Here is a 123,700-nt window from a genome sequence, read left to right on the forward strand (position 1 = left end):
TCGGACCATTGAAAGACCCTGGAAGTGACTGCTAGGACTAATAGGAAGAGTTCCCTGTCTCTCTCTTGCTTCCTAGCGCCTTTGGGCCCAAATTCTAATTTGGATCTCGCTTGGGTCTTCTATTGATTAGTCGCTAAGAACGCGTGCAAAACTCATGTCGGGCTACTGAAACACCCTAGAAGTGACTGCAAGGACTAATAGGAAGAGTTCCTTATCTCTCTCTCGTCTCGTGGCGCCTTTGGGCCAGAAATCTAATTTGGGACTCGCCTGGGTTGTCTCTTGCTTAGTCGCTAAGAAACGCATGCAAAATTCATCTCGTGCCACTGAAACACCCTGGAAGTGACTGCGAGGACTAATAGAAAGAGTTTGTCTCTCTCTCGACTCCTAGCGACTTTGGCCCCACATTCCAATTTGGGTCTCGACTGGGTCCTCTTTTGCATAGTCGCTAAGGAACGAATGCAAAACTCATCTCAAGCTACTGAAACACCCTAGAAGTGACTGCTAGGACTAATAGGAAGAGTTCCTTGTCTCTCTCTCGCCTCCTGGCGCCTTTGAGCCTAAATTCTAATTTAGGTCTCGCCTGGGTCCTCTTTTACTTAGTCGCTAAGAAACGCGCGCAAAACTGATCTTGGGCCAGTGAAACACCCTGGAAGTGACTGCTAGGAATAATAGGAAGAGTTCCTTGTCTCTCTCTCGCCTCCTAGCGCCTTTGTGCCTAAATTCTCATTTGGGTCTCGCCTAGGTCCTCTTTTGCTTAGTCGCTAAGGAACGCGCGTAAAACTTATCTCGGGCCACTGAAACTCCTTGGAAGTGACTGCTAGGACTAATAGAAAGAGTTCCCTGTCTCTCTCTCGCCTACTGGCGCCGTTGGACCCAAATTCAAGTTTGGGTCTCGCTTGGGTCCTCTTTTGCTTAGTCGCTAAGGAACGCATGCAAAACTCATCTCGGGCCACTAAAACACCCTGGAAGTCACTGCTAGGACTAATAGGAAGAGTTCCTTGTGTCTCTCTCGCCTTCTAGCGCGTTTGGGCCCAAACTCTAATTTGGGTCTCGCGTGGGTTCTCTTTTGCTTAGTCGCTAGGGAACGCGTACAAAACGCTCTCGGCCCACTGAAACACCCTGGAAGTGACTGCTAGGACTAATAGGAAGAGTTTGCTGTCTCTCTCTCGTCTTCTGGCGCTTTTGGGCCCAAATTCCAATTTGGGTCTCGCCTGGGTCCTCTTTTGCTTAGTCGCTAAGGATCGCGTAAAAACTCATCTCGGGCCACTAAAACACCCTAAAAGTGACTGCTAGGACTAATAGGAAGAGTTCCCCGTCTCTCTTGCGCCTCCTGGCACCTTTGGGCCTAAATTTCAATTTAGGTCTCGCTTGGGTCCACTTTTGCTTAGTCTTTAATGAACGCGTGTAAAACTCATCTCGGGCCACTGAAACTCCATGGAAGTGACCGCTAGAACTAATAGGAAGAGTTTGTTGTCTCTCTCTCGTCTTCTGGCGCCTTTGGGCCCAAATTCCAATTTGGGTGTCGCCTGGTTCCTCTTTTGCTTACTCCCTAAGGAACGCGTGTAAAACTCATCTCGAGCCACTGAAACACCCTGGAAGTGACCGCTAGGACTAATAGGAAGAGTCGCATGTCTCTCTCTCGCCTCCTGGCGCCTTTGGGCCCAAATTCCAATTTGGGTCTCGACTGGGTAATCTTTTGCTTAGTCGCTAAGGAACGCGTGCAAAACTAATCTTGGGCTACTTAAAGACCCTGGAAGTGACTGCTAGGACTAATAGGAAGAGTTCCTTGTCTCTCTCTCGCCTCCTAGCGCCTTTGTGCCTAAATTCTAATTTGGGTCTCGCCTGGGTCCTCTTTTGCTTAGTTGTTAAGGAACGCGCGTAAAACTCATCTCGGGCCACTGAAATACCTTGGAAGTGACTGCTAGGACTAATAGGAAGAGTTCCCTGTCTCTCTCTCGCCTACTGGCGCCTTGGGGCCCAAATTTCAATTTGGGTCTCGCCTGAGTCCTCTTTTGCTTAGTCGCTAAGGAACGCGTGCAAAACTAATCTCGGGCCACTGAAACACCTTGGTAGGGACTGCTAGGACTAATAGGAAGAGTTCCCTGTCTCTCTCTCGCCTCCTGGCGCCTTTGTCCCAAATTCTGATTTGGGTCTCGCCTAGGTCCTCTTTTGCTTGGTCGCTAACGAATGCGTGCAAAACTCATCTCGGGCCACTAAAACACCCTGGAAGTGACTGCTAGGACCAATAGGAAGAGTTCCCTGTCTCTCTCTCGCCTTCTGGCGCAGTTGTGCCCAAATTCTAATTTGGGTCTCGCGTTGGTCCTCTTTTGCTTAGTCGCTAGGGAACACGTGCAAAACTCATCTCGGGCCACTAAAACACCCTGGAAGTGACTGCTAGGACTAATAGGAAGAGTTTGCTGTCTCTTTCTCATCTTCTGGCGCCTTTGGGCCCAAATTCCAATGTGGGTCTCGATTGGTTCCTGTTTTGCTTACTCCCTAAGGAACGCGTGTAAAACTCATCTCGGACCACTGAAACACCCTGGAGGTGACTACTAGGACTAATAGGAAGAGTTTCATGTCTCTCTCTCGCCTCTTGGCGCCTTTGGGTCCAAATTCCAATTTGGGTCTCGACTTGGTCCTCTTTTGCTTAGTCGCTAAGGAACGCGTGCAAAACTAATCTCGGGCTACTTAAAGACCCTAGAAGTGACTGCTAGGACTAATAGGAAGAGTTCCTTGTCTCTCTCTCGCCTCCTGGCGCCTTTGACCCTAAATTCTAATTTAGGTCTCGCCTGGGTCCTCTTTTGCTTGGTCGCTAAGGAACGCGTGCAAAACTAATTTCGGGCCACTGAAATACCCTGAAAGTGACTGCTAGGACTAATGGGAAGAGTTCCCTGTATCTCTCTCGCCTCCTGGCGCCTTTAGGCCCAAATTCCAATTTGGGTCTCGCCTGGGTCCTCTTTTGCTTAGTCGCTAAGGAACGCGTGCAAAACTAATTTCGGGCCACTGAAACACCTTGGAATGGACTGCTAGGACTAATAGGAAGAGTTCCCTGTCTCTCTCTCGCCTCCTGGCGCCTTTGGCCCAAATTCTGATTTGGGTCTCGCCTAGGTCATCTTTTGCTTGGTCGCTAACGATTGCGTGCAAAACTCATCTCGGGCCACTAAAACACCCTGGAAGTGACTGCTAGGACCAATAGGAAGAGTTCCGTGTCTCTCTCTCGCCTTCTGGCGCCTTTGGGCCCAAATTCCAATTTGGGTCTCGACTTGGTCATCTTTTGCTTAGTCGCTAAGGAACGCGTGCAAAACTAATCTCGGGCTACTTAAAGACCCTGGAAGTGACTGCTAGGACTAATAGGAAGAGTTCCTTGTCTCTCTCTCGCCTCCTGGCGCCTTTGAGCCTAAATTCTAATTTAGGTCTCGCCTGGGTCCTCTTTTGCTTAGTCGCTAAGGAACGCTCGCAAAACTGATCTTGGGCTAGTGAAACACGCTGGAAGTGACTGCTAGGACTAATAGGAAGAGTTCCTTGTCTCTCTCTCGCCTCCTAGCGCCTTTGTGCCTAAATTCTAGTTTGGGTCTTGCCTGGGTCCTCTTTTGCTTAGTCGCTAAGGTACGCGTACAAAACTCATCTCGGGCCACTGAAACACCTTGGAAGTGACTACTAGGACTAATAGGAAGAGTTCCCTGTGTCTCTCTCGCCTTCTGGAGCCTTTGGGCCCAAACTCTAATTTGGGTCTCGTGTGGGTCCTCTTTTGCTTAGTCGCTAGGGAACGCGTAGAAAACGCATCTCGGGCCACTGAAACACCCTGGAAGTGACTGCTAGGACTAATAGGAAGAGTTTGTTGTCTCTCTCTCGTCTTCTGGCGCCTTTGGGCGCAAATTCCAATTTGGGTCTCGCCTGGGTCCTCTTTTGCTTAGTCGCTAAGGAACGCGTACAAAACTCATCTCGGGCCACTAAAACACTCTAAAAGTTACTGCTAGGACTAATAGGAAGAGTTCCCCGTCTCTCTTGCGCCTCCTGGCGCCTTTGGGCCTAAATTCTAATTTAGGTCTCGCTTGGGTCCACTTTTGCTTAGTCTTTAATGAACGCGTGCAAAACTCATCTCAGGCCACTGAAACACTCTGGAAGTGACTGCTAGGACTAATAAGAAGAGTTCCCCATCTCTCTCTCGCCTCTTGGTGCCTTTGGGCCCAAATTCCAATTTGGGTCTCGCTTGGGTCCTTTTTTGCTTAGTTGCTAAGGAACACGTGTGTGACGCCTAAAAATAACAGGATTTTTTTTTTTTTTTTTGAAACAGGAGAAGCGAAAGGATAACACATTCTTTGAATTCACCTCTAGTATATCACATTTCTGTTTAGGGATTTGTGGTCTCAACGTACAATATCAAAACTAAGTAAAACAACAACCACAACAATAATGCTCCATCATAACTGAATAACCTCATGCAATGGATAGGGAAATATTTAGTGATAATCTCAGAGTACTACACCTTGATAAGGTAAAATGACATAATTAAAATGCACAAAATCAACATAGTTCAGAGATACATGGAATGAAACAGACTGACTCCCTAAGAGCAGTTCCCTAAAAACAACAACAAACAAACTATCCCAATCAGTCGAGAGGAGAATAATCCTTAATGGGATCGGACTCCTCAGAAGATGTCGGGGAAGCAGAGCTAGAAGAAGCAGCGTCCTCTGTGTCCTCTACAATCCATCCAGCAGTGCGAGGTGGTGAATGAACTGTGGTAAAGGGCGAATAAGTGTTTGGGTAGGTAGGGAGCATGTGGGGCAGTACATCATCATTCCTCACTAAGGGTTCTACCATATATGTATCTATCTCAGTGGTCACAGGGGGTGGAGTAGGTTCCTCAGTAGGGAATGGTACAGGCGTAGGTACTGGTCTAGAACTGGGAGTACGGGGATCAACAGACATGGGAGAAGAAGTAGCTGCAAGTGCAGGATAAGGTAGGTGGGAGTCTCCAGGTGGGGTGGAGAAAACAAGCTCGATGGGGGTGTCAACCATAAAGTGGGTGGTCCACGAGTGTTCGACATCTTGTCCATGAATCACCCGTGCCATTCCATGGAAGATGCTTTGCTGTGCTGCCGCGTCGAACACCCAAACGTCCTCCTCAGATGGTAGGATCCATACCTTCACTCGGAAGCTGGTCATCTGTACAATACATATACAAAAGTACAACAACACACACAAACAGGGGTGAGTTCTCCAAACACAAGCAAACATCCAATAGCCGTACCCCAAGGAAGGTGGCTTTTCACACCATCACTCAAGTCACATCATTATCCAATCTCAGAACAAACATCAATACAATATAGGTCGGTTCATACTTCTCACAGACAATTCCTAGGTTCATCAAACTAATAATGCTCATGATGCATGAATGCAAGTTTCGTCTCTCACTATCCACCCTTAAAATTTCGTGTTAATGCACATGGTATGCATGGGGATCCCTTACTCTACTGCTAGCGACTTGCCCAGCATTTAGTGTAGAGTTCACAATTTCATATCCAAGTCGTATGGCGATCGGAGGACTCTATTCCCTGCATCACAATCGCACAGAAAAGAATTTACATCATTATTCAAAAACACTCAAACTGGTGCTGGCCCCAAACTGGGTCTCTTCGGGAATGGACCTCAACGACCCTAGGATGTGGAGTTCTTGTCGGGCTTGGCTAAGGCTTGCAAGTAGGGTCACGACCCGGCCACAGAGAGCTCTGCTGCACCATCTAGGTCGACTGTTCCCCCTTTCGCCACCCTCGTAGGCCTACTCAGGATCGAACCTCCAATACCTACAGCTGTGCCTCTGTTATGCCATCAAGTCGTTCCAAAGAAATGTTATGATGCATGGAGTATGATTCTCCTTTCTCTCCTCAACGTTTTCTCAATCTTGGGTCATATGGAATTCAAGCACAGAAACAAAGCCCTCACAAGGCCTGCTCAATCACTATTCACTTTCTCATCTAGCATAAATTTGTTAAACAATAAGGTTTAGGAATCACACACAAACTTCCAATCCCACCAATGCACATCCATTATTTCCCAACACATAATTCTCAATGATTTTGACACAACCCTCTCAGATTTTCCCACCCAAATCCTATTACGTTAACTTACTATATTAACACTACTCAATTTATCATTTCCATTGTTATTAACCATACTACCTCCTACTTTAAATATGACTTATCTCCACTTTTCTCTATCTCTCTGGTTTTTCCATTTAGTTATTTTCTAATTACGTGTATTGATTCCCGACTACCTATTTAATTCAAGGTTACTTAGTTTCGTTCTAATTCTTTTTAGGTTCATTAATATTAGTCCTCACGCGATAGGTTCCATTAAGCTAATAGTGAGATCTTTTCTAAGGATGACTTTTATTGATTAACTACTATATTCAGTCCCTTAATTACCATCTCCATACCTTTATTTACTATCCTTTTAGTTTAGGTAAACTTTCCAGCAAAAAGGGCTGCGCTTGATTCTCTCATTTTATTCCTTGTATAATGTAATGAACATGATGCATGATTCATCTTAGTGCTCACGGATTCAAGTGCAAACAGCAAACACACCTTATCATTATGCAGTCCTTATCGCCCATATTTCATCAAAATTATCACAATTTTAAGTACAACTTTTAGGATTTCTCATCATCAAAACTGAGAATGAATAGTTCTCACTTTCTTGTCCACCACAAATTTCCAAAACACCACATGCATAAAGCTTTTCAAACCAAGTGAACACATCCATCACAATCAATTCAATCATCCATCATCCAAACTAACAAGCAACCATTCTCATGCAAATTACACAAAGTCCAACACGGTTTTCAATTTCTAAGTGTAGTTCAATATTCTAGGCTTTTTCCATGCAAGATCAAATCTGTCCAGCTTTTCCACTAGATTTTTATCAAATTAAAAATTATGTAACATAAAGGAAACTAACATGCAATGACATAGTTTCATCGTCCAAGTGGAAGGCCAACATTTCCAAGTGACATTCAAATTTCTAAGGGAAAACCGAAACACTTAGGGGCTGAAATCAACATGCAATGGCTTCCATTTCACATGCAATCCAAGGTTTATTGATTACAAGGGTCAATCAACATTTTAAACAAAGAATCCAGCCAAACAAAGGTGAAACCGAGGCATGCACAAAGAGATCCAAAGCATTTCATGGTTAAAAATTAACATGCAAGTGAAAGAATATGTTGATCAAGTTCACGGTTCATGGTTTCAAGAAGGAAATGTCATTAATTCAAAGGTTCCACCAAGGGAACATAAAAACCGAGACATGCACAAGGGAAGATCCACATCCACACATCAAAGTTTCAAGCTTTTTAGGAATTAAAGTTAATTAAAAGTGAAATCAAACTCTTTAGGAAGTAACCGAGACATGCAAACAAGGAAATCCATACTCTTTTTGGATAAAACTTAACATGCAAGTTCAGATTTGAAGTTCTTCCAACATGCAGTCCAACACACACTATTTTTTTTTTCAAGGAAAAATGTGTAAAAACAGCCAAGAGATGGACATGCAAACACATCAATTGTGAGAACTCCCCCTTGCCTTGATTGTGACGAAAATTTAGGAGCAAAAGGAGTTGATCTTGGCTGGTTCTTCAAAGGAGAGTTGTTGCACCGAGAGGATGAGTTTCAAACTTCAATCTTTCTCCTCTTGGTTAGGTTGTCTTCCTCGGTTCTTTGAAGAGAAAAAAGGGTAAAAGCTTCAAATGGTTAGGATCAAGTGAAAAAGGAAGCTTTTTAGGAGTTTTTGGTGTTATGCTTCCATGGATCTTCAAATCAAAGAAGGAAAAAGGATGAGAAAGCTTACCTCTTTGAAGGAATGGTCACGGTTTTGAAGAATCAAGCAAGAGAATGCAAAAGTGAAAGCTTGGAGCTCCTTGGCTTGTCTTGGAAGGTTGAGAGGATGAGAATTTGTTGAGAGATTTAGGGAGGGAGGGTCTCGGTTTCTTTGAAGAAATGGAGAGAATAGGAACTTGAAAAGATTTTTGAGAGGAAGGGTGGAGGGCTCACGGTTTTTGAGTGAAAAAAGAGAGAAAATGAGGTGGTTTGGTCTATTTATATGGAGTGTTTAATTTCCCTTTGCCAATTAGAACTTAATGCTCACGGTTTGGGCTTTGTGGGGCAATATTCAAATGCAAAACTGCACCAAATTAATTTGAAGCAATTTGGAAGTGGAATTTGGTGAAAAACTTGAACAATAAGGGTGTCACGATTTTTTGTGCATGAATAGTGAATTCTTTTGCAAACTTGTAAGTTAAGCAATCACATTTTGGCAAGCAAAATGCATGGAGGAGTGTGGAGGCTACATGCACACGGTTTGGAGTAAAACATTCCAAGAATTGCACAAAATTCCAAAGGCTAGATTCTAGGCAGCAATTGCATGCAATGTGATTGGCCGACGAGGAATTTGATGTGATGAGATTGACTTTCGAAGGGACATTTGACATGGTGCAGATTTCAAGAAAAGCATTTAATTGGAGTAATCATGATGCCGGCCTTTTAGAAGGCACGATTAGAAAGTTTCGGAATAATTTTGTCTACTAATCGGGAGGCAAGAATCTTTTGCCTGAATTTCTAGTGGTCGATACTAGATTTGGAAATCTTTACAATAATGATTTCTAGATTTCGTGAGATTCCGTGTAGAATTTTGACGGCTAAGGAGTGATTACAAAATCTTAGCAATGATTACAAAATCTCACATTTTTCAAGGCGAATACCTTTGATTTGACAATTTAAATAAGATAAAATTTTAACTTTCAGGATAAAATTATTAGGGGCAGTGTGGACAGTACAGTTGAACATACTCAAGAAAATCCTTGGACGATATTGAAACTATATGTTTGCATGCAGTTAGTTACCTTAAAATACCGAACTTAGAAATAATTCAATATTCTTATCAAAATAAAATAAAATAATTCAATTTAACCTCCATCTAATTATTCCGATACTAAAGAAGCAGAGTAAGCAAGCAAGTACGATTCAACGGTCGCTAGCTGAATCAGGAGAATCGGGGCGTTACAACGTGCAAAACTCATTTCAGGCCACGGAAACACCCTGGAAGTGACTGCTAGGACTAATAGGAAGATTTCCCTATCTCTCCCTCGCCTCCTAGCGCCTTTGGCCCAAATTCTGATTTCGGTCTCGCCTGGGTCCTCTTTTGCTTAGTCACTAACGAACGCGTGCAAAACTCATCTTGGGCTACTGAAACACCCTGGAAGTGACTGCTAGGACTAATAGGAAGAGTTCCTTCTCTCTCTCTCGCCTCCTGGGGCCTTTGTGCCTAAATTCTAATTTGGGCCTCGCCTGGGTCCTCTTTTGCTTAGTCGCTAAGGAACGCGCGCAAAACTCATCTCGGGCCACTAAAACACCCTGGAAGTGACTGCTAGGACTAATAGGAAGAGTTCCCTGTCTCTCTCTCGCCTTCTGGCGCCTTTAGGCCCAAATTCAAGTTTGGGTCTCGCCTGGGTCCTCTTTTGCTTAGTCGCTAAGGAACGCGTGCAAAACTAATCTCGGGCCACTGAAACACCTTGGAAGGGACTGCGAGGACTAATAAGAAGAGTTCCCTGTCTCTCTCTCGCCTCCTGGCGCCTTTGGCCCAAATTCTGATTTGGGTCTCGCCTAGGTCCTCTTTTGCTTGGTCGCTAACGATTGCGTGCAAAACTCATCTCGGGCCACTAAAACACCCTGGAAGTGACTGCTAGGACCAATAGGAAGATTTTCCTATCTCTCCCTCGCCTCCTAGCGCCTTTGGCCCAAATTCTGATTTCGGTCTCGCCTGGGTCCTCTTTTGCTTAGTCGCTAAGGAACGCGTCCAAAACTAATCTCGGGCTACTTAAAGACCCTGGAAGTGACTGCTAGGACTAATAGGAAGAGTTCCTTGTCTCTCTCTCGCCTCCTGGCGCCTTTGAGCCTAAATTCTAATTTAGGTCTCGCCTGGGTCCTCTTTTGCTTAGTCGCTAAGGAACGCTCGCAAAACTGATCTTGGGCCAGTGAAACACGCTGGAAGTGACTGCTAGGACTAATAGGAAGAGTTCCTTGTCTCTCTCTCGCCTCCTGGCGTTTTTGGCCCAAATTCTGATTTGGGTCTCGCCTGGGTCCTCTTTTGCTTAGTCACTAACGAACGCGTGCAAAACTCATCTCGGGCCACTGAAACACCTTGGAAGTGACTGCTAGGACTAATAGGAAATGTTCCCTGTCTCTCTCTAGCCTCCTGGCGCCTTTGTGTAACGCCCCAATTTTCGTAAATTAGCTAGCAGTTATTACATTTTAATTATTAGCTGGTTCTGGCTTGCTAGCGTCAGAATAATTAGATAAATGCTGAATTTTAATTTTTAGAATATTGATTTATTTCTGAGTTTGGCATTTTAGGGTGACTGCATGCAAAATAGTTGGTTTCAATATCATCTAAGAAATTCCCCGGTAATATTCAGTCGTACTCTCTAAAATAGTCCTGAAAATTTTATTCGAAAAGTTAATTTTTGTTTTATTCAAATAATTGTCAAATCATGGATATTCGTCTTGAAAAACGTGGAATTTTCTAATCATTACAAAGATTTAGTAATGATTTCTGAGCCGTCAAAATTGTTGCACGAAATTTCGCTAGATCTATTAATTATTACCTGGAGATTTCCAAATCTAGTATCGACCACTAGATTTTCATGCAAACAAACCTTGTCCCCTATTTTACAAACATCGTGATTGCCCGAATATTTCAAAATCTAGTATCGGCCACTAGAATTTCATGCACGAGATTTTATCTCCCTATTTGCCGGCAAAGTCAATTCAGAACTTTCTTTTCATGTCTTCCAAATTGCCGACATCATAATTATTCTAACCAATCACATTCTCTTGAATTTAGCACCACATCAAAAGTCTCGTCCAAGTGACAACCTAGTCATGTCGCATTTTCTCGGCCAACCAAATTTCATGCATTGCTGCCCCAAAATCTTAGCTTTGGTATTTTGTGCCGATTTTGGGATTTGTGATATCCAAACCGTGTGCATGCAGCCTAGGGTATTCCATGCATTTTGCTTGCTGAAATTGCACTAGCTTTGCTTGCAAGTTTGCCTAAAAAATTTTACTATTCATGCACAAAAAACTGTGACACTTTTCTTGCACCATTACACCAATTTCACTTCAATTTTGAAACAAAAGCATGTGCAGTTTTTAAATTTTGGAGCCTTGCCAAATAAGCCAACCGTGAGGTACTTAGTACCATTTAATCACTCAAAGCCTAGAACCTTCATACAAATTGCTGAACTTTCCCATTCACTCATTTTACAACTCCAAAAACCGAAAACTCTCTCTTTTCTCTCTATCTTTTCTCACACTTCTCACTCATTTTAAGTCCGATGTGACTTCTATTATATCTGTGCAACAGCCCGAATGGCTGGATGATATGAGTTGAGGAAACAATCACAAGAAAACTAAAAATGATATTCATGCATCATATATAATCTTGTGAAATGACTTGATGGCATTACAGAGGCACAGCTATAGGTATTGGAAGTTCGGTCCAAAGTAGATCTTCTGGGGATGGCCAAAGGGGGAATACCCGACCTAAGTGGCACATGGCAGCTGAGCTCCCTGTAGCCGGGTCGTGACCCGCTTGCAAGACCTTAGCCAAACCTGACGTGAACTCCATAATACTAGGGTCGTAGAGGTCCATTCTTAAACGTGTCGTATGGCCTTTCACATCAATGATGTGCTATTATTATTTTTCTATTTATTATATCTGTGCAGAGTAGGGAATGGAGTCCTCCGATCGCCACACGACTTGAATTTATCTATCTATCTCTATTGTAAATGCTGGGCAAGTCGCCAATCATAGAGAAATGGGATCCCCATGCATCATTTGCATGCTAATAACACATGAGTGATTATATGAGAGAGGTGGAAACTTGCATTTATGCATCATATGCATTATTATTAGGGATGGTTGAATGCTTGTGAAATTGACTATAATTGTGATTACATTTATTTCCCTATTATATGCTTGAACTTTGTATGATGCTGAGTGAGAATGGTTGAATGGATTTGTGACTGATGCCGCCTTCCTTAGGGTTTGGCTATGATTGTTGTTTGTGTTTGGAGAACTCACCCCTGTGTTTGTGTTGTTCGTATCACTTTTCTTTTACTTATATAGATGAACAGGAACAAAGTGAAGGTGTAGATCCTTCCTTCCGAGGATGATACGTGGGTGTTTGACTCTGCGGCCCAGCAAAGCGTTTTTTGCGAATTTGCCTGAGTGATTCATGGAGTCGATAGTGGAGGCTCATGTATTACCCAGTATACTGCCGACACACCTATTGAGATTGTCTTCTCTGTACCTCCTGGTGACACTCAGTTACCTTACCCCGCCTTGTTTGCTTCTCCCACACCCATGTTTGTAGATCCCCGTACACCTACTACCAGATCTACTCCTGCACCTGCACCATTCTCTTTTATGTCCCCCACTTATCCACCTATGCCAATGGAGAGGGGTATCCATATGGTGGAATCCTCTATTAGGTATACCACCATACCCTCTTACATGCATCCCGCACACCCGTCTACTTTGGTCCCACCTGTTGCTACCCGTTCATCCCCACACCCTGTTGGATGGATAGAGGAGAGTAGTGGAGATCATGGCACAGCTGCTGCTTCTAGTTCCACTTTCCCGACATCATCTGAGGAGTCTGACCCTATTGAGGATTATTCGCCTCTTGATTGATGTTGTTCTTAATTATGTTGTAGTGGAACTGCTCTTAGGGAGTTTGGTTTGTTTCTAGTTTATTTATGTTGCATTTGGATTTCCATGACCGTGCTGTTAAACTATGAACCTATCGTTTCCGCAAACTTATATTAACATATTTGAAGTATTTCTGATGATGAGTTGTGATGAGTATATTATTGAAATTGAATTAAGGAGTGATGAGAAGAGAAACATATATGCATGTTAACTCTCACTACTTGAAAGAGAACTACTATTGCAAACTGTATGTGTCTAAAGAAAAAAAAATATTCCAGATTTTGGTGTTTTCTGAATTATCATGTTATAAAGTACTATCAATAAATGTAGTGAATTCGGGTCGCTACACTTTGGGCCCAAATTCCGATTTGGGTCACGCCTGACTCATCTTTTGCTTAGCCGCTAAGGAACGCGTGAAAAACTCATCTCGGGCCACTGAAACACCCTGGAAGTGACTGCTAGGACTAATAGGAAGAGTTCCCTGTCTCTTTCTCGCCACCTGGCGCCTTTGGCCCAAATTCCAATTTGAGCTTCGCCTGGGTCCTCTTTTGCTTAGTCACTAAGGAACGCGTGTAAAACTCATGTCGGGCCACTGAAACACCCTAGAAGTGACTGCTAGGACTCATAGGAAGAGTTCCCTGTCTCTCTCCCGCCTCCTGACGCCTTTGGGCCCAAATTACAAGTTGGGTCTTGCTTGGGTCTTCTTCTGCTTAGTCGCTAAGGAATGCGTGCAAAACACATCTCGGGCCACTGAAATACCCTGGAAGTGACTGCTAGAACTAATAGGAAGAGTTCCCTGTCTCTCTGTCACCTCCTGGCGCCTTTGGGCCCAAATTCCAATTTGGGTCTCGCCTGAGTCCTCTTTTGGTTAGTCGCTAAGGAACTTGTGCAAAACTCATCTTAGGCCACTGAAACACCCTGGAAGTGACTGCTAGGACTAATAGGAAGAGTTCCTTGTCTCTCTCTCGCTTCCTGGCGCCTTTGGGCCCAAATTCCAATTTGGGTCTTGCTTGGGTCCTCTTTTGCTTAGTCGCTAAGGAATGCGTGTAAAACACATCTCGGGCCACTGAAACACCCTGGAAGTGACTGCTAGGACTAATAGGAAGATTTCCCTGTCTCTCTCTCGCCTCTTAGCGCCTTTGGGCTCATATTCCACTTTGGGTCTTGCTTGGGTCCTCTTTTGCTTAGTCGCTAAGAACGCGTGCAAAACTCATCTCAGGCCACTGAAACACCCTGAAAGTGACTGCTATGGCTAATAGGAAGAGTTCAGTATCTCTCTCTCGCCTCCTGGCGCCTTTGGTATAATTACATTAAAATGACAAGTAAAAAACTAATAAAATGTGGACTTATCACATTACCAATCATAACCTTTTCTTTATATGACATAAAAATTAGAGATTTAGAGAAAGAGGACACCTAGTTTGAAATATCCTTATCACAAGTCGTTCCTTGCACAAATAGATCCACCATATCAATGGTGTTTTTTGCATTCATCTTTACTTTTTTTGTGCATCTAACCATCAAATCCATTTTTTCTTTGGATTGCATCTCCTCTTCTGACAAATCCATGATTTCAACCTTCCCTCTATCTTTAGGGATCATCCACAGATGAAGCCTATTCGCAGCCTCTTTGTGACCATTCGATCAGCTTGCCCAAAGCGTGGCGGTACAAGCACTCAGAGAAATAAAACCTAGGGTTGAGAAACCCTAGAAAAAATGAGAAGGTGCCTCTTCTTGATAGCAAGAAATGTTTTCTTAGGGCTATCAATTCATAATAGATCTAATTGTATTTTAAGTTTCAAATACTAAAACTATAAAATAATAAATTTCAGAAAATAAAAAAATTTAAAAATGTCATATCGCGTTGACTAGAAGAATTATTATGTATACATAAATAAATATGATTATCTAAATATGTTTAATAGCAAAATTAACAAACATATATCTTAACACTACGTTTTACTTATACATATTTTGGATAAGTTAGATGAAAAAATGATGAATTTATCATTAATTAAATTTTACTGAACGAATCCATAAACACCGCTAATAATATAAATATTGAATGATTCGACTATAATTTTATATCGGCATAGAATTAATCTCTTTCACAAAACCGTTTTAAAATAGTATCAGAAAAAGAAAAAGCTGTCTCCTTATTGTTTCCGAAATATTGTCTTTTTCTCATTGTCTTCTAATTAAATAAATGAATTGCATACTTGAAGTTGTAAAAGCAGAATGGATACTCACCGTTACTCTTCTGGTCGATGTATTTCTTTGACTAATCACTGCTTTGAAATTCAAAACTGTTGATCCTGTGTTGCATAAATTCTTATCGTATCAATTTCAAGTCTTCCACGTATACCCCAACACTCTTATCTCTTCCTTACTCCTTACATATAAAAGCCAATACTTAAAGTAACGCACGCCTTTATTTTGTTTAAACAGTCCTTGTTTCTTTCTTTAGTTGCACAATCTTGTGAGTCTCTTTTGGTCCCTATTAGAGCTCATAATCAATCAATTCATAGACTCTCATCCAGGCCCTCGACTAACACCTTCTGTTAAACACCAATTTCTCTAGTCTTGCAAATTTTAAAAAATTACGTAGACATGGCCGAAGTCAAAGTTTATGAACGAACGCTTGAGGAAACACCAACCTGGGCTGTTGCAGTTGTGTGTTTTGTGCTGCTTGCTATTTCGATCATCATAGAACATATTATCCACGCTGCTGGAAAGGTAAGCTAGGAAGGGTTCATCCTACCCAGAAGGGACTTAAAGAATTCGCTTATTAGTGGTGGCCGGTAACGATAAGTAGAGTTCTTGTACAAATAACCATCATATAACCGTGTCATATAAAATAATCACCGTATTAAATATTCTATTTTGTGTTTCAGTGTTTCTAATATCCATTATTATATAAATGTTTTGTTGAAACTTGACTCTTGCGGTGTGTAATTTGCTACTACTTATTGCAGTGGTTCAAAAAGAAACACAAAAATGCCCTTTTTGAAGCGTTGGAAAAGGTCAAAGGAGGTATATGTGCTCTGCTTTAATTAATTCATGGTTGATTTCTTCTATTTGTTGGTGCTAAATTTACATGTTTTGTGTTTGGAAGCTAAACAATTCCTTTGACGTTCTGTTCAGAGCTTATGCTGCTAGGATTCATATCCTTGCTCCTAACAGTGTTCCAAGATCCAATTTCTAAGATCTGCATATCAAAAAATGTTGCATCCACATGGCATCCTTGTGCCAATCCAAAGACAAGTACATCTGAGGCTAAATCTGATACTGATTCTGAAACCAATACTAGGAAACTCCTCGAATATTCGGAACCCATGGCACGGCGTGTTCTAGCTACAAAAGGATATGACAAATGCGCTGAAAAGGCAAGTTGTTACTTCCAAGTTGCATTAAACCCTGCGTATAGTTCTTCAAATGTTTGTTATATTTAATGTTGTTGTGCGTTGTTGAGGTAAAATTCTAATTTCAATTATAATATTACACTAAAGATATTTAAAAGAACTACTTTTAATGTTTGTTATCAACAAAAAAAGAAGATTTTCTGTGTCAATATGAATGTATACCACATTTTTGTGAAAATATTGGTAATAAGGAAGCAGAGATGAATGCAAAGGTAGTTGTAAATAATTTTGAAGGGTGATTTTGCATATGCAGGGAAAATTTGCTTTTGTTTCCGCGTACGGGATTCACCAGCTTCATATATTCATCTTTGTGCTAGCTGTTTTTCATGTACTACAATGCATCATTACATTAGCTATGGGAAGAACTAAGGTACTCGCCTCCTTTATCTTCTCAAATATGGTCCCAAGTCTTTATTCTCGGAACTTACGTAAGGGACTATATTATGTTAGTCTCTGTCTAAATCCGGTGTTTGCTTTAATGGACTCAGATGAGGCTTTGGAAGACTTGGGAAGATGAAACAAAGACCATTGAATATCAATTCTATAATGGTAATAAGACCTCAATTTTTTGTCGACAATAGTTATTAAACGATTTTCTATTGTGCACTCTGAGTTTACTGAACTAGACAAAATTTTATTCGTAATTTTGGTTTAACGGTATCAAAATGGGAAGATAGAAAAATATTTAAAATATAATTAATTTTTTATTTTGTTTATTTTTCTTTAATTAAATAAAATATTACGTTATTATCCATATTTTTTACTTTTTATATTCAATTTTGTTTTCTCTCATCCAACGTGTCACAAAATAAAATATTAAAAATTGGGTTGACAGCGTAGTGACTGACTTTAGTATACGTTCAATAATAAGACTTCTAACAAATTGATAACGACATTCTTATCTTTTATTGCAAACTATTATAACTTATGCTGATCAACTTATAATTGCGTGCAGATAGAATTTTTGAAATGTATCAATATTTAAAACAAGGATTAAAAGTTTAACAGAATATAGTTCCATAAGATAAATGTAACTCGGTATCTATGGAAAAGTGTAACGTATAAAATCGTATCATTTTTTCATGGTTCCATATATGCTTCAGGGTATATTATATGCACCGTGTTTTTTAATTTTTTGCCCATTTACATGTGCCATGCATTTCTCTTACAGTGCCTTTTGTAAACACATGTTGCAGATCCCGAGAGGTTCAGGTTTGCAAGAGACACCACATTTGGACGAAGGCACATGTACACTTGGTGGAGTCGGTCATCAATTTCCTTATGGATAGTAAGAACGAGAACACATTTATTAAACAAGAACAAGAAAGATATGATAAATATATATCTTAAAATGGCCATTAGCTAAATTTTGGATTTTAAAGTTATAATTTTATTTTTTAACTCTAAAAAATTTTGATTTTTTTTTTGTTTTTTAATTTTCTTAAATGAGTCTTTCATTATAATCTTATTTTTTGTTCCTATAAACATTATGATTTATTTAATTTCTTGTAATATTTAAAAAAATTGAATGAAAATATTATAATATTTAAAGAGATTAAATAAAAACAAAAATTTTAAGACGGTTATTTGATAAAAAGAAAAAGATAAAGAAGAATGTTAGAAATGAGAACTACAAAAAATCATGTGAATTTTACTGTTTCTCATTATTAATTTATATTTTCTCTCATATTAATATAGTTTTCAGTTAATTTACCTAATAGTTAAAATTATGTTAGAAGGTGTATTATTAGTATTTTTAAACAATATATTATAGAAATTGTTTTTGAAAAACATGCACTTAAAAATAAGTAAGTAAAGAAACCTTGAAGTTTAAAGGAGGAAAATCTTAATTAATCTATTTTTTGCAATGATTATTTGATTGTTAGAGAGACGTAAATTTGTTTATAAGTTTCTAATTCCATTGTTTTGTACTATATATGCTCCAATCAGGTTAGTTTCTTCAGACAATTCTTTGGATCTGCCAATAAAGTTGACTATTTGACATTGAGGCACGGATTCATTACGGTGAGACGTATTTTCCTTCTTTGATAGTCTTGACACTATTTTGCTAAAAGGGCATCCCCAAACGTAGAACTAAGATATGTGATTTCAGGCGCATCTGGCACCGGGAAGTGGCGCCAGATTTGATTTTCAGAAGTATATTGAAAGATCACTTGAGGAAGATTTTAAAGTTGTGGTGGGAATCAGGTATGATTTTCATCTATTGCTTTCTTTTCACTGTGTTACGTACGCGTCATTTTACGTTCAACCGGTTTTTAACATGCAGTCCAATCATATGGTTCTTTGCGGTGCTATTCCTGCTGACTAATACTCACGGTAAGCCACATTCAACTCTTTTCAAACTAATTTCAGTAGAATAAAATTTTAGTTAATTCAGTCTACGAAATTGACAATATCAATTTATTTGGTCCCTTATATTATATTATAAAGAGGGGAAATTTAATCATTAACTTTGACAACCGTTATATAATTTATTCCCTTAAATTGATGACACCAGTTAATCTGATCCGCAACATTACAAAAAACAACAATTTGGTCTTGAGTATATCAACCAATAGTTAATTTGATCCTTCATAAATCAGTGAATTGGTTGATGCAGACTAACAATATTAAGGACCACGATGACCAATAATTCCAAAGTTAGGGACTATTGCAAAAGTAAAACAGAAAGTTTGATCATGAGTTATGCCTTTAATGCATATTTTAGTGTCATCAAAGAATTTTGTGTGTAATCTAAGACAATTTTATATACAGTATGTTGTTTTACATAAGTTAAACATACGTTGTCCTACTTCCTATCTTGCTCTTGTTTTACTTCACAATCAATATTGTGCATCTAATTAGGCTAAAAAGGATAACTTCTTAAGCTCCTTTCAGTACCACCAACTCTTAATGATTTTGGTCTATCCGGACAGGGTGGCATTCTTATTATTGGCTTCCATTCATCCCATTAATTGTAAGCACAGACTACTCATTCTGTTTATGTTGCCTGTCTATATTTCCTTTCTTGTTGTAAAGGTTTAACTTAACTGTAAGATTTAATGTAAATTTTACAGATAATCTTATTAGTGGGTGCTAAACTACAAATGATAATAACAAAGATGGGACTGAGGATTCAAGACAGAGGGGAAGTGGTAAAGGGTACACCTGTAGTTGAGCCAAGAGATGAACTGTTTTGGTTCAACCGCCCAGGTCTCCTCCTCTTTCTGATTCATCTTGTTCTGTTCCAGGTAATTTGACTATTTCTTTTCCTTAAATTATGTCATCTAAGTAATTCAAGTTTTCTGAAAATAATTATGTTTGCTTCAATATGTTACAGAATGCTTTCCAACTGGCATTCTTTTCTTGGAGTACAGTAAGTTTATCCAATATTTTTTATCTTCCATATACAATCATTCTGTAGTGTTTAACGAAATAATGCAAAGCTGCAATATTTTTTTTTTAATATCTCATAATTAATGTTTCAGTATGAATTCTCCATAAACTCTTGCTTCCACAAAAGGACTGTAGATACTGTCATAAGACTTGTAATGGGGTAAGTTATGAATCCTTATTTTGGAGTTTAGAAACTACATATGTAACCAATATGAATTGGAAATTTTAATTTTCAGGGTTGTCATACAAGTTCTATGCAGCTATGTGACTTTGCCTCTTTATGCTCTAGTTACACAGGTCACATGCTGGAAAATCCAAGCATTTTGGTTTTGGTTTTGCTATACTATATAATCACCCACTTACTTCAATATGTTTTGGCCGACATTACAGATGGGTTCAACCATGAAACCAACCATTTTCAATCAAAGAGTAGCAACAGCACTGAAGAACTGGCACCACACTGCCAAGAAGCATGTCAAAGATAGTAAGCATACCACACCATTCTCAAGCAGAACATCAACCCCAACATACGGCATGTCTCCAATTCACCTGCTACACAAACACTCTGCTGGCAGAAATGATAGTGCACACACTTCTCCAAGGACATCCAACTACGAATATGAGCAATTGGATGTTGAAGGCTCGCCTTCGCCAAGCAACCATGCAGTAGCAGATGAAACCCAAATGCAAGTTCCTGAACCAGGCTTAGCAACAGAATTACCCATTAGCTCTCAACTTGAAATCTGCATTAGTTCATCAGAATTCTCGTTTGAGAAGAGACAAACTAGCAGAGATTAGATTTGTGGATAATGTTTTTAGCTGAATATCAAATAAGAATTGTAAAGAAATGAAAACAGAATTAAATTCAAGGAACATAGTAGAGTAACCTAAAACACTTGAAATAACAATGAAAGATTGGTTAGGGTTCAGAATTTAGTAAGAGTCCCACTCATGTATAAAAATGAGTTTCTAATTCAAGTTTAAAATAATATTGCATGAAGAATAAGAATTACAATAATCTTTTACTCATCTCTCACCAATCTCTACGTCTAGTTAATTAATTAAGAGAAGTCAATGCAATTTACTTAAGATTTGAGTGCTCTAATCAACATGTCCATAGTGAAAAAAACACTCTAAGATCATATAGTTAAATGGCCAATGAAATTGAAGCATAAAGTGTTGAAGGATAACTATTCAATTTATCAAGAATCACATGAATTATATTGAGAAATTCATATTATATTAATTTTAAATCCTACGTATATTGTACCCTAAATTTAGAAATTTAGAAACACGTTTACAAATATTTTAATAAAAATGAAAAAATAAACATAGTAGAATTTCGTCTTTCAAAGATCTAAGATCATAACTAAATTTGAGAATAAAAAACAAAAAAAAAATCTTAAGTCAAAATTTATAAATTTAAAAAAAATAAAAAGTATATCGAAAATGAGTCCTATGACATTTATTTATAGCATGTGTTTGACAATTTCACTAAATAGATGTTCTTTCACTCGGATTCACGTGGAAGAACAAGCTTTTGAGGGACATCATCGTGGAAAGAGAGAGAGGAGATGAAAAGAAAATAAAAAGAAGGTTGAGTCTACATTTTTTCATCTACTCCACAAATAGACTTTACCATCACAATATCACAAATATAAAAAAACAACTCAAAAATTCAAACTCACATTGCACATTTAATGCAACGAATGAATTCACTTGCAGTTTTTCTTCATTAAATTAAGTCTTATGCCATGCATGTGAGCCCAAATATGTGAATACCTCATGTATTGTGTCACCGTCATTCGTTCAAAGCAATCAAAAGACTCCATTCTCCCTTGGTATAAGAAGATAGTCAAATCATCATGATTGATGCCACACTCAGTCAAATAAAAAGTAATTTAAATCCAGTAAACTAAGAAACAAATCTAGGTCATTTTCTTGAGGACCTCAGTTACAAATGCTAAAAACGATACGCAAAACAAATTTGGTTTTGAAATCAATCTCAACCATGGGATGCTCTTAATTAAGTAACTATTTCCCCTTATTTTTATAAATAAATTTCAATAAAATTATGTTGAAATAAGTAAAGACTATAAATAAATTAGCAAAAATTTATAATTACATAAATCTTAAAATGATAGAAATTAACAAAATTTTAAAACTTCATATATAAGTTTCATCTATCACACAATTGCAAGAAAAATCACATTGATTTCATTCATAATTGAGATGAAAATTTATCTTTTTAATTTAAATTTCAAATTAAAGTAAAAACTAAAATTAAAGTTAAACAATCATCTTACTTAATGTTATATATATACTACTTAAAAATATAAACAAAATTGCTTTCTAGCAAATTAAATTTCCAACTAAAGTCAAATTTAGATTTACAGGTAGAATAATTAACCTACTAATCATTAACCACCTACAAATACATCTTGATTCATTATTTATAATAAAATTTATTAGCAATTTATAAATTCTAAAGTTGACATTAAAATATTTACATATCAATATTAATTTTAATTAGAACTCAACAAAAATTATTACAACCTCAGCATAATTTAAGTCCTAACAGAGCAAATCCTTCCTTACAATACAACTGAAGATATGGTTCTAGAACGAATCAATGTTCATTGAATACACTAATCTCATTTACTTCCTCTGTTTCTTCATTTTCATTTCGTGAAAATAATTGTAAGAGTGAGCATTCTCTACTCCACTAATAACAATTACTGAGTCATTATTATTTATGGACAAGTGTACCTGTCGAAAAGTAATAGAGTTCTAAAAATAAGTTTCTGAATTATCGTCCCACTAAAATTGTTTACAATTACTAAAAATTTATTAATTTAATTTTTTAACTTAAAGGATATAAAATTAAATAAAACAAGAATTCAAATATGAAAGTGATTAAAATAAAACTAAAAATAGTGCAACCTCTAACAATAAACTAATCAAGAAGAACTAGGGCGTATGGTTTCATCCTTACAATTCTTTATGTTCTCTTTTAGATTAATTCTAATTTTAGTTTTCCTATGATTGTCAATCACTCATACTAAAACTATTAACACCCAATAGTCATGCAATATTAATAATCTTTTCCCAAAACTATTACTCCTAATGGTCATGTAAGGTAAATGGAAGAGAAAGCATAAAGAGCCCATGAGCTGTTAATTTAATAACAATTGAAAGAGAAAGATTAGTTTGGTCTACCTAATCATTTATCTTATTTTACCCAATAGATCCATTAACTATACGTGGTATGGTTGCCCACAAAATAATTAATTATGATTTTTTAAGAGTTATCAATTTCAAACATACAAATATAACGCAATAGGATAAATGCCAATCAAGAAAGGAAACGTGAAATTTTTATTAACCAAAAATATCCCAAGAGTTATATAAAGAATTTACCATATCTCTAGCTATAGATTTAGCCAGACATAATATAAAAAAAATAAAAATCAAAACACTATATTGGGCTTGTTATACATAAATGCTTTAATTTCATATTTTTGGCTATTTTGACCTGTCATACGGGGTTTTTATAATTCTTTTCTATATAGTAGTTGTGAGTTTAATTTCTTATGTGCGTGGAAATTTATTTGACATGTATTTTCTATAGGACTACATATTAGAATATGTGCAATAAAACGAGTATGAGAAGTAACATATTTTGATGCTTGAATTGTGTAATTGTTGCATAAAAAGTTAGTGCGTTAATTATACTAATTATTCAATTTAACTGAAATAATTAATACCATAGGTGTATAATTAATTATTACACATGAGTGTAACAAGATGAGAATAATATTCTAGCCATTTACTGTCAAAGAAACTAAATTAATAGTGAAGAAAATTCATATTTTATAGCTAAAATGGCATTTTGTAAATAAGGATGTAATCAGAGGGTAAGCTAGTCCTGTTAGCATTTAGTTGAGGGGCATTTTTGTCCATAATTAATTAGTTGTCCTATCTTATTTCAGCCAAGCTTTCTTCTTCTCATTAGAAACAAAATTTACTTAAAAGAGGGGGAGGAAAAGCCATTTTAGCACAAAAATTTCTAGTAGCCGTCCAGTGTAGTTTTTCTTCTTATTTTTAACTCCAAAACCTTGTTTTTCCTTCCCTAATCCAGCCACCTAAACAGCCACCTTCTTCCTCGATGGCTAGACCTTAAAAAAAAAAATTTGCCTTAAGTTCACTGAAATCCAGTTTGCTTCTCCTGTACGTGTGACAAAAAATTGTTGGGCAAGAATTCAAACTTCTCAAAGCCTTAAAGAAGGCTTCTTTTGTGGAGGTAAAACCCTAATTTTTTTAGCCCTAAAATTTAAGTTTTCTTGCAAGTTTGGCTGCTATATATGACTCTAGGTGCTAGAATTTTTATGTTAATTCTTTTTGTTAAATTTTCAGCTAAAAACTTTAAATTAAGTGGATAATTTGTGGGTAGTGAGGGCTGGAAGTTTGAGCTTAATTTATGTCTTGTATGAGTTAGAATTTGGTAGATTTTAGGAAGTGGTGGCTATCCAAGAATTTTGAAATTTATTGAAATTAGAGTGTAGTTGCCGTCTCCAGCTTTGGCCCTCAAATTTGTGCAAATGCGTGGTGATTTAGACCTTTTAAACGATCGATTTAGCTTTCTGTATCTTATGAAAGTTGTAGCTTTTGATGTTAGTTTCCTAATGGCTTTTGAACCACCTAAAAAGGAGTTATCAATTATGAGATATGTCTGTTTTAGTGAACAAAGGTCAAGTGTTAGGACTAGGAAAATATGTTGCGGTTTTTGACATTTTAAGCTAGAAAAAAGGTCCTTTTAGAATTTGTCTTCATAAGAATTGTAGTTCATTGTCTCAGCTTTCATATGACATAAAATGGGAATTGAAAGGATTAGTATGGCTCTTTAATAGTTATCGCGGGAAAATACTTATTTTGTATGGTTCTTAAAGTGTTAAAATTCAAAACATGTTTTATTTTCTTCCGTTTACTAGAAAATATTTCCTATGCTATTGAAAAGGAATTTTAGGGATAACTAAGGTTTACAATTTTAATGTTATAATTGTATGTTTAGGTGACATAGGAGTAGAAAAGAGTTTACAGGAATAATTTTGGACAACTGTAACTTTTTGGTGACTTTAATCCCATTGGAGTAATAAGGTAAGGGGAGCTTATATAAATTTCAATTTTGTTTCATATGTAAATGATTTACTTATATGGATATTATGTAATGAAAATATTGAGATTATCTAATATGTGAATAAATTCTGTGATATAATTCAAAGATATGTTATAAGTAGAATTCTCTCTTTTATGATTGATATTATAGCTGTTATAAAATTATATGTGCTGTGTGAGCTGAGAAAATGATAAATGTTGTGTACTCATCAATTGATTGTGAAATATAATTACTATACTGTCTACATTTATGAATATGGTTGTGCAATGTTGAAATATTAAATTGAAATATCATATAACTAAACCATAATTTTAGGTGATTAGGTGTGTGATGGTAGAAATCATTCTGTGTTGAGCTATATCTAGATCCAAGTACCGGGGTCAGTTCGCGCCCAAACCGAACACTATTTGTAAGTCCTTTTTGGTTGAACTGCTGGAACCAATTGGAACTGAGATGCTGAAATTAGATAGGCTGTTTAGGTTATATATATATATATATATATATATATATATATATAACCTAAACCCTAAACCCTAATATATATATATAGTATTTTAGATTGACTGAGATTGAGTAGAATTATTTGCTGCATTGTAGTTTGAACTATGCCTTATTATATTAATCATTAGGTGGTATTATTTACATAAGCTCACCCTTGCATTGTTGTCTATGTGATGTGGGTGTGCACTATGATGATTGTACGGGATACATGAGTAGATTTAACAGGTAATACGGACGCTTCTTAGTTCGTAGGTCCAACTATGCTTGAAGAAATGAAGTCATTATTTTAGAAAAATTGTAACTTTAATATTTTGTAGTCTGGTTTTGGTTTAACCTTGACTATTTAGCTACAAATTCAGTCTAGTTGTAAAGTATTTTGTTTTGTAATCTATTTTTGAGCACCTTCTTTCTATTAACCATACATTCCATATATCGAGCATAATAATTTACAAATTATTTATAAAATAATAATTACATCACCAAAATATTTACATTCCATACACAAATATAAGTTCCAAAGCAGTCTTTCCCAAAACCAACTACTGAAGACAGGTCCTATTCATCTCCAGCGTCCCAACTCTCTATCTCAGCTGAGTCTTCCAAATCCAGATCCTCATTTGATCTCAGGTAGTGATCGCCTGAATCAGCTCTCACCTCTGTGCCAGTAAGGTGGTCAGAGGTCCATCGAGATGGTCTTCCAAGAGAGTCATGGTCGTGGTAGGTAAATAGATACTTGAGAGTTGTCGGGGTTCTAATGGTACCTCTGTACATATATTCACAAAAAGTCTGGTGTATTCTACTCCTAGGAAAGTCAAAAGGGATACTATAAAAGAAATTCATTTCTATCATAACAAAAACTCTAGGTTCATCTTCTACAAGTACAACAAATTTAAAATAATTTACTCTGTGATACTCATTAAATACATAATTTAACCTAAAATGTACAAAACTATCTATTAATCTAATCCTTCCTTGAGGCTCCGTCATCTTGATTCCCTGAAATTATTAGTAAGGATGAGTGTCTATTCTATCTTTTTGCAAACATTATATCACAAAATCATAATTTATAGTACAATTGCAACATTTCCATATTTAGACTAATTTCACATAACAAACATTAAACACACATCATTCACAATTTATTTTCTATTATTTAATCTCTCATTCCAATAGGCACTCCCAATGCACTGTGATCACAAATATGGACGCCTTCAACATTTCTTGAGGTCTTACTCAACTAGGTAAATAGTCATCGGTTAGCCAATGCACATGGATACAACATGTACAATAATCAGGCCCCCTAGCAAAGGCATAGTCAAGAGTCTAGTCAAGAAACGAGTGTGAGGCCATGTGACGCATTCGCTCTCAAAATGAGTATATACACATATGCGAATGTCACTCACTACCCTATGTTTCCCCCTAGATTTTCATCGTCTCTGGACTCTATGCCTCCAGTGTATCTCTGTAACTATTCAAACTACAATCTATATACATCCAACTCTTAGGTCATTCTCAGAATTATTCTCTTTCTCATTCATAAGATCGTGCTTAGTAAAGCACTTCTAGACTAATTTCATTCCACTCATATCCTCGTGAATATAGATACCATTTCAAACTTAATCATTTCATTTCATTCATATAATCACATGATAATCATTCAGCAAATTCAATCATCGTCCATATTAAGTACTCATCATATAATACATATACACATTTCAACCACTTAATCCAAAAAAGCAAATAATCCAAACAATCAAACAAGCATCTTTTCACCCATTATTCATACAAAAGATATCTCAACAACATATTCTCATAAAATATTCATGTAACTGTGCTCGATAAGCACAAAATAAATATTGTACTATAATGATAAAATAAAGCTCTCCTTACCTCGAAGATGAGCCCACAGAGAGATATTAAAAAGGATTGAAGATCAACTATGAAAGTTCTCCTGAATACCAAGAGATATCCAGAAGAAACAAAAACAGGAAAACAATTGAAGAAACTCAAGTTTAATCTGAAGAAACTTACTTAGAGTTCGATTAGCTTCAATGTCCAAATTTGACTTTGAAGAGAAGCAAAGTTTCTGAGGCTTTTATCTAAGTAAAAAGAAGAGAGAGTTTAGCGAAAGCTTGAGAGAAGGACGTGAGTTTAAAATAGAATGAATTTCTGATGCGAAAATTTTCTTAAATACTCCTCATCCTCGTACGCTCTTGCTTGAGCGAGGAACAACTCGCTTGAGCGACGGCCTGTCGTCTGAGTGAGATATGCAGACAGTGGTCTCACACCTTCTTTCTGATAGGCTTGCTTGGGCGAGCTTGATAGCATGCTTTTTTTTTGTGGGTCCTCGCTTGAACAACCCATCTCGCCTGAGTGATATCACTCTCGTTTGGGCAAGGTGATAGTTGGGCAACATTTATCTTATATCGCTTGAGCGAGAATCATCTCGCTTGAACGAGAAGGCCCTGCAACAAAGTATTCTTGCATGTCAATCTCGCCTGAGCGAGATCTATTGCACTAAAATCATCTATACTTCCTTCTCAATGCACTCTAATGCCACTTAACATTAATCAAAATATAATTTACCAAAAAGTGAAAAGAGGATGTTACACTACTCTTAACCTTTTAGGAATTTCGCCCCTGAAATTCACTGATTTAAGAAAATATGAGGATATGCCTCCTTCATTTTGTCCTCAAACTCCCAAGTAGCATCTCCTTCATCATTCGCATTCCAGATTACTTTTACCAATGAGATATCGTTAGCCCTTAGCTACTTGACTCGATGATCAGTAATCTTCACAGGGATAACCTCATGACAAATTCTCTTGAACTTGGACAGGATCAGGTTCAATCACATAAGAAGGATCAGGAATGTATTTCCTTAATAAAGATACATGGAATACATGATGTAAATTGGACAGATTTGGGGGTAAGGAAATATGATAAGCCACAGGACCAACTCTACTCAGAACTTCGAATGGTACGATGAATTTAGGAAACAATTTTCGGGATTTCAGTGCCCTATCAACTTCAGTAATAGGTGAGACTCTAAAAAACACATGATCACCAACTTGAAATTCTAATGGCTTGCTTCGCTGATCATGATAATTCTTCTGTCTATCTTGAGCAACCTTTATCTTTTTTCTAATCATCTTCACTTGATCGTTCTATCTCTATACCACATCAGGCGCATACATAATTGTTTCTCCAGCTTCGCACTAGCATAAAGGAGTTTGACACCTCCTTCCATTAATGCTTCGTAGGGTGCCATTCCGATGCTTGCATGATAACTATTATTATACGTGAATTCTACCAAAGGTAGACTCTTATCCCACGATCCTTGTTGCTCCATCACGCAAGCTCGTAATAAATCTTTTAAGGTTTGAATAGTGAGCTCCGTCTGCCCATCAGTTTGAGGATGATATGATGAGCTAAGCTTCAATTTAGTCCCAAAGCTTCTTGGCAGATTTTCCCAGAATTTTGATGTAAACCTTGGGTCTCGATCTGATATGATGCTCAAGGATACTCCATGCAATTTGACTATCTCAGTAATGTATAGCTCCGCCAACTTCTCCAATTTATACTTCATATTGATTGGAATGAAATGTGTAGTCTTGGTTAGACGGTCTATAATCACCTATATAGCATTGTGATTCCTTTTTGTTTTTAGCAATCCAGACACGAAGTCCATAGAGATACTATCCCATTTCCATTCTGGAATCTCCAATGGTTGTAATTTTCCTGGTACCGTCTGATGTTCTGCCTTTAATTTCTGGCATGTTAAACACTTTGCAACATACTCAATAATCTCTTTCTTTATGCCATACCCCACCAGAAATTCCTTCACAAGTCATGATACATTTTTATTGCTCCAGGACAGAAACTCAGTTTATTCTTATGCGCCTCTTTCAATATCAATTGCTTCAATTCTTCATTTTGAGGAACGCACACTCTACCCTTAAATCTAATAAGTCCATTTAAGTCGCGATGAAACTCTGAGCCTTTAGTCTCATCATTTGACTGTACTCTATCTTGCAGATATTGATCTTCTAACTGAGCATTTTGGATTTGCATAAGGAAATCGTTATTGATCTTCAAAGTACCCAAGTATAAGCTTTTGGGTCGCACTTCTACCATCAAATTCAAATCTCTAAATTCTTCAATCAAATTCCACTCCTCTATCATCATGGCAGAAATGTGTAGGGATTTCCTGCTCAGTGCGTCTGCTACAATATTCACCTTCTCGAATGGTAAGATAAGGTGAAGTCATAATCCTTGAGAAACTCCATCCATCATCTCTGCCTCATGTTCAGCTCTTTCTGGTCTAATAGATATTTCAGACTTTTGTGATCGCTAAATACTTCGAATCTCGATCCGAATAGATAATGCCTCCAGATTCTTAATGCAAATACCACTGTCGCTAACTCTAGATCATGTGTGGGGTAATTAACTTTATGAGGTTGGAGTTGTCTTGAAGCATATGCAACTAATCTTCCGAATTGCATTAACACACACAAGTCCTTGTCCCAAAGCATCACAATACACTTTGAACTTTTGCTCCGGGTATGGCAAAATCAACACTGGAGCTGAGGTTAGCTTTTTCTTCAAGTTTTGGAAACTAACTTCATATTCCACTTTCCACTCAAAGTTTTTTCCTTTTTTCGTCAATTTCATTAAGGGCAATGCTATTTTAGAAAATCCCTCAATAAATTTTCTATAATAACCAGCCAATCCAAGGAAACTTTTAATCTCAATTAGAGTTGTAAGTCTTGACTATTGAGCTACTGCTTCTACTTTTGCTGGGTCGACCGTAATTCCTTCCTTTGAGACAACATGTCCCAAAAACTGGATTTGTGGAAGCCAGAATTCACACTTTGACAACTTTGCATAAAGCTTTTCGCTTAATATTTGTAAAACAATTCTTAAGTATTCAGCGTGCTCCTCATGATTCTTGGAATAGATCAAAATATTGTCAATAAACACTACCACAAATTGATCCAAGAATTCATGAAAAATGCTATTCATGTAGTCCATGAACACTACTGGGACATTTGTCACACTAAATGGCATCACCAAATATTTGTAATGACCATAACGGGTCCTAAAGGCTGTCTTGGGGATATCTTCCTTCTTCACTCGGATCTGATGATAGCCTGATCGCAAATCAAACTTTGAGAACACTGAATCTCCTCGTAGTTGATCCATCAGATCATCAATCTGAGGAATAGAGTACTTATTCTTAATTGTGACCTTATTCAACTAGCGATAATCAACTCACATTCTCATGCTCCCATCCTTCTTTTTCACCAAAAGTATCGGAGCTCCCCATGGCGACACACTCAGCCTAACAAATTGCCTTTGCAACAAATCTTGCACTTGCTTTTTCACCTCCGCTAATTCCACTAGGACATCCAATATGGTGCGATAGATACTGGGCTTGCTCCGGAAATCAAATCAATAGAGAATTCAATTTCTCTTTTCAATGACAATTCGGTTATATCTTCCGGAAAAACTTCCAGAAAACCTTGTATAATTGGAATATGATCGACTTTCACTGCCTTATCAATCTCAGCAGAAAACAACACCATAAAAGCCTTAGCTTCACCCATATTTAAGAGTCAAGGATTTCCCAGTGAATCATCACAGAACAGCCTAACCACATAGAAGAAGTTACAACAGGCTTAGCTAAAGGAGTAGACACAAGAACATCACATGGTAGAGAACATATTGGCAGTCTAACACAATTTACACAATCCAGAGAAATAAAGGAATGTGTGGCACCAGAATCAAACAAGACATCATAGAGTCTATCATTGATGATACATTTACATCTAATTACTTCATCTGACTTGGATGCCTCAAACCCACTCATGGCAAAAACTTTGCCCTGTAAACTTGGCTTCGTTGAGGAATTGACCAACAACTATTAGCAGAATGCTCTGTCTTCCCACAAATACTGCAAGCCGATGGTGGTTGTGAGCAATTCCTCACCAGATGAGGTCCCCCACATCTAAAGCATCTTAGTGGTCCTCTTGAGAAATTGGAACTACTACTACCTCCACCTCAGAATTGAGACTGACTGTTGTTACAGTTCTAAACACTAGCAAGTGCATTAGGAATTGCAGCAAGTAATGAGTAATTTTAAGATCAGAGTATCGTCTCCACAGGAAATTAGGAATTCAATTACCACTTCACAAAGCAAGAACTATTTGAGTCATACAAATTTGGAAGAGTAGTAACATGTAAAAGAAATAACCAAAACAATACAGAGTATTAAACTTGCAGTAAAATAGAGAATGAAAGTTGTGTTGAGATGAGATATGAATGAAAGATAGTTAGGAATTTATTTCACAATATCAATATTAATTCAATTAAACCCTTTGAACATTCAAGCAATTGGTTAATTGACAATTAGTTTCACATATAACTAGTCAAAGGTTAATCCCTTAACTCATTGACCCTAACGATCAACCAAACCCCCCTAATCCCTTAGGTGAGATTCAATTTCAAGTTGCATTAAGAATTAGAACCATAAGATTGCAGAATTAAGTTCCCTTATCCCTAAAAAATCCCGAACACCAGTTGCTAATTCAGATCAGAGAAACAGATCCAATTCCCATTGGTAAAGGTTCCTCTTTGGTTAATCAAGTGAATTCCCATTCAAAGATTACGTGAACAGCAGAATTAACAACTCAATTAATCTAAGAACTCAAAGTTCAGAAGAAAAAGTCGAATCAATACATCAATTCAAGATCCATAAACTGCTAACTACGAAGAATTAAGCAAACATTGCAACTGATGAATCCATATTTTTACTGATATTTTAGCATAATTCTAGCTCATTTAATAAGAAAAATATATGAAGAAAGTAGAAAAACTCAGAAAAAGAGAATGATTGAAAGTTTTATTTCAATTTGTAGTTATTTTCGCATTTGTAGAATTTATGCTTAGTTCTTAAGGAATTTATCTTGTTTTTGAAGGAATAATCTGAGCAAAAGTCATGGAAATGGATTATCAATGGAAAGGAAGAGGAAGAATGGCAATGTTGGACTCCAAAATACAAGAATTATGGGATGCAGGCTGGGCGTGATCACTATTGTTAGTGAAAGTGATCATTCCAGAGCCTAAATGAGAAGAGGAGCCTGTGCGTAATCACTTTTATTTACAAGAGTGAGCGTTGCCAGTGTGCGTTATCACTTTCGCCAACGAAAGTGAACGTTCCAGAGAGACTTCATTCCTGATGAGCTGCGTGTTGTCACTTTCACCAACGAAAGTGAGCGTTCCAGAGGCACTTGTATCAGGACAGCTTGCGCGTGGTTACTATTACTCACGAAAGTGATCACGCGCAGCCCTCGACCTCCTGCGTTGCCACTCTTATGAATTAAAGTGAATGTTCCAGAGAAGCCTTCAACTCTGCAAGTTGCGCGTGGTTACTCTTGCTCTTGAAAGTGAACACGCGCACTACATAAAGCTTCTGCGTGGTTACTCTTGTGAAAAAAAGTGACAACGCGCAGAACTGGGGTTTCTATAAATACATGATTGAAGCGCGAAACTATGGGTCTTTTGCTCATTTTCTGTTTTGTTAGTTAGATTCTCGTTGAGAGAGAGTGGAGAGAAGATTGGGGTCGAAGCTTGAAGCTCCAAGAAGAGGGATCGGATTGGAGCTCGTGGCCATGGCTGCTCTGCATTCTTCTTCATCTTCTTCTTCTTCTTTCTCTGTTTTTGTTGCAATGTGTGCTTAATTTCCCATAGTTAGGGGTTTATGGAACTCGAATTGATGTATTGATTCGACTTTATCTTCTGAACTTTAAGTTCTTGGATTAATTGAGTTGTTAATTCTGCTTTTCATGCAATCTTTGAATGGAAATTCATTTGATTAATCAAGAGGAATCTTTACCAATGGGAATTGGATTGTTTGCTCCGATCTGAATTGGCAACCAGAGTTTAGGGATTTCTTAGGGATAAGGAGACCTAATTCTGCAATCTTATAGTTCTAATTCTTAATGCAACCTGAAATTGAATCTCATCTAAGGGATTAGGGAGGTTTAGTGGATTGTTAGGGTCAATGAGTTAAGGAATTAACCTATGGCTAGGTATATGTGAAACTGATTGTCAATTATTCAATTGCTTGAATGTTCAGAGGATTTAATTGGATTGATATTGATATTCTTGTGAAGTAAATTCCTAACTATCCTTCATTGCTATTTCATTTCATCACAAATCTTATACTCTGTTTTTCTGCAAGTTCTTTACTTTTGATTGCTCTGATTATTGCTTTTATATGATACAACTCTCTTCCCAAATTCGTATGGCTCAAATGGTTATTTTTCTGTGAAGTGATAATTGAGTTCCTAATTCCCTGTGGAGACGATACTCGAATCTTAAATTTACTCATTACTTGCTGCAATCCTAGTGCACTTGCTAGTGTTTAGATTGCAAACAACAGATCCAATTCCCATTGGTAAAGGTTCCTCTTTGGTTAATCAAGTGAATTCCTATTCAAAGATTACGTGAACAGCAGAATTAACAGCTCAATTAATCCAAGAACTCAAAGTTCAGAAGAAAAAGTCGAATCAATACATCAATTCAACATCCATAAACTGCTAACTACGAAGAATTAAGCAAACATTGCAACAAAGAAAGAGAAAGAAGAAGAAGAAGGACAAGAACGCAGAAGATCCATCTTCAAAAATCCCCAATCCAATCCCTCTTCTTGGAGCTTGATGTTCGTCCCTAATCCTCTCTCTGACTCTCTCTCAACGAAGAAATGAAGTGAAAAACACAAAATGAGCAAAAAGACCCCGAGATTTGAGCTTTTTCTGGTATTTATAGAATTCCTAACTCTGGGTGTTATCACTTTGCTTCGTAAGAGTGGCCACGCGCAGAAGCTCATGTAGTTTCTGGAAACTAGAACTATCACTCTCGCTGATAAGAGTAGCAACGCAGAAGGTCGAGTGGTTGCGCGTGATCACTTTCGAGAGCACAACTTGCCTTGATACACTCGTCTCTGGAACATCCACTTTCGCCAGCAAGAGTAGTTACACGCTTCTCGCTAAAATTAAGTCTTCTTTGGAACACTCACTTTCACTGGTAAGAGTGGTAACGCAGAGCTCGCTATGTCTGAGACTTCTAAGAGACTCTCTAGAACATCTACTTTCACTGGTAAAAGTGGTTACGCAGAGCTTTGCTGAATTTTAGTCTTCTCTAGAACACTCACTTTTGCCAGCGAGAGTGTTAACGCCCAGTGTGTATTCCTCTTTGATGCCTGGAGTGATCACTTTCACTAACAATAGTGATCACGCCCAGCTTGCATTCCATAATTTTTGTGCTTTGAGTCCAGAATTGCTACTCTTCTTCTTCCTTTCCATTGATTTTCCATCTCCATGAACCTTACTCAGATTATTCCTACAAAAACAAGATTAAATTTTTAATTTCTAAGCAAAAATCTCACAAATGCTAAAATAACTACATATTAAAAGAAAACCTTCAACCATTCTATTTTTCTGAGTTTTTCTACTTTTTCTAACATATTTTCCTTATCAAATGGGTTAGAATTACACCAAAATATTAGTAAAAATATGGATTCATCACTACCCCAAACTTGAATTTTTGCTTGTCCTCAAGCAAACCAAACTAAACAAGGATAGTTCCTCCATTTTTCAAAATCAATTCACACACTGCTTATTTCAAAATTTTCAATTTCCAATACTGTGTTTTCTGCAAAAAAAAAATTTCAAGTTGTTCGTCCAACTACTCTTCATGATATTCATACTGCATAATCATCATTGAGTAAGAATTGCTATCTAAGTTCATATATTTCATCAAAATTCATATGAGCACAATTAATAAACATGATCATGGCTCACTTGGAAGTGTTTCCCTCATCATTCAACAATATTTAAGTACCGTTTTCTCTCTAAATCATCAATTTAACTACACTCTACCATATGTTTGCCCATATTCTCAATTTCCTCTGCTTAATACAGTCAATCACACATCCAGAGGACTTTTTGCAAGTTATAACAGGGCTAAGGTCAATGTAGGTATTGAACAAAATGGAAAACAATTCATGCATTTTCAAAAGATCAGAGACATTTTGAGTGAATGACTTTAAAACTAACATGGATTTGCATTATTTCTTCATAATTCCCTCAATTATGCAACATATAATTTCACTCATGCAGCAACATTCTAAATTTTTCTTTTCTCAAACTTTTTGCTTTCATATACTATTTTCTTTTCATTCCTTTTTCTGCAGTACTTTGCTGCATATTCTTCTTTTGAACTCACATTTTTCTATTTTCACCATCTTTGCTGCATGTTTTTCATTTTTCTATAGATTTTTGTTATTTCTTTCTGTCTTTGTGAACTCAAAACTTAGATAGTTTGCTATTTCCCACCCCAAACTTAGAACTTTGCTTGTCCTCAAGCAAATAAACTGTGGATGCCACCCCAAACTTAGTTTTAAACTCATTCTTGATTAGACTCAATATGCCTCTTTTCATTTGAATGGTAAAATTGGTTTTTCAGCAAGGCCTATAATGAGGTAAATTCAAGAAACGACTATTAAGCTCAAAGGGGTGAACTAAGATATTCAAGCACAAAGGAAGGTTCATTTAGGCTAACTGGGCATAATCAATTGTATGTGAGTGTCAGCATCCATTGTGTGTGAGTGATGTGTGATTGTGACATTTTCTGCATAAAACACCAAAATTCCATCAATCATAAAAAAAATAAGGTAATTCAAATTGCAGAATTATAAAACTTAACAGAAACTAAACTTCATTACAACTGAAAAGTATTAAAATTGTTCTGAACAACTACTGCATTTACAGAAACAAAAACTCCTAATTGTTAAAATTTACATAAACTGAAATTAAAAACAAACAGAATTAAAAATCCTAATCTATTCTTCTGCTTCATCCTCATCCTCGGAGGTTTCTTCTTCTTTATCATCTTCCTCCTCTTCTTCATCTTCTTCCTCCTCCACCACTTCTTAGTTGGCTGTGGGAAGTGAGTTTTGTATATTGGTAAATCCTTAAAAACTGAAGAGCAAAGGCACTGGGCATTCTCTGCCAAATCAGGAGTATGGTACATTTCCTCCTTAGTCATTCCCAATTTTTGACCAAGATTCAGCAATACACACTCCAGTAGCATTATGCCAGATTTGACACTATTGTACAGCTCAGTTTGCCTTTCTACTAGCTGGTTCTGTCTCTCAGCCATCAACTTTAAGGAGTCCTTCATTATCATTGATTTTTCCTTTCTGTATTGAGAAGGAATGAGGGATGCTGAGGTGCAAGATGTGGTAGCATATATTTCTTTCACTATGGACACAGAGATGGGAGGCACAGATCTAATCCTTTCTTGATAGTCTCCAAACTCCACCCCTGCATCTTCACAAAGTAGTGTGATTACTGATGGAAAGGCTAGTGAATCCTCTTGGTCTTCAGGATGTTGATGATGCATTCACTGATGATTTTCCCTACATCTATATACATGTCTGTGACTATGGCGAAAAGTAGCTCAGCCCTTTTCATTGCCAATGTTGAGTTGTGCTTTACTGGCATGAAAGAATTCAGTATAAACATGCTCCACACTTTGGCGAAAGGTAACAAATTCTTAGTGATTATGCATTTTGGCTTCTTGGCCTGGTTCAACTTCTAAGTTGTTCCTGGCCTTCCAATCTTCTCCAAGATCTGCACATATAGTCAATGTCAGGACTATTCTTGAATGCACTAAATTCCAGCTGTGCATGTTGCTTTACAAAATTGATGTTTAGCACCCTGTTGATATTGGCAGGTGTGAAGTCTACCCTCATTCCCTTTACCATTGTGTTGAACTTAGGGAATTGGTCTCCTTTGAACCTCACAGCATTGGCATAAAACTCCTGAGTTATTTCTCTCCATAGGCAATTTCAAAAGCTTTATCAGGGACAATCTTCCTCCTCAAAATATTAGCTCTGAAAAAGTTTTTATGAGCAATACTTCTGAACCTTGGATCACACACTTCAATTGGTGAGGAAGCTGAGGCACCATCTGTTCTGGCCTTCTTTGATTTGGGAGTGTTCTTGGAAGATCCAATTTGAGTGTTTCTGGAAGATCTCCTTGGAGTGTTGTTGGAAGACCCAGCTTGATTTTTCCTGGAAGATCCAACTGGTGTATTCATGGAAGTTCTAGCTATTTTCAGTGTTTTGCAATAAAAAAGCAATCTGACAGTTAAATTTTTCAATACATAGATGCTTAATTACTTATACACAACACTGAGCAATCAAACTAATTTGTAGGTTCAGAATGCATGTAATATCAGAATATCTCAGGGTAATGCAGAAGGATAATTTCATCAAGATTTTGTTCTTTCAGTAAAAGTCTGTTTTAGCATTACAGGGTATATCCATAGGCAAATATAAAAGCACAATTGCACAGAATTGAACAATCACCTTCAGAGAATTTTTAATTTGATATCCTTACTTTGTAATTTCAGAGTGCACACTCTCAAAAACATATCAGGTTAACGCAGATAGATCATCACAGGTCTTAACCACTCTTTCAAACATGATACCGCACTCACCCATTGTTAGTAAAACTAGTTTCAAAAAAAATGAGCAGAACTATTGTCATGTAATTGTTTTCACACAATTAATTTTGGTACAGGTTATTAACAATTTACAAACAATTACATTCACAGATTTTTAATGCAACTATTTTTTTTTTCAGTGAAGTCTCGTTAGGTCAACATCTTTTCTGCAGAATTTTATTCAGAGTAATGGCACAATGCAGATTCGAATCTTCCTAAAAATATCATGAATAACAGGAAAACCTATTCAGAGTATTATCCTCTCTATTGGTGAATAAAATAAAATCAAAACAATGCCCCCTTATCCCTATCCGACATTTTCCCAAACATTTAACGTAGAAAAACCCTAATCCATCGTTTCAAAGAGAGGAGGGCAGCGTACCTGGCAAGAGGATGCAAAAATGTGTGAGAAATGTACTTGCTGTTGTTGGTTGACGCACACAAGGAGTGAAATTGTAGAGAATGCTTAGAGGAAAGGAGAATTTTTAGGTGCAAAGGTGTGTGCGTGTTCACTTTAGGGAATATTTATAGCCATGCGTGAGCACGTGACCACTTTCAAAGTGAAACGTGAACGTTACAGTATTTAAGACGTTCAGCGTGGTTATTATTTCTAATCAGAGTGAGTGTTCTAGAGAGTTAGATATTTCTGGGTAAGGAGCACGTTATCACTGTTGTTAGGCAAAGTGATAACGCGCAAGCTACGCACACAAAATTTTTCAAATTTACCTGTGCGTGATTACTCTGTTCAGGGAAACTGAGCGTTCTAAAGGGAAGTGTTTCCTTCAGACACTAGCGTGATCACTCTTATAAGTAAGAGTGGATGGTCCAGAGGAGTGTTCTTCTGCGTGAACCTCTGCGTGATCACTTTTATCAGCAAAAGTGATTGTTCTAGAGGGGAACATCAAAATACAGCCTCTGCGTGACTCCTTTCCTGCAAAATAGTGACTCCTTTCATTAATCAAACTTCTCTAAAACTTCAATTAGCTTACTTTTCACACTCTAATCCTTTCAATTCACTCTCACAACATCAAACCTCTAATCCCTTATCAAATTCACATCAGAAAACCAGATGCAACAGAATTCTAATTGCAAAAATTGCAAAAATTGTAAAACATGAATATGCACAATTCTAAAACAATACAGAAAGCTTAAAATGAGTTAGCAATGTGAGTTGCCTCTCACAAAGCGCTCTTTTAACGTCACTACCTTGACGTTAAATGTTCCTCACTCAAGGGGAACCAGTTTGACATAGGAGATATTCCTTGCAAATTCTTCTCCATGATAGGCCTTCAATCATTGGCCATTGACCTTGAATTCTCTTCCTGTCTTTTGATCCTTAATCAGAATTGCTCCAAAGGGAGATATTTCTTTGATCATAAAAGGTCCAGACCATCTTGATCTAAGTTTCCCTGGAAATAATTTTAATCTAGAATTAAACAACAGTACTTGCTATCAAGGTTTGAATTCTCTTTGCAAGATGAATTTGTCATGAATTCTCTTGGTTCTTTCTTTGTACAACTTTGCATTCTCATAGGCTTGATGTCGATAAACTCCTCTAATTCATGTAATTGCAGAATTCTCTTCTTTCCAGCACTGGGTAAATCAAAGTTTAGCCATTTAGTAGTCCAATAAGCTTTATGCTCCAACTCCAAAGGTAAGTGACATGTCTTTCCAAAAACTAATTGGTAAGGTGACATACCAATTGAGGTTTTAAAGGCAGTTCTATATGCCCATAGAGAGTCATCTAGTTTCTTTGACCAGTCTTTTCTTGAACTACTCGCTACTTTCTCTAAAATCTGCTTGATTTCTCTGTTTGACACTTCAACTTGTCCATTTGTTTGTGGATGGTATGGAGTAGCAACCTTGTGCTTCACACCATACTTCATTAATACTGCTTCAAGATATTTGTTGCAAAAATGAGCACCTCCATCACTTATCAGAAATCTGGGTACTCCAAACCTTGCAAAAATGTTCTTTCTGGATATCACTACTTTGGCATTATTTGATCTTGTGGGAATGGCTTCCACCATTTGGAAACATAATCCACTGCCACTAAGACGTATTCATGAGAAAATGATGGGGGAAAAGGTCCCATGAAGTCAATCCCCCATACATCAAATAACTCCACTTGTAAAATGTTTGTCAATGGCAGCTCATGCCTTCTAGAGATGTTGCCTATTCTTTGACATTTATCGCAGCTTTCAACATTCTTCTTAGCATCCTTGAAGAGTGTAGGCCAAAAGAAAACTGCTTGTAAGACTTTTGCAGCAGTCCTTGAACTTGCATGATGGCCTCCATATTCTGAGTTGTGGCAATGCCATAATATTTCAGATTGCTCACTTTCTAGAATGCACCTCCTAATTAGACCATCCACCCCAATTCTAAACAAGTATGGGTCTTCCCACACATAGAATCTACTGTTATGTAAGAACTTCTTCTTTTGCTACCAAGTGAACCTCTTTGGAATGAATTGAATAGCCCTAAAGTTTGCAATGTCAGCAAACCAAGGTATCTCTTTTACTGCAAAAAGCCTTTCATCTGGAAATTCTTCATTAATTTCCAAGGAGTTAGGGGTTAGACTTTCAAGTGGAAGTCTAGACAGGTGATCAGCTACCCCGTTTTCCTTTCCTTTTTTGTCTCTAATTTCTAGCTCAAATTCTTGTAGCAGTAAAATCCATCTCAACAACCTTGGCTTAGCATCCTGCTTTGACAACAAGTATTTAAGCGCAGCATGGTCAGTATACACAATAACTTTTGATCCCATCAAATATGATCTGAATTTGTCAAAGGCAAACACAATAGCAAGGAGTTCTTTTTCCGTGGTTACGTAATTCACTTGTGCAGGATTTAAAACTTTGCTAGAATAATATATGACATGCAATTTTCTATCCTTTTTCTGTCCTAAAATAGCTCCTACTGCATTATCACTTCATCACACATTAATTCAAAAGGCAAATTTCAATCAGGTTTTACAAGAATAGATGCAGAAATCAGTTTTTCTTTCAAAACAGAAAATGCATGCAAACAAGCATCATCAAATATAAAATCAGCATCTTTCACAAGTATATCACTAAGAGGTTTTGCAATTTTAGAAAAGTCTTTGATAAACCTCCTATAAAAACCAGCATGTCCTAAAAAACTCCTAACTCCCTTGACATTAATTGGTGGAGGCAGTTTACTAATAACTTCAACTTTTGCTTGGTCCACCTCCATTCCTTTTTCTGAAATTTTATAGCCAAGGATAATGCCCTATTGGACCATGAAATGGCACTTTTCCCAATTTAATACAAGATTAGTATCTTAACGTCTCTGCAAAACAGTGGATAGATTAGCTAAGCAATCATCAAATGAATTACCAAAAATAGAGAAGTCATCCATAAACACTTCAATGATGTTTTCTACCAAATCAGAAAAAATGGAAAGCATGTACCTTTGAAAGGTGGCAGGAGCATTGCATAGTCCAAATGGCATTCTTCTGTATGCAAAGACCCCAAATAGACATGTGAAAGCAGTCTTTTCATAGTCCATAGGATCCACTGCTATTTGGTTGTATCTTGAATACCCATCAAGAAAATAGTAGAAGGAATGTGCAACAAGTCTTTCCAGCATTTGGTCAGTAAATGGTAGTGGGAAATAGTCTTTTCTAGTTGCATCATTTAACTTTCTATAGACAATACACATGCGCCAGCTAGTGACAGTCCTAGTAGGTATGAGCTCATTCTTCTTATTAGTTACAACTGTCATCCCTCCTTTCTTAGGGACAACTTGGACTGGACTCACCCATTGGCTGTCAGAAATTGGATAGATGATCCCTGCATCTAACAACTTCATGACTTCTTTCTTGACTACCTCTTTCACGGCTAGGTTCAACCTTCTTTGTGGCTGCACAACTAGCTTAAATTTCTCATCAAATAAAATTCTATGTTTACAAAAAGAAGGATTTATACCTTTCAGGTATAAAATACTCCAGCCTATTGCTGATTTATGTTTTCTCAGAATTCTCAGTAATGATGAATCCATATTTTACTAGTATTTTACAATAGTTTTTAGTGCAATTAATAAAGAAAACATGCTAGAAATAGTAGAAAAGCCTTAAAAAAAATAATAAAATGTTGCATGTCACTTTTAAACAAAGTTATTTTAAAATTCATTGATTTTCTATGTAAAAAGTGACAATTCAAGTATACTTTTGTAGGGAATTCTGAGCTAAGTTCATGAGGATTGGATGATCAAAGGAAAAATAGAAGAAAAGTAGCAAAAATTGGAGGAAAGAAGTTGATAATTGAAGAATAGCCTCTGAGTGATCACTTTCACTGGTGAAAGTGATCACTCCAGAACCATAAAATGAAGAAGAGCTTCTGCGTAATCACTTTTTCTGAAAAAAGTGAGCGTTCCAGAGAGTCCTCCAAGAGGAATTGCTGCGCGTGTTCACTATTATCCACAAAAGTGAACATGCACAAGAAGGTAGCCTCTGCGTGTTCACTATTTCTAGCAGAAGTGAACACGCGCATGATATTAGTAAGGGAAGCTTCTGCGTGGCTACTATTTTCAACAAAAGTGAACGCTTTGAAGTGTGCGTGGCTACTATTACCAGCAAAAGTGAACACGTGCAAGTGGAAATGAAGAATTAGCCTCTGCATGATTACTATTGCTAGCAAAAGTAATCACGCCAGCAGAGCGGGAATTCTATAAAAGACAGTTAGCTCAGAAATTTTGGAGTTTTTTGTTCATTTTTCATTTTCCATTTGTTTTTGTTGTTGAGAGAGTCAGAGAGGGAGATTGAGGACGAACACCAAGCTTCATTTCTTGAGGGATCAGATTGGAGATTGGCTTGAAGATGTTTCTTCTTTGTTCATTCTCTTCTTCTCTTCTCTTCTCTTCTTTTCTCTTCTCTTTTTGTAATGTTTGCTTAAACTCTTTGTAGTTAGGAATTGTGAATCTGAAATAGAAATGTTGAATTGATTTTGGATCTGAACTTTGAGTTTTGGATTGGATTGAGTGATTGATTATGCTATTAAAGTAGTGATTGAATGGAAATTTGATCAACTAATCATAGAGGAACTCTTATCAATGGGAATTGAATTTGTTTCTCAGATCTGAATTAATTGCCAAGGTTATTGGTTTCTAAGGGATAAGATATCTTAATCTTGCAATCTTTTGGTTTCTCAAACTTAATGCAGCATTTGATTGGATTAGATCTAAGGGATTAGAGTGATTTGATTAGATGCTAGATTCATTGAGGCAAGGGATTGTCCTTTGATTAATATAACGTGAAACTGATTGTCATTCCATCTAAATGCTTGAAAGTTCAGAACTTTATTGATTCAATGTTGAAGTTTTGGTGAAACAATTTCCTAACTACTCTTTCTACATCTGTTTACTATACACTTTTGTACTAACTGTTTTGTTTTACTTTCTAATTTCGTTTTTGATACATTCATACCAAATCCATCTGAAATTTGTAAAGCTCAACTAATTGTGATCTTGTGAAGTGGTAATTGAGAACTTTATTCCCTGAGGACGTTACTTGGAACTCAATTTGATTCTAGGATTTTTTATAACTTGCTACAACAACACTAGTACAATTGGTAGTCAGTTTACTTTCAGTGCAACAACAGTTGTGAAAGTAACAAGCAACTTTTCCTTTTCTTCCTCCTTGAGATCATTGTTGATGATGACTGGATTTTTGTGACTCTCATCCAAGAAAGCATATCTCAAGTGAGAGAGTAGTTGCTTGAGCTCTAGCTTCTGATTTTGATCTTCTTTCATTTCTTTCTTCAGCTCTTCTTTGACTAAATTTTCTGCAGGTGTTAGAATTGGTAGAGCGTCTAATTGTTGCTCAATTTCTATCATTTGTTTTGCTCTACAAATCTCAGAATTGGTATTTCCTACAACTATGGTTTCTCTCAACACAGAATTTTCATCAAGTTCATTAATAGGATAATGTGTAACAAGAGAATCTAATATATCTACTCTCATGCATGAATTATCTTCAGCCAGATATTTCAATGCTTCAAAAATGTTAAACACTACCTTTTCATCTTGAACTCTAAGCATGAGCTCTCCTTTTTGTACATCTATTAGAGCTTTCCCTATTGCAAGGAATGGTCTTCCTAGGATCAAAGGTATATTAGCATCCACCTCCATGTCCAAGATGACAAAATCTGCAAGGAAAATGAACTTATCAACTTTAACCAATAAATTTTCAACTACTCCATAAGGATAAGTGTAGAATCTATCAGCTAGCTGTAGTGTGATATTGGTAGGTTTCACTTCTTCTATCCCTAATTTCTTCATGATAGTCAATGGCATTAGGTTAATGCTGGATCCTAAATCACACAATGCTCTTCCCACAGTGCAATGTCCTATTTCACATGGAATGCTGAATGATCCTGGGTCCTTCAGTTTTTGGGGAAGCTTTCTCTTGAGAATGGCACTGCATTCCTCTGTCAAGGGTACTGTCTTGTCATGCTCTAGCTTCCTTTTTCTGGAAAGTAGTTCTTTCATAAACTTTGCATATGATGGCATCTGCTCCAAGGCCTCTGCAAAAGGAATGTTAATCTGTAATTTCTTAAAAACATTCAAAAACCATTTAAATTGTTCCTCCTGTTTAGGATTTTGGACCCTTTGAGGATAAGGCAGCTTCTTGTATTTTTCTGGATCTATTAACTTGCAAGCATCTTCAAAGAGTTGCTTCTTTGTCTTCCTCTCAAAATTTGTAGAAGCTTCTAGTTTTTCTTCTGAATGCTCTTTCTGTAATAATCTGAAATTTCCTTGTTGCAGATCTTGTTCAATTCTTCTTTCTTCAACTGCATCACTTGCTTTCTTTTATGTAGCTTTTAGACTTGCAACTATAGCTCCACTCCTTGTAGTGATGGCTTGACATTGCTCCTTAGGATTGATCACTGTATTGCTTGGAAATCTTCCTTCATCCCTATTGGACAGTTGTTCAGCTAACTGTCCAATTTGTGTTTCTAGTTTCTTCATAGAAGCCTCTTGGTTCTTGAAGCTTGTTTGGGTCACCTTCATGAATTGCAGCATGGTTTCTTCCATCTCAGTCAACCTTTCATTCATAGGTTTGGCAAACTTCTGATTTCCTTGAGATTAAGTAGATGGATTTCTCTGAAAATATGACTGTTGTGTTGCTAGACCTGCATTAGAAAAAGGCAAATTAAAATTAGAATTCTTGGTAGCAGAATATTGATTATTCCAATTAGAATACTGCTGATTTCTATTATTTGAAAATTGAAATCCAAGAGGAAATGAGGATTGTTGTCTCTAAAAATTGTTCATATAATTCATTTGTTCTTGTGTTTCACTTATAGATGCATCACATGCACCATTTGCATGATTTCCTCCATAGAAATCATAGCTTAGTTGACTTGTAGGCATACTTCTTGCTTGAAGATTGTTGATTTGTTGAGTTAGGGTAGCTATTTGTTCTGAAAACATCTAATTTTGTAGCTGGTTCTGTGCAAGAAAGGCTTCCAACACCTTAGCTTCATATCCAATGTTTCTTCCTTGATTTCTTGAGTTTGAATTTTGGTACATTAAGGATGTCATCATCTCAATAATCCTTTGGGCTTCTTCTAAAGATTTTGTGTTTAAGGAACCTCCAGCAGCAGCATCAACCATTGTTCTTGTTGATGTATTCATTGCATTGTAGAAAGTTTCCAATTGCATCCAATCTGGAATGCAATGGTGTGGACACCTTCTCAGTAATTTCTTATATCTCTCCCATGCTTCATACAATGACTCTCCTTCCTGCTGTACAAGTGATGTGATTTCACCCCTTAATTTGGCAGCCTTGGATGAAGGAAAGTATTTGGTTAGAAACTTATTCACAAGTTCTGTCTAAGTTGTTATGCTTCCTTGTGATTGAGCTTGCAACCAGCATTTGGCTCTGTCTCTTAGGGAAAAAGGAAATAATTTGAGTCTGATGGATTCTTCACTAACCCCATTCATTCTGATTGTATCGCATAGCTGTAAAAAGTTGGAAATGTGTAAATTAGGGTCATCAAAATTTCTACCAGAAAACTGATCCTGTTGAACTAAGTGTAATAAGGCAGGTTTGATTTCAAAATGGTTGGCTTGGATAGTTGGCCTAATTATAGAAGAATTAAAACCTTGCATGTTAGGAATTGCATAGTCCCCTAATGTTCTAATTCTATTTTGCTCTGCCATTTCTATTTCTGGAGTTGGTTGTCTCAAAGGTGTAGGTGTTCTTTTTACTCTAAGAGTGTTCTGAATCCTTGGAGAATGGATAACCTCTAATTCACTATCAGAATCCAAGAAAGTTTCTGCTCTAGTCTCTCTTCTTAATCTCCTTAAAGTTATGTCTATGTCAGGATCAAAGACCAAAGTTGATTTATTTTTATTTCTACCTTGCATACAAACTTAACAATATAGAAATAGTATGAAGAAAACAGAAAACTAAACTAAATCACAGTATGTAGGTGCAAACTAACTACTGCTAACAATATAAATTCTATCCGAAATCATAACTACACAGATACAGAGTTAACTATTCAATTAATTGCAAACAAAAAAATTCTAAATGTAGTCTAGTACTGTAGAAAATTAAAAGAAACTAAGTGCTCAATCTAGCTATCTTGTTGTTACAGTTCTAAACACTAGCAAGTGCATTAGGAATTGCCGCAAGTAATGAGTAATTTTAAGATCAGAGTATCGTCTCCACAGGGAATTAGGAATTCAATTACCACTTCACAAAGCAAGAACTATTTGAGTCATACAAATTTGGAAGAGTAGTAACATGTAAAAGGAATAACCAAAACAATACAGAGTATTAAACTTACAGTAAAACAGAGAATGAAAGTTGTGTTGAGATGAGATATGACTGAAAGATAGTTAGGAATTTATTTCACAAGAATATAAATATTAATTCAATTAAACCCTCTGAACATTCAAGATATTGGTTAATTGACAATCAGTTTCACATATAACTAGTCAAAGGTTAATCCTTTAACTCATTGACCCTAACAATCAACCAAACCCCCATAATCCCTTAGGTGAGATTCAATTTTAAGTTGCATTAAGAATTAGAACCATAAGATTGCAGAATCAAGTTCCCTTATCCCTAAGAAATCCCTAATACCGGTTGCTAATTCAGATAAGAGAAACAGATCCAATTCTCATTGGTAAAGGTTCCTCTTTGGTTAATCAAGTGAATTCCCATTCAAAGATTACGTGAACTATAGAATTAACAACTCAATTAATCCAAGAACTCAAAGTTCAAAAGAAAAAGTTGAGAATCAATACATCAATTCAAGATACATAAACTCCTAACTACGAAGAATTAGGCCAACATTGCAACAAAGAAAGAGAAAGAAGAAGAAGAAGGAGAAGAACGCAAAAGATCTATCTTCAACAATCCCCAATCTGATCCCTCTTCTTGGAGCTTGATGTCCGTTCCCAATCCTCTCTCCGACTCTCTCTCAACAAAGAAATGAAATGAAAAATAGAAAATGAGCAAAAAGACCTCGAGATATGAGCTTTTTCTGGTATTTATAGAATTCTCGACTCTGGACGTTGTCACTTTGCTTCAAAAGAGTGGCCACGCAGAAGCTCATGTAGTTTCTGGAAACTGGAACTATCACTCTCGCTGATAAGAGTAGCAACGCAGGAGGTCGAATGGTTGCGCGTGAACACTGTCGAGAGCACAACTTGCCTTGATACACTCCTCTCTGGAACATCCAGTTTCGCCTGCAAGAGTAGTTACACGCTTCTCGATAAAATTAAGTCTTCTTTGGAACACTCACTTTCGCTGGTAAGAGTGGTAACGCAGAGCTCGCTATGTTTAAGACTTCTGAAAGACTCTCTGGAACATCTACTTTCACTGGTAAAAGTGGTTACGCAGAGCTTTGCTGAATTTTAGTCTTCCCTAGAACACTCACTCTTGTCAGCGAGAGTGTTAACGCCCAGTGTGTATTCCTCTTTGATGCCTGGAGTGATCACTTTAACTAACAATAGTGATCACACCTAGCTTGCATTCCATAATTCTTGTGCTTTGAGTCCAGAATTGCTACTCTTCTTCTTCCTTTCCATTGATTTTCCATCTCCATCAACCTTACTCTTCTTCATCCATTTCTAATCTCAACATCAAATTTGTACTCTGTTTTTACTGGAAGTTTCTTACCTTTTAATTGTTCTTGTTTCTTGCTTTCTACATGTTACAACTCTTCCAAATTCGTATGGCTCAACTAGTTATTGTTATGTGAAGTGATACTTGAATTCTTAATTCCCTGTGGAGACGATACTCTGATCTTAAAATTACTCATTACTTGCTGCAATTCCTAGTGTACTTGCTAGTATTTAGAAATTGTAACAACACATCTTTCATCCATTATTCATACAAAAGATATCTAAACAACATATTCTCATAAAATATTCATGTAAGTGTGCTCCATGAGCACAAAATAAATAATGTACTATAATGATAAAATAGAACTCTCCTTACCTCAAAGATGATCCCACAGAGAGATATTGAAAAGGATTGAAGATCAACTATGAAAGTTCTCCTGAATACCAAGAGATGTCCATAAGAAACAAAAACAGGAAAACAATCGAAGAAACTCAAGTTTAATCTGAAGAAACTTACTTAGAGTCAATTAGCTTCAATGTCCAAATTTGACTTTGAAGAGAAGCGAAGTTTTTGAGGTTTTTATCTAAGTAAAAAGAAGAGAGAGTTCAGCGAAAGTTTGAGAGAAGGACGTGAGTTTAAAATAGAATGAATTTCTCATGCAAAAATTTCTTAAATACTCCTCATCCTCGCGCGCTCTTGCTTGAGTGACGAACAACTCGCTTGAGCGACGGCTCTGTCACCTGAGCGAGATATGCAGACAGTGGTCTCACACCTTCTTTTCTGATAAGCTTGCTTGGGCAAGCTCCATCGCCTAAGCGAGATGGTATCAAGAGAGCATGTTATTTTTCCTGTGGGTCCTCGCCTGAGCAATATCACTCTCTCCTAGACGAGGTGACAGTTAGGCAACATTTTCCTTATCACGCTTGAGCAAGATAGCCCTGCAACAAAGTATTCCTGCATGTTGTTGTTACAATTCTAAACACTAGCAAGTGCACTAGGAATTGCAGCAAGTAATGAGTAATTTTAAGATCAAAGTATCATCTCCACAGGGAATTAGGAATTCAAGTATCACTTCACAGAACAATAACTAGTTGAGCCATACAAATTTGGAAGAGTTGTAACATGTAGAAAGTAAGAAACAAGAACAATTAAAAGGTAAGAAACTTGCAGTAAAAACAGAGTACGAATTTTATGTTGAGATTAGAAATGGATGAATGAAAGTTAGGAATTTATTTCACCAGAATGTCAATATTAATTCAACTAAACCTCTGAACATTCAAGCAATTGGTTAATTGACAATCGGTTTCACTTATTAATAGTCAAAGGTTAATCCCTTAACTCATTGACCCTAACGATAAACTAAACCACCCTAATCCCTTAGGTGAAGTTCAATTTCAAGTTGCATTAAGATTCAGAACTATAGGATTGCAGAATTAGGTTCACTTATCCCTAAGAAACTCCTAATTTTGGTAGTTAATTCAGATCGGAGAAGCAAATCCAATTCCCATTGGTAAAGGTTCCTCTTTGATTAATCAACCTAATTTTCATTCAAAGATTATGTGAACAACAGAATTAACCACTCAATTAATCCAAAAACTCAAAGTTCAGAGTTAAGAATCAAATCAATACATCAATTTAAGATCCATAAACTCCTAACTACGAAGAATTAAGCAAACATGATAGCGAAGAAAGAGAAAGAGGATGAAGAAGAGGAAGAACGTAGAAAAGTCATCTTCAATCGATCCCCAATCCGATTCCTCTTCTTGGATCTCGATGTTCGTCCCCAATCTTCTCTCTGACTCTCTCTAAACGAAGAAAAGAAGTAAAAAAACAAAAAATGAGCAAAAGACCCCGAAAATCTGAGCATTTCTGGTATTTATAGAAATTCCTAATTCTGTGCGTTATCACTCCTGCTGATAAGAGTGACAACGCAGGAGGTCAAGTAGTGCGCGTGTTCACTTTCGCCAGCAAGAGTGACCATGCGCTAGTTGCCTTGGAAAACTTCTCTCTGGAACATCCACTTTCGCCAGCAAGAGTAACCACACAGAGTTTGGCTGAGATTGAAGTCCTCTGGAATGCTCACTTTTACCAGTAAGAGTGGTAGCTCACACAGGAACGTCCACTTTCACCAACGAAAGTGGTAACGCGCTACTCGCTATGATTGAGCTTCTTTGGAACATTCACTTTCACCAGTGAAAGTGACAACGCACAGGCTGTGTGTTCACTTTCACTAGCGAAAGTGATAACGCCCAACACATCTTCATCAATTCTTGTTCCTTGTTTCCAGATTTGCTACTTTTCTTCTATCTTTCTCTCTTAATCCTCAACCTTATGATCTCAACTCAGAGTTTCCTGCAAAATAGGTTCTAATTAGTACTTTTTACATAGAAAGTTCACAAAATCTAAACATTTAAACTATTTAGAAATAAATTGAACATTCTATTATTTTTATGAGTTTTTTAGCTTTTTCCATCATGTTTTTCATATCAAATGTATTAAAAACTAAGGTAAAATACTAGTAAAATCTGTATTTATCACATGCTTAATCTCGCCTGAGCAAGATCTACTGCACCAAAATCCTTTATACTCCCTTCTAAATGCACTCTAATGCCACTTAACATTAATCAAAATATAATTTACCGAAAAGTGAAAAAAGGATGTTACAAAAAACATTAGAAAAACTTAAAAACAAAAATCGTTGATACTAGATTTGGGCTCAAGAGTCGTTTATGTGTAAGGAAGGTATTAGCACCCTACGTCATCTATTGATTAAAACGGTTACCTTCTAATTAATTATGTAAAAATTATTTTAACTTTAAAAATATTTATTTCACTTTACAAGAAAATAATTAATATTTTTTACTATTTTTAAATTTATTATTATTATTACTTTTTAGATTTATTTCAAATTTTTACAATTTTATTTTTTAAAATAAGGAAACATAAGAAAAAGAATATTTGAATTAAAGGAATGAGTTATTTATAAAAATATTATTCTTTTTTTTGTATTTTGTATTAAAGAAATGTATTTTTAAAATATTATCTTGATATTTTATTTATTTATTTTAAATAAAAATAACAATTTCATTTTTAAAAAAAATTATTTGAAATTACTTTAAAATAATTTAGACCTGAAAAAAATTAAAAGATTTTGGACTTGACGAGTCAGGTTTTCGCTCCTACGTATCCTCCGTATATAACGGAAGAATCAAAGCTGCCATATAGTTTTTTTTTTTTTTAAATTAAGTTTTGGATAAGTTTAAAAAAATTTCTTTCTTTTTTTTGAAAAAAATTGATTTTTCTTTATCATTATTTTTAGTAAATCCACTCCTGCACAGGGTTTAAGTTAGTACATAGCTACTCAATAAACCCTTATGATCCAACCAATGTTGAAGGTGGATCCTCCACTCTATTAAAATCACTTTACCGTTGTGTGGATTTAAAATATTTTTAATATTAATTTTTTTTTTTTAGAAAATCCAGTCTTTTTGTATAGTGAACAAAAAAACATGTGTATGTCTTGATGAAGGTAAACAAAAAGAAATAATTTTAGGGTTAGGAAAGAATTTAATTTTTGAGACCTAAAAAGGTTTAATTTTAAAGTTGAGAAAAAGTTTAATGTTTAGGATTAAAAGGTTAGATTTATAAGATAAAAAAAAACACTTCCATGGTAAAATGAAAATTAGGATTTTATTTATTTATTTTAATAAAAGCTTCTTTATTTTTTATAACCAGTAATCAATTTTTTTCTTTCTCATCCATTCTTCTAAAAATGTACAAACTACTTAAACCATTTCTAATTTTAATTTAAAATTTAAAATTTAAATTTAAAATTAACTTTTTATCTATTTTTTTAACTTCCTATAAAATTGAATCATTATATTTTAATTTTTTATTTTAAAATTTAATTTTAAAAGGAATTAAGATAAAATTGGGTATTGACAATAAGTTAAAAAGATGCGTCAAAAAATATTTTATAGACAATATGGACTTAACTTTTATGCGTTGGTTATAAAAAAATTTTAATATTCCAACAATGCATTTTGTTTTAAAATAAATATAAATTTAAATATATTTTTGTTCCTGGATTTTTGTAGAATTTTTATTTTTTAATAAATTATTATTTTAAGTTCTTCTAACTAATATGGTTAAATTAAGTCTATCATCACAAATACTCAAGATTTAATAAAATTACAATAATTTAAAATAAAATTAATAAAAAAGTGAAAAAATTAAAATTATTACCACACACAAGAAAGACATTATTTTGACTAATTATAATGTGACATGGTGCATATGAAAAGCTATGTAAAAGAGAATAGTTACGTTGAATGGATAACTATAGATAGAGTAGTGTTATTTGTAATTCAGAGATGGAGAGAGGTTATGAAGTGACGGCTAAATTCTCGTTCAAATATAAAATATTCAACCAGTAACTACCGTTTTCTCCAACTTAAAGGATCCCCACATAGGAGGACGACCATTTGCCTCGTTAATTACCACTAGCAAGTGGCAGACATTGCAGAAGAATACACGAAAAAAGAAAGCTAATTTTTTGGTAGATATGAAAGAATAGCTAAAGTGATAAACAAAGTTAACAATTTATTGAATGGATAATACCTTCCCACTAGAGCATGACTCCCGTGTTAGACTTTGACATTGTTGAGTGGTACGCGGACACTAATAAACAAGTATTTAATTTTTTTACAAAAATATTATTTAATAACTAAAATTTTATATTTTTTCTTAAATTTTTTAATTTTAATGAATGTTATTTTTTTGCCTAAAACTTTCTAATCCAAGTTTCAATAAGATATTCTAACAACAATTTTATAAATATTTTGAAAGGATTATTATCTAGCTATTAACATTATCATCAGTAAACTATACGACTTCAGAATAAAAATTAATTACAAGTATTTTACATCATACTCACGACAATAGTACATATGAAAAATATAAAATTGAAGAATACAAGAAAAAATTGAATTAAGTTTCTTTCTTTGTAAAATATGTTACAGAAACATATTAAAAAACATGTCTGATGAAAATGCTTTTGACTAAGACTGAGATGAAAGATTTTAAACTAAGATTTTAAGAAAGAATTTTGATTGAAAATAAAAAGGAATAAATTTAATCACCTTTCCTAATAAGATAAAGATATTAAATTAAAAGAAGAAAAAGAACATCAAGATATAAAGTTGCCATACATATTTTCAAGTTGGAGATTTAACTAACTTCACATATTGGTAAGATTCCTTAATTTCACCCATTGAAACTCTATAAAGTAAGAAGTTAAAACCACCCATAAATAACAGAGGAAGAAGATAATTCAAATATTTAGAAAACGCATGTCGTATCTTGTTCTTGTTTTTTGGAAATTTAAATAATCAAAATAATTATTCACTGACCGTGTTTTTGTTCTTCCTACGAAGTTTATATGCTAGATTGATATTAAATTGATTGCGTATAGTCTGGCTATCTAAAACAGATGTAACATGTATCACGTGAAAGTGGGTTAATATTCTATGGAGCAATTATTAGCCACCTGGAATATATATATATATATATGTTAAAATTCATCTCACATTATTTTTTATGTGAAATATTAAGTTAAATATTAAGAATATTCTCTCATAAAAAAAATCATTTAACTGCATATTATATAGCTAGATGAAAATCCTAAATTTTGCAACATATTCAACAATATAAAAATAGTTAAAATAAACAAATCTTACACTAATAGTATAGGAAAAGTAAACTATATTTACAATGTTTTAATTTACGATTTTGTGCCAATATGCATATGCAGTTAAACTATCTAATTTGTTTCCATACATTATAATTTTTACTATTTTTAATAAGAGTAAATTAATTCATGGTCCAAGTATTTCCTTTTTACTGTTACGATGAAGAAACATGTATACAGATTTAAACAACACTTTTACCACTAAAAAAATTTCTCCACCAGTCTAGAAGTCCTAGTTTTATATATATATATATATATATATATATATATATATATATATATATATATATATATATATAATTAGTTTAGGAATATTTAGTTTATATTTTATTAAGATAAATATAACTGTTATTGAATTATTTTAATCTTTAGTTAAAAGAGTATTTTTATTTTTATTTCTTAAACTTTTTATGAAAAATATTTTTATTTCTATTATTCTGTTTTAGGTGTATTTAATTTTAATCTCAAAATTTTCTTAATTTTAGTTTTTATTTAGATTATTTTAAAATATTTAGCATATTTTTATAATTTTTATTTATCATGTATTATATAGAAGGCTTAAATATGAAAGTAATCTCTACATTTATCTTTATTTTTGTTATTTATCCTTATAAATATCTTGTTAAGTTTGTATTCTTAAATTTCTTAAAATTTTTAATTTAATCCCTCAGTTATCATATGTCCCCAAACCAAACCAATTTTCTTTTCCTAAGAAAATCTTCTTTTTGCAACACTTTCTCTTACTCGGTATTGTCTTCTTCAATGATGGTTTTGGGTATGGGATAAGGGTCAGGTTTGGACTTGGTGATCTTCATTTTAAGCATGTTGACTGTGGAGAGAGATGGGATGAAAGTGTGGGGAGGAGTGAGTGCAGTCTTATAGGGTGTAACATTTCAAATTTTGTAAACTGTTTTAATTATTAATATGAATATGTGAGTTGCAATTTGAATGTGTATTTGATGTATATGATGATGTAAATATAAGTGTATATGTGTGTGATGATGTGTATGTATATGAATATGTGTATATAAGCATGAGTGTGAATGTTGATTTTGTATTGATAATGCTTGACTTGTGGTTGGTTTAGATTGATGGAGAAACTAGGCTAAGTGTGTGCGGCAGGAGCATTATCGCTGTAGCGAGAAGACCCTGGGCGAAGGTCGTGCATCTGTTGTGTTCTCGTTGCAGTGAGAAGACAGTGAGAGTCTTCTCGCTGTAGCGAGAGGGCAACAGAGGAGGGTGCATTTCTAGGTACAGTCTCGCTGTAGCGAGAGTGTCGCGACTCATAGGGTATTTGAAGGGTTTAGGATTCAAAAAACTCATTTTACACTCTTTCTCTTCATCCCTCCCTCGATTCTCTCGATCCCCAACTCATTTTCATCGATTAAACTGCCTCCAAAGCTGTTTATGAACAAGATTGAAGGTTAGAATCGTGTTGGAGCATTTGGAGGTAAATTTCATGGGCTAGGGTTTTGTTCCTTCATCATTTTCTCCATTTTCTTGAATTCTCATGGAGATTTTTCATGTGTTTAGGATGAAATTGAGTGAGTCCCTGGGGTTGAAGGTATCAGGAAATTGTGATCATAGTGTCACGGTGAGCGTGGTTACATGCAGTGAGTGCACGTGTGTGAATTGTTTGATGGTGCAGTGAGCGCACCTATTTGTGAATTGGAATGGAATATTGAGAAATATTATTTCATGTTTGTTGATGCATGATTTGAATTATGTTCGTAAATGTGTGAAACATGTAAGGTGAGTCTCTATGCTTGTGGGTGTGTGATAGTGTAAAGTTTATTTTTGGATGAATAAAGGGATGGATGAAACTACTATAGAACTTAGAAAGTTTATTCTTAAAAATGATGTATTTAAATTAGTCCTGTAGCAATAATTTGATTCAAACTTGTAATCTATCCTTTTTCAAAATACTTTATTGAACACATGCATTGAGTACTATTTGAATGAAAATTTTTATTATTCTCATTTTTGCAAAATTTATTTATATGGAAATTAAATTAAGGTGTTATTTAAAGTTATTGAGGGTTTTGGGATGGTGGAGAAGAAATCATGAACTTAATAAGTCTATGACTAAGTGCTTCTTGATCAATGAAAGAAAACTAATAATGGTAAAGTTATTAGCAGGATGAATCAAGTCTACCTACTAAGGTTTAGTCCAATAACAATAATCATAAAATCATGTTCACTAATAATGGTAAAGTTATTACAAAAGTTCAATAACAATAATTATTTATAACATGGCAAAAACAACATGATTCAATATTTTGGCATTCACTTAACTTGAAATTTAAATTAAAGTTATAACAAAAATGATTTATGTTAGTCTACACATAAAATATTCTAACATTCTCTCACTTAGACAATACAAATGAAAAACATCATATTATTCTAGATTACTATAGAATATGTGTCACAAGATGTCAAAATAAGTTAACACAAACTATAAACATCGTAACAATGCAAAACATCATACTTGAAAGAGTAGTGATATCATACACTAAAAGACACAAATATTATGTGACTCAACAATAAAGTGGAATATACGACACTCCTATTTTTATAAACCATTTTGTGATAACTTAAACAGTTTTAAAATATTGATTAAATTATTATTTCACCTTTTCTCAATTGCAATAAAAAAAATTACAAAATTTTAAAATTTTAATTTTTCACTAGTCAATCCTTAAAAAATTGATAATTATTAAAAATGACAAAATTTAAAACTTAATTAAACATTTCTCATCATAATATAACTTACTAAATGAAATATAAACAACATCAAACAAGTACTTCATTTGTACCACTAAAATACATGAATACAATATTTACAAATTATGGTCAAAATAAATTAAAACTTAAATTAAATAATAATAAAAAAAGAAAAATCAAAATACATTAAATCCTAATGAGCAGGTCCTTCTAAAACCAAAATCCAAAGGATATGATCCTAGTTTGAATCAATCTAACTAGTTTTCTTAGAATAGTCATACTCTATTTCTAAAAGCTACAAGTAAGGATGAGTCTTTTCCTGACCTCTAAGATTAAATGAAAATAATAATCCAATGAATTCACAACACATACACTAAAATCATACTATTTAATATATGTTTACACCAATCAGTATGTTATAATACATGTATTATAATCACACCAATCAATATATTACAACACATGTATCATAATTATACCCATCGATGCATTGCAACACATATATCATAATCACACAATCAATAATAGCGTAACTCATATATGCATTTCCTCATGCACTATGATCATAGTCAAACGTTGCCCCTTATATTTTATGAGGTCTTACACATATAGGTGAATGGTCACTAATTAGCCCATGTACATGAATACAATATATATAGTATCAGGTCTTTTACCAAAGTATAGTTAGGAATGTTAGTTAGGAAATGAGTGTGAAGCTATGTGATGCACTCACTCTCAATGGATTGTATACACACGTGAATGTCATTCACCACCCTACATTTCTCCCAAATTTTCAAAATTGGCTTCATCTTCTATACCCTAGTGTATCTCTGTAATCATTTACACTAATCTCTTTCATCATATTTGTAAAAAGTATTATGCTCTATGGTATGAAGAAAGAAAGAACAACCAACTTTGCAGAAAGAGAGAATTTTTGTTTATTGATATGAGAAGAAATATTGCTTGAGAAACTGAAATCTCAAAAGATTAATTTATTACCAAAGAATAGAAAAGCCTATTTATACAAGTATATTAAATAGAGTTAGCCAATGAGACTTTGTTGTTGGGTTGGCTATCCAGCATGTATGTTAACATCCCCCCGCAAGCTAGCATGTGTATATTGTAACACCTTATAATTATAATTTCTAAATAAAATAAATTTCATAAAATGTTAACAAAATAAAGGTTTTCATTCAAACAGTAGTTCAAAACTCAATTTCATAAAGTGGTTCTTAAAAGGAAATGATTACAAGTTCATTTCATAACTTGCTACAGGACTCAAATATACATTAAATTTTCAAAATAAACTTCGAAGTCCTATAGCAGTGTCATCCATCCTTCCTTCAGGGGCCCCGGTGCTGATAGTCTTGGTTACCTGAAAAATAAGTGTAAGGGTGAGTCCTCTACTCTAGCATAAGTTCACAAACAAGCATAAGACTCACCTGAACTATCTCACTCAAGGCACACAACAACAATCACAGGCAGGTGCGCTCACTGCACGGACAATCAATTACAAATATATGTATTTACACAAACACACGTGTGCTCACTGCACGTAGCCAAGCTCACTGTGGCACTGTGATCACAGATTCCTGATGCCCTAAACCTCAGGGACTTACTCAGTTATGCTATGGATGGTCACCCGAATAGCTCCTGCTCCACGGATACAACATGTGCGGTATTGAGCCCCCTAGGCAAAGGTGTTAGTCAAAGGCCGAGTCAAGAGGAAAGTGTGTGGCTTGTGGTACACCCACGTTCACTGTTGGTGTCACCACCACCCTCTCTTCCCTAAGGTATTACTACCGCCCACATCCTCCACACCCCAAGTGTATCTCTAAACCATTCATAGTTCCAACACCCAAACACATCATCATTCATTCAACATGTCATCCACACTCATTTTCAACCATTCACATTATTCAAATTGCAATCAAGGGCATGTCGACACAATTTCATTCATATTACAACCAACCATTTCATCAGAATCGTCATACATCATGCTCAACTTATTCACAATCACATTTCTATCATATACACATCATTTCCTTGCATCCAATGGCAACCAACATAAGCACATCACTCAATTTCACACAATATGTCGGAGGTCAGACACCTCCGAACTCAACCCAATTCGTACAATTCATTAATACACATAACCTCATCTTCTATTTCTATCACATTACTATATTCATTCAAACAAACTCATTCCTAACAAAGATAACTAGAGTAAAGTACTCCCCTTACCTCAAAAATGAAGACCCGACACGAAACGTTGATGGAATCGCCTCCCCACACGGGTTTCGTCCCTAAAGCACACAAAAATCCCAAGGAAACTTAGGGAAAACCTCAAAAAATAAAAGAAAGGGACGAAAACTGAAACCCTAACCATAGAACTTACCCCCAAAGACTCTAAATGTATTTCCAACCTTAAATCAAGCTTCCAAACGTCCTTGGAGGGCTTTTAATCAGTAGGAATGGGTTTGGGTAGAGAGAATCGTGAAGAAGAGAGAGGGAAATCATGAAAAATAACCCTCTCCTCGAACCCTAACCCTTCAAATACCCCTCTGGTCGCGACACTGGAACCTCGCTGCAGTGACATGCCCTCTCACTACAGCGAAAAAACCAAACAAAACTGCACTCTGATTTCTGCAGAATCTCGCTACAGCGAGACTGCACCCAGAAATGCACCCTAAACTGTTGCTCTGTCGGTACAGCGAGAATTATCTCGCTACAGCGAAAATGCCCTGCATCAGAACTTAACCTATTTCTTTCAAACCAAATTCTAATCACACACACACACACACACACACACACACATATATATATATATACACATACATTTACATATATCTGTATTTCACACACACATTCACATAAAACTAAGGTACGCTCATATCATCATCAAGTCAATTAATACACCATAGAATGATAAATATATATATATATATATATATACATATTTATATACTCAAACAATATTACATTTCTAGGGGCGTTACATATATCAAGCATGCCAAGCTTGGAATGATGATTCTAAAACACTTTGGGAGATAAACCCTTGGTCAGAATGTCAGTTGTTTGGGAGGTACAAGGAATAGGTAGCAGATGTATGAGGCTAGATTGAACTCCTTCCCAAACAACATGACAGTCAATTTTGATATGCTTAGTTCGCTCATGGAAGATAAGGTTATTGGCAATGTGCATGGCTGATTTGTTGTCACAGTACAGGATAATGCTATTGGAGTGATCAATAGAAAAATCTGTCAAAAGTAATTTGAGCCATTAAGCTTCACAGCTAGCTTGAGTCATGGCTCTATATTCTGCCTCAGAAGAGGATCTAGATACAATAGACTGCTTTTTACTCTTCCATGACACTAGTGATGATCCTAGGAAGAAGCAATAACCAGAAGTGGATCTGCGGGAGTCGATACAAATGCCCCTATCAGAGTCACAAAAACCTTTGAGTTTAATGTCGCTGGAGAATAAGAAGAAAAGACCTTCTCTAGGAGCACTTTTAATATATTTTAAGATTCTAACAACAGCTTGATGATGTGAATCAGTAGTACATAACAGGAATTGGCTTAGATGATTTACTGCAAAGCATATATCAGGCCTAGTGTGTGTCAAGTAAAGTAATCTACCAATAAGCTTTCTGTATGAAGAAGGATCAGTCATAGGTGTGTCTGACTCTTTGTGAAGTTGTACATTATAATCAATTAGAGTAGAACAAGGTTTGACAGCAAGTAAACTAGTGTCTTGCAACAAGTCAAGTGCATATTTTCTCTGAAATAATGCAATTCCTTTGTGTGATCTCACAATCTCAAGGCTCAAGAAGTACTTCAATTGTCTTATATCCTTAATGCTAAATTCAGCATCCAACGAGTGCTTCAAATTGTTGATTTCAGTGAAATTATTTCTTGCCAGGATCAGGTCATCTACACAAATGAGAATTGATGTAAAACTATCATCAATTTTCTTGGTTTGAATAATGAGTAATTAGCCTATGGTTGATTATTTCCATGTTGCATAAGAAATGAGATCAGTTTGGCATTCTATTGCCTGCTTCAAGCCATAGATAGACTTTTGTAATTTGCAAACCAACTTAGACCCTAAGGTATGTAATGCAGGAGGGACTTGCATGTATACTTTTTCATTTAGGTCCCCATGAAGAAAAGCTCTATTTACATCTAATTGATGTAAATGCCAACGATTAGCAGATGCAAGTGCTAACAAAACTCTCACAATAGTCATCTTCACAACTGAACTGAAGGTCTCCAAATAGTCAATTCCTTCAGTTTGAGTAAAGCCTTTGGCAACAAACCTAGCTTTATGTCTCTCAACAGGTCCATCTACCTTATATTTCACTTTAAAAAGCTACTTGCAACCAACGGCTTTCTTTCCTTGTGGCAAAGAAGTAAGAATCTAGGTCTTGTTCTGCTCTAAAGCAAATAGTTCATCCATGATGGTCGTTTTCCAACAGTCTTCAATGATGGCATCCTTATAATGTTCAGGTTTGGTGACTATAGATAAGGCTATGGAAAATTGTTGTTATGCAGATGATAAATTTTCATAAGAAACAGAATTAGAAATAGGATACCTGACTTTGGAAGTGGTTGTTGTTGTTGTTGAAGTTAGAAGACTGCAATGGTAGTCCTACAAATAAGATGGGCTTTCCTTATTCTATTAAAATGTCTTATAAGGATTTGAGTTTCATTTTGGTGAATAGAAAGATTATTATTGTCAACAGAAGGACTTTCATTTTCAGTTTGTATAGTCTCAAAAATAGTACTTTCATTATTAAAATTGCCACAAGTTTCAGTGGTGTCACTGAGACTGTTATTGTCAAATTGAGTGAAATCAAACAAATAACTAGAATCATGAGGAGCATGAGAAGGTTCAATATCATTTTGAGTAGCAAAGTGTGCATTTTTAGTGAAAGAAAATTGATTTTTATAGAATTGAACATTTCTGGATATGTACAGTTCTTTGGATTTGGTATCAAAAAGAATGTAACCTTTAGTCCCTTGTTTAAATCCTAGGAAAACACTTTTCCTTAACCTTGAATCAAGTTTCTTTCTATTTGAAGTAAGTGTGCAGACAAAGCCAAGACAACCAAAAACTTTTAATTGAGAAATATCTGGTAGGTGATTATATAAGAGTTCATAGGGAGATATATTATTAAGATTGTTGGCAGGTTGTCTATTTATCAAGTGAATAGCATGAGCCACGGCAAAATTTCAAAAACATTTAGGAAGATTGGACTGAAATATAAGAGCCCTAGTTGTACCTAGAATGTGTTGATGTTTCCTCTCAACAATGCCATTTTTGTTGAGGTGTTTCAAGGCATGATGTTTGGTGTAGAATTCCTTAGTTATTATAAAACTCTTGAAGTTTTATTTCAGGACCATTGTCAGACCTTATAGCTTTTAACTTTGAGTGAAACTGAGTTTCAATCATGCTAACAAAGGATTTAATATGCATAGCAGTTTCAGATTTAAATTTCATGAAATAAATCCAAGTAAATTTGGTTTTATGATCGACAATAGTAAGAAAGTATCTATGGCCTAGGGTAGAAGGTACAGAAATAGGACCCCATACGTCAATATGGACCAAGTCAAAAGCATTCTCACAAATGGTGTTACTATCAGGGAAAGGGAGTTTCTTCTGCTTAGTAAAGCGACAGACCTCACAGGGTTTAGAAATTTTATTGCTATCAGTATAAGAGAAATTTCTTTTCACTACAACAAGTTTTTCATGTGAAGGATGGCCCAATCTTAAATGCCACATATTACAATTATATTTCAAAAAATTGTTAACAAAATGACACTTCTTAAAAACATGATGAATAGAAGCATCATCAGCATACATAGCATATAAACCATTCTTCAATTCAGCAACACCAATCATCTTCAAAGTATGCAGGTCTTGTATCTGACAAGAAGATTTTGAAAAAATTAGTTTACAATCCATTCTATTTGTGAGCTTTGAAATGGATATTAGATTAAACTAAAATTCTAGTATATAAAGGACATATGAAAGATAAAGGCTTTCTGAAAGAAAGACAACACCAATCCATTCTACCATTTGGAAGTTTAACAAGAATGGGTCTACTCTGTTTAAATGTTTGAAACGCAGAAATGGAGTAGCAGACATGATTTGTTGCTCCAGAATCAAGTATCCAGTAAAAGGGTTTACTGAAGTAATTTAAAATGAATGAAATACTTGCACTGTGTGAATGAGGGTTATTAACAAAAATTTGGTTTACACTATGAGGATGTGAAATATTAGCCTATTGAAGAACTGCCAGCAGGGCTTTATGATGCTCAGGAGTAAAACTCGAACTGGAATCTTCTTGTTGTTGTATGTTTTGGTCCACATTCTCCTCATATAGCTTAATCATTAGAGGTAGTGCAAATCTTCTTTTAATTAGGAGGGAATCCATGTTTCATGAAATAAATATCAACAGTGTGACTGAGTCTATTGCAAAAAGAACACTGTTTGGGATTAGAATTTCTTCCACCATTGTACTGAAACTGACTATCAGTAGTACTAGCAAGAACTTTAGATTCTTCAAGAAGATTTTTCATTTGTCTTTCTTGTTGAACCCACAAAGAAAATACCCTATTGATGCTGGGTAAAGGATCCATGAGCATAATTTGAGATCTTACAACACTGTATTATTCATTTAAGCCTCTCAAGAAACAGATAACATGATCATTATCTCTATATGACCTAACAGTAGGTATCAATTGGCAATTGCATTGATTAGCACAGGAACATGATGATATAGGCCTGAATTTGTCAAGTTCTTGCCATAATCCCTTCAAATGAGTGAACTAAGCATATCAAAATTGACTGTCATGTTGTTTGGGAAAGAGTTCAATTTGGCCTCATACATCTGCTACCTACCTTCTACCTCTCAAACAGCTGACATTCTAATCAAGGGCTTATCTCCCAAAGTGTTTTAGAATCATCATTCCAACCTTGGCATATGTTTGACAAAAGAGAACAAATGATGAAGGAATCAGAGCCCTGAAGCGGTAGCAGAGCCCCTAGGAAAGGAGCTCTGATACCATGTAAAAGGTATTATGCTCCATAGTATGAAAAAAAGAAAGAACAACCAACTTTGCAGAAAGAGAGAATTTCTGTTTATTGATCTGAGAAGAAATATTGCTTGAGAAACTAAAATCTCAAAAAATTAATCTATTACCAAAGAATAGAAAAGCCTATTTATACAAATATATCAACTAGAGTTAGCCAACGAGAGTTTGTTATTGGGTTGGTTATCCAGCGTGTATGTTAACAATATTTATTAATAATATACTTTACTCCATTCATTTCTAATCATTTAGTTAAACAAATTGTGCCTAAGTTCATGCAACTTCAGACTCAGTCCAAATCGTATATTTCCATATCCTTCAAAGAATAATTAAACATTCATCAAATTTTAAATAAAGATTCACAATCACAACAACATATTAATTAAATATAGTTACATCATCAAATAATTTACCAAAAGGTTGAACAACTCTGGACTCAGCTTTAATCGCATTTTCATGCTTTAATTACTTTAAAATATAAATCTTCTATGCTAAATTTGAACTACATCACTATATAATTACTTTGTACTAGATATTTTTCATATATTCTATGCAAACTTCTCAAAATATAATATATCATGCAATCCTTCATTTCAAAATTTATCTAACTCAAGAAAATAACACAGATTATTCATCATTAGTCTTATCTCCTTAATGATTACTTTGTTGACTTGACTTGACTTCATTGGCTCTTGTGAAATATACTTATCCAACTGAGATTAAGTCATAATTAACCTTATTCTTTAATTATGATTAGTCTCATATGGACTTTAATGGGTCACATGACTCCTTATTACTATTCATATCCCACTTTTCTTTATTTACACTTGATTTTTGGGCCTCTTTTTGGGTAATGTCTATACTTTCTCTTTGGGCTCTATACTTACACGTCCATAACCTATACATATGGGCTATCAACCATAAAAATTTCATAATTTATCTCCTTCATTTGTTTGTCTAAAATGGGTCTCCATTCTAGATGTTTCTAGGGGTATTTTGGTCATTTAGGTCAAATTTTGTAATTTTATTTATTTTCTATTTTTGGATCTGTCTAGACCTCTTATAATTCATATACAAACATTCTAGATAGTTTAAAATTATTAAATAAAATTGGTGAAATTTTATTTTATTTTATATTACTCGATTCTTTACCGATCAAACCTATTTCGGTAAATTTCACTAAAAGAATTTTTAGTTCTCAAGTCTCTATGTACTACTTAATTTTAATTCAATAAGACTAACATAATTCAGTAATCGTTAATAAAGTGAGAAAATTTGGGGTGTTACAGAAAGCATAACAAAAAGAAGAGAAAGATCACCCAAAGATCAAGGCAAGATCAATCCAAAAACACCAAGAAAGGAAGGATACTTTCCGTAATCAAGGGGAATACTTTATTTAAATTTTTGAGTCAAAGGGGAGCCTTAACCCTTTTTAGTTGTGTTGAAATTGCATGTGTTGGTGAATCTATGATTAAACACTTGATTGGAATAAGTAAATGCATGAAAATCACTATGGGCCACAAAGTATATTATGTTGTTGATGACTTTGCTTACTATGTAGTTGGTGGCATGAAAATCTTGCATGTTTCATGTGGATCTATGATTTTATGACTTTTTTCTATGGTATCTAAGTTGGATTCATGATTTTATTTTAGATTGAAATTATTTTGGAGTCAAAATGAAATTCTAAAACTATTTTTGAAAATTTAATAAAGAAACAAAGAAATGGATTAAATATGGAAAGTGACCATGATGAAGACCTTTAGACTCTTGGATATATCAAACCTATGAACTACATGGACATATGATGAGAACAAACCTTTAAAGATAAATTTGAATGATTGAACCTAAACGTGGAAAAATACTATGGACTTGAACCCAAAAATACCTTGAAAGTGCAAGACATTCGACTACATGTATGGTAGGACCATGAAAATGATTTGAGCCATATTTGGGCATGAACTAAAGACCTTTAACACATAAGAGAAATGGTGAACGATTTGAGACTTACCAAATTTGGAGACAATGATTAAAGTGCAAATAATGTAAAATATGAAAAAATCTTTGCAAAGATTTTGAGAATTTTTTCACTGGTTTTACTTTATTTGGATTTATGTTGAATTAGTTATGATATTTCTAAGTTTCTATCGTATGAAAATAGTATTATGAGAACCATGTACTTTGATTTCTTTTTAGCTTAATATTTGCAGGTAGAGTGATTTTATTCATATTTTTGTATGAAAATAGACTTCTTAATGGAACTATGCTCACACTACTACAATTTCATGATTTTTTTGTAAAATTTTCTACAAAAATTTATAAAAAATTTGCAGAAAAACATATTTCATGCTAATTTTGCTGCAGATTTATTGTCACAGGAAAAACCTTTATGAATAATTATTTCTGCAACAAATAAAATCTGCAGGTAACTTTCTACAAATTTCAGTAGGAATAAATTTGCAAATCCTTTCCTACAAAAATAATTTGCAATAGAATCTCTTAAAAAATATACAAATAAATTTGCAGATAAATTCGAAGTGCAAAAAAATATGCATGTAAACTTTTTCATAAAAAAATTGTAAAAAAATTCAAGAAAATTTGCAAGTAAATTTGTAAGTATTGTTTTTAAAAAAAAAATTTGCAAGAAAATCTATAAATAAATTTCTTGCAAATTTATCAATGAAAAAATTTTCCAAGAAAATAAGAAAAATTTGTAGAAAAAATTTATTAACTTTTTTTAGGTGTAGGAGGTGTAACACCTTAATTTTTCTTTCCAAAAATAATGAATTTCACAAAAATAGGAAGAATAAAAATAAAATCCTCATTAAAATGTTTCAAATTTAAGGAAAGGGGTTACAAAATTCATATCAAATCACTGCTACAGGATTATTTCAACTACATTAATTTCAAAATAATATCCTAAGTCCTATAGCAGTTCCATCCACCCATTCACTGTGACCGGTGCTGATCGTCTTGATTACCTAAAAAATAAATGTAAAGGTGAGTATTATACACTACTCGTTACACAAATAAACATAGAGTCTCACCTTGCACTTATTTTACATCATTTCTAATACAATTCATAAAATATATTCACAGGCAGCAATACTACTCCATTCAATTTAATGCAAACACTGATGCACTCACGACATCAAACCATTTACACACACAACACTAACAAACAATAATCTCGCGCACTCACTGCACGCCAACCATGCTCATGGTGGCATTGTGATCATAGATTTTCATTATGGATGGTTTTCGGTTAGCCCCGCCCCACAGATACCACGTGGGTAGTCACGGGTCGCTCAGCAAAAGGTAGTGGTCAGAGGTCTAGTCAGAAAGAGAGTGTGTAGCCCGTGGTGCACCCACTTCCATTGTCGGTGTCACCACCACTCCCTCTTCCCCTAGGTATTTCTACCGTCCTCATCTTCTACACCCCAGTGTATCGCTGAACCATTCACAGCATGTTACACTGGCGTTAATCTCACCCCATTCACACACATTGCAATATCAATTCTCAGTACACGGCATAAAGTTCATAGTCATGTGTAATACACGGCACTAGACCCTCATTCGTTTTATAGTACACGGCACAAACCCTATATTCATTCGTATTACACGACCCTTAGGCCCACACTTGTTCACAATACTCATTCAAATATATGGCACAAGTGCCCATACCCATTCACAATACTCGACATATATGCTTCATTCTATTACACGACATTTATTATATAATCCACATTCATCAGTTTCAGGTAAACATACATTCTTTCATCCACGCACATAATATTCACATCTCACGGCACATGGCCCACATCATATTTCACAACCATTCCCATTAACACATATTTCCTACCTTTTAACTCAGCCATATCACAATATCCAACGAAATAAACGGCTAATCACACATATTGAGATAGAGTAGAGTCTCCCCTTACCTTGGATTGAAGACTCACACTCGAATTCAACCACGGAAGTGATCTCTACATAATTTCGGCCTAAATGCATGGAAGAACTCCATGAGAATCCAAGGAAACCGAGAAACAGAGAAAGGGGATGAAAAATGAAAATCCTAACCATTAAAACTCATCTCCAAGCATTCCCCACACGGATTCAACCTTCAATCTAGCTCCTGAACGGCTTTGGAGGTAATTTAATCGGTAGAATAGGATTTTTGGTTGAGAGAATCGAAGAGATTTGGAAGGGAAGGTGAGAAATAACCTTTCTTGAACCTTAACCCCCTTTAAATCCTCTCTGGTTGTGACACTCTCGCTAAAGCGAGATATTCTCACTACAGTGAGGTTCCCTCGCTGCAACGACTCCCTCCCTCGCTACAACGAAAAACTTAGACTAAACTGCACTCTGGTTTCTGCAGAATCTCGCTACAGCGAGACTGCACCCAGAAATGCAGCCCAAACTATGGCTTTGTCGCTACAGCGACAAGGCGACTATTTCATCCTTCTCTCCCAGTGCTTTCTCACTACAGCCAGAAAGGCATAGTTTCATGCCTCACGCCCAGGGGCCTCTCGCTACAGGGAGAACCCTCTTACTACATCGAGAATGCCCTGCAGCAGCATTCATACTTAGCCTGTTTTCAGCCTAATCAATCCAATCCAGTTATATATATATATATATATATATATATATATATATATACACACACACACACATTATACCCACAAACATCATCATTACGCATTCAAATGCAAATTACACTTTCACATTTACACGTACATATAAACACATTACATATACCAATAATAATTAATATTATAAAATTCAGAGCATTATAGGAGATGGGGTTCATTATAAAAATTTGCAATGCTTAATCCTGATCAAACAATCTGGGAAAAAAATTATAAACATTGATAGTAATTTCAAACATAGTATTTCTTAAAGGAATCTTGCTAATGAAGGTCTTGCCTTCCCCTTAGAGGTGGTAAGCTCAACAATGGCTTTGTTTTTTCCTGAGTCACTTTTGTTAAGTTCTATCTCAGAAAGCTCTAGTGCTCTCTTTTCTTCTTGTTTGATTATGCCTTAAGCCTCTGCCAAGTTTAAAATTCATTCATGTCACTTAATCTTCTTGCTTGTTTATTCTCATTGATTATTACAGATTGCTTCATTATACGTAGGGCTAAAGTTTTTCTTTTTCTTTCAACTTTTGTCAATTTTTGTATTAATTTTATTATTTACAGTTATGTGTTATGTATTAAAATAAGTATGCAAATATGTTGTGTATGCAGGTCATGTGATTGCTATTCGAGTGTTGGGTTGTTTATTGCATCCACTTTGGAAGATTTTCTTGATGTTGCAATTGAACGAAGCATGCATTTAGTTACATAACTTAAATAAACATTTATTTAATAAGTTTCTTTTACATAAAGACTTATATCATAAATTTAACTATAACTTACTAGAATAAGTTAAAAATAATTTATTTTGATATATTATACAAAAAAAAAATATTAAAATAAGATTAAAGAAAAGCTTATGAGAGTCATAAACTATTTTTTTAGCCAGTCCATAATCAGAAAATCATATATGTATCTTTCATACATATTTCATATATTTGGAACCAATGATAAACCATAAGAGTGGTCTTTGTTATAAGCTAGAATTCACATATATGCGGCAACGTATTATATATAAACAATGAATGTGATTTAAAATTAGAACATTTAAATTAAATATTCTAAAACAAAGTCAATAAGAAAATGGAAACTTTATATAACCTTGTGATTGCATTACAACTTCCAAGGTAGACTAAATCAATTTCTGAAAATTTAATCAACCATAGAGGACCCAAACCAAATTAGGCTAATGATTTCAACTTTCAAGTTCACGAAGTTTAGTATAAGGAGAATAAAAGGGTAAGATTAATTGTATCATTCTGATAATGAAAAATCAAATTCAAAAAACAATCACTTGTCTTTATCTCTCTAAATAGAGGAAAGTATTACTTATTTATTGTGTTTAGCAACACGCCTTCCTTGGCCCTTCTTGGGTTGTCCTTTTCCTTGCCGCTTCAACATTTCAAGCTTCGATAGGTGTCTATAAAGAATAAGAATAGATGATAAATGTTCTTAAATCAGTGGAAACCAATGTTAGATAACTAGTAAAAACTACCACATATTCTAAATGTGATTTAAAGGGAAAATTTCCCCATTGATATAAATTAGCATTACTAGAATGCATTTGATGCAAGAGAATAGAGACAAATTCACTGTGACAATCAGAAACATACTCTACTTGATTTATTAACATAAGAAGTACACTAGTGATTAGAGACCTACAGAAATATTCATCAACCACACCAAAAGGATAATTAATAAATCTAAATTTATTTAAAAGTTTAAGCTTGAATTTTTTATTTAATAGGCCAAATCGTCAATAGTGATGGATCATTTCCTACTAAAAATTTAAATGTATCTTTATTTTTTATTAATTTAATATTACAAATTTATAAAAAAATTATTTCTAGTGAAAAAATTATTTTTAGTGACTAATCACAAATATTACACACACATATATATACACATACACACACACACACACACACATATATATATATATATATATATATATATATATATATATATATATAATGCTTGATATGATGAAAAAAGAAATAATTTTTAAAAATATTCATGTTTAAGAGTAGTTTTTAAAAAACTGACTTTATGATTTTGTGTTTTTTTTTTAACTATGCTACATGGGGTTTTTTATTCATATCAAATATTTAATTTTTGTCCAATTTGATCATTTTATAATTTACTCAAAATGTTTTTATCTTGTTTGCAATAATCTTTTAATTATAATTGATCATGTAAATCATTAACATGAGATTGTTCTAACTTAATTATTAATTTTGAGTTTAAGTATGCATATATTATTTTACTTGAGTAAAATTGTATGAAAGATACTTGTAATTCAAACTAGAAAAAAAAATTTAAACTTTAAAAATACTATTACAATAATTAATTTTTAAATGCTACCAGATTATGTTTGTTAACTAAATTATCTCTAGCAACTTTATACTTTCTTTTAATTTTACTTTTAAATTAAAATGGGTCTTCGTTAACTTGATTTTTTTAAAACTAATTTATGTTTATAAAATTTCAATTCAAAATATTTAATATTTATTGTTTAACATTTTATATAAGGTAACAAGATAAATTTATTAAATATAAACGTAAAGATTCTTTTGACAGCTTATTTATTTAATATAAAATTAAGTTAATAACAGTTTTAATTTTAAAAATTTAGAATAAAAAAGTGAATAAAAAGTAAAATCATTGCAGAAAGAATGAGTATATTTTACATATTATTTTTATATAATTTTAATTTTAAAAATATATATGAAAAATCAGTAGTTCCACTAGATGCTTCATTCTCCATATCAAATACTTTAAGTTAAGGTTGATAATAAGATTTTTTTTAAAAAAATATTATGACTTTTTGAATAATACATATAAATAAATAAAAAATTGTTATCATTTAGAAAAAAAAAATGTATGGTCACATTTTTGGAATTATAGATATGCTTATAATATATTAAAGATGATAATAAACATACAAAACAATTCTAACAAATTGAAGAATATTAAATTGTCAAACAAAGTACATTCAAAATAGTTAGTATCACAAAATAAATTTAAAAACTGAAAAATAAATTATACACAAAGTAAATGAATTATAATTAAAGTAAAAATCACACAAAGTTTGCAGTAGAATCCGTCATAGCCCTATCTATGGGTTCAGTTAGTCGTAACAAAATAAACTATGAAGAACATGATAAATAAACACATAATCACAAAGGAAAATTCAAACAAAAGAAACCCAAAAAGGTAAAAGATAAAGAGAGTTCTCGTTCTCCAAAGGACGCTCAATCACTTGCTTAGACTCTAAGAAAAAGCTCGTCATTCTTGCCAATGGTCTCCAATGACTCTCAAAGATGAGTTTGATTAGAATTAAGAAGAGGAAGAAGGCGTATAGAGAAGTCGAAATGTATCAAGTGTGGAGCATAAAGCCTCTTTATATAGGTTGTGACCTGAGTTTCCAGTCGGTTAAGCTCTATCTTTTCAAGTCAGTTTTATCCATAATCAAAATTGCTCTAAATCTTCTTATCTAAGTTTAAATTTTTTAAATTCAAAATTCAAACTCAGTTTCATATACCGCTGTCAAAGACTAAAAATATCTAATTTTTATTTAGAATATCTCCATAATGCACTGATAACAATTTCTAGCTAAACTACAATAATTAATAACATAATTAGTGTACATATATATAAAATAGAGTATAAGTTTATAAACATAAGTCATAAAATATATTAAAATATGAATTTATCAATTAGTATTTTTATATATAATATACGATATTAAAATAATATTAATTCATTAAATAATGAAAGGTATGTATCTATTAAACATAATTTTTAATGTTTGGATATAGTTCCAGCATGTACAATAAAAAATATACGTAGTCCCCGTGTAAAGGGAAAGACAAAGCTGAAGATTTTCTATATAAGCTTGGATATCTAAGTCATGTAACACACAAGCAAGGCTTCTGAAATTCCCAAGGGCCAAAAAATACAAAATGAAGAGCAAGTTGCTTTTGATTTTCCTACTCTTGGGAATTCTTTACTGTGAAGCACAGAATTTCATTTCATACGATTATTTAGAACTAGCCTTGAGGTGGCCAAACAGCTACTGCTTGACACATGATGGCGGTTGTAGGGAAAGAGTGCCCCAGTTTTTCACTATTAGCTACCTTCGTCCCAGGAAAAGGGGAGGACCTGATCTTCAAAACTGTCCCACGCCGTTTACTCTGCCAAATAGCACTGTTAGTATCCTTCAAATTTGATGCAATGAATATCCCTTTCAGTTTCTAAAACTGTACAAAATTATATTTTAGTTCTTAATTTTTTTAAAACAATTCGATTTATTTTTTCATTTTTTATAATTTTATATTAAAATTAGCTAAATAAATGTCATTTTGTATAGTCAAATATTAAAGAAAAAATTTACAATGTTAAATACTAAAGTTATTAATACTCATATATGTATATATGCAGATAGAGGCAAACAAATACGACCTGCTCAAGTTTTGGCCTGATTTAAGAACTGATAATTTTATAGAGAGCAAGACATTATGGAAGGACCAATGGAAAAGGTTTGGATCATGCTATACTTTGACGCCAGATGACTATATTGTTTACGCACTCAGCAGCAGAAAGAAAAATGAGCTGAAGAAAATCTTGACAAATGCAGGTTAATATATATTGAATGTTATTCAAATTCATGCAGTAAGGGAAAAGGAACAACAATTTAACTTGAAATGTTATTTGAAGCTTGAGTTGTTTTTTCTCCAAGATTCAAGAATGAGTTTTGTACTAAATATTTATACAAAGGTCATTCTTGAAATTTTCACTCACAATTTTAAGCAACACAAAAGTGACCCCTAAATATGAAGGCAGAAAAAATGTAACTTTTTGTTATTATGATATCTCTTTGTTAGGTATTGTTCCCAATGGAATGCAGTATCCACCCCAAAGGATATTACAAGTTTTCAGAAAAGCTCTAGGTGTCATTGTGGATATAGTCTGTGAGGCAGATAGAAGTGGAAATATTTATCTTGCGGAGGTCCATCAATGTATGGATTACTATGGAACAACACCCATAGACTGTGACAATCTAGCAAAAGGGTGTGACGATGAGCCTATTTATCCCTATATGGGATACGAACCTGATAAAGATCTCAACTAGTAAAACCTTGCAAATGCAGTCTTCTAATTGCATGACCCCAAGATTAACTATATATGCAAAATAAGGGGTCACATATGTATGCTAAGAAAATAATCAATAAATATATGAATAAATTTCAGATAGTGTGTCCAAATGTATGCACAACAAATTTTACCGCACGATGATCACAAGTAATTTGTAGAAAAAGTAGTAAAGATAAGGTTTTCCCAATCTTTAACTTGTACCTGTCAAGGACATCACTAGCTTTGTCTAGGACTTGACAGACAGACACAGGTTACTCACACCGTTACTGCCAATATTGCTTTTAACGAAAATGAAGAGTTAAAAAAAAAAGACTCTTAATCATTGTCTAAGTGCAACCAACAAGGCCTTAGACAATTCATAAATAGCTTAATTTAAGTGCGTTAACCTGAATTAAATTACTGTGTATAATAATAATAATATACTATCTATTTTGATAATTTTTTTATTTCAAAAGAAATTGCCTTTAGACATCAATTAAGATATATTTGACACATACTTAAAAATAAATTAAACTCTCATTTTAGTCTCTAAAATAATAAGCATTAGGCATTTTAATCTCTAAAATTTTAAAAATGTCACGTTAGTCCGTGATTTTCATTTCTGTTAGACATTAAAGTCCTTAAACTTAGACATTGTTAATAAACATTAATAAAATACTGACATATCACATTAAATAACATGTATGATTAATTATGTAGCAAAAACGACGTTATATGTGGTATGGTATATGTTTTTATTTTATTTAATCCTTGATATTATCACTCATTAAGCATTTTAGTCCTTAAAATTGTCATTCACAGACATTTTATTCCCTAGTTTTTAAAACCTTTCATCTACTTATCTTTCTTCTTCATTCTCCATCTACATTCTTTGTTGGCAGTAGAGGCATTGTTTTAGACGTTGTTCAGACAAATTTCAACCTTATGATTTTAATTTCTACATATGAGTTTTGGGTATACATAAAAAAATACGATCAAATATTTCCTTCAACAGTTACTTCAAGGGCGAAAATCAGTCTTGAATTTGGCTATTCCAAGTTGCATTTCAGTTTGTCTTGAATGGTGGTGGTACGAAATCATGATTTTTCTCTGTGGACTATTGATTAATCCTCATGCAATTGTTGCTTCCATGAATGTTCTAATTCAAACAATTGTGTTGATATACATTTTTCGATATTCCTTAAGCTTTGACGTTGATAGTATGCCCATCATTGGGCTCTGTAAGCTTGAAAATTATCCTCAAACAATAGTTTCTTGGGGGAGGGGTGGTTTGAAGGGAATGACAAGGCCTAAGTTTGAAGCAAACATAAACTTAGGTTTTCAGTAAAGAATGCACACGGTGGCTAGCGATAATAGTTTTTAATGATAGTGAATGAAGAAGAAGAATGAATAGATGAAATGTTTTAAGAACGATGGACTTAAAAATGTCTATCGTTGACAATCTCAAGGACTACAATGTTTGATGAGTGATAATCTCAAAGCTTAAAATAAAATGAAAACATATATCATACCACGTATGTCATCATTTTTACAATATAATCAATCATTAAGTGTCATTTAATATGATTTGTTAACATTTTGTTTCTGTCTATTAATGGTATTTGAATTTATAAACTTAAATGTTTGACAAAAATGAAAGTCAATGACTAATATGATATTTTTTAAATTTTAAAGACAAAAATGCATGACACTTACTATTTCACAGACCAAAATAAAAGTTTAATTTGAAAAATATTACATAAAAGGAAAAAGAGATTTCAACCCTTTGCACACACAAAGTGGATGCACTAAATGGCCTACCGCTATAGTTTGATAAAACTCGGTAAAAAAAAAGTAATTTTCTTATTTTATGAAACAATAATATGGCATACGCTACTTTCCATTCTCATTATAGCTTTTTATTTACCACTTTTTATTTGGTCAATTTGTTTATTTACCACTAAATGTCATATTGTGCAAGTGTTTGCATCACGTATTCCACAAGAGGTTGTAATGTTATAATTCAGTTGACTCGGAATAAATATCCTCACAATCTACGCATCATTGTTTGGCACAAAAATGGTTATCATCATTTGTGGGCACAAAAAGTTTTGTGGAGCAAATATGCAATTATAAAGTGATAGGTAGGACGTAGTAAAATAATGCTAAAGCGTAACATAGGAAGAAGAAATTTTGGACCCTTTCATATACTTAAAAGTAACATTTAGAAAAGGGAATCATTCATTTTCAAATAAACTACTTTTTCTGAAAATGAAAATCTGAGGAATAAAATTCCTAAGAAAAATTATAGAATATGTTTAGTTATAATTTAAATTTCCTTTATATGATATACCTAATAAATGTGAGATAACTTTACTTTTACCTATGACGACAAAACTTTATCCTTAATTATTCATACATTAACATTCCTAATAATATTTCATTCTCAAAATATTATTGTTTAAAAGTATTTATAAACAACTTATGAAAAATAATTTATAACTTTCATCAAATTTTTATAATTTATTTTAATAAATTTCTTGAGATAGGACCGATTTAGATAAACTTCTAAAAAAAATTATAGAAGAAACAAAAAACAGAATTAAAAATGAATAAAACATTTTTATAAGTTAAAAATAACTTATTTCTTCAAATTTTAAAAAAGTTAGAAGAGAGAACCTTTTAAAAAATAAAAATTATTTTAACTTTATAAGAAAAAAGTCATTTTTATATTATTTTTTTATAAGAACTTTTCTATGAACTTATCCAAATTAGACAATATCTTATTAAAATAAACTATTTTAACTTATCCCAATAAACTTTATCTTTAAATTTAAGACAAACTATCATTTTAAATAAAGTGCTTAAATAATCATTCAAACACTTTTGAGCATGAAAACTTTTATTCTCACTTTGCCCGATGTATTAAAATATTCCTTGCACCAAACGTCAACAAAAGAGGTGCAAGTCTCTCCACTGCATGGATAACTCAGCTGCCGATATTCAGAACATCAAAGGACAACTTCATCTTATATCTTCAAGAACTGACATTCTGAATTCTCTCTCATCCATGCAATTGCAAGACAAAGTAACATGTTTGAATTCATGTTTAAATGGGCATTATTCTATATTTACTTTAACACTGCTAGTTATAACTTTGAGAGTTAAATTTACATTTACAAGTTTTTTAATGTGTTTTCAAAAACAACTTAATCTTGATATCAAGAACAAAAATTGCAAAATTCTTTAGATTCCATATATTTGGGTGAAGTACACAGGCAAATCAATTATATTTATATGACAAAAGAAAGAGAAAGCTTTGGTTTTGTAAGGATCACAGTCCAAGGCAAAATGCACATTAAAATTAATCTTCCTTGACCAAGACAAAATTTTCTGATCACTGCACGACCCTTGCAAATGTCATTCCTAATAGTTTCATACTGGCTGAACTGAGCCGAATTTACAAAAGCTGGGGAATCATACATTTTCCGCAGCATCCTTTTGTGATTCCCGTGCACTCCGTGTAGCAGCCAACCTCTCCGCAGCCAACCTTTCTTCCAGCGCTCGAGCACCTCTTTCTCTGCATGAACAGTGGTAAGTTATTTTACGCAGTACAATAATTACAATAAGAATGACACAACAATTGTTACTGGTTTTGATAAAAGCTGAAAATAATACTAAAATCTGTAAACAGGGAATTTGAAAAGAATCATCCCCCCTTTCTTCCCCAAAGAGGATTTAGAAAGAATTCTTCCATTTAAAAAATTATAAAAAAATCTGTCAAATTAATGCTCCACTAATTAGTCAGAAATAATGCTCCACTATTTAATCAAAATTTCCTTTTATCAGACAAAATAAAACAAGAAAAAGAAAAAACAAAGCAAGCACTCAGAACATTTACAAACAACTTACCTGTTCTCTATTTAAGCGAATAATATATCTAAAAGAAAGCCAATAAAGTAACTAAATAGGCAGAAATTGACCGGACAATTGCTCCTCAATAGTTAATTTGTTTAATTGTTTCCTTGTAACATGCTTAACAAATGTAATTTCTATTTGACAACTTAACAATATATACAACTGATCCAATTAAAACTTAAACAACTGCTATGTTGAATTACCGTCTCCTAGATGCCTCAATTGAGTCTGAACCTGGTAAAGGCTCACTTTCCAGAGTGTAATCTTGACCATCATTAGAAGCATCAGATCTTCCACAGAACATCCGGTGAAATATTGATGCAATAGGGTCTATTCCCGGTCTACAAGACAGAAAAACAAAAAAAAAAAGAAAATTCTTAATATTTTGAAAGATGATAATACAGCTAACCATTTAATTTTCCTGCAAACTAAGAGAAATTACCTTAAGAATTCTGGGAAAAATGTGGAGAAAGCAAAATCCTCACTTGGGTCACCCCTAAGTTTTGTTTCTGGTTTCCTTTGCCAGTATCTAAGGTAAATCCAGCTTATATATGTGCCAGATATAATGGTTGGAAGATATGTTGTAGCCACTAGTGTCCAAAAGCTAATAGCAATGGCAAGCAATAAAGTGATAGATGGCAACCACTGAAGAGATGAAGTGGCAAAAGATTTAGGGCATTTGCATAAACCTATTACTGTTGTGACAAGACGAATTAGAAAAAACAGGGGAAGAGTATCAAACCATTGTTTTTATTTTGATGAAAGGAAGTTCTTGATCTGGTATAATTTGCTTTACGCCAACCAAGAAACCACATATAACTCCATGAAATCCAGAAAGTGGCATGTAACTAGAACATTCCAGAACAGTATAAGATAAAAAGAATTTGTTCAAGGCAGAATTGGAATCTGAGTCAATAGATAGCCTAGAAAACAAGTAACTTCAAGAGCCTAAGAGGGAGAGGGAGTCCCCAAATACAATACTCTGGTAAAATTTTATTAATATGTGTGTTTTAGCTGACACACTGAACCAACATTTTCTATCGCCAAAAGAGCATAAGTGATCAAACATCAAATGGGCCTCCGTTTAGCTTTGAATTTTAAAATTGGAGAGCCAAACTGCAGCACAAAATGTGGACAAGGGAAAAATCTAATAGACTGAAAGAATAAAAAGAGACAAAACAGCATACGCAACAGAGAAAATATCATCTTAGATTGTAATGGATTTGATATACATACAGGTAATTCTCCAGCCTTGTAATGTAGTATAAGGCAATAGCAGTGATGAATACACAGACTGAAGTTAGAAAATTAACCACAAAGATGAACTTAAAGAATTCCCTGGAACCCCATATTGGTTCAAGCAGCTTCCCAATAAACAAAAGACTGAAAGTGCTGACCACTACCTATAAAAAAGTATAAACTATGTTAATTGCAATGTTCTTAAAGCCAAACGATACGACTCAGGTAATACAATGAATGGTAGTGAGTTCAAAAACAGCAAGTGCATACCCCGTATACAGATTGTTCAACATAACCAGCTGTAATGAGATTCCAGGCAAATGGGATTGTCCTGCAAAATGAACCAACAGGAAAATATTGTTAAAAAAAAATTGAAATATCAACAGTGTGCTACATAACCATACATATATGGAGAATTGAACTAGCTCGGTGGCAAAATAAGCTTTGCATATCATTTTTAGACAATTGGTAGGACCTAGTCTCTCTCATTATTAAAAAGTGCTTTGGATTAGAATGGAAATTTCTTAATATTGTTTCATTCAAGTAAGTTTTTGTGAAAATTCCCCTTTTCATTTCAAATTGACAGTTAAGACCTGATACTTATTTATAACATGTTCAATTTCAAATATGAGAATGCTAAGGTGGATGATTGGACACACGAGAAAGGATAGGAAACAAAATGATAGTATATGAGAAAATATTAGAATAGCACCTATAGTGAAAAAGATAACTAAAAATCCTCTAAGGTGGCTTGGTCATGTGCATAGAAGACCTTTGAAGGCACCACTAAGGAAAGTGGATTGTATGATTCTTAATCTGGTAAAGAGGGACCAAGTGTTAGGGGACACAATCTAAACTCAGGTAATTGAAGAAAAAGGAAAGGATATTTTATTGATTGTGATAGGAATTAGGATTACAATAATCCCACAGAGCCAAAGCTCCTCTCAGAGAACGTTATGCTCCTCTCCTAAGTCTAGCCAAAGAACAACCCCCCTCCATTCCTCAAACTAACAATTTAAATAAAGAACAATGAAACTAACCTAATCTAATAACAGAACATCCTGACTGACTTATTCAAATTCAAAACAGGGGTGGTGATTTCAAAAGGTTGTCCAATGCGGAAATGCAGGAGAAAATAAGAAAGGGGGAGTGCTTTAGATGTGAGGAAAAATATGGGTCAAATCATATTTGTAAAAATAAACAGTTAAAAGTGATGTTGTTGGAGGAAATGGAGGGTATGAATGGGAGTGAGGAGGACAATTCAGAATGTGAGAAGAGGGGCAGAATTCAAGCAATTATCGTTAAATAGTATTGCTGGATTTACCTCCAAGAGGTCCCTTAAGGTGTGGGGTGAACTTGGTCAGGAAAGGGTGATAGTGTTGATTGATTGTGGGGCTACCCATAATTTCATTTCCCATGAATTGGTAAGAAATCAATTACCAGTTCAAGATACACCTTCTACGTGGTAGAGGTTGGTGATAGACATAAGGTTCGGGGTAAAGGTAAATGTGCTGAAGTTGCGATGATGATTCAAAGGTTGGTGATAGACATGACTTTTATTTGTTTGAATTCGGGGGGGTAGAGATGGTTTTGGGGCTGGAATGGTTGGCCGGATTAGGAGAAATCAGAGCAAATTTTGAGCAATTAACTCTGAAAATAAGGGTGGAAGGGCAGCTGGTCACATTGAAGGGGGAACCGGAGTTAACGAAGGGCAGAACTTCATTGAACTCTACGATTAAGACTATACAGCAAGAAGGGGAAGGTTTTTTGTTGGAGTGTCAATTGATCAGCAGCCTGAGGAAGCTACAGCAGAGTTACCTCTAGTATTGACTGCAGTTCTGCAACAATATGCTGAGCTCCGGCAAGGAAGAATGATCATGCCATACATCTTAAGGAGGGATCTGCTATTCCCAACATCAGGCCCAATAGGTATCCTCATTACCAAAAAACTGAAATTGAAAAGATGGTTAGTGAAATGCTGGTAGCTTGAATTATTAGACCGAGTTTGAGTCCCTATGCTAGTCCTATTATTTTGGTAAAGCAAAAAGATGGAAGTTGGAGGTTTTGTGTGGACTATATAGGGCCCTTAACAAGGTGACTATACCTAACAAATTCCCTATTCCCATTATTGATGAATTGCCTGATGAATTGGGTAATGCTGAAATTTTTTCAAAACTGGATTTGAGGTCCGGTTATCACCAAATCAGAATGAGAAATGAGGATATTGAGAAGACAGCATTTAGAACTCATGAGGGGCACTACGAGTTTGTAGTGATGCCTTTTGGGCTCACTAATGCGCCGTCAACCTTTCAATCTTTGATGAATGAAGTGCTAAGACCATTATTGAGGAAGTATGTATTGGTATTTTTTGATGATATTTTGATCTACAGCAGAAATGACGATGAGCATGCACAAAATTTGGCTACAGTAATGGATCTTCTACAGCAGAATGATTTAAAGGTGAATGGGAAAAAATGTATTATTGGCCAGTCTACTTTGGAATATTTGGGCCATATTTATTTCAGTGGATACTGTGGCTGCTGATCCAAAAAAATTAGAATCTATGTTGCTTTGGCATCAACCTAAAGATGTGAAGAGCTTGCGGCGATTTTTAAATTTGACGGGATATTATAGACGGTTTGTGCAGCAATATGGTCTCATTGCTAGACCATTGACTCAACTCTTAAAGAAGGATAGTTTCTTGTGGAGTGAGAAAGCTCAAGTTGCTTTTGATAGACTCAAGCACGCCATGACCTTACTGCCCACATTGGCTGTTCCAGATTTTTCTAAAACTTTTGTTTTAGAAACTGATGCTTCAAGAATGGGTTTGGGTGCGGTTTTGCTTCAAGATGGGAAGCCTCTTGCTTATTGGAGCACTGCTTTGTCAGACAGAAATCAGTGTATGAGAGAGAGTTGATGACAGTATTTAAAGCTGTGCAAAAGTGACGACATTATTTGTTGGGAAGTCATTTCATCATACGGACGGACCAAAAAAGTTTGAAATTTTTCACTGATCAACGGTTGTGGGCAGAGGAATAATTCTGTTGGATTTCGAAATTGTTTGGATCAATGTTGTTAAAATCGCGATTAAGATCGGGAGATCGCACGATTTTACGATCCTAAATGTCTCTCCCGATCTTGATCGCAATGGGGATCTCAAATGTGGAAAGATCGATCGAGATCCCGATCTTTTCTCATAAGATCGTAGGATCGGAGATCCGATCCGATCCTAGGCGCAGCTTTCTGGATCAGATTCTGGCCTTGGAGCTTTTGGGTTGGGCTTTTATGGGCTGGGCTTCCGGGTCGGGTTTTTCTGACCCAGTTTTTAAAAATAGATGTAGGGTTATTTTTTCCCCAAATTTTTCCTATTCTCTCATCTTCTCTCTTTCGTGCAACTGCGACCCATTGTCTCATCTTTTCCCTTGTGACCCATTCCCTTATCTTCTCTCTTGCGACCCATTTCCTCATTTTTTCTCTTGCGACGCCACTCTCTCATCTCTCTTTGGTGTGAGTGACACAGTCTCTCATCTTCTCTCTTCTGTGCTGCGACCCAAGGTGGTGTATTTGTTGGCTGTTTGTTGTTGGTTGGTGCTTGCTGTTCTGGTTTGCTATTGGTTTTGTGTTGGTCACTATTTGCTGTTCTGATTTGCTCTTCCTATTGGTTTCGTGTTGATTGGTGCTTGCTGGTTGACTATTCTGGTTTGCTGCTCTGTTTCCCAATTCTCCGTGGGTGTGGCTGGTTCTATTTGGGTGAGTTTTTCTCAGTTTTCTGTGGGTGGATCTGCGTGGGTCTCAGTTTTTTATTTCCCCTCTGTTTTTGTTCCTTCGTTGCTGCATGGCGGATAATATTAGAAAGGAAGTTGGTGGCTGTGGAAAAGGAAAGGGAATTCAATTAAGTGGAGCTGGAGCTATAGGGAGTGGTATTGTTGGTGGAAGTGGAAGTTTAAGATCAAAATCAAATAATACTGCTGCAAATTATAAGACAGCAGAAGAGAAAAAGGCTTTATTGGACACCTTGTGCTACACATTGCATTGATCTTATGTTGGAGGATTTTGAGAAGAAGATACAGTTATGTAAAGAAACTATTGCAAACGAAAAAAAAATCATAACTTACATCTATTATAGAACTGGTCTTATATCTTTATTGCATACCTTTACTCAAGGTACAAATTTAATTAGACCTGCAGCTACACGTTTTTCAACTTCTTACTGGACTTTGGGATGCTTGAATGACAATAAAGGATCATTATTGAGAATGTTTACATTCAAAGAATGGAAGGATAGTAAGTTTGTCAAAACGAAGGATGGAATAGTTGTAGAAAATCTAGTCATAAATAAGGAGTCTTGGAAAGATATTCTGAATTGTTTAAAGGGTGCTTATCCCTTAATTAAAGTGTTGCATTTGGTGAATTCAGAGGACAAGCCAGCCATGGGTTTTATTTATGAGAAAATGAATCGAGCCAAGAAAAAAATTCAAACAAACTTCAATGCTGTTAAAAAAAAGTATATTAGACTCTAGTTTAATTTGATAATTTATAACTTTGGTTTAAAAAAATTATTTTTTTTTTCATTTTTTAATCTCTAATTTCATGCCACTCTGGGAGATAATTGATGAAAGATGGGACAACCAATTGCATAGACCTCTGCATGCTGCAGGCTACTACCTTAACCCAATTTTGCATTATGCTCCAAATTTTTAAGCTAATTTTGAAGTTAAGCGTGGATTATATGAGTATTTAGAAAGAATGGTAGAAAATATGGATGAAATGAATAAGATTGATGGTCAACTGGAGTATTTCAAAGCTAAAAAAATATATTTTGGTACAAAATTAGCAATTACTGGAATGAAAGTGAAAATTCCAGCACAATGGTGGGAATTTTATGGTGGAGAACATCAAGAGTTACAAAAAATTGTCATTCGTGTATTGAACTTGACATACAGCTCATCTGGTTGTGAGCGTAATTGGAATGCTTTTGAAATGGTAAGTTATTTCTTAAAACTACCAAGTGGACTACGTTAATTATTGTGTTAAATTATTAATTAATATTGTTGATATTTAGGTTCACACCAAGAAAAGAATCGTTTAAAGCAAAAAACGATGAATGATATTGTATATGTCATGGCAAACTAAAAATTAGGCAATTGTATCATGAGGAGGAAAAAGTCTAACTTTGACATTGAGGATGTTGCTTCTAATGATAATTGGATTGTAGAAGAGGAGAATAAGCTAATATCATATATGGATTTAGATGAGAACTTGATTCAAGATGGAAAAGCAAACAGTAGTGTTGGTAGTGCAAGTACACCTATGGATGATTTGGACCTTCCACCTGCTGATGATGTGAGCCTAAGGTGGATGATATTGATAAAGATGACTATAGAGGATGATTATCTTGATTGGAGCTTACAAAATTTATTGTAATAGATTAGTACTAGTTTGACTAATTATGTGTTGTATTGGATCTAGAATTTATGACTTTTAAGTTATGCTTAATTAAATTATGTGATTTAGATGTTAATTTCTTTATATGATATTTTTTATGCTTATATATATGTTTAAGTATAGTTTTACATGTTTAATAGGATCTTAAGATTTATTTTACGATCCCACGATTTACAATTTTTGCCCCCCTCCCCCAATGGAGTCTGTGTTTGGCTTGGGCTGAATTTTGGTTCAACACAAACTATAACGCATCTAGTAAAATTGACTCCCTTTTTTGGGCTTTATATGGAATTGACCCCCCAACGCTTTTAAGGGAGACAATGATTCCTTCTCGAATGGAAGAAGTGAATCAGCTGCTGCAAAGCCATGATGAGTTGTTGGTTGAATCAGCTGCTGCAAAATGACGAGCACAACATCCCCAAGGGCCCTTAATTTCACATACTTCAAATCTAGAGACAAGTAGTTATTGTAATAATTGAAGAAGACATTGTAAAAGCAGCATAAATAAACTAACCAAAGAACTAAAAAATGTTCAAGCCAGTCTTACGAATATTAGGTTGCCTTAATGACTTAACATTACACATCCTAGAACCCATCTTTCCCCTTCAACTACAAACATAAGGTGTATGATGATTCCAAGCACAGTCAATCCTCAAGATCCTCCATCAGCTAATGCAAGTCTCCAAATACAAGCCCATGAAGGTGAGCCTCACTGTGCCACCTACATCCTTGATATTGCCTAGTCCTTCTACACCTTACAAGATGGGGATAATATTGAGGATAAAACAGAAGCATGACAACCAAAACCCAAGCTACATACATGATGCTAGATGTCCTTATCAAGCCCAGCTTGCTCCCAAGATCCATCCTAAGTTTCTAGAGAAACTAGAGTCTGTACCTATCTTTAATTGTAAATTTTGATCACTCAACTGATATAGTCAAATATTAATGAGAAATTATCAATATTTGCTTTACAAACAGTATACATTAATGTAAAACGAAAAAATTATTATGTCAACATATCTAAGCCATATTGAACCTTGAATTTTTAAAAATTCCCCATATCTCCATATCAATGTTGCACGTGGAATCATACTAGTATTGTATTAAGTATCTAGGCTTCATATGGAGGGATCATCATTCGATCACCACATAAGATAACGAAAACTCATTTTCACAAGCTGGGACACCATAACTATGACAATTCAAGCTGGGTGACCCATGAGTGAATGCTTTTCACCTAAATTGACCATCATCCTCATCCTCTCACTCAACCTGACTCTTTCAACCCATTGTCTCTCTATCTGTCTGTCATCATTACTGTCTTTTGTCAATCTCCATATGTCACAAATCTCTGTTCTTCATTAATCTCACCATGTCTCAACAACACACAGAGATACAGAAAATTACAAAAACCATAGGACAACATATATAATTAATCTAAAATTAACCTAAATAAATTCTGAAATCCTAAGAGAGGATTCATGTGTTGTCAATTTTAGATCCACAGCCCAAGCCCCATTTCTCAGCCGATCTCTGTTAGAAGGTGAGATGTTCAGTTTTAGACTTGTGAGCATCATTAAGCTCTTACACCCATGACCACTTCACTGTTCTTTTCCAATCTCTGTTGAAGGGGTGAGTGGTTCAACTTTTGATCTCTGCTAGGTGACAAGGTGAATGATTTGAGTAGGATTTATCTTTACCTCTGTTTTGATACTGTGGAAATGTCATCAAATGGGACTGGTGGTAGTGTAGGTGAAGTCACAGCAGATGGCTGCTCTGGTGTAGCTGCTGCTTTCTTTTATCGTTTTAGTTTTTTATGTGTTGTCAAAAACTTATGTCACTTATATTTGGAGTCGTTAAGTTGTAACTTAAGCTTAAGTTTTGAGTTGCTAGTTGTATGAGTTGTGAACATCTTCTAGTGTTTTCAATTTTAGTTATATGTACTTGTGAGTTAAAAACTATTTTTCAAACCTGATATTTTACATGCACGTAGTTGGAATATAATTTTGGACATTAGGTAGGATCTCACAATCTATGTTACAATCAAGCGGTTGAAGCCCCCCCCCCCCCCCCCACCAACCAGAAACTATGAAATATTGGAGTCACAAATGTTTAAAAGTGGTAGAGAGTTTAGCATTTAATGTAAAGCAAAGAGATCAAACAATAGCTATAAATCAAATATACACTCTACGCATCCTGTCAAGCCCTCTGTCCCCATTTCTAACCAAAGTCACAAAATTCAATCTTCAAATAGTCCCACATTCCTATTATTTACCAATAAGCAAAGTTGATGAGCAAAACAAAAACAAAGAGAAGCCAATGGCATTGACACAACAAAAGAAACTACAGAGAACTACTTCAAATTCTCTACTCAAGAAATAAAGCAATTATTGCATTCCTACAAACACGGGAATTGAAAACAAAGAATTAGCAGTAAATAAGCAGTCATCAATGAAGGAATTTGTTGAAAAGCCCGAAATATTACTTCAGAATGAAGGAAATGCACGTACCTAGCGGGAATAAGGGCAAGATAGGTAACAGCTGAAGGGAAAAATTGAACGGTAATGTGAGTACCAACCAGCACAACCGCAAGGCCTTTGCATAACCGACTGAAGCCAGAGAAGGGGTTCGTTCCCTGCACCAGAAATAATGAGTGCAATTTCGAGAAGTTTCTAGAATCGAAGATCTGATAACAGTTCAGTTACCCCCGAAATTACTGGCGTGCTCATGGACTCGGCGGTAATCCCAATCTGAGAGCGGAAAATGAAGAACAAGATCTGATCTGTCTGGGCTTTCGTTTAAAGAGAAGACGTGAGAAAAAAGAGAGCAACACGCTTTTAAGGTCCTTATGGTGGACCCCTGCCACACAGGATCTGATCTTCAGACGTTGGGATTCATTGCACTCACTCTTTCCTACTGTGACACCAGCCACCCACCGATAAATCCAATGGCTTATATTGCATCCTTTCATTAAAAATAAATAAATTTATGTTGCCACCTCTACCATCTAGAATATATAATTTTATTTAAAATTAGTAATTTAAATTATTTTTTAAGAAATTGAATGAAATTATATTTAAAATAATAATAATTTATTTTAAATTTCAAATTTTAATAAAACTATTGATCATAATAAATTTAAAAATAAATTAAATATATTAAATATGCTTAATTAATACACAAGTTTATTTATTTTTTTAAATAAATTATATTTTAAATATAAAAGTATATATTTAAAAATTATAATATGCTTTTTATATATTTTATTAATTTAAAATTTTTATCATATTTATAAATTTATAGTAATTATGGATTAATAGATAAAAGTAAATAAATAAATAAAATATATTTTTTTATTTTTATAATTTAATTAAATGATATTAAATATAATTTTAATATAAATACATTAGAAAACATTTAGTTATGAGTATAAATAAAAGTATATTAATTTTTTTATTGTTATAAATAATAAATTAGTTTACAAAAATTATCTAATGTATTTTCTTAATTTTAAGTTTAGTAATCGATGAATACATAAACATAAAAAATAACAATTAAAAATTAAATTAAAGAAAAAGTGAGAGTAAAATTAAATCACTTAGAATTTATTAATTTCAAAATTTTAAAATATATATTTCATATTGTTGGGTAGTCTAATAAAATTATAGGTCATAATAAATTTTTAAAAAATAAATATGTTACATAATTTATTAAAAATATCATTACATTGCATGTGCATTTCACAAGTTTGCTTATATTTTTTATTCAATTATTTTATGTAAAAATAATTTTAAATATAAAAATATTTGAAAATTTTTGTAATATATTTTTTATTAATTTGAAAATAAATTAGATTACAAAACTATCATGCATGTAAATTCATAATATTAAATATATAATTTATTTTAATTTTATTTTTTTAGTTATTGATTAATTGATAAAAATAAATTAATAAATTTACAATGCTAAATTAGAAGAAACATATATAAGTTAAGTTAAAAATAAATAAAGAAAATATATGTTACTTTACAATTGTCATAATTATTTTAACAGAATAATACTAAATATGATTTCAATATAAATACATTAAAATTTATACAATAATTTTTATTCTTATGAAAAAAAATATATATATATATATATATACACACTAATATAATGTATGTTTTTAATTTTAAAGTTTAGTTCTTGATAAATATATAAACATCGAAAGATAATAATAAAAATATATATTAAAAGAAATATAAAAGTAAAATAAATAATATAAAATTTATTAATTTTAAAAATTAAAATATTATATATATATATATATATATATATATATTATTTGATGATCGAATAATATTATTGATCACTATATATTTTAAAAATAAATTACAAACGGTAAATAATTTATTAAATATGATAAAATTATGTAATATAAGTTATAAAATTTAAATAAATAATCTTTACCCTTTGGTCTATGAATTTGTTTTTATTTTTTTAACTATAATTACAATTTCAAATTACTAATAAAAATTTTCAAAAATGATTAAATAATACTTTTTAAAAATAACTAGTCATATTAAAAAAATAATATAAATAAAAATATAAAATAAAACAATTAAGTTCAAAAAAATTAAAAATAAATTTATTTTGTTAACGTCATAATTTTATTAACATAATAATAAATATGATTTTAATATAAATACATACAAAACTATATTCTAATGTCCCAAAAAATTATTGTTATAAAAGTAAAATCAGTTTAAAAAATGTCACACGTAAAAATTAATTATAATGTAATATATATTCTTAATTTTTAAATTTAATTTTTAGTTAATAGATAAAAATATTTTAAAAATTTTAAATTAAAAAATAACAATATGAAATTTAGTTTTTTTGAAATTCGATTAAATTATTTTATATTATTAGATAACTTAATAGAACTATTACTGATTAACTTTATAAAAAAAAAAATCAGTTTTAGTAAATAATTAATTCAATATAACAAAGTTACGTAACTAGAGTCATAATTTAAATAATAAACTTATTAGTATATTTTATACATTTGTTTAGAATTTTTAACTAAATTTAATATAGCTTTTTAGACATTTATCATGTATCATCCCTATTTTTGTTTTTAAATTATTTAATTTTAAGATATATGATATCATATATTATATTAAAAAAATTACATTTTTCTTGATTTTTATGTATTACCTATATTTTCATTTATAACTTAAGAATGAATTGTAAATCTATAAAAAGATTTGATTTTTCTAGTTTGAAGCATTAGAACATGAAATGTTAATAAATAAATATATTTTGATATGATAATATTTAAAATATTAAAAAAATTATTTTTATAACATTTTAAATTCTAATTCTTATTTTTTTTTATTTTATATTTTTTTCTCATCGTAAAGATTTAGACTTTATATTAATTAAATTTTAAAAGTATAGTAACTTAAAAGTAAAGAGCTCGTGAATCCTAACTCTAAGATTTCTTTCTTTTTTTTTCTTTTATGAAAACAAGCATCGCGGCGCTGATAGGATTTAAGACTTGTTATGGTCACTATGAGTACCTAGTTATACCATTTGGTGTAACCAATATCCTGGTCGTGCTCATAGATTACATGAATAGAACCTTTATGAGCTTTTGGATAAGTTTGTTGTGGTGTTTATCGATGATATTTTGATTTACTCCAAAACTCGTGAAGAACATGCTGAGCATTTAAGGATTGATCTGTAAATATTAAGGTGAAGGCGATAGCTCAATGGCCAAGGCCTACTACCCTAACGGAAATCTGTAGTTTTCTAGGATTAGCCAGCTATAATAGGAAATTCATTGAAGGATTTTCTAAAATACCATTTTTCTTAATGAAACAGATCAAAAAGGGAAAATACTTTGAATGAACAGAAGTGTGTGAGGTTAGTTTTCAAAAGTTAAAGGAAAAATTGACATCAGCTCTCGTGTTGATTCTACCTAATCTAGAATAGAAATTTGAAGAATATTATGATGCATCGAGATAAGGTCTTGGATGTGTTCTAATGCAAAATAGAAGAGTAGTTGCTTATGCTTCGAGACAATTGCGTACTCATGAAGTTAACTACCTTACCTATGTAACGCCCCAATTTGCGCAAATTAGTTAATAGTTTTTAGAATTTAATTATTTGCTAATTCTAGCTTATTAGCATCGGAAAAATTAGGTAGATGCTAATTTTTATTTTTTTAAAGGAATATTTAGCGATTTCTGAGTTTGGCATTTTAGAGTAACAACATGCAATATATTTGGTTCCAATATCGCCAAGAATTGCTCTGATTATGTTCAGCAGTACTGTCCCAAAATACCTTGAGAATCTTATCCGAAAAGTCACTTTTTGTCTTATTTAAATAAGTGTCAAATCATAATTATTCGCCTTGAAAAACGTGAGATTTTCTAATCATTACAAAGATTTAGTAATAATTTCTTAGGTATCAAAATTGTTGCACGAAATTCCGTGAGATCTAGCAATCATTACTCGGAGATTTCCAAATCTAGTATCGGCCACTAGATTTTCATGCAAACAAACCTTGTCCCTCATTTTACAAACATCGTGGTTGCCCAAATATTCCGAAATCTAGTATTGGCCACTAGAATTCCATGCACAAGATTTTGTCTCCCGATTTACCAGCAAAATCTCTTTAGAACATTCTCTTGTCTTCCAAATTGCCGACACCATAATTATTCTAACCAATCACATTCTCTTGAATTTAGCACCACATCAAAAGTCTCGTCCACATGTCAACCTAGTCATGTCAATTTTTCCTGTCCAATCAAATTTCATGCATTTGCTGTCCAAATCTTACCTTTGGAATTTTGTGCCAATTTTTGGAATTTGTGGCATCCAAACCGTGTGCATGTAGCCTAGGTTGTTCCATGCATTTTGCTTGCTGAAATTGCACAAACCTTACTTGTAAGTTTGCCTAAAAATCCACTATTCATGCACAAAAAATCGTGACACCTTTCTTGCACCCTTGCACCAATTTCACTTCAATTTCACGTCAATTTTGCACCAATTAAAGCATGTGCAGTTTTTAAATTTTGGAGTCTTGCCAAGTATGCCAAACGTGGGAAGCTTAGTGGCAATTAATCACTCAAAGCCTAGAACCTTCATATAAATTGTTCAATTTTACCATTTACCCATTTTGCAACTCCAAAAACCGAAAACTTTCTCTTTTCTCTCTACCTTGCTCTCTCACTTTTCTCTCACACTTCTCATTCTATCAAAATCTCAAATTCTCTCAAAATTCTCCCAAGAAACCGAGAGCTTCCAGCCCCTCAAACACCACCACTTCTTCATCCAAATCACTCAAACACTTCACATCACCATCACAAACTTCTTTCTCCATCATCCTTTCAATTTTCGTGTGGAAGGAACCAACTTTGGAGGAGAACCTTGAAGAACTTAGCTACTGTTTTCTCGATCCAACAAGCTTTCCTTGGAAATCCATCAATTTCATCCCCTTCTCCACTTCATCTCACGCCCAAAACTTAAGGCAAGGGGGAGTTCTCGTCTTTCACTTTGATTCTTGCTTTCCCTTGGTTAAATTGTGAAAAATTCTTAGAAAGTTTCCATTTTTATCTTCAATGATCTTGGATAAAAGGATTGAACCGTTTGCATGTTAAGTTTTTGTCTTGTACTCCATTTTGTCTCTTTGAAATTCTCAGTTTTATGCTTGGATGTACTGATTTCTTTCAAAGCTTGGAACTTTATTAAGTGCGTGTAATTTCTTCCTTGAACACATTTCAGTTTTGCCTTTGCATGTTTGAAATTCTTGATCCTTATGATGATCCACCTTCAAAGCCATGAATCATGAGTTTGCATGTTGTTTTCCTTCACTTGCATGTTGGATTTTCACTTGAAAATCACCTTACCCACTTTCAAAGTCTCAGTTTTGGTCTTGTGTGAAGAAATCCTTTACAAAGTTTAAGTTTTTAACCCTTGCATGTGACATCCTACCTTTGTACGAAATTTTGAGCTTGGAAATGTGTTGGAAACCTTTTGTACAAGTTTCAGTTTAGAGGTTTTCTTGCTAAATTTCTTGAGTAAACAAAAATCTACCCTTGAGACCTTAGAACCGTGAACTTGCATGCCTTGAAACTTTTGTTACAAAACTTGATTTTATAAAAAGAGGTTCTTTCATAATTATTAAGAGTTTGAGTGCTAAATTGGCCTTGTGTTGCCTCGGTTTGCACTTTTAAACATAGCTCTTTGCTGAAAATTAAAATACTGCACTTGGATGATGGAACCTTGTGTTTGCATGTTGATTTTTCCCTATTTTGCTTGCTATGGACTTGAAAAATAATGAGATTTTGAAGGCTGGACAGTTCTGAATATTATGAGGAAAAAGGTTGAAATTAATGTGATTTGGAACCTTGGAATAATTTGAAAAGTTTATTAAGAGTAATGAGAGAAAATATTATAAAGGAAAAAGTGAAAATGGACTTAGATGGTCTCGGTTTTGACAACAAAAAGTGTTGCAAAATTCAGAAAAATATCTTGTATGGACCTTGCATTATAAGGAAACTAAGATTGAACTTGAAAGTGTGTTGTCTTAGTTTAATGCCTTAAACTGTGTGGAACTTGGTTGAGTGTGTGATCGAATGATTGATTGTAAAATTGGTTGTGATTGACCTTGATGTTACTTGGTATTGGTACTTGAAATTGGTGATGTTTGTTTGAATGAGTTGCTAGAAAAATGGAAGTGATGTGAAATAGTGTACCATTCATGAATTGCATTATTCCTTGAAAAACCGTGAAAAGGTTGAATTGACACTTGGCTGAAAAATTTAAATGACTTACCATTTGTTATGATTATGCCAAGAAATGGCCATGTTGATAATATTACATGCATCATTTGCATCTTACTACAAAAGACTTGATGAACTAAGAGATTGTGCAGCGAAAAATAATTACATAAGGATATATTGATGTTGATCTAGTGCCCTTGAGGGCTGAATTATAAAAAGGGACCTTGGACTTAAATGGTACTATATGGAATGTCGTGAATTAGACAGATAGTGATTGATTAAGTAAGGAGAGTGAAGAATTAACATATAACCTATAGGGGACAGTGTGAAAAAACAAGAGGATGGAACTTGGAAAAATAGTGAAATAAATTGATTAAGTTAGGAGCATAACAAGGACATAAGCTCGATTTGTTTTCCCTAAATAAAAATAAGAAACCGAGAGGTAATGTCTTTAAAACTAGTGTGAGCTAAATTGTTTGGTTGATGGTTTAGGCAGGGATTAGGTTAATGATTTGTCCATTTATGGAGGGAAAAATCGAGAGGAAGAGATGGAGAAAACAAGAGTTTAAATTAAAAGAATTATGGATAATAAGGTGATAGAGGTTAATGAGAATAGTGAAATGAATAGGATGAATTTGAATGGTGAAATTACAAGGATTGAGAAATGGGATGGTGCTGAATTTTAAAAGAGAATGAAGTGAGAAAGGGAAATGAATTATGAAGGCTTGAGTGATTCGCCTAAGTTAAGGTCCAAGATGTAACATGCTGCACTAAAATTATCCATGAGTGTGAAATTATAAAATCATGAGATTATGAATTATGATGAGAAATATATGTTATGCCCTGAGTTTCTGAATTATATTATCTTGAGATTATTATGAACTCAGTGAGATTTGTTGTGTAACTCATGGTATCTATTTATCCATGCTAAGGCATGTGACTCATAGAGATTATCTATCCATGTTACTAAGTCTGTGATGACTTTTAGCTTGATACTATATGCTATGATTTTAAGTCCGTTGTGACTTCTATTATCACTGTACAACAGCCCCAAGTAGCTGGATGATGTGAGTTGAGAAAACAATCACAAGGAAACTGAAAATGCTATTCATGCATCATATATTATCTTGTGAAATGACTTGATGGCATTACAGAGGCACAACTGTAGGTATTGGAAGTTCAGTCCAAAGTAGATCTTCTGGGGATGGTCAAAGGGGGAACATCCGACCTAAGTGGCACATGGCAGCTAAGCTCCCTGTAGTCGAGTCGTGACCCGCTTGCAAGATCTTAGCCAAACCTGACGTGAACTCCATAATAATAGGGTTGTAGAGGTCCATTCCTGAATGTGCCGTATGGCACTACACATCAATGATATGCTATTATTCTATTTTCTATCTATTATCACTGTGCAGAGTAGGGAATGGAGTCCTCCGATCGCCATACAACTTGAATCTATCTATCTATCTCTATGCTAAAAGCTGGGCAAGTCGCCAGTCATAGAGGAATGGGATCCCCATGCATCATTTGCATGCTATTAACACATGAGTGACTATATGGGTGAGATTAAAACCTGCATTCATGCATCATGTGCATTATTATTAGGGATGATTGAATATCTGTAGAATTGACTATGATTATGATCACATTTATCTCCCGATTATATGCTTGAGCCTTGTATGTTGCTGAGTGTGGATTGTTGAATGGATTTGTAACTGTGACGCCGCCTTCCTTGGGGTATGGCTATGTTTGATGTTTGTGTTTGGAGAACTCACCCCTGTGTTTGTGTTGTTTCGTATCGCTTTTCTTTTACTTATATAGATGAACAGGAACAAGGTGAAGGTATACATCCTTCCTCCCGAGGATGATATGTGGGTGTTTGACTCCGCAGCCCAGCAGAGTGTCTTTCGCGGATTCGCCCGAGTGATTCATGGAGTTGATAGTGGAGGCTCATGGATTTCCTAGTATGCTACTGACACACCCGTTGAGATTGTCCTTTCTGTACCTCTTGGTGATACTCAGTTACCTTATCCTGCCTTGTTTACTTCTCCCACACCCATGTCTGTGGACCCCCGTACACCTACTGCTAGATCGACTCCTGCACCTGTGCAATTCCTTTTTATGTCTCCCACTTTCCCACTTGTGCCAATGGAGAGGGATATCCATGTGGTGGAATCCTCCATTAGGTATACCACCATAACCTCTTACATGCACCCTGCACACCTATCTACCTTGGTTCCACCTACTGCCAGTCGTTCACCTCCCCGCACTGCTGGATGGGTAGAGAAGAATGGTGGAGATTCTAGGGCTGCTACTCCTAGTTCCACTTTCCCGACATCATCTGAGGAGTCTGACCCTATTGAGGATTACTCGCCTCTTGATTGATGTTGTTCTTTATTTCTGTTTTAGTGGAACTGCTCTTAGGGAGTTTGGTCTGTTTCTATTTTACGTATGTTGTATTTGAACTACGTGACCCTATAGTTTAACTATGAACCTATCGTTTCTGCAAACTTATATTTAATATATTTGAGGTATTTTCTGATGATGAGTTGTGATGATCTGATATGAGTATATTATTGAAGCTGAGTTATGGATTGATGAGATGAGAAAATATATGCATGTTAACTCTCTCAGAGAAAGAGAACTATAATTGTAAACTGTATGAAGAGAAAAAAAAAATAATAACCAGATTTTGGTGTTTTCTGAATTATTATGTTATAAAGTAGTTATCAATAATGTAGTGAATTGGGTCGCTACAACCTATGATCTGGAGCTAGCTGCTGTGGTGTTTGCGCTCAAGATATGGAGACATTATTTCTATGGCACAAGATTTGAAGTTTTTAGTGATCATAAGAGTCTAAAGTACTTATTTGATAAAGAAGAACTGAATATGCGACAACGAACGTGGATAAAATTTCCAAAGGACTATGATTTTACACCGTCTTATCACCCAGGAAAAGCGAATGTAATTGCGGATGCACTAAGTAGAAAGTCTCTGCACATTGCAGCTATGATGGTAAAAGAGAGGGAGTTAATTGAGAAATTTTGAGACTTAAATTTGGCAGTAGAATTGCGACCTAACAGTCTTTACCTCAGGGCTTTAAAGATTAATAATGACTTTTTGACTCAAATTTAAATTGCACAGTAAAATGATATATTTTTGAAATAAATGATAAAGCAAAAAGATGAAGAAAATAGTTTAGAATTTTATTGTGATGCAAATGGATTGATTAAGTTCAAAAATCGAGTGTGTATTCCTTATAACGAAGAGCTTAAATAGATAATATTGGAGGAAGCACATAAGAGTAAACTGAATTTTCATCCAGGAGCAACAAAAATATATCAAGATCTCAGAAAAAACTTCTGGTGGAATGGAATAAAGAGGGAAGTAGCAGAATATGTGACAAAATGTTTACTATATATATATATATATATATATATATATATATATATATAAAAAGTAGTTAGATTGCATGGAGTGTCAACCAGTATTGTGTCTGATAGAGACCCAAGGTTCACATCGAAGTTTTTGGAAGGTTTGCTAGAAACCTTGGGAACCAAGCTGAAACTTAGCTCAGCATGTCATCCATAGACTGATAGATAGATAGAGCGAACCATTCAGTATTTGGAGAACTTGTTACGAGCTTCTGTAATGGAACAACAAAGAAGTTGGGATGAATGCTTACCTTTGGTAGAATTCACATACAACAACAATTATCACGTGAGTATTGGAATGGCACCATATGAAGCTTTATATGGTAAGAAATGCAGAACACCTTTGTGTTGGTATGAAACTAGAGAAGTGACCTTGTATGTGCTAGATATGGTTCAACGACAAAACGATCAAATTAGGATGATCAGAGAGAAAATGAAGATCGCTAAAGATAGGCAAAAGAGCTATTATTATCAAAGGAAGAAATCTCTAGAATTTTAGGTTAGAGACCATGTATTTCTGAGAGTCTCACCTATTACTGGAATTGGTAGAGTACTGAAATCTAAGAAATTATCTCCTAAATTTATCGAGCCATTTGAAATACTGAATAGAATTGGCTCTATGGCATATCATAATTTATATCCTATCTTCCATGTGTCTTAACTCAGAAAACATGTTCTTGATCCTTCCCATATTGATGAATCCATATTTTACTAGTATTTTACAATAGTTTTTAGTGCAATTAATAAAGAAAACATGCTAGAAATAGTAAAAAACCCTTAAAAAAATAATAAAATGTTGCATGTCACTTTTAAACATAGTTATTTTAAAATTCATTGATTTTCTATGTAAAAAGTGACAATTCAAGTATGCTTTTGTAGGAAATTCTGAGCTAAGTTTATGAGGATTGGATGATCAAAGGAAAAATAGAAGAAAAGTAGCAAAAATTGGAGGAAAGAAGTTGATAATTGAAGAACAGCCTCTGAGTGATCACTTTCGCTGGTGAAAGTGATCACTCCAGAACCATAAAATGAAGCAGAGCTTCTGCGTAATCATTTTTTCTGGAAAAATTGAGCGTTCCAGAGAGTCCTCCAAGAAGAGTAGCTGCGCGTGTTCACTATTATCCACAAAAGTGAACACGCGCAAGAAAGTAGCTTCTGCGTGTTCATTATTTCTAGCAGAAGTGAACAACGCATGATATTAGTTAGGGAAGCTTCTGCGTGGCTACTATTTTCAACAAAAGTGAACACTTTGAAGTGCGCGTGGCTACTATCACCAGCAAAAGTGAACACGCGCAAGCAGAAATGAAGAATTAGCCTCTGCGTGATTACTATTGCTGGAAAAAGTGATCACGCCAGCAGAGCGGGAATTTTATAAAAGGCAGTTAGCTCAGGAATTTAGTAGTTTTTGTTCATTTTTCATTTTCTATTTGTTTTTGTTGTTGGGAGAGTCAGAGAGGGAGATTGAGGACGAACACCAAGCTTCATTTCTTGAGGGATTAGATTGGAGATTGGCTTGAAGATATTTCTTCTTTGTTCATTCTCTTCTTCTCTTCTCTTCTATTCTCTTTTTGTAATGTTTGCTTAAACTCTTTGTGGTTAGGAACTGTGAATCTGAAATGGAAATGTTGAATTGATTTTGGATCTGAACTTTGAGTTTTGGATTGGATTGAGTGATTGATTCTGCTGTTAAAGTAGTGATTGAATGGAAATTTGATCAACTAATCATAGAGGAACTTTTATCAATGGGAATTGAATTTGTTTCTCAGATCTGAATTAATTGCTAAGGTTATTGGTTTCTTAAGGATAAGATATCTTAATCTTGCAATCTTTTGGTTTCTCAAACTTAATGCAACATTTGATTGGATTAGATCTAAGGGATTAGAGGGATTTTATTAGATGCTAGATTCATTGAGGCAAGGGATTGTCCTTTGATTAATATAACGTGAAACTGATTGTCATTCCATCTAAATGCTTGAAAGTTCAGAACTTTATTGATTCAATGTTGAAGTTTTGGTGAAACAATTTCCTAACTACTCTTTCTACACCTGTTTACTACATACTTTTATGCTAACTGTTCTGTTTTACTTTCTAATTTCATTTTTGATACATTCATACCAAATCTATCTGAAATTTGTAAAGCTCAACTAATTGTGATCTTGTGAAGTGGTAATTGAGAACTTTATTCCCTGAGGACGATACTTGGAACTTAATTTGATTCTAAGATTTTTTTATAACTTGCTACAACAACACTAGTATACTTGCTAGTCAGTTTACTTTCAATGCAACAGCAGTTGTAAAAGTAACACATATCATAGAACTTAACCCCATTCAAGTTAAGGAGAATCTTCCATACGATGTGTATCTAGTAAGAGTTGCAGATCAGTCGAATTAAATAATTAAGAGGTAACAATATCTCATTGGTGAAAGTAATATGGAATATAAGTGATGAAAGAGATGCTACTTGGAAACCAGAAGACAAAATGAGATAAGTATACCCCTTTCTTTTCTAAAGTTGATGAATTTCGAGCATGAAATTCTTTAACAGGTGAGAGGATTATAACACCCTTGTTTCTGTATTAATTAAAATTGCATTGTATGATAAATATGCACGAGAAGAGATATTAGGAGATTTTAAAAGTATTTGAACTGTAAGGCTCTCACTGTAGTGAGAGAGAGAGGCGGTGAAAATAGAATATTCTGGAGCGCTCTCGCTATAGCGAGAATGTCTCGTTGTAGCAAAAAGTGCAGAAAACAAAGTTTTTTTGATATTTTTGTTGTAGCAAAAGGACACCTCACTGTAGTGACAATCTCTCGTTGTAGCAAGGAGTATTGTGAGTAATCTCTCGCTATAGCGAGAATGTCGCGATTCTGAGGATATTTAAGGATTTTTCTTCTTGAAAAATTATATTTTCCAAACATTTCATGTTCTCTCTTATTCCTCTCAACTTTCACCCTTCCTTTTCAGATAAAATTCTTCAAAACCTTGATTGTTCTTTGAATTTAAGATCGTAGAATCATTCTACACGATTCTAAGTAAGTTTCTTTGAGTTTAATCGTATGTTAACCATTTGTTTTCTTTGAATCTCATTCTTAAGAGAAAAATTTGTGTTACCTAGGTAGAAGTACTATTTTAGGACATTTTTCATCATTAACCTTTGTTTAGATCTTCATTATAAGGTAACAGGATCTCTATTTTATTATTATGTGTTATAGGTTATATGTTGAGCCTAGAAGAGTATATTTATATAGTATTTTTATTATGTATGCGTGAGTAATAAGTAATAATGAAGAAAGATTATTAATATGAATATGTTTAATGTTTTGGTTGATTGATTTTACTATGTAAATATGAGATATATGATAAGAAAGCATGATATTATGATTAAACTAGTTTTAGTGATATTTGATGAATGTGATATGACTTTATTGTTGAGAAATTTTGAATATGATGAACATGTCATCGATGATTTATTGAATAATGTGGTTATTGAGACCATGAGTTGAAATATGAGATTGGTTAGGAAGTTCTATTAAGCACAATCTTGTGATGGAATTGGAAAATGAATAAGAAAGGTAAATGATTGGTGTAAATAGTTACAGAGATACACTAGGGGTATAGAGTCCGGAAATTATACAAAAATTTCAGGGAAATGTAAGATGGTGAGCAACATTCGCGATTGTGTACATATTATTGTTGAGTGCGAATGTGCCACACGACCACACACTCTTTTTTTTACTAAACTCCTGACTATGCCTTTGCTAAGGGGCTCATGATTGTATACATTGTATCCGTATTGAATGAGATAACCGGCAACTATTTACATGACTGAGTACGACCCCGAGAACTGCTGAAGGCATCAAATGACTGTGATCATAGTGCACTGAAAGTGCGTATTTGGAAATAGAATGATAAGAAAATAATGAAATTGTGTGAATTTATATATTAGGAAAAGAATAATTGATATATGACATAAAGTGATGATTATTGTATAATTACAATTTTTGTAATAAGTGATATGATGCTATTGTGTTATGTTTGAAAGGTAGAATAGTTGCTCACTGTTACACCATCCTGCAGGTAGTAAAAATGACAACACATTCCTTGAGGATTGATATAGTAGATGTCTTTGCTAGTAATAGATTAAATTATGTTTTTAGCCAATATAGACGTGTAATACATTTGTATTTTAGGGTACTTTTTGAGGAGAATCAGGAGTACACATTAGAAGTAGTCTATAATTGTGCGATTCCTTTTAATTTCCCAACAGTGGTCAAATTCATCAGTCTTTCAATTTTTATCTATACTAGGAAATAGAAAGGCCTTCGCGGATCATGAATAATGCATTTACTTATCATGATCATGATTTGCTAGGAAGACCTAATAGCTATATACAGCGGCAACCTAAAGCCCAAGCAAGTAAGGCAAGAGCTTTAGGACCCCAAATATATTTTTCTTTAGTTTTATTATACTTTTAAAAAAATTAAAAAGATTAAACTTAAAAATAGCTTTTCATTTAAATATTTTAAGTAATTATTAAATTTTTATTGATATTATAAATAATATTTAATGAGCTGTAACTCTTAACCAATAGATAATAAATATTTTTTAATTTATTTTTTTAAAAAAATAATTGAATAACAAAAAAAAATTGAACAATTTTTTACTTTTTATTTAATTGCTACTTCTTTCTTCTTCCTTTCTCTAACTACTCTCTTTTTGTTCAATTTTGCTTCAATTTGTATTTTTTTACTAACAACAACTTTGGGGTAGAAATGGAGGAGGAAGCAAAGTTTTCTATTTTTCTAACTTATAAGTATTGGGATAAAGCCTTCCATTTTCTCAACGTAGAGGCACGGGTACAAAAGTCTTCCATTCACTACTCAGCCTTTATTACCTACACTTACCAAACAGTATTTTACAGTTTCTTCACAAAGTTGTCACTTTTGGAGGCGTAGAGATTGCAAGTGTCAAGTTTATTTTCTTGACAATCAGATTTTATTGTTTTAATTTGGTCTTATTTTAAATAAATTTTAAATAAAATTATAATAATTTTAAATAAGTTTGAAAAATAAATTTTAAATAAAATTATAATAATTTTAAAAAAATTATTTTATTAATAAAAAAAGCCTCATTTTTAAATTTGCTTTAGGCCCTAAAAGTTCTTGAGCTGCCCCTGACTATATATTTGAGCGATTCCCTAATATAGCAATGGTGGCGGACTCTGGTGACACCTATCTTGGAGAGAATGATGAATTAACTGCTGAGGACTTGGCAAAAATGGAGAGTTGACATGATATAGATGATTAATTTCTGGTTTTTAGTATGTGATACTGGGTATGAACTGTTGTAATTTTTTATATTTTTGAATAATGATATGTAAATGCAATATATTAATTAGTATATAGAATCTTTTAGTATATAAATATTAATTTACAGTATATTTCAGGCTGTTTATTTTTTTAAAATTGTCTTATACACAGATTATATACGAATTTACTGTTGTGAAAGGTTTTATTTTTGGAAATCTGGTTAATGGTTATATGGAAAAGTTGGTTATTCTTTCTAAATTTTTAAAAACATAATATATTTAAGATGGAGAAAGGTAGGGTGTTACAAACATCCTTCGAAATGAAAAGGAAATTGAATTAAGTGGCTGTAGAAATGACGAGTAGAAAACATAATAACTAAATTGTTTGTCATGCATCATAACATGTGAAGAGGAAGTTGTCGAGGTTACAGTTTGACATAGTTACAGGATGCTTGTGTTTAGGTTCAAGGGAAAACCTTGGGATAGTGAGGGGGATGATCCAATGGCGCAGAGTAACTTACCGTGACTAGGTTACATCACTAACAAACCCTCGCTAATCTTGATATGAGCAAGCATTTTCAGGGTCGTGGTAGGTCCATTCTTGAAGGATGCTCTTGAAGTATGAGTTGTCGACAAACTACTTTTATGAAATACATGTGCTCCAATGTGATGTGGAATAAGGAATGGAGTCCTCTCACTACCTCTAACATCAAAAGATTATGACGATGTTCTAAGTGACTGAGATCCCCATTCATTGCATCATGTGACTAAATAAAGAGAAAACTTAATAAGAAACTTGCATCATGCATCATCCAACATATATGTGGTTGTGTTATGGATTTTGTCTTGTTAAATTGTTGGGAGTTAGGTGTTAAGAGTGTGATCAATGACAAATTCCCTTGCCAAATTAATTATTCGATGAACATGATGAATGTGATTACGAATGAATTCATTGTATGGATTGTTGTGTGGCTTGACTTGTTCTATCTATTACATGGACTCACCCTTTCATATTTTTCGTGTCTTTTTCTTGCTTACTTGTCTGTTATCTATTGTGCGGATCCTACTATTAGAGGACATATGGTTCTACAATCTAGCCTTGCGATGATGTATCTTTCGTGTGTTGATGGCCTTGGGTCCAACTTGTAGAGTCCTCCGAGGCACATGGTTGGGTTCCTCAAAGGGACTCACTCTTTCTGATTGATTAACTTGCGATTGTTATCTCTGTATAGATATAGTGTAGAGATTAATTACTCTTGGTTATTTTGAAATGTATTTTGTATTCTACTTGTGTTAGTCATTATAGATATATTAAAACTAGAAATGTTTCATATTAAATGATCACATGTGTATTTTTCTAAGACAATGTTATTTCAAACTATGGTTTATTGTGAGAACAAAAGAATTCCTCATTAAGTCTTGATCAAATGACAAAAGTTGTTTTATACTCATATAAATTATAATTGATGATCAAGTATTGTGTACTACATGGCTGAAGTACAAATTTGCATATGTTAATATTAATGTGTTTATAAAGTGTAAATACATATTGGGTATTAACTCTCTCATATAAAGAATATAGTTAATAGCACACACCTAAGTATAGATAGAAAGTGTCGTAAGTCACTTTATGCATGAAGGTGGGTGCTTATGTTAGGGACGTTATAAAGTCACATTTTTGTATAATTTTTCCTTATGTTGAATGTATGTTTTTAATGTTATTATCATTGATGATGCGAGATTTTGCTACTCGTTATGCACAAAGATTGTCGTTAATCCTCATCAAATATGCAAAGAAATGTATGCAATACTAGGGTGTTGTCCTAAGTTGTCTCCAAGAAATTTTTGGTTGGGAATATACATTGAACATGTGTAAACATATATTTTAAAGCAAGTAAATTGGGGGGAGGTTTGTCAATTTCCAGATTTTAATCAAGAGCAAAATGTAAACTAGTAAAATTCAATCAATTAAGAAGAGTAATCCCTAATCAATCAATGAGTTCTATCACTATTCTTCCAAATGATTCAATAATCCCCTATTTTTCCCTTGAATTAAGTTAATCTAACAAGCGAAAATTAACTTTAGCATCCCAATTAAAATTAAGCATCTTAATGGGCTCCAATCTCTATCCCTAAGATTAAGCAATCTCAAAGATTAATCAAAATTAAGCAATTTTGGATTAGAATTTCGTTTGGGTAATTTAGGGTTCATCAAGCAATGTTCCCTTCATGCAAATTCCATTTCATTCAAAGATTAGGGTTAATAAATCCAAGGAAAGAAAGAGTAATTTTGCCATTAAACCTAAGAATTCAAGATTCATGGGCATTGACTAGGAATTACAAGGAAGTTTAGCCCTCTATGTGGATGAGCTTCACAAATGAAAGAAGGAAATGCAGAAATGTAAGCAACATCAATGTAAAATCAATGAGAATCAAAAGGGAAATTGGAAATTAAAAACCTATAATGGACCCCTAGCTGTCACCCAAAGATCCTAGGCTCTGCAAAATGCTCCAAAAGTGGCAAAAGAATCTAAGGAAATGTAAAAAGCTTCGTACCCTAATTTCTCAAATTATATTTATAGTGAAGAAATTTTTGCCCAAAGTGACAACTATGGTTTCATAGTGATAACGCGCAACGTTCCAAAGTGATTACGCACATTCCATAGTGATAACGCGCAAGGTCTGTGATTTTGGCCTCTCTGGAGTTATCACTTTGGCTTCATAGTGATAATGCGCAACGCCCCCAAAGTGATTACTCTCGCTCCATAGTGTTTACGCGCAGGTCCTGTGTTTTTGCCCTATCTGGAGTTGTCACTTTGGCATCAGAGTGATAACTTTGGCTGCTCCAGAGTGTCTACTATGGTTCCATAGTAGCTACGCGCAGGATCTTCTACTTTTTGGCCTTTTTGGAGTTGTCACTATGGGTTCATAGTGATCACTCTGGTCTACCTTTCTGGAACAAGCTTGTTGTAGTGTTCACTATGGACTCCAAAGTGATCACTTTCACCTCAAACTTTCTAAAATGCTAAAAATCCATGGAAAAAGTCTAGAAACTCCTGCACAATTATTCAAATGATCAAAATTACAAACTATATCTATGTAAATCAATGTAAATTAACCTAAAATTAAGAAATCTATTATAAATTGACCAAAATGATATTTTTATGTTATTTACAACCCTAAGTTTACTTTTTTCTATTAAGAAACATTAAAATAACAAGTAAAAATCCAACAAAATGTGGATTCATCAATCATATAATATTGTTTCTAACTAGCAAAATTTACACGCACATAGGAGGAAGTGACAAAAATATCATCTTCTCAAAGAGTTCTTTATCGAGTGAATTAGATGAATGGCGTTAGGTAGCTGTAACAAAAAATAAAAAGAATATATGGCCTTGGATTAGAGTCCATTGTAGTAGCTGGGAGACTTTTTTATCATGCCTCAAATTCTTTGTCATCGGAGTGGGTATAGAGAAAGGAAATTTAAAAATTAAGAAAGAAATTAAAAGAAGTTCAAACTTCACAATGGATCAAACACAATGGCAATCATATTACCAATATTTAAAAAAAAAATACAATAAGATCATATTGTTTAATATATGTTTACACCAATCATTATATTATAATATATGTAATATAATCACACCAATCAATAAATTACAACACATGTATTATAATCACATCGGTCGATGTATTACAATACATATATTATAATCATATCAATCAATATTATATATCACATATATTATAATCACATAATCATTGTCCCTAGGATCCCTTGAGGTATTCCATAAGTATAGTTAGTTACTGGTTTGTCGTAGTAACATAGATACAACATGTGTCATCGCGGCTTCTTTTAGCAAAAATATAGTCAAGAGTGTTACTTAAGAAATGAATGTGAAGTATGTGATACTTTTGCTTTCAATCATATGTATTTCTTTAGCTATCCTTACATATTTTTATCACCTTTGGTGATAGTACAACTTTTACCCTCTTTATTTCTCATCATAATATGAATTCATTATTTTTTTAACATACATCAACTTTCAAAAAAAAGATCCACAATCACTATATGTGAATACCCAATTTTATCTGGGTCTCTTTCAAAAATAAATTTCAAAATAAAAAATTATTAAATATAAATTTATTTTTTAAAGAGGTTAAGAAAATAGATAAAAAATTAATTTAAAATTTAAATTCAAAATTTTAATTTTTAAATATAAAATCAGATTTAGAAATGGTCAAGTAGTTAGTAAATTTTTAGGAGAATGGATGAGAAAGAAAAAAAAATGATTACTGGTCATCAGAAAATAAGGGAGCATTTATTAAAATCTAGAGTTTTAGAAAATACCTATAAATAGGAATATTAGGTCTTCAGAGAAGGGAGACTTTTAGGTGGACACATTTTATTTTTACAGGGACACTTTGAAAGCACAAAGAGAAAAAGAAAAAGAATTCAAGAGAGAGAGCTCAAGAACGAAAAGAAAGAGAATATTCAAGAGAGAGAGAGCTTGAGAAATGAAGAGAAAGTGGAAAGAGCTAATAGAAATCAACTGAAAGCTAAAACATAGTCCTAAAGATCAATTAGAAAGAACATATCTAGAAGGTTAAAGAAAAAATTTACTTAAAAACTTTGAGTCATCACAAATGATTCAACAAAAATAGAATCCATTTCTCTTTATCTTTTGGTAAGAATTACTATTTTTTTTTTCTTTTTGTTGTTCTTTTTTTCTTTTACTCATCCTACTCTATATGTTTTATCTTTTGTCTGTATTAAAATTTTTTATTTTTGCAAACCCTAGTTTATCTAACCTAAAAAATTTTCCTTTTCTTATAAACCTACAAAATTTCTAATTTTCATTTTAACTCTAAAATTTTCCTTTTGGCGAATCCTAATTTTTTTTCTAACATGGAAAATCCCTAATTTTTTCTACTCCAAAAATCATTCCTTTTGTAAAACCCTAAAGAATATAATTTTTCTCCAAAAACATGTTTTCAACGATAAACCCTTTTTCTTTTTTCGCAAACCTAAAAATCCTAATGTTCTTTTAACCCTAAAAGCTGTATTTGCAAACCCTAAAAAAAAAAAGCTAACCTTTTCTAATCTTAAAAACATCTTTTTGCAAATATTAAAAACTCAGCCTTTCTTAATGCTAAAATTATTTCTTTTGTTCATTTTTTTCATGAAGATATATGTATGTTTTTTTTTTTGTGTTCTAAACAAAAAGGATGGATTTATTTCTTAAAAAAAAATTAGTATTAAAAAATATTTTAAATCCACACTACGGCAAAACAATTTTGATAGAGTGGTGGATTCACCTTCAACGTTGTTTGGATTGTAAAAATTTATTGAGCAGTCATATGCTAACTTAAACTCTATGCAAAAGTGGATTTACTTAAAAATAATAATAATAAAGAAAAATCAAGTTTTTCAAAAAAAAAAAATCTTTGAAACTTATCTAAAACACAATTTTTGAAAAAAGAATTACGTAACAGTTTTGATTCTTCCGTTGTATAGAGTAATTCAAAGTAATTCTTAAAAAAATGAAATTATTGTGTTTATTTAAAAAAATTAAATAAAAAATATCAAGATAAAATGTTTTAAGGTTGTTTTATCTAATACAAAAATAAAAAAGGAAATAGTATTCTATAAATAATCCTTTATCTCAATTTAAATTAATTTTTTAATTATAATTCTTTAGTTAAAAATAAAAAATATAAAAAATGAATTTTTTAGCTTAAGAAAAATAAAGAAAATAAGTCATAATTTATTTAAATTTATTTAATTCAAAAATATAAAATGAGTAATATTTTATAAATAATTCATTTTCCAATTCTAATTAATTTTTTCAGTTCTTTATTTAAAAAATATATAAAATGAATTTTTACTTAAAAAATTAAAAAATAAAGTTAGATCTTATTCAAATTTATTTAAAAAAAAAAAGAATAACATTTTTATAAATAATTCATCCCTTTAAGTCAATTTTTTTAATTGTATTTCTTTATAAAAAAATTTAAAATCAAAACCTAAAAATAAAATTATAAAAATTAGAAACAAGGTTAAAAAATAATGACAAATTTGAAAATAATAAAAATAATATTAATGGTTTTTCTTTAGAGTGAAATAAATATTTTTAAGTAAAATAACTTCTGCACAATTAATTAAAATGGTAATCATTTTAATTAATGGACATCATAAGGTGCTAATACCTTCCTTATATGTAAACGACTCCCAAGCCCAAATTTGGTTTCGAAGATTTTTTTTTTAAAAAAAGTTTTTCCAATATTTTCTTTAATAAACTTTAGTGACAACTTTTTGTCATCGTCGTCCCGTCGTGACCTTAGTTGCGACACAATAACATGTCATTCAAATACAATTAAATCATTATTCAATTTGATAGAGGTCAAACACCCTAGAACTCAACTCCAATTGCATTTAATGCTATATCTACTTTAAAAATGTGAATCCTCTATGCTAGGGTTTGAAGTACATCACTATATAATTATTTTGTATCACACATTCTTTATATGCAAACTTCTCAAAACACAAAATATTATGCAATCACCCATTTCAAAATATATTTAACTCAAGAAAATAACTTAAATCTTGTCTTAATTATAACTTCCGCTAGAAATCATCTGATTCAAGTGATTCTTGAGTCGAATAACAAGTTTTAACATCCAAGGAATCTCTTTTTAAGTTTAGATTTTTGAAATAAATATCATAGAACCACATATTGTATAGGGCATGTGCACAAAAATGGAAGAAAATCCTGTAGTTAAAGCTTTAAATGATGGGATAAAATCCTCCTTACCTTAAAGAGAGGATTTTGTGAAGATTTTTATGGAAGAGATTGCCTAAAACCAAGTTCTTATATATTCAAAGTGGAGCACTTTTGAGAAGAGTGAAAATGGAGAAATAGAAGTGAGTTGAAAAGATTGAGCTCTAAAGAACTTACTTGGAATCAAAAGGGAAAAATGTCTAAGCTCAGATTCGAAGGCAGTTTAGGATTTAAGGGAGTTTTCTCTAGAAAAGAAAAGAGAGTTAGTTCAAAGAAAAAAGTGAGAAGTGTTTGCTTGGATTGTAATGCAAGTTTTATAATAATAATTTCTTTAAATACCTTTCTTGCTCGTGGCTTCTCGCTTGAGTGAGTGAATTCTCGCTTGAGTGGCGAGAATATTATACCAAAAAATTTATACTTTTTTTAATAATCTTTCCTGATGGAAACCTAGTCCCAAAAACTCTTCACTTTTTATGTGCCTTTTTGTCTAGACAAAAAGACAGTTAAGGCGATATTATCCATTCTTGCTTGAGTAAGAATGTCTTAAAATACATGGTCCAAAAAACTCTATTTTGCTTGAGCGAAATCCCTTACCTTTTCCAAAAATTTAACTTCTTCTATTTTATAAAAAAAAAATATAATAATAAATGATAAATAAAATAAGAGTATTACAACATAATCATTTTCTGTATATTTTTTCATAGTTGCTATAAGATTGAACGTGCAAGGTGTTTGACACTTATAAATTGGTATGAGCCTAAAATTTTCAAGTTCTTGCCACAATGTTTTTACGTGAGTGAAATACCTCGTAATTGAAAGATCATCTTGCTGATATGAATATAATTCTTCTTGTGACTGAAAATTTCAAAAAATATCTCCTTAATAATACCTTTTTCTTAGATCATTTCAAGCATCCAGTGCAGTTTCCATTTAAAGAATATTTCATCCAAAGAACAATAAATAATGGAAGAATTAAGGAATTAATTTATCTAAGATAGGTCAATTGTGTTACATCTATTCCAGGCTCTATAATGGGATCACTAGAATGAGATTTCTGCAAATTTTCATTAACAAATTGGTATTTGATCTTTAATTTCAAATTCATCATCATAGCTTTTGACCTTGAATGGTAATTTCCTCCAATAAGTGGAGCTTAAACAAGAAATGCACTTAGATTTTCATTAACATGCATGTAACAGAGGTTCGATGGTTCTTTCCAGAATTTATCATGTTAAAATTTGATCAAGAAACAACAATAAAAAATAAAAACTTTTTATTACAATAGAAGAAATAGAAGTTAGATCAAATCGAAGAAGTAATATATCTTATTTGAAAAATAAAAATGCACAGTAGAGCTCTTCTGCGAAGCTCTGTTACTCTGATACCATATTAAATTCCAACAACATTCTTTAAAGAACCTTTGATGAATCTAAGTGTTGCATTGCAGAGGAAAAAAGTTGATTTGAAGTACATAGTAGAAAATACTTGTATACAAGTCATTCAAAGAAAATAATTAATTTAAATAAAAAATAATTCAAAAGTAAAAATATAACTAAGAAACTATTCTAAAGTGAAAAATAAATCCGGAAATCCGGTTCAGATTGAAAGAAAATGAGAAGAGAAAAACAAAATTCATATCATTATGAAATACAGAGATAGTCTAAACACATTCCTTATTATTTTCACGCCCACTTACCAACTTCCTTATTCGTATTCATACCAATTACTCTCTCTCTCTCTCTCCTAGTTTCTCAATCCACAGTGGTCGCCATGACTATATATATATATATGCCGATACCCAGCCATTAATCAAACGCTAAACAATTTTTAGTTCTGTTCTATTGAAGAGGTTCTTATACCATTATCAAGTCCACCTCAAATAATGGCTTTTAACTCACCCAGGTTGGTTCTTAGGAATGTTCTTATTGAATCAGGACAAGAAGACGGAGCAACAGTTGTTAAAAAATGCAGTTTAAGGTAATCAACGTATTCTAGCTTCTTCATATCGATGTCATTCATGAAATTATGTTGTTATTATTTTGGATTCACCATTTTATATATTCATTTTATTTTGCCTTTTTATATGGTTTTACTGTATACTGAAGTAGTTTATTGTCCAATTGGTGACTTCTTATCCTCAAAAGAGAGTTGGGTTTGGACCCTTTTCTGATGTTATTTGAAATCTCATTCTCAGGTAAATTAAGTAAATTGTTATCTATATATTCAAGCTTACTTTGATTTGTTTATTCTTAATGGTTATTTTGTTCAATTGATAGTACTGATGAGCATGACTTTGCAGATACTCCTGAGGGTGGATTTATGGATCATCCACACAAAGGTGCAATATATCATTAGAAATATCAGTTAGACACCTTTTAACTTTAGATTGTATAATATGTAAATAAGTGTTTTCAATTTATACAAATACCATATGTCCTTGTTTTCGCTTTTCAGGTTTTGAGACTGTCACTTGCGTGCTGCAGGTGTGTATTATTTAAATTATTTATTTGTTTTTTGATTTGTTCGAATGTTGAGCTAACTAGAGGCGAACAAAATAAATTACACAAAAAACATAACTTTGATTTTTATGAATGTTAGGGCGCCATAGCATATGAGGATTTTACCGGTAATAAGGGTATACTAGGTATCGGTGATGTTCAGGTAAGTACTAATTATTATTTGCCTTTGCCATTAACTTTTCAGCCCATAAATTACTAGTAATTAGAAACTGGAATAAAGGATAGAGTAACTAAATAAAAAAGTATATACCAAAATTTAATAATTTAAAATTATTGAATATTCATGAATTTATTTATATTAATAAAAATTATAAAGTTTATCCATTTTTGGTTGCAGTGGATGACGGCTGGTAGAGGTATAATTCACACTGAAATGGCCGGAGGAGATGGAACCAATACAGCAGTGCAAGTCTGGATCAATTTATCGTCCCAACAAAAAATGTGACAATTCTTTTCCTATGCATTTTAATTTAATTTGTTTTCTTATAAAATATCACATTTTTCTTCTCCAATGCATCATATCATACATGAGGTGGAAGATGGGACAATGAGTAAAGTGCTCCTCGAGATTTATACTAACAAAGCTTATGTGCTGATTTTTTAGGCGTTAATTCAGTTTATTTTGATTGATCCATCACAGGTTAATTTAAATATTTGGCTAACTTAATTTTAAGGTGATTTAGAAAAATATTAACTTAGCTTAATATTAAAAAATCTTAAAAAAATTAAATCTTATTCATGATCATTTAATAAGTACAAAGACATGAATAGCAAGCACAGAAAAAATTTATTATTCTAATTTTTAATAAATAGATAGTATTAATAAAATAATAATAATTAACCTCTATTTTAGTTGTCACATGTCCCCTTTCAAATTAAAATTACTTGTAAACGTGAATAATGTGTGAATTACACTCTTTCTTTTTATAATTATTTTATTTTTACATATATGTTTATTAATTTTATTATAAATTTTAAAAATTTAAGTTATTATTATTTTATATAAAATTTATATTTTTAAAATTACATAATTTTATTGAATTGTTATATTTTAGTGCAAATTTTATATAAACTTTTATATTTTTTGTAAATATTTTTTTTTATATTTATAAAAATTATTTTATTTTTTAAAAATTTGATAAGAGTCTTGTTTCTTAAATTTATGATTATTAATATACATTATTATTGATATTTGATTAAAAGATTGACACTATATTATAAAACTATTATTTTAAAATAAGATATATTTTAAAATTAGTTACTTTTATCATATTTTTATCATTTTAATGAATAATAATTATAAATTTAAGTTAAAATAATTTTATTAAAAAATAATTATTTAAAATAATTTTATTATATATGTACAATTATTTATAAAATATATTTTTTCTTTAATTATTAAATTATATATATATATATATGCATATTCTAAAATAAAAATACCAATACATTACATAGATTACTAAACTAGTTTAAATTTAAAATTCACAGATTGACTCATTTTATTACGAATTGATCAGTGTAATTAATAAGTAAAGTGAGTTGAATAAAAAAAATTATATAAACTTAACATTTTTACAAATTAACTCATTCAAAATTTATCACAAGTTTACTCATGAATTATAACCTATTTTAATAATTTTAATTAAAAGTTTCACTTGCTAACTCAAATTATATTTTTATTTTAACAAAATATTTATATATTGTTATAAATTATTAAAATAAAATTTTAATTTTAATTAACAAATAATACTAAAATCATTGGGACATAATGAAAATTGACATATATCATTATGACATATCATTTTATAAATAAAATATTTTTTTGTTAAAAATCTTAAAATAAAATTTGTTAATTTGCAAAGTAATAATTGTAAGCTTGGTTTTTGTTCCCAAACAAACCCAACCACATTAGCGATGCCGTAACTCATACCCCACAAATGATTGAACAACGCCGCAGGTGTGCCCTTATAACAATGGGCCTACCCTTATAATTTTACCATTTAGAGCCTTGACACCTACACGACCCCTGAGGGAAGATGAATTATTGTGGAATTGAGAGGAATGAGTGGATTTATTTACAATTATTTTATCATATTATTATTTTAATATTGTTTTAATTAGTTAACTCATTTAAGAGTTGGCTAATAGACTAACGAGTTAGTCTAAAATGACCAAAAAATAAATTAAAAAATAGTAAATTGACCACCTCATATAAAATTAACATAAAAAAATTATAAAAATATTTTATATTAATAAAATTAATATTTAATAAATAAATAATTATTTTTTATTTTTTAAAAAATTAAAATGGACCCAAGTGATCAATTTTTTTATAAGCTTGCATTTAAACAGCCTAAAATAAACTTACCATTTTTAGCGAGTTAAAGCATGTCATTCATCGAAGTCTGTCCATTTTGATAACCCTAGAGTAAACTTAAAAGTTTTGATGATTGATTGTGATTGTTAGTTGGTAGTTATTTAGATGAGATGGCACTATGGTCATTATAGATAAATTTGAAGAGGATCAATATGATATACCCCAATATACATTCATCGTTCAAAAAAATAAATAAAAAATAAATCAGCAAAATAGTCACTGATATTTATAGGATGTTATAATTTAGTGTTTGAAATTTTAAAATTTATCTTTAGTCCTTTATCTTATTTTTCATCTTATAATTTAATTTTTAACAAAATTTATCGTTAATTAATATTAATAAAATACTATTTAATCTTTCACTTTTATTAATTTGTTTTTTTAAGTTCTTTTGACTTTATTTAATTTTTTTCTAATAATATCTACTTTTTCTATTGGTTTATTATTATTTTAAATAAACATCATTGTCTATTATTCCTCCAAGACCATCTCATTATGTCTAACTTTTTTTTTTTGCCACATTCACTTTCATTTTGCATGACTTTTGCTACTATTCCTTCGTTTAAATTCCATCTAGTATTTTTTACTACTCTTTCGTTATTATTTTGTCCAACAATTTCTTCTTTAACTGAATCCATAGCAACCTTACATATTTGATAACATTTTTTTTTACTTCAAAATAAATAAATTAATATAAACATGCATTTAGAAATTTTGTAAAATATGTAGTTGTTAGTATTGATATAATAAGTTATCATGTTTTCATACTAAAAAAGTTATAATAATAATATTTGAGTGCGAATGAATTTAAGATTACCATTTTGTAGTTAAAATTTTGATAACTCTATTTGATTAATTTTATATAAGTGATATGAATTTTTAAATTTTTAAAATAGATTTTTAAAATTTTCAAACATGTTCTAGCCACTACAATCTGTGGTTGGATATTTATTATAGTTGAGGATTTTTCAAGTCACGTTAACAATTGTCTAACATGATTTGGTTATTAAAATCATATTAGATTACTTTTTTGTTAAATATGATTAATTTTGCTTTTAAACTTGTATTTTAAAAGTAAAATGATGAAGTTTTACAATAACTTTTATAGTAAATTTTACTGTAAGTTTACGTTTGAAACAAAAATTTTAAAAAAAATAGCTTTCTTTATATATATATATATATATATCATATTACTCTTTGGCTTTTACCTATACTTATGATTAATTGACAGCATAAAAAAATTTTACAATATAAAAAAATTACAAAATTATTTTAGTCTTTTTAAATTTTATACAGTTTTTCGCTTTAGTTGTGGTCGAAGGTTTTACACGTTTCATATTTGTTAAGGAATTGACGATCAGGTATTACTCGGTGAATAATATTCGCGCTCTATCATCTTACTCTTGAGAGGGAGATCGAGTTATTTCTATATTAATTCATCCCTCATGACCTTTGACAACAAAGCACGTATATGAGAATGGAGAAGTATGATAGAGGGGACAAAATCGGGACACATGCCACAATAAAAATACTAATAATACATTCTCAGTAAAAAATATTAATAATACATTCACGTGTGTCTCATCTTTTTATTCTTAATTTAATAATTTTTTCATATTTTATAATTTTAAATAAATTTAAATCAATAATTAAAATTATATTAAAAAATATGTTTACTAACAAAAATAAAAATTAAACTCTTATTTTGATAGAGAGTTTGTGTATAATATTTTAATTCTGAAAAATTAAAAATATCATATTAATCTTACTTTCATCTTGGTAACATATACGTGTTATTAATTAAATGACAAAATAATGTTGACGGGTTTGGTATAATTAATTTTATTTTATTTTAGTTATTAGTATTATAGCTTGTTAGATATATTAGTCACTAAAATTATTACATACAAGCATTTTAGTCTTGAAATAGTTAGCCATGAGCATTATACAACGATCAGGTATTACTCATTTGGTTTATACCATAGGATATTACAGTTTTGGTTCAACCAAACAGATGGTACCCATTACAAATGTTTTTCTTTCCTAATAAAAATGGCATTTGAATCCCTCTGTCAGGATTGAACCAAGGTGTAATGATGTTCGAAGCAAGGACATACCAGCAGTGAAGCAAGATGGGGTAGAAGCTAGGATTTTGGCTGGAGAAGCTTTTGGAGTAAATTCACCAATTTACAACAACACTCAAATCATGTTCCTTGATTTCACTCTCATGCCAAGAGCTCAATTGCATCAACACATTCCAGAGTCATGGAATTCCTTTGTTTATGTTATAGAAGGAGAAGGGACTTTTGGCTCTCTAAGTTCACCTCCAATAAAGAGTCACACTTTATTGGTTTTGGGTCATGGAGATGGCCTATGTGTTTGGAATAATACTCCAAAGCCCTTGAGATTTTTGCTGATGGCAGGAAAGCCACTCAGTGAACCAGTGGTTCATTGTGGACCTTTCGTGATGAATACCCAATCTGAGATCGATAACACTCTTCAAGACTATCGCCAATTCAAGAACGGGTTTGAGATGGGCAAACATTGGAGATGTTAGAAGCCCTCTTGCAAGAATTAAAATTTGGAAATAAAGAATGTTTGAACTTTTAATTACAATAAATTCTGGAATTTGACAGACTTTCCTACATTTGAATAAGTTATTATGATGACTGTTCTTGTAAAGTCGTAAGAAAATCCGTTGAGTACTGTATGTTACTTTAATCTTGCTTTTTTTTAATTAAAAATTTTATTAATATGAATTTTTATGATTAAGTATTTAAAAATAAAAATACTAAAAACTTAAAATTGATTAATCTTATTTAGATGCATACTTTATTTTATGATGAAATCAAATCCATACAATTTTTATAACTAACGTTAATAAATTTTGTGTGAATTTCGAGATATTAGCACTAAAAAAATATGTTATTTATTAACAATTTAATATTAGATTAGTTTTGTTAGTGTAGGTTTTTTTTAACAAAAATTAAATTATAAGTAAAAATATTAATATATATATATAAGTATATTAAATATTAGTATAGTTTATTATTTATTAGTATAATTTTAAAAGTTTATATCAATAATTTATTTTAATTAAATAAAATATAATAGTAACAAAATGATAAATAGCTGTAGATTTAGCATGAGCGCCATCACGTATAATTGAGTAGCAATATACCTAGAATTAGAGGGAAAAAGAAAATACTCTTAACATATTATTAGTTTTTTTTTTATTAATTTTTAAATTTTTACTTTCAAAAGTTTAATGACATAGTACTTTTTTACTTATTGACATTGATTCTTTGTTACAACTTAAGTATGTTAAAGAGTTCCAACTCAAAAGATAAATTAGTTGAGAGTTTTATAACTTATAACCTTAAACTTTTCGTTTTATTCAACGTGAAATTCATAATATTTTTTAATTGGTTTTTATATTATATTCTCGAGATAAAAAAGAAATAATTTATATAGAAAAGGAAATAATATTTATACATTTTATTGTATTATTCTTACATTTTTTAATTTTTATAAAATAAAAATTACACATTTTAATATGTTTACTTTCTTTATTTTTCTTAAATAAAGTAGTGTAATAAAAAGTAAAAAACAAATAATACTATAATTTTAACTAAATTATATTTCTTGTCTTCTAAATTTTAGTGAAATTTTAATCTATCTATTCATCTATTTTTTTTATTTAATTTTTCCCTTTAAATTTAAGCTTTATTTTAGTTCTTTATTTTTTTCAATTCAATTTAATCCTCTAAATTGTTTTTCAAAGTTAAAAAATCGTTTAATTTTGTTCTGTATTTTAATATAACAATTTTTTTAAATAATAGTATTTTGAACTAATTTTTTTTACTTTATAATCATTGTTAATTCTTAGTCGTTGATCAAATCTTATATCTCTATAAGTTTTATTATAAACTCATATCTACATTAAACCCAAAATATTTTTTAAATAAGTAAAAATAAAACGATAAATTACTGGGCACATGGAGTACTTCCAGTAAAAGATACTTATAGTCTGGAGAAAAAAATTAAAAAAAAAACTTAATTCTCAAAAAATAATTTAGGGAACTACATATTAAAAGACTGAAGTAAAAGTTAATCAAACTTAAAGAGTGAAATTAAACAAATATAAAAATAAAAGACCAAATTAAAGTTTTACTACAATTTAAAAATAGAAAGTATAATTTAACCTGTAATTTTAGAATACACAGACGCACTTAGTATAACTTTTGTTGTTTTTTAAGAAAAAGAGATTGCCTTCCACAAAAATGAGTCTAGGAGGGACAATCTTGTAGATTTTTTGCGGATCTGATATGTAATCTCGACCACACACAAACCTCGCAATATCCAAAAGGGGTTCCACCTCAACAATCAAATTGGATGGACAAATATCAACGTGGACCAATAACAAGTCACAAGCCGGTATCATCACCCAATGACAATCCACGTTTGGATTTGCCTATATCCACACCACTCTCCTATATTCATTCTTGTTTCTAATATTCCCTTCCCAACACACCACACCCATTCTCACAACACCAGACATTTCCAACTCTCACAATGGCTTCAAACACATTGATGAGTTCTGCTGTCACAGCCTTTCCCTCTCTTCTTTCTTCCTCAAAATCAAGATTTGCCAATTCTCTTCCCCTTTCTTGCTTTGCTTCCAATGCCTCTTCTCGCTTCTCCATGAGTGCTGACTGGATGCCAGGCCAGCCTAGACCCCCTTACCTTGATGGTTCAGCTCCAGGGTATGCATCAATTTCTCGTTTTCTTTGTTCAGAACAAAAATGTTTAAACATGTTTTTTTAAATGTAAGATTTGAAAGTTAAACATTTTTCTTAGAATCAAAAAATTATTTAATCCTTGAAAACAAATTTCAATAATGTTGGAGTTGTAGTGATTTTGAATTCGTTGTTGGGTGGGGTTTTCTTAATTTTTTTTTGCTTTGATGATGATTTGTTTATGCGTGTTGTCCTTTTGTGTTTCAGTGACTTTGGATTCGACCCGCTTCGTCTTGGTGAAGTACCTGAGAATCTCGAGAGATTCAAAGAGTCAGAACTCATTCACTGCAGATGGGCCATGCTTGCAGTCGTAAGTGTCTCTTCTAAAATACTAGCAGATCCCTTTTTCTCCTTTTAGCTAACACAATTAATTACACCTGAAAGTATTTATCATTTCTGAATCCGAAAGACGTGTATGTACAATCTATTTCTACATGGTTGAGTCACTACGGTCAATGGTAGTTTTTAGCATTCTCAGTCTAAAATCCTTTGCTAATATTTTTACTTAAGAGGCAGTATATAAAACTAGATACCCTGAACCTCAACCTCAATGATGTGATCATTTGTTGCCTTTTATATATATGGATTTTACAAATGAGATTAAGTGTCCCTTTATGGTTAAAAAATTAACTACCACATTTTCCACTGAAAAAATATCTCTTTTGATTAAAATGGAAACAAAATTTGGGTATGCTAAAAGTTGTTATATTTCGCAGCCAGGGATTTTGGTACCAGAGGCATTGGGCTTAGGCAATTGGGTAAAAGCTCAGGAATGGGCAGCAGTTCCTGGAGGCCAAGCAACCTACCTTGGAAACCCTGTTCCATGGGGCACCCTCCCCACCATTCTGGTCATTGAATTTCTTGCTATTGCTTTCGTTGAGCACCAAAGGAGCATGGAGAAAGACACAGAGAAGAAGAAATACCCTGGCGGTGCTTTTGATCCTTTGGGATACTCTAAGGACCCTAAAAAGTTCCACGAATACAAAGTCAAAGAAATTAAGAATGGTAAGGACTTTCTTAGCCATAACATTTCTACTATTTGATATTAACATAACATTAGGTTGGTGGGTAGGAAATTGACCTGATTTGTTCCGTGTTCAATGTTTAGGACGTCTTGCTCTGTTGGCTTTTGTGGGGTTCTGTGTTCAACAATCAGCATATCCCGGAACTGGACCGTTGGAGAACTTGGCCACTCACTTGGCTGATCCGTGGCATAACAACATTGGAAATATCATTATTCCCCAATCGATTTCGCCCTGAAAATTCCAATCTTTTCTTTAATAGCTACCTGTAAAACTGCATGTAACATTTTGTAATGAATCAGATCTCGCTATGTTGGTGTCCTGTGTTGTAATTAAACCTTTAATTAATGTTTCAAAATTCACACTTTGTTAAGTGGCCACTCGTTCGTATCAGAGACAGGCTTAGCTAACTTGCAAGTCTAGGCCATAATTTCAACGATGTAAGTTATATTGGTATAAGAGATACTGAGACTATCAATTAATATTAACACTGTTACATTACATTCTGAAATCGTAAATTCCCTCAGCAGCATAGTGAACATTGTCATTATAAGGATCACTCATGAAACTTGCGAGTGCTGAATTATGTGAAGTTCCCTTAATTGCCTTATATTCATTCCACCAAGTCATGTAAGCTGCTTTCCCTAAAGAAAATCTCTATTGACAAATTATAATCTGCAAGCAACTCATAAATATACTCCCCGAATTCAAACAACTTTATAGTTGCTTCTTCATTGACACTATATTGAACACCCTTCAATTGGTTGCACCAAAGAAGAGCCTCTTTAACATGTGCCTAAGCAACAATCAAAAGTTGTTGGTTTTATGGTAAAAAAGCAAAATAAAGTAAAGAAAAAGAAAAATGCAAAAATGTGAGAAGAATAAATGAAGAAAGAACTCAACTTTTATTCAATAGCAACAATGCATTTATAATAAGTCAAAGAAATTTAAATTAATTGCGTAACTAAAAGATTTGATAAAAAATTAAATTATTTCTAAAATATCGAAATGACTTATTGACTATGATACTAATATAATAAACTAAAATAACAAAAAACATCATATAGTAGTTTCAAAAGCATATTGTTAACACTTGATGTAACATATTTTATGTTTACATTTAACGTTTTATTTTGATTAATAAACACTTTTTATATTCTTTATTTTTATAATTTTCACCATTTTCTACTTATTTGAATAAATTGGGCTTATTACAAATAAATGCTTTAATTTCATATTTTCGGTTATGTGACCTATGACTACTCTTTTGGCTACAACTTTTTCTACATATATCATTTTTGGTTGATTCTAATTGTATTGGATTCTACACATCTAGGGCTTCAAAATGCATATATGGATCGCTGGATTTGGAGTTATTTTCAATTTTTTATGATTTTTTGAAGTTGAGACAGATTTGTTAAATATTGTTGCGGGATTGCATTTGGACCCTTATTATTTAATAATTTTATTTGGGCTTTTAGATATTATTGAGGCCCGCATTTTGGCTACTTAATTTACTTTAATCAGAACCTATTAATAGACTAATAAGGTTCTAAATTTGGGGAGGATTAGACACTTTGAGCTTTTGAGATTAGGCCGGAATAAGAATCCTTGTTTTACTTTATCTCGAACTCTCTTGTTCTTTTCTCATTCTTGCGTGGGTTAAGCGTTTCGATGGAAAACTAAACCTCTCGTTCAATCTGCGAAATCCAAACGTTGTAGTTCCGACTTGAGTTCTGCGCTAATTACTCCGAGTTTGTTCTCTTTTTTTCTCTAATATCAGAATTGTTTATTAAGATCATGATTGACCTTTTTGTTGTTAGATTTTAAATTAGGACTCAATTTCAAATTAATTTATAATTCTATTCAATTAGGTTATTCGATTAAATTCATAATTGAATTGGGTGATTATTCAAACGTGAATTTAAATCTTTAGATAATGTGATAGTCGGAGTTACACGCAATTGGTATTCTGTGGATTGATATTTCTTAATTCATTTTTTACTCACTTTAATTATGTTCATAATTTAATTTGATTAATTGCAATTTTCAAAATCCCAAAATCCTTATTTGCATTTTTTAAAAGAAAACCTAAAATTGAATTTGACGGAAAATATGTCTCCGTAAATCGACCTAGGTTTGACTCTATACTACAAAATCTTTAGAAAACTTAGTTGTTTTGATAGCGACTCAGCAATCATCTATCAACACTCCTCCTTGCTTTTTGAACTGCAAATTCTATCTTTTTGCAGTTTAAATTTGCTAACAGCCAGTACATTAAAAAATTTGTAATAAATTCATTTATCATCCAAAACATATGAAACAATGAAGTTATTCTCCTTAACACGACTATTTTCATGTAAAAATACTTTTAAAATCAAAATATTCATAGACATCAATTCATGCTTTAATTTCTCAGTACATGTCACAGAATAGCACAATTTAACAAAATATTGAAAAAATCATAAACCATTCAACTCATCACTAAAACTCATAAAATAAGTGGCATTAATTCATTTTGGTTATCTAGTTTCACATAAAAGTATAAGTAAAAATTTATAACTTTCATATTCTAGAATAAGTCCTAAATATTCTCTGTTACTTGCAGTAACATACTTCTTAAAATCAGTTAAACAGAAAAATCATAACTATTTTATTTTAAGTTCAAAATTCATCAAACTAGTAAGGATATTTTCCTTATAGTCTCTACTTTTATACAAAAATACTAATAAAATAATGTCACTTATACCTTTTAAAAAGAAAATAGGTTTCTCAGTAACATGCACAAAAACGTTACTCTCATGCAACAACATATTGAGAAAATTCTAAGTAATTCATTTTAACTTCAAATTGATCAAACTCAGTGAGCATATTTTTCTTATAAAGTCTACTTTCATAAAAAAGTATAAATAAAATAAAAAATTATACTTGAATTGTAAGACAAATAATTTAAAGTACGCTATTCTCAAGAAAACATTTACACGTAACAGAGTATTAAAAAATGTATAACTATTTTATTTCTATTCCCAATCAAGTGAAACCAGTGAGCATAGTTCTATTAATAAGTATATGTATATACAAAAATATCAATAAAATAACACTACCAACAAATATTAAGACAAAAATAAATCAAAGTACACTACTCTAAGAATACTATTTTCATGCAACAGAAACTTAGAAAAATGATAACTAATTCAATATAAATCCAAATAAAATAAAACAAGTGCGAGAATTCTTAGAATTTAACTATATTCATGAATAAAATACTAAAAATATATTTGCAAATATTTTCTCATATTTTACATTATTTACACTTTAATCGTTATATTTTATATTAATTGCAAAAAGGTCCTTCTCTCCAAATTTGGTAAGTCTCAAATTATGCAGTATGTCTCTCATGTATTAAAGGTGATTAATCTATGCCCAAATATGGCCTAAATAATTTTCATGGTCCTACCACACATGTGGTCAAGTGTCTTGCATTTTCAAGGTATTTTTGGTCCAAGTCCATGATATTTTTTCAATTTTAGGTTCAATCTTTCAAATTTATCTTTTAAAGTTTATTCTCATCATTTGTCCATGTATTTCATAGGTTCAAATATGTCCAAAAGTCCAAGGGTTTTCATCATTCTCACTTTCCATTTTTAATCAATTTCTTTTTAGAAGTTTCTTTTGATAAATCTTCAAACATAGTTTAAAAATTCATTTTGATTCCAAAATAATTTCAATTCAAAAGAAAATCATGAATCCAACTTAGAAACCATAGAAATACATCACAAAATCATAGATCCACATGAAACATGCAATATTTTCATGCAACCAAACCCTTTTTCGTCTCTTTGATTCTCTCGACCCCAAACCCCTTTTTCACCGATTAAATTACCTCCAAAGCTATTTGGGAGCAAGATTGAAGGTTAGGATCATGTTTGGAGCGTTTGGAGATAAGTTTTAATGGCTAAGGTTTCGATTTTCGTCCCTATTCTATGTTTTCTCAATTCTTCTTGGGTTCTCATGAAATTCTTCCATATATTTAGGACGAAATCTATGTGAGAAATGCTTTCATTGTTGATTTGCACTGTGGGTCTTCACTTTGAGGTAAGGAGGGACTCTACCCTATCTCTTATGCTTAGAATTAGTTTGTATGATTATGTTTGTGAATGGGAATGATTGAAATAGTGGAATATAAGTGTTTTAATGAAAGTGACTTGATTGCAGTGAAAATATTGCGTGGATTATAGTGTGATGGATATTGAGCATAATGTGTGTGATGTAGAAATTGATTTTGATAGAGTGTTGATGTTTAGATGTAATATGATTGAATGTGGGCATACGTGCAATGTGTGAAATTGAATGTAATAATGTGATTAAGAATACAGGTGAAATGCCTAAACATGCCATGGATTGATATTGAATAATTTGAATGGTTAGAAATGTGTGTGAATGGCATGTTCATTGTGTGTGAATATGTTGAAAATTATGAATGATTCAGCAATACACTGGGGGTGTGGAAGATAGGGGCGGAATAAATACCTTGAGGAAGAGAGGGTAGTGGTGACACCAACAATGAGCGTGGATGCAGCATAGGCCACACACTCTCCTCCTAACTCGGCCTCTGATTAACACCTTTGCTTGAGGGGCTCAGTACCGCACATGGTGTGAATTGAGTAAGTCCCTGAGGTTGAGGGCATTAGGAATTTGTAATCATAGTGTCACAGTAAGCGTGGCTATGTGTAGTGAGCGCATATGTGTGTAGATTGATTAATGGTGCAATGGGCGCACCTG

General features: G+C 33.1%; 8 protein-coding genes, 1 long non-coding RNA gene and 1 other non-coding gene across 13 annotated transcripts; 6 read left to right on the forward strand and 4 right to left on the reverse strand.

Annotated features, from left to right (window-relative positions):
- Positions 1-15,381: 15,381 nt before the first annotated feature.
- Positions 15,382-19,753, forward strand: LOC113867633 (MLO-like protein 12). Its single transcript, XM_027503038.1, has 13 exons — positions 15,382-15,507; positions 15,747-15,804; positions 15,916-16,157; positions 16,447-16,563; positions 16,682-16,742; positions 17,390-17,481; positions 18,144-18,218; positions 18,307-18,401; positions 18,481-18,530; positions 19,130-19,170; positions 19,271-19,444; positions 19,534-19,569; positions 19,682-19,753. The coding sequence occupies exons 1-13, from the start codon at positions 15,382-15,384 to the stop codon at positions 19,751-19,753; spliced, it is 1,239 nt and encodes a 412-aa protein (XP_027358839.1).
- Positions 19,754-28,076: 8,323 nt separating this feature from the next.
- On the reverse strand, positions 28,077-28,418 carry LOC113866890. Its single transcript, XM_027501688.1, has one exon. It carries the CDS (start codon positions 28,416-28,418, stop codon positions 28,077-28,079), a length of 342 nt encoding a protein of 113 aa, XP_027357489.1.
- Positions 28,419-28,420: 2 nt separating this feature from the next.
- On the reverse strand, positions 28,421-29,454 carry LOC113866891. The gene is made up of 3 exons (XM_027501689.1): positions 29,218-29,454; positions 29,015-29,107; positions 28,421-28,903 (listed from the first exon to the last, which is right to left on the reverse strand). Exons 1-3 carry the CDS (start codon positions 29,452-29,454, stop codon positions 28,421-28,423), a joined length of 813 nt encoding a protein of 270 aa, XP_027357490.1.
- Positions 29,455-39,135: 9,681 nt separating this feature from the next.
- On the reverse strand, positions 39,136-39,728 carry LOC113866892. The gene is made up of 2 exons (XM_027501690.1): positions 39,359-39,728; positions 39,136-39,251 (listed from the first exon to the last, which is right to left on the reverse strand). The coding sequence occupies exons 1-2, from the start codon at positions 39,726-39,728 to the stop codon at positions 39,136-39,138; spliced, it is 486 nt and encodes a 161-aa protein (XP_027357491.1).
- Positions 39,729-45,535: 5,807 nt separating this feature from the next.
- LOC113868208 lies at positions 45,536-45,642 on the forward strand. Its single transcript, XR_003505235.1, has one exon. It is a non-coding gene; the product is annotated as a small nucleolar RNA R71 (small nucleolar RNA).
- A 9,815-nt stretch (positions 45,643-55,457) lies between these two features.
- Positions 55,458-83,994, forward strand: LOC113867408. The gene is made up of 3 exons (XR_003505171.1): positions 55,458-55,469; positions 55,772-55,782; positions 83,880-83,994. It is a non-coding gene; the product is annotated as an uncharacterized LOC113867408 (long non-coding RNA).
- Positions 72,120-73,288, forward strand: LOC113867407 (ribonuclease S-2-like). The gene is made up of 3 exons (XM_027502714.1): positions 72,120-72,365; positions 72,598-72,793; positions 73,041-73,288. The coding sequence occupies exons 1-3, from the start codon at positions 72,120-72,122 to the stop codon at positions 73,286-73,288; spliced, it is 690 nt and encodes a 229-aa protein (XP_027358515.1).
- LOC113867406 (rhomboid-like protein 19) lies at positions 76,560-86,723 on the reverse strand. Of its 3 annotated transcripts, none has more exons than XM_027502711.1 (8): positions 86,601-86,723; positions 86,406-86,530; positions 78,718-78,778; positions 78,445-78,611; positions 77,951-78,056; positions 77,651-77,853; positions 77,412-77,549; positions 76,560-76,870 (listed from the first exon to the last, which is right to left on the reverse strand). In XM_027502711.1, the coding sequence occupies exons 1-8, from the start codon at positions 86,622-86,624 to the stop codon at positions 76,768-76,770; spliced, it is 927 nt and encodes a 308-aa protein (XP_027358512.1). In that variant the 5' UTR covers positions 86,625-86,723; the 3' UTR covers positions 76,560-76,767. The 3 variants fall into 3 exon arrangements, with proteins under 3 accessions (XP_027358512.1, XP_027358513.1, XP_027358514.1); XM_027502712.1 differs by having other exon boundaries at positions 86,613-86,624; XM_027502713.1 differs by lacking the exons at positions 86,406-86,530; positions 86,601-86,723 and adding an exon at positions 84,932-85,084.
- Positions 86,724-110,493: 23,770 nt separating this feature from the next.
- Positions 110,494-115,654, forward strand: LOC113866893 (pirin-like protein). The gene is made up of 5 exons (XM_027501691.1): positions 110,494-110,536; positions 110,653-110,681; positions 110,797-110,859; positions 111,055-111,158; positions 115,174-115,654. The coding sequence occupies exons 1-5, from the start codon at positions 110,518-110,520 to the stop codon at positions 115,652-115,654; spliced, it is 696 nt and encodes a 231-aa protein (XP_027357492.1). The 5' UTR covers positions 110,494-110,517.
- Positions 115,655-117,605: 1,951 nt separating this feature from the next.
- On the forward strand, positions 117,606-119,255 carry LOC113866940 (chlorophyll a-b binding protein 6A, chloroplastic). 2 transcript variants are annotated; one of them, XM_027501751.1, is made up of 5 exons: positions 117,613-117,863; positions 118,104-118,206; positions 118,613-118,771; positions 118,868-118,901; positions 119,005-119,255. In XM_027501751.1, the coding sequence occupies exons 1-5, from the start codon at positions 117,673-117,675 to the stop codon at positions 119,154-119,156; spliced, it is 639 nt and encodes a 212-aa protein (XP_027357552.1). In that variant the 5' UTR covers positions 117,613-117,672; the 3' UTR covers positions 119,157-119,255. The 2 variants fall into 2 exon arrangements, with proteins under 2 accessions (XP_027357551.1, XP_027357552.1); XM_027501750.1 differs by having other exon boundaries at positions 117,606-117,863; positions 118,613-118,901.
- Positions 119,256-123,700: the final 4,445 nt, after the last annotated feature.

The sequence above is a fragment of the Abrus precatorius genome, unplaced genomic scaffold (genome assembly GCF_003935025.1).
Source record: "Abrus precatorius isolate BTA unplaced genomic scaffold, Abrus_2018 Scaffold5, whole genome shotgun sequence".
Taxonomy (NCBI): domain Eukaryota; kingdom Viridiplantae; phylum Streptophyta; class Magnoliopsida; order Fabales; family Fabaceae; genus Abrus; species Abrus precatorius.

Excerpts from the sequence above, each read along its gene's own strand:
- LOC113867633 (XM_027503038.1), top strand. The coding sequence starts at position 15,382 with ATGGCCGAAGTCAAAGTTTATGAACGAACGCTTGAGGAAACACCAACC. Across the intron at positions 19,445-19,533 it reads TTCATCTTGTTCTGTTCCAG|AATGCTTTCCAACTGGCATT; the intron begins GTAATTTGACTA and ends AATATGTTACAG. Across the intron at positions 19,570-19,681 it reads CATTCTTTTCTTGGAGTACA|TATGAATTCTCCATAAACTC; the intron begins GTAAGTTTATCC and ends TTAATGTTTCAG.
- LOC113866890 (XM_027501688.1), bottom strand. The coding sequence starts at position 28,418 with ATGATTAGAAAAAAGATAAAGGTTGCTCAAGATAGACAGAAGAATTAT.
- LOC113866891 (XM_027501689.1), bottom strand. The coding sequence starts at position 29,454 with ATGATGATAGAGGAGTGGAATTTGATTGAAGAATTTAGAGATTTGAAT. Across the intron at positions 29,108-29,217 it reads TTATTAGATTTAAGGGTAGA|GAATTTCTGGTGGGGTATGG; the intron begins GTGTGCGTTCCT and ends TGACTTGTGAAG. Across the intron at positions 28,904-29,014 it reads TAAAGGCAGAACATCAGACG|GTGATTATAGACCGTCTAAC; the intron begins GTACCAGGAAAA and ends AATGCTATATAG.
- LOC113866892 (XM_027501690.1), bottom strand. The coding sequence starts at position 39,728 with ATGAAGTATGGTGTGAAGCACAAGGTTGCTACTCCATACCATCCACAA. Across the intron at positions 39,252-39,358 it reads GCCTATGAGAATGCAAAGTT|GGAAACTTAGATCAAGATGG; the intron begins GTACAAAGAAAG and ends AATTATTTCCAG.
- LOC113867407 (XM_027502714.1), top strand. The coding sequence starts at position 72,120 with ATGAAGAGCAAGTTGCTTTTGATTTTCCTACTCTTGGGAATTCTTTAC. Across the intron at positions 72,366-72,597 it reads TTACTCTGCCAAATAGCACT|ATAGAGGCAAACAAATACGA; the intron begins GTTAGTATCCTT and ends GTATATATGCAG. Across the intron at positions 72,794-73,040 it reads GAAAATCTTGACAAATGCAG|GTATTGTTCCCAATGGAATG; the intron begins GTTAATATATAT and ends TCTCTTTGTTAG.
- LOC113867406 (XM_027502711.1), bottom strand. The coding sequence starts at position 86,624 with ATGAGCACGCCAGTAATTTCGGGG. Across the intron at positions 78,779-86,405 it reads CTTGCCCTTATTCCCGCTAG|GACAATCCCATTTGCCTGGA; the intron begins GTACGTGCATTT and ends TTCATTTTGCAG. Across the intron at positions 77,550-77,650 it reads TTTTTCCCAGAATTCTTAAG|ACCGGGAATAGACCCTATTG; the intron begins GTAATTTCTCTT and ends TCTGTCTTGTAG.
- LOC113866893 (XM_027501691.1), top strand. Across the intron at positions 110,682-110,796 it reads CTGTCACTTGCGTGCTGCAG|GGCGCCATAGCATATGAGGA; the intron begins GTGTGTATTATT and ends TATGAATGTTAG. Across the intron at positions 111,159-115,173 it reads TTATCGTCCCAACAAAAAAT|GATTGAACCAAGGTGTAATG; the intron begins GTGACAATTCTT and ends TCCCTCTGTCAG.
- LOC113866940 (XM_027501750.1), top strand. The coding sequence starts at position 117,673 with ATGGCTTCAAACACATTGATGAGTTCTGCTGTCACAGCCTTTCCCTCT. Across the intron at positions 117,864-118,103 it reads CTTGATGGTTCAGCTCCAGG|TGACTTTGGATTCGACCCGC; the intron begins GTATGCATCAAT and ends TTTGTGTTTCAG. Across the intron at positions 118,902-119,004 it reads AGTCAAAGAAATTAAGAATG|GACGTCTTGCTCTGTTGGCT; the intron begins GTAAGGACTTTC and ends TTCAATGTTTAG.